General features: G+C 53.6%; 6 protein-coding genes across 9 annotated transcripts; 5 read left to right on the forward strand and 1 right to left on the reverse strand.

Annotated features, from left to right (window-relative positions):
• The first annotated feature begins 922 nt into the window (after window positions 1-922).
• On the forward strand, window positions 923-11,174 carry LOC118093983 (very long-chain specific acyl-CoA dehydrogenase, mitochondrial-like). Its single transcript, XM_035133865.2, has 19 exons — window positions 923-969; window positions 2,075-2,138; window positions 2,467-2,539; window positions 2,655-2,719; window positions 3,343-3,477; window positions 3,808-3,952; window positions 4,455-4,584; window positions 4,674-4,799; window positions 5,098-5,296; window positions 5,400-5,504; window positions 5,644-5,730; window positions 6,190-6,252; window positions 6,369-6,470; window positions 7,320-7,417; window positions 7,835-7,907; window positions 9,093-9,165; window positions 9,523-9,595; window positions 9,779-9,854; window positions 10,462-11,174. Exons 1-19 carry the CDS (start codon window positions 923-925, stop codon window positions 10,597-10,599), a joined length of 1,872 nt encoding a protein of 623 aa, XP_034989756.1. The 3' UTR covers window positions 10,600-11,174.
• A 6,885-nt stretch (window positions 11,175-18,059) lies between these two features.
• Window positions 18,060-23,441, forward strand: APOD (apolipoprotein D). Its single transcript, XM_035132861.2, has 5 exons — window positions 18,060-18,147; window positions 20,663-20,818; window positions 21,040-21,161; window positions 21,768-21,856; window positions 22,827-23,441. The coding sequence occupies exons 2-5, from the start codon at window positions 20,696-20,698 to the stop codon at window positions 23,060-23,062; spliced, it is 570 nt and encodes a 189-aa protein (XP_034988752.1). The 5' UTR covers window positions 18,060-18,147; window positions 20,663-20,695; the 3' UTR covers window positions 23,063-23,441.
• Window positions 23,442-29,153: 5,712 nt separating this feature from the next.
• Window positions 29,154-46,060, forward strand: PPP1R2 (protein phosphatase 1 regulatory inhibitor subunit 2). Of its 2 annotated transcripts, none has more exons than XM_035132860.2 (6): window positions 29,154-29,535; window positions 30,157-30,264; window positions 32,373-32,450; window positions 33,703-33,803; window positions 35,303-35,494; window positions 42,016-46,060. In XM_035132860.2, exons 1-6 carry the CDS (start codon window positions 29,324-29,326, stop codon window positions 42,081-42,083), a joined length of 759 nt encoding a protein of 252 aa, XP_034988751.1. In that variant the 5' UTR covers window positions 29,154-29,323; the 3' UTR covers window positions 42,084-46,060. The 2 variants fall into 2 exon arrangements, with proteins under 2 accessions (XP_034988751.1, XP_060130219.1); XM_060274236.1 differs by lacking the exon at window positions 42,016-46,060 and adding an exon at window positions 41,776-42,008.
• A 4,652-nt stretch (window positions 46,061-50,712) lies between these two features.
• Window positions 50,713-83,098, forward strand: ACAP2 (ArfGAP with coiled-coil, ankyrin repeat and PH domains 2). Of its 3 annotated transcripts, XM_035133265.2 has the most exons (24): window positions 50,713-50,869; window positions 59,428-59,485; window positions 60,154-60,273; window positions 60,714-60,767; window positions 63,038-63,096; window positions 63,726-63,909; window positions 64,601-64,645; window positions 64,865-64,960; window positions 65,379-65,453; window positions 66,967-67,079; window positions 68,899-68,919; window positions 71,259-71,310; window positions 72,023-72,123; window positions 73,055-73,160; window positions 73,526-73,731; window positions 73,841-73,910; window positions 74,732-74,826; window positions 75,669-75,883; window positions 77,532-77,612; window positions 78,170-78,366; window positions 78,464-78,573; window positions 79,686-79,796; window positions 80,156-80,217; window positions 82,897-83,098. In XM_035133265.2, the coding sequence occupies exons 1-24, from the start codon at window positions 50,817-50,819 to the stop codon at window positions 82,998-83,000; spliced, it is 2,388 nt and encodes a 795-aa protein (XP_034989156.2). In that variant the 5' UTR covers window positions 50,713-50,816; the 3' UTR covers window positions 83,001-83,098. The 3 variants fall into 3 exon arrangements, with proteins under 3 accessions (XP_034989156.2, XP_034989158.2, XP_034989157.2); XM_035133267.2 differs by lacking the exon at window positions 77,532-77,612; XM_035133266.2 differs by lacking the exon at window positions 68,899-68,919.
• Window positions 83,099-86,407: 3,309 nt separating this feature from the next.
• Window positions 86,408-91,084, forward strand: XXYLT1 (xyloside xylosyltransferase 1). The gene is made up of 4 exons (XM_035133864.2): window positions 86,408-87,028; window positions 87,279-87,426; window positions 88,087-88,219; window positions 89,247-91,084. Exons 1-4 carry the CDS (start codon window positions 86,423-86,425, stop codon window positions 89,641-89,643), a joined length of 1,284 nt encoding a protein of 427 aa, XP_034989755.2. The 5' UTR covers window positions 86,408-86,422; the 3' UTR covers window positions 89,644-91,084.
• Window positions 91,085-125,004: 33,920 nt separating this feature from the next.
• FAM43A (family with sequence similarity 43 member A) lies at window positions 125,005-134,359 on the reverse strand. The gene has a single exon (XM_035133863.2). It carries the CDS (start codon window positions 134,187-134,189, stop codon window positions 132,801-132,803), a length of 1,389 nt encoding a protein of 462 aa, XP_034989754.1. The 5' UTR covers window positions 134,190-134,359; the 3' UTR covers window positions 125,005-132,800.
• Between the last annotated feature and the right edge of the window lie 1,483 nt (window positions 134,360-135,842).

The following is a 135,842-nucleotide window of genomic DNA, read 5'->3' on the forward strand; positions in this document are numbered from 1 at the left end:
CATCTGAAGGCAGCCCTGTTTAGGGAAAATTTTTTAATATTTAATGCTGTATTGTTTTTAACACTTGATTGGGAGCTGCCCAGAGTGGCTGGGGACACTCAGCCAAATGGGTGGGGTATAAATAATAAATTATTAATTATTATTATTTAAGAAATGACATCACAGAGCTCTGTGACATTGTCCTGGAAACAGTGGTGTCACACTGTAGGAGCACAGCATGGCTCCCTAGTCAGGGCCCTCCTCCTCCTCCTCCTCCTCCTCCTCCTCCTCCTCCTCCTCCTCCTCCTCCTCCTGCATTTTGTGGGTAAGTTGGGCTACTTGCTTCCTGCTCAACTTGCCTCTTCCTGGAGGAAACTTCTGTCCTCAACTATTACCCACCACAGCTAGACTGAGCCGCTTCCCGTGCTGAAGAGGCAAGACCCCCCCAAGGGGCGGGTGCTGGGCGGCAAGCATCAAGGGGGGGCACCCCTCACTCCATGCCCAGCCCAGGGGGTGCCAGATACCAAACCCTGGGCTGGAGGGTTGGTTTGGTCTGATCCAACAAGGATATAATAATCTCCCCCTTGCCCTTTTATGGAACGGGGGCCTGGCAGGGGGTGAGAGGGGCTGCTTCCAAAGCAAGATGCAGAAAAGGAGTCGGGGCCAGCCATATATGTGCCCCCCCCCTTCTGCTTTCCCTAGGGGCACAGGAAACTACCATAGACCCAGTGCAGACCATGGGGTCCATCCAGCCCCATGTTGTCTTCCCTGACTGGCAGCAATGGCTCCCCAAGATTTTAGGCAGGTGACTCTCCCAGCCGCCCCGGGAGATGCTGCCAGTGACTGAGCAGAGAACCTTCTGCATACCAAGCAGGTGCTCTGCGCCCCTGATCTCGGACCACCTCCCCAAGCAGAAAGGATGTTGCACCTGATCCAGCGAGGGATGGGGCTCAAGTGGTGGAGACAGCTGTGGGCCAAATCCAGCCTCAGGTATGCCTGGCACAGCAGAAACAAAGGCAGGGGGGAAGAAGCCCCTCTAAGTCACCGCAGGATGAATAAGGCAAGGAAGGAGAGGGCTCTCTGGGCCATGTGCTGTGGGGGAGGGGCCTGGCACAGGGGCTGCTGGTCTTGGCAGGGCACAACAGAGCTTATTGTGGTATGACCTCGGCCCAGTATAGCTGAAGGAGCGTCTCCACCCCCATTGTTTTGCTCGGACACTGAGGTCCAGCGCTGAGCACCTTCTGACAATTCCCTGTGAGAAGGAGAAGCAAGGTTACAGGGAACCAGGCAGAAGGCCTTCTCGGTGGTGGCGCCCGCCCTGTGGAACACCCTCCCATCAGATGTCAAGGAAATAAACAACTATCTGACTTTTAGAAGACATCTGAAGGCAGCCCTGTTCAGGGAAGTTTTTAATGTGTGATATTTTAATCTATTTTAATCTTTGTTGGAAACCACCCAGAGTGGCTGGGGAAACCCGGCCGGATGGTCGGGGTACAAATAAATTATTCATAGAATCCTAGAGTTGGAAGAGACCACAAGGGCCATCCAGTCCAACCCCCCTGCCAAGCAGGAAATACCATCAAAGCATTCTTGACATATGCCTGTCAAGCCTCTGCTTAAAGACCTCCAAAGAAGGAGACTCCACCACACTCCTTGGCAGCAAATTCCACTGCCGAACAGCTCTTACTGTCAGGAAGTTCTTCCTAATGTTTAGGTGGAATCTTTTTCTTGAAGTTTGAATCCATTGCCAATCTATATTATTATTTTTATTATTATTATTATTATTATTACTATTACTATTATTATCATTATCACCAGCCTCATATAACTAGCATGCTTGAGTCTGATGAATGCATGAAGGGGTTAATGCCATAGAGTCAGATGTCCTGCCAGGCTTAGCTAGGTCACTCCCCTCACCTTGGCAGGAGCTACTCAAGCCTATTGTTGTACAGTGCTGTACCTGGGTCTACCTGAGAAGCTCAGTGGGTAAAGAGTCTGAGCTGGTTGCTGCGTCTCATGGGCTTCATGGGGGGCAGGGGCTGCCTACCACTCCGTGATTTCCTGACCGCCATGTTTCCTGCCCCTCCTCTTCCAGGCTGCTGCCTCCTTCCTCCTATGTTGTGCCTGACCAGAAAGCGAGCTATTCCAGCTATGCCAAGGTGAATGGGGGCTTTGTGTTGTCCCTGCCCTGAGTGAGGCTGCCTGGGAGCTTTGAGGCCCCATGGAAGAGGACTCCATTGGACTGCCCCCACCCTGAGAGAAGGCACGCTGGGCAAACAGCTGGGGCAGGTGCTTTGGCAGGAGGTGGGAAGCGGGTTCAAGGTGGCCTTGAGGCTCATGAGGGGGCCAAGGAGACAGAAGATGGAGGGAGGAGGGGTCCTGGCACCCCCACTGGAAGCTGCCGACCTGTTCCAGGAGGCACTTTGCATGAACTTTGTTGTGCCACTGCCAGCCACCCCAAACAGGAAGCATCTCCTTTTCTTTCAGGAATCCACATCCTTTGTCACAAACATATTCAACGGGCACCTGGCCCCCCAAAACGTCTTTCCCTTCCCTTCAGGTAGGCCACTTCAGCTGAGAGGGGCTGCTGCTCTCTGACCAGTGGAGGTCTCTGAGGGGTGGGGTGCGGGGTGTGATCCTGCTGCTGACCCACCAGTTGCTCTGCCCCCCCCCAGTTCTCTCCCAGGAGCAAGCGCAGTCCCTGCAGGCCATGGTGGATCCCTGCAGCCGCTTCTTTGAGGTGAGTGTGTGTGAGGAGGAGGAGGGCCACTGCCAGAGATGGATCTGCTGAGCCCCCCCCCCCAGGAAGGTCTCCTCCCTCACACCTTTCCCAGGCCGGAGGGGGAGGCTGGAGCCAACACCCTCAGGCCTGCAGTTTCCATTTTGCCAAACTAAGCCTTGGGCAGCTGTGTGTAGCAAGATTGGGTGGGCATCTGAGAGGGCACACCTGGGCACTTGTCCACACAAGAACAAATCCTGCCGTGGAGCCCCGGAGGGAAGTGTATAATAAAGCTGGGAAAACATTGCTCAGACATGCAAAATCTGGCAAAAGTATCATTTTTCACCTTTTCAGATTTCACTTTTGAAATCCTTTAAAAGACAAAACATAATTCTTCCATCTTCTTGGGTATAGAGTGATTTGTCCCTTGGATCCTTGACTGCTAATGTATCCACAGCTGTGAACTTGGACAGACCCTTTGGATCAGAAGACAACGCTCTCTTTCCCCCTTTTTCATTTTGGCAAACCAGTCCTAGGAGGAGGCCTCTTGCTTTAGGCCAAATCTTCCCTGGAACTCCCTGCCGCAGGAAAGTGGCCTTAGGGGAGGCTCTGCCTTTGCTTTGTTCTTTTCAAACTGTGGGCAGGAAGTGAACGATCCAGCTGCCAACGAGGAACTGGAGGGCATCGAGGAGGAGACCCTGGCCGGCCTCAAGGACATGGGCTGCTTTGGCCTCCAGGTGCCTGAGGAGTTGGGGGGCATCGGGCTCACCAACACGCAGGTGAGAAGGACTGATGGCGAGGGGGGGTCCAATGGGACTCTGCAGAGGAGGAGGAGGAGGCCTTTGATATGGAGTGTGTGTGTGGGGGTGGGGGTGAGAGGCAGAGAAGGGGCCAGAATTCCCTATTCATGCAGCTCCTGCCCTCGCAGAGATGTGGGAGCACGTGGGGGTGGTGGGGTGTGTGCGCGCACTGATGCTCCAGGTCTGATGGGCCAAGGGGAAATCATCTCCCTGGGGAGACCCCCCCATCTTTGACTTGTGGGGCTGGGTGAATAAATGGCTGCCTGCCCCGTGGGATGCCAACCTCAGAGCAATTCAACCCCCCCCCAGTATGCCCGCATGGTGGAGGTGGTCGGGATGCATGACCTCGGGGTGGGCATCGCCCTCGGTGCCCACCAGTCCATCGGCTTCAAGGGGATCCTGCTCTTTGGCACAAAAAGCCAGAAGGAGAAATACCTGCCCAAGTTGGCAACCGGTAAGACAACCTCCCCCCTCTAGAAAAGGCACAAGGGTGGAAGCGATGGCGAGGGCTCCTGGCAAGGTGGGGGGGGGGGATGGCCTGGGCACAGCACAGGGGACAGAAGGGTGGGGGTTGAAGAAGCTTCTGGAGGAAGGAGCGACGGAGTTTCTGGACCCCCCCTCCCCACGCTCAACTGGCGCAACCCCGCGCGGGCGAGGCGTGTGCGCTCTTTCCCGGGGGTCGTGGCAGGGCCCCTCAGCCCTGAAATGAGACCTGCCGGGGCGGCGAGGGCAGCAGCGCTGTCGGAAGAACATACCAGGCAGGGGACGCGGGCGGGGACCGTCGGGTCCCCTTCTGCCGAGCAGCCGCAGGGGTGAGAGACCAGCCTAGCCGCCGCCCAGAGGCCCGGGGACGGCCGCGCCCAACCGCAGAGGGGCTCTGGCTGGCTCTGAGAGTCCCGGGAGTCCGCCGGCCGGCTCGCCCCGTCGAATGAGCGGCCCGTCTCTCCTTGCGCCAGGCGAGGTCTACGCGGCCTTCTGCCTGACGGAGCCGTCGAGCGGGTCCGACGCCGCCTCCATCCAGACGACGGCGGAGCTCAGTCCCTGCGAGCGCTATTACACCCTCAATGGTGGCAAGATCTGGATCAGGTGAGGGACAGATCCGGATCAGGACCTTCCCCCCCCCCGCGTGGCCCAGCTGGCTTCCCCGCGTCGTCGCTAACTCCTCTGTGTTCCAGCAACGGCGGCACCGCCGAGATCTTCACGGTCTTCGCTAAGACGCGCGTCAAGGACGTGACGACGGGTGAGGAGAAGGACAAGATCTCGGCCTTCATTGTCGAGAGAGCCTTCAAGGGCGTCACCAGGTGAGCCCCGCGGGAGGCGGCGAGGGAGGCGAGGAGGGGAGCAGCTGCACCCGGAGGAGCGCAGGGAGATGCCTGGACGGGCGGCTACGGTCCGGCTCGTGCTGGGAGGAGGGAATAGCCTCGGGACACGTGCAGAGTGCGCTTCCCTCGCCCCTTGGTCGCCGCCACCGGCGCAGGAGCCTAAAGGGACGCGGCTGGTTGTGCCGTCGGCTGCGCGTGGGACCGGGATGGAGCCGAGCGCGCCGCGCCGCGCCGCGCTGCCCTTCCAAGTCCTGAGCCCCCCCCCTCTCTCTCTCAGCGGCCCCCCGGAGCAGAAGATGGGCATCAAGTGCTCCAACACGGCCGAGGTGCACTTCGACGGCGTGCAGGTGCCGGCGGAGAACCTGCTGGGCCCCCTGGGGCGCGGCTTCCAGGTGGCCATGCACATCCTCAACAACGGCCGCTTTGGGATGGCCTCGGCGCTGGCCGGCACCATGCGCGGCGTCCTCCGCAAGGCGGTGAGCGGGGCCTGCCGTCGGGGGGCCGGAGCGAGGGAGGGAGCGGCCCGCGCCCCTGCCCGCGCTGAGGCCTCGGCCCTGCCCTGCCCTGCCTCGCCCGCAGGTGGAGCACGCGGCCAACCGGCAGCAGTTCGGGAGCGCCCTGAGCCGCTTTGGCAGCATCCAGGAGAAGCTGGCGCGCATGGCGATGCTGCTCTACGTGACTGAGGTGAGGGGGGGGGCCGTCCGGCCCGACGCCTGAGGACTGGCCCTGGGGGACAGGAAGAGGCGGCGGCAGCGCCTGGGGGGATTCCTGGGAGCCCTTCCACCGCCGGGTGCCCAGCGGTGCCTCTGCCCGCCCCTTCCAGGCCATGGCTTACGTGCTGAGCGCCAACATGGACATGAAGGTGCCCGACTACCGCCTGGAGGCTGCCATCAGCAAAATCTTCGCCTCGGTGAGTGGATGGATGGATGGGGCGGGTCCCCTGGCGGAGGAGCGGGAGGGCAGAGGGAGCGGACCATCCCCGGCACCGCTATTCCAGTAGGGGGCCATCAGGGCGCCCCCACCCCCCACCCCAGGATGCACGCCACACACCCCGGTAGCGGAGCATGCAGTTTGCCACTGGGTGGCTCGGTGGGGGGCGTGTCTCTCCAAGGAAGCCAGGCCGGCTCTCTGAAGCCTCCATCCCTGGCCCCTCTGCTAGGCAGACACTGATTGGCCTCACAGGGGGGTGGGGCATGAGTTGGGGGTGGGCTGGGGTGGGCACCCTCTGGAGCTCCTGAGGAGGCACTCCTTGAGACTAAATTCCTGGCCTCCTGCTTCAGGCCCCAGAGGGGGCCAGCAAGGCCTTTGGGGTGGTGGCCCCCGATCAGCTGAGGCTGCCCTTGCTGCCTTGGGCTGTTTCCATCCCTAGGAGGCAGCCTGGAAAGTGACCGATGAAGTCATCCAGATCCTGGGCGGGATGGGCTACATGAAGGTCAGTGCTCCTGCTTGGGTTCGGGGGTGGGGGTGGTGGAGTGGGGGGCTCCTTTGGGCCCCAACCAGGCTAAGAGCCTCAGAACGGGGGGAGGTGACCTTGCTTCCTCTGGGCAGGAGACGGGAGTGGAGAAAGTCCTGCGAGACTTGAGGATCTTCCGCATCTTTGAGGGCACCAACGACATCCTCCGCCTGTTTGTGGCGCTGGGGGGCATGAAGGTGAGCCCCCCCCAGCCTTTCACCAGGACTGCCCTTCCACTGGCCCTCCCTGCCTTCTGGCCTGCCTGCCTTGACACCTCCTTGGCCTTCTCAGAATTCACCCAGCCTTTCTTTGGCTGCCACAAGCGTCAATCAAAGCCCTCAGGACCCGCCACTAGATGGCACTATGAGCGCAAGCAGCTGCCTTCCTGGGGTCCATCTGATTGGCAGCAGTGGCTCCCCAGGATTCGAGGCAGGGGACCCTCCCAACCATACCTGGAAGTGCTGCTATGGGGGATGGAACCCGGTACTTTCTGAGTGCAAAGGGGGTGCTCTGCCCCCTAAGCCATGGTCCTCTGCCTGCCTGCCTGCTTGCAGAGGAGCTGGCTGCTGATGGCTCCCACCCTGGGGAGGCTGGGAGAAAGCAGCCAGAGGCCGCCCAGGAGTGAACCAGGAGCCCAGGCAGATGTCATGGACAATTGTCATTTTGCCAGCACCATATTCAGCCTGTTAGATGGCACACCGACCCCACGAGGTAGGCCTCCATTAGTTTTGTTTTCTAATGGAGGCTGAGAAGCCCAAAGGAGTTCGTGGCAGAGCTTTCTCCCTGAGCCAGGTCACAATCTCTCCGGTAACCCTACCTTGCTGGGCGGCCCCTTCTTCCATGGCTTGTCCGTGGGTCCTTTGTGGGTGGGAACCTTAGAGGAAGTTCATGGGCTAGAGCTGCCCTCTGCTCTGAGCCAGCCCCACCCCCAACAGGGCTCCAGCTTGACCCAAAGACTCTGGTGGGATGCCCCACTCCCACCCCTCTTGCAGAAACAGCCTTGGGGCTGAACCTCCTTTGAGCAGGGCGACTCCCTCTGCCCATAGCATGCTGGAGAGGAGCTACAGCGCCTTCAGAGGACCCTCTCCAATCCTTGGGGGAAGGTGGAAGCCCTCTGCAAGGAGATCATCATGAGAGCCAAACGGTGAGGAGCACGTCTGGGGCTATTGGGGAGGGACTGTGAGCCCCCCCCCCCATGTCCAGCTTGGGGGCAGAAGTAGGTGCCTGGGGTGTTCCTCTGGTCTGAGGGGGAGCCGGTGGCACTGTGGGCTAAACCACTGAGCCTCTTGGGTTTGCTGGTCAGAAGGCTGGCAGTTCGAACACCCACGATGGGGTGAGCTCCCATTGCTCTGTCCCAGCTCCTGCCAACCTAGCAGTTCGAAAGCATGCCAGTGCAAGTAGATAAATAGACTGGAGCTTTTCCCGTTTTTTACCCTCTGGTCTGATGCAACAGCCAGGAGGGACAGCCCACAAGACTCCCTGGTTTGCTCTCCATCGGCCTTCTGCTTTCTATCCCCTTCCAAGTTCTGCACATCTCCTTTCCTTTCTCCTTCCACCGCAGGAAAGTTGGGCTTCCCAGTGGCTTGTCTCTGCAGGGTGTGGTTCACCCAGACCTGGATGACTGCGCGACTCTGGTGAGACATCATGTTGGGATAAAAAGGCGTTTGGAGCACACTTGTGATTGGATCCATGTGTTGGCAAGGAAGCAAATCTTGGAGATCATAGAATCATAGAGTTGGAAGAGACCACAAGGGCCATCCAGTCCAACCCCCTGCCAAGCAGGAAACACCAGCAAAGCATGTGCAGCGCTATGTGCACAAATAATCTTTGTGTGCAGACACTTGTTACATTGCCAGCAAAAACTGGTCCCCTCAAAAGCATCAAGTCCCCCTTTGAGCGTATCTTGAGATGCTGTTGCAACTTTAGGTCCTCTTTCCATTGTGCCAGTGAAGAGGACACCCCAAGTCAGGCAAGCTTTTTGGCTCAATGGCCCACAGGATCTGGATCAGCCTCAAGGGCCAGATTTGACATCTGGTTGGGGCTGCCTCAAAGCCCTTTGCAAAAGCACTCTTTGGAGCAGCTTTGGTGGGGGTCTGTGTGGCAGATAGCAGAATGAAGCCTGTAAGATACAGGCTGCACTTCCTGTTTCTGCCCCTGATTGTTTAAGGAGGACAGAGCAGCTTCAAAGAGTGCTTTTGCAAAGGCTTTTAACTGCTGCCTTTCGGCTGATGAGCAGGAATTGAATCCTGTTGCCTTGACTGCGTGACCCAGTTCCCTGTCCTACCTCCCATCAGCTGAGGTTCCCAGTGATGGGCAGGTAGGCCTGGCTTGAGAAAAAGGTGGGTCAAATGAGACCCCTTGGCAGGATGAAGTGGGCCCATGGATTATTGAAGGCTCCCCACCCCTGCCCTAAGTGGGTGTCTTGATGGGGTGTCCTAACAGAGCCCCCTCCATACCTGTTCCCAGGTGGTGCCTGGAAGGGCAAGCTCCTCTCATTCCAGAGGATCTAGAAGTGCCGGAGAGGTGGATGTTGTCCCCCAGGGGTGGGGTGGGGTGGGGGGCTGAGGCTCCTGACCCAAAGGAGCATGACTTTCCAGCTGCTTCTTCCGCCTGGTCTTTCCGAGATGCCATCTCTGTGCCTGCAGGTACTGTAAATATGCAAAGAGCAGCTGATGGAGAAACAGGATGTGGAAGGGGCCTGTAAAGGAAAAGCTGCTAGCCCCCATCAGGACTATTTTCAGCTTGGGGGGGGAGCGGAGGGGTGTGTGCATGTGTGTGCATGCCAGGCTAGCCCAGCCCTTTGCTCTTCCTCCGTCCAGGTCACCAAGGCCATTGATCTGTTTGGGGAAGCGGTTGAGAGTCTGCTGCTGAAATATGGAGCTGCAGTGGCAGGTACCCCCCCCCCGCTCCCCAACAAAAGGCAGGTCCTGCTTTGGACCTCGAGTACCTCCTTGGATCAGGAGCCATGGGGGGCAGGGGAGAGACCCCAGCCTGACTTTCTGGGGTGGGGCGTGGAGGCCTCTTGTCAAAGGTGGGGGACCAGCCAGGCCCCACAACTTTCTGTGGGTGTTCTTGGGAAGGGCTGTTGGGGGGGGCCACACAGTGGGGCAGGTCCAGTGTCTGCTGTGTCATGGGTTGGGTGGGGGTCATAATCCAAGTCTGGAGCGATAAGCAGAGGCCAGCTGCCCTTTGCAACAGGCACTTCCCCAAATCTTGCCTGAGTGCCCCCCCCCCCGATTCCTCCATCAGACCAGCAGTTCCACCTGAAGCGCGTGGCGGACTCTGCCATCGACATCTACGCCATGGCTGTGGCTCTCTCCAGGTACGGAGTCTGCCTTTGCAGGGCAGGAGCAAAGGGCCCCACGGTTTGCCCCTAGGCTCTGCAAACCTAGGGGAGGGGGGACCTTGAGGTGGGTGGGGCCTGTCCCCTGGGAGGCCTGTGTCAGGCTCTGGGCTCCCCTCCTTGGGGCTCTGGCCTTCCCTTGCTCCCCCTTTCTTCTTCCAGGGCCAGCCGCTCTCTTTGGCTGAAGCAACCGGCAGCGCAGCACGAGGAGCTCCTGTGTCGGGCCTGGTGCCTTGAGGCAAGGGGGGGTAGGGGGCGGGTGGGAGGAGGACCCCTGTAGCCCCTTCCTCTGCCTGGGCTCAGCCATGTCCTCCCTTTGGCCCCATGGAGGCTTCTCAGACCCAGACTCTGGGTGGGTTTCTGACCTTCCTCCTCCTGGCTGCCCCTCCCCCAGTCACCGGGTGATCCATTCCTCCTCCTCCTCCTCCCAGTCCGCAGGGCATGAGCTGAGCCTTGCAGGATGTGACCAGGTGTGAAATGCTTCTCTCCTCAATTAGCCATAATTGCAGGGAGTTATTTGGGCCTCTTGCCAGAGCACCTGGCTGTGCCTCTTTGAAGCTTCCGCCAGCCGGCCTGGATGAAGCCTCGCTGGTGACGGGCCTCTCCTGGGGCTAAGAACAAGGGGGCTCACAGGGTGCCCGCCCCACGCCAGCTCTTGCCCAGGCTGGGCCTGGCAGGGCAGCTGTGTCCTGGAAGAACCCAGAGCTTCCCTTCCTTGCCAGCTTTTGCCTGTAGGCCTGGCAATGCGCTGGGTGCCTGTAGCTGCCGCCCCGTGTCAGGTGGCCGTGACTGATCTCCCACATGGGTGCGTGGGTGGGTGACGGCTCCTCCTGCGTCCCCCACAGGCCTTCCAGCGCGTCCGCCAGGCTCTGCGGGAAGCCAATTCGCTGGCCTGGGAGGAGTCCTTTGCCGACATGAAGCGGATCTCTGATGCCCTGGTGAAGAATGGCGATGTTGTGGCTCCTCACCCGCTCGGCTTCTGAGCTCCCGGGGGGGCTTTCAGTCAGGGACTGGAAGGAGCTTGGCATCTATTAAAGCTGATTTAAGGCCAGCTGCCTCAGTTTCCCTGCTGCTCTGGAGGTCTGCCCTGGTCTGGCCCAGGCAGCTTCCGGTACTCCTAGCTCTGGGGTCTGGCCGGCTCCCGAGGGCCTCCTCTCCCGCTTTGGACAAGCACCCCTGACATCTGAAGCAGAGGTTGGATGGCCACCTGTCTGGGATGCTTCAGTTGAAATCCCTACATTGCAGGGGTTGGACTAGATGACCCCCGGAGTCCCTTCAAACTCTACAATTCTAGGATTCTAAGGCAGCCATTCAGCCTCTGCTTTCAAACCTCCAACGAAGGACAGCCCATTCTCCGCAGGGCGGCGGCCTCATTGGCCCCTCTTGCTTCAGTCGGCCTTTCTGGGGTTTATTAGCTGCGTCTGTTTTCAGGCATCTACTGTAAATATTATTTGCTGCCCTGAGAAGTGATGGAGGCCCCTCTTGCCTCCCCCAATTCCTCGCTATAGGGCAGGGGATGAATTCCTGGGAGTCAAGTGAGACTGCGCAGCGATCTGACTCTAGGGTTGCCATATTCTGGGGATCAAAAACTCAGACCCCCACCTCCAACTCCCTCGCTCCCTTCCTCACCTGCCTGCTCCCCCCTTCTTTCCTCCCCTCTCTTACCTTTGCTGTCTTTGGCCTCCTCCTCACGCTGGGAGGCTGAGCGGCCCTGAGGTCACGCAAGGCCAGGTGACTGTGGGGACCAGTGTGGGGCCTGGCCTGGCCCCCACCAGGCCGCTCCAGGCCCCTCGATGCCTGCTTCCTGTTCTGGGACACAGCGCATTAAAAAATGTTGAAAGAAGCAAAAATAAAAACCTCCAAAACCTGCACATTTAATCCCAAATGCATAAACCTTCCTAGATGGGGGTGCTGCCCCCCAAAAAACTGGACTTGTCCAGGAAATCCCTGATGTATGGCCACCCTGTCTTACTCAAAGGGATCCTCTTCAGCCTCTGAGGTCTCCAAATGTCACGTTCCTCCCCCAGTGAAGGGGGCTTTTCCTCTGGAAGAGAGAGAGGCCACCTTCCTCCTGAAGGGTCTGTGGAACCGGAGGCCTCATCCTGCCTGGTGCTCTTGCCAGGAGGGCTCTTCAGGCAGCTGGAGGGGGGGGGGCTTTGATGCCACGAGGCGTTTGGCATCAGCGCAAATGACCTGCGGCTTCTCTGTCCTTTGTCTGCCCCTTGGACAGTTGCACAGGCCTGTCCAGGAATGTGCAGCCAGAAGGAGATTCTCCCTCTGCAGCTGAGCGGAAGGAGGGCAGCTGCCTTGGGAGGGAGGGAGGGAGGGGGCGCGCGTTTGCCACACACGTTCAAGGAAAACCCAGACCCAAGGTAAAGCATCTTGGGCCTGGTACTTGCCAGCACCACAAAAGCATTCATCCAAGGCACAGAACAATCTTGATCACCTTGGCTTTTACGTAGGGTGACATATCTGCTGCCCACAAACCATCTCACCTGAGGTTGAGCCACCTGCTCACATGCAAGCACTTCGAAAGGACCCGATGGGCTTGAAGAGCAGCATGAAAAGTGCCCCTCACAAAAGGACACATTTATCTACAATGTGCATATGCTACTGCATCATTTTTTTTGTTTATTAAGTTTCTATACTGCCTTCACCCAAGGATCACAGGGCGATTTACAGTTTATCTGTAATTTGATGTCTTAATGTATTATATAGTCTAATATTAGCCATCCTGAGCTCAGTTCTGGCCAGGGAGGGCGGGATATAAATACACTTCATTTATTTGTTTGTTTATTTTTATATCTACATTGTACATGTATAGATGCAAAGGTAGTAAATATCTGCTGTCATTTAATGCATCAATGTCTGGTGGGGCAGACTAGCCAGGTGACCTGCTCCATCCGCAGTCTTCATCTGGGGGGGGGCAGCTCTGGGCAGCTCTCTCTTCTTACTCTTCCTTGCCTTTCAACCGGACCAGGACAGGCCTTCAAAGTGAGGACTGTCCTCCATAAAGTAGGACACCTAGAAGTTGATCGTCCACCCACGTGTGCCACAAGCCACCATTAATGTTCTGCAGTTCTGCAGTTCAGGAGTTGGGGCTGATTCCGCCTCCAGAAATGTGTGTGTGTCACTTCCTGTCCCTGGGACTCCGGTGGCTCTGATGTGCTCCTTGGAACGTCATGAATGGCTGTCACAACGGATGGCCATTAATTTTTCCAACACTTTTATCTGCCTGTTCCCATGTTGTTGTGAATTAAAATAAACTTCCATTAAGACATTAAAATGGCACGTTGCGTTTGCTATTTTTGTCCTGCATCAAGTTTTGACCAAATACGCGTATTCCCCTTGAAACATGCCTTCTAGTTATTGGATGTCTTTATTTATAAAATAAAATTATCACCCAGCAATCCCATGGAAGCATCTTCCCTTCCTCTCTGCCTTAAGGGGGAGATCTCATTTTCATAGAATCCGAGGTGGTTGAGTTAGAAGGGATTCCAACAGTCCTCTAGTTCAACCCCCCTCAATGCAGGAATTTCAAGTAAAGCCTCCATAACTGTCAGAGGTGACCACCCAACCACTGGTTAAAAACCTCCAAAGAAGGAGAGTCCACAATGGAATCCTGTTCCACAGTCGAACAGCTATTACCACCAGAAAGTTCTTCCTGATGTTGAGTCGGAATCTCCTTTCTTGTAAATTGAAGCCATGGGTTTGAGTCCTGCCCTCCAGAGGAAGAGAAATCAAGCCGGCTCCTGAACATGCAAAAAGATATTGTATATAACGAGCTGCAAAAAATGTTTTAAAAAATTATTTGTTAAAAGTTAAAAGAAAAGCTTTTCTTTTAGGCATAATAGATGTAACATGAGTGCTCACTGAAAGGACAGATCGTGAAGCTGAGGCTCCAATACTTTGGCCACCTCATGAGAAGAGAAGAATCCTTGGAAAAGACCTTGATGTTGGGAAAGATGGAGGGCACTAGGAGAAGGGGACGTCAGAGGACGAGATGGTTGGACAGTGTTCTCGAAGCTACGAACATGAGTTTGACCAAACTGCGGGAGGCAGTGCAAGACAGGAGTGCCCGGCGTGCTATGGTCCATGGGGTCATGAAGAGTCGGACACGACTGAACGACTAAACAACAACAACAAGATGTAAGTGTATTAAGGGATCAGAAATATATCTTATGTATGCAACCACAGCAGCCCAAATGGTATATATGCTCAGAATTGGAAAGGGCACAATACCCACAAAGGAAGAATGGAAAAATATTTAAAAGATAGGGAAATATTTAAAGAAGATTGAAAATGCTTTGTAGTTTATCTGGAAAATTATTGTAAGCATCTTAAAAAGTTAACAGTAATAGAGTAAATTCAGCAGTAACAGTTACTGGGATATAAAACTGAGAAAGTGGAAATATTGGTAACAATCAGAATATGTAGTGGAAATGAAAATAAATGAACTGTGGAAGGGGTGGAGGGAAGTCAAAACTAAATGTGTGCTTTGTATTTGGTTTATTGTTTTAATTATAAAAAAGAAAAAGAAAATTTAGACAAAGAAAACAAGCTTGCTCCCTCTTCCCTGTGACAGCCCTTGAGATATTTGAAGGTGGCTCTCCTATCTCCTCTCGGTCTCCTCTTCCAGGCTAAACACCCTCAGCTCCTTCAACCATTCTTCATAAGGCTTGGTTTCCAGAACCTGGATCATCTTGGTCACCCTCCTCTCCACACTTTCCAGCTTGCCAACATCCTTTCTAAATTGTGGTGCCCAGAACTGGACACCGGACTCCAGGTGGGGTCTGACCAAGGCAGGAGAGAGTGGGACTCTGACTTCCCTTGATCTGGACACTTGATGCAGCTCTGTGAAGCTTGTGGTCCACCAAGACCCCTAGATCCTTTTCACATGCACTACTGGTAAGCCAGGTGTCCCCCGCCTTTTTTTGAAGCCCTGTCCTGCTTCCCTGTTGCTCTTCCATGACTCTTGTGTCCTGCTGATATCAGAACTCTGATATAGAATCATAGAATCGCAGAGTTGGAAGAGACCACAAGGGCCATCCAGTCCAACCCCCTGCCAAGCAGGAAACACCATCAAAGCATTCTTGACATATGCCTGTCAAGCCTCTGCTTAAAGACCTCCAAAGAAGGAGACTCCACCACACTCCTTGGTAGCAAATTCCACTGCCGAACAGCTCTTACTGTCAGGAAGTTCTTCCTAATGTTTAGGTGGAATCTTCCCTATTGCAGTTTGAATCCATTGCTCCATGTCTGCTTCTCTGGAGCAGAAAACAACCTTTCTCCCTCCTCCATATGACATCCTTTCATATATTTGAACATGGCTATCATATCACCCCTTAACCTTCTCTTCTCCAGGCTAAACATACCCAGCTCCCTAAGCCGTTCCTCATAAGGCATCGTTTCCAGGCCTTTGACCATTTTGGTTGCCCTCTTCTGGACACGTTCCAGCTTGTCAGTATCCATTAGAAGGACGGCAAAAGGGGGTGGGCCAGGGAAAGGACCCCACACCTTTCCCCCAGCCTTGGAGTAGGGGTGTAGATGGTACTCCTGTTTACTCCTTTCCTTTCCTTCCCAATGGGAGGAAAATTATTTAAGGAATAAAAACAGGGAAAGTGTGGAGGAAGGAGCAAGCCCCCCTCTGCCCTTCTGTCCCCCCTCACCCGGGTGGGGAGAGCCTAAGCAGGTCATTGGCTGAGGCGGATGAAAGGCCTTGGGGTTCCCCCACCCACTTGAGGATTGCATCCTGAACCTCCTTCCTGCCCCAAAGCCACCCAAGACGAGGTGTATCTTCATGAAAAGCATAAAAGGGGAAGAGCCAAACTTATGCACAGAGAAGGACCGGAAGGCACCTGGGCTGGAGACACCTGTTCAGCTAGTTGACTCCTGCCAGGTAATGGGATCAGATGATGATCCGAGTCTGTGAAGAATGAGTGTTGGAGGAAGAGGACTCACCTGCCCCTCTTCCCACTCCTGCGGCCTCTTACTCAAGGACACCGCAGAGGATTAGACGGATGCCATCAGCTCTTGGGGCTGGTTGCTGCTGCAATATAGAACTCTATAAAAAACAAACAAGAATGTGCTCTGCTCAAAATGCCAATGACTCTCACCTAATTGGCAGGTGACACACTGCCTTGACTGTGTCAGGTGCCTGTCCAGGCCTTGCAAGAGGAAAGACCTTGCCAGGGCCGGCCGGCAGCCCCCCCCAAGTGCTCCTGGGAAGCAGGATTCTTGGGGGGAGGTCACATGCTTTAACTGTGTGGTGTGGGTGTCATCCGAAGTGTGTGTGTGTGTGAGAGAGAGAGAGAGAGAGAGAGAGAGAGATCAGGGTGGATGCACCTGTGATGCACTCGGCCCTTCAGGGGCTCAGGTTGCTGTTCTGAGGTATTAATCCGCCCCCATATGGGAAGGGCTCCTTCCCTCAACACATAGTTAGACTATGGAACTCCCTCCCACATGAGGCAGTGGTGGCCACCCAACTTGGATAGGAGAAGGCTCTCCCCGGCTGCTAGCCAGCCTGGCTCTGCTCGGCCTCCACCGTCACAGACAGCAGTACTTCTGAAGCCCAGTTGCTGGAAGCTGCGGGAGGGAAGAGGGCTCTTGTGCTTGGATCCTGCTGATGGGTTTCCCTTTGGGACATCTGTACATCCACTGTGAGGACAAGATGCTGGACTAGATGAGCCTTTGGCCTGATCCAGGAAGCTCTTCTTAGGGCATTGGCATAGCCAGAGGGGGTGCAGGGGGGCAGCTGCCCCCCTCAATCAAGTAAATAAATAAAAATATGTAACTAACTGACCAATAGCATTGCAGATAACTCGGTTCTGCCCCCTTAACAAAGCCTGCCCCGCCTAATAAATTCTAGCTACGTCCATGTCTTAGGGCAGGGCTTTCCAAACTTGGGTCTCCAGCTGTTTTTCGACTACGATTCCCATCATCCCTGACCACTGGTTCTCCTAGCCAGGGATGGTGGGAGTTGTAGTCTTGGGGTCTTATGAATCTGTCCCCCCAGCCCTGATTCCCCGGCTGTGGTTTAACTACAACTCCCAACTTCCCCACCCAGCAGGGCTAGTGATCAGGGATTATGGGAGTTGTAGTACAACAAAGATATGTTCCTCAAGGGCCTGCAGCCAACTTGCTTCCCGTCTGGCAGGAGCAGGGAGAGCTCAGGGGCAGCTCCCGAGCCAGGGCAAGCAGAGAGTGAAAGGGGCTGGCCCGTGGGCCATGTTCCAGTCAGCCCCCTGGCGCTTTGGGGACAAAAAACATTAAACTCTTATCAAGCAATACACTGACTGGTATCCATTGTCTCCAGACCTACACTTACACATTCAACAGTCAAAGCATATGACTTAATGTAACCTCTCCACTGAGAATACTGAGCAGTTGGTACTGTATAAGAAGGTCTTGATTTTGATAAATAACATGGTCCAAGAAAGGGGTCCCCATTTCTGGGAAGGTGTCTCTATTTGTTATGCCTTTCATTGCCCTCCTGTTTCTGATGAGATGCTCAGACATTGCTGCATCCCAGATACTTTCCCCCCGTATGTTCAGGGGTACTTCAGCCTGGGTCTTCCATTGCTACTGCTAATCGTGCTGCTAATTCATTGTGGCACATTCTGCATCAGGATTCAAGCAAGGGAAGTGTGTCTAGGTCCTCTTCCTTGCGCTCCAAACGCTCTACAAAAGAATGAACCTGAGCTAGCTGAAACAGGTTGCGTGAGTGCCTTTTCATTTACCTTGCAGTTCCTCTTGCGAAATTGCTTTCCCTCTGGGGAGCAGGTCACAGTTTGTGTAAATGCCGAGGAAGCTGGTGACCCAGGAATGGGACCGGCGGTGAAGTCTTTGGCTCCCTGTTCTCCAAACCATCAGTCCTGATCTAGTAAATGGATTGTCTCTCTTCCTTACCTCCTTCAAGGACCAAGGTAAGAAATGGTGGCCTTTCATTGAAGGTGTGGGAGGGACAATCTCGACTTGGAGCCCAGGGTTCTTCCCTTGGGCAATGGGATCAAGGATTTGATTGGAAAGGCGGCATAGAATAACATTCAGTGAGGCATGCATTCCCATCCCTCCTTTTGTTCTATGTCGGTAGAGTTTTGTTGCTTCTCCTAGTTATTTTTGCTTCCCGACACAAATGCATTGAATCTTTAGCTGAAGGGGGGATGGGAATAGGCAAACTTTTAAAAAAAATATAAGGACTTAAGTTGGGGTCCATTTTCTGAAGAAATGACTGCCAAGTACTGAGAAGACAGCTGCTGGTGGTGGGGAGGAGGACACACGCCCCCCTTTCAAAGCGGCAAGGGCATTGATGCCAAAGAGCCTGCCCCCCGGCTTGGCACCATTTGCCAGCAACAAAGGGATGAGTGAAAGGGGAGGGAGGTGTGGCTTGTCAGGGCAGGAGCCCCAGTCCCAGAGAGGCTCATAAAAGGAGCTGCCCTCGCAGGGATCCTTTCCAGAGAGGCTGGAGAGCATCTGCTGCTGGTTCACAGGAGGAGAAGTTTCAGCAGACAGGAGACACCACCTGAGCTCAGGTAGGCCAAGACCATGTCTCTTTGGGTCTTCTTCGAAGGCTTGTGGAAGGCAGACTACATTCTGAGGGGGCTTCCTTCCCACAGGCAAGGGGAGGAGGGGATCTCAACAAAGGCTGCCTGGAGGGGCTTGGAGTTGGGCTGTTTTTTCATGCAAGCGTTGGCTCAACACAGTTACTTACGGACCCATTGTTAAAACCGTGTTTATGGAAGACAATCTTACTCAGATACGAGTGATCGCCAAAGAAGAAGAAAGAAGAAGAAGGTTCAAAGGGCTCAAAATCAAGCATTGACCCTCCAGAATTACCAACAGGGATAAATGCTTGACCAGCAGCTGACCATGCAACCCATAAATGGCCAAAGGTTGCTTATTATTATCTTTAAAATTTTGTGAAATTATGGAGAGAAGCTCAACTTCGCTCCCCTGAGGACAAAGATTTGGTTACAATAAGGATGCTAAGCCTAAGTGATACTGAACAGAGCTCTTTGACAAAAAAGAAAGAGAAAACAAAGACCCCAAAGTACAAATATAAGGAGCCACGTTACGGAGTGGTTACAATACCATCAGTTACATGAAATGTTTAAATTAGATAGAAAAAATGGCTTTTCCGACCAAAGCTCACAATTCGAAAAAAAACTTCTACAAAACAAAGAGAAACTTTAGCCCAAAATGTTTGTTAAAGCCTCAATGACACACTGGGCAATAGATACAGGACACGATATAGATTTAAACCTCTGGGAAAAACTCTGGAAAAGTGACTTGAAGTTTACAGCATGTTATTCTTTGAAGGAGAACTACCTGAAAATGATTCACAGATGCTATTTAACTCCGAGTAGGCTTGCTAAGATTTATAAGACAGAATCAGATAAGTGCTGGAAGTGTAAAAGAGGTGGAGGGAACATTCTTTCATATATGGTGGACTTGTAAAAGGGAAAAAGAGTATTGGGAAATAATCCATAATGAATTGAAAATAAATGTTTAAAAGTACTTCCCTCCCAAAAAAATCACAGTCCTTTCTGTTGGGGATAATTCAGACTGAAATTCCCAGGTGTCAAAAAAGGTTATTTAGGTATGCTACTACTGCATCCAGTGTTTTGTTAGCCCCAAAATGGAAAACGAGCAATGTTGGGTTCTGAAAGCAAGGTCCCAACTAAAGAAGAATGGCAACTTAAGTTGACAGAATATGAGCAACAGGCAGACTTAACATATACTGTAGAATAAGAGAACAGGAAGAACATACATTTAAAGAAGATTGGAAAACGTTTATTGAATATATGGGAAATAATTGTATACAGCTGAAAATGCTGGCAGCAGTGTAAACAAGTTTTGATGGATGCAATAATGGAATACTGAATGGCATGGTTTTTGTAAAATATGCAGGGATTTATGATGAACCATGGAAAGAGAAGAAGGGGAGTCATTGATATCTTAAAGATATTTTAAACTGCAAAACAGAAGTACATCTCTAATAGTCTGAAGACATAATAAAGTTGTCACAACTTTGTTTACTTATTTCATAAAATTTATACACTGCTTGGCTATAAAAAGACAAACCTCTAAGTGGTTTACAAAAAGGACAAAACAATAACAGTAGCAATAAGAAAAATTAACAATAATTTAAGACTCCCCCCAAGTTAAAATAGCATAGGCAAAAACAGATTCCACCTTGCCTCAATTTTCTAAGGTTGCCCCCCCCGCCCCCCAGTTCTGCCAACCCAGCTTCTGGATGAAGGGACTCGTAAGAGACTCCCCAGAGGTGGCTCCAGAGGCAGCTGGGCATGGCCTGCCCTGGGGGGGGGGGTTCCCACCCATGCCTCTGCTCTGGAACTGGCGTGGTCTTGAGATGGGCTGACTGCTCCTAGGGAGTTAAAAACCCAAGGAGGTAATGAGAGAGCCCAGAGTGGCTGCAAACCCATTTCCTCTGCCTGGAAGCCACAAGAGGCTGCAGCCTGCCCAACAAGCCCCAGGGTTATCAATCGGAGCACTTTGGCTTATCGTAGAATCATAGTTGGAAGGGATCCCCAAGGGCCATCTTGTCCACCCCCCTGCAGTGCAGGAATCACAATGCTTTTCTCCTCTCTCTCTCTCTCCCTTAATGTGGATGGGTGGGAGATAAACTTTCTCAAATGAAATAAAAATTACATCATTGGTCTCAAGATTCTTTTCCAAAAAGCGATTCTACCTGTCTTATTGGTGATGATATTTGCAGTTGCCCTGGAGGGTCTGGCTGGGTCGCCTGGCTGAGCTGGAGTTGTGAGCCAACCCTTGCCTTCTTCTTGCCCCCCCCCCCCGCCGGCCTTCTCTCTTCGACAGGCACCTGGGGATGAAGTTTCACCCAAGCCATTTCTTTTCTGAGCCTTGCTCAATGACTGCCTTGGTGGTGCTGGGCAGGGCAGGGCAGGGCAGGGGGTTCCTCTCACCCCAGCACTGCCAGACTCATAGAATTGCAGAGTTGGACCCCAAGGTCCATCTAGTAGCTAACCCCTCCCTGACCCTTGTGCTGTTCTTCCCCGCCAGGAAGGGAGCCACTTTCTGCTCCCGCCCATCACCATGGCAGGCCACTGGGTGCTGCTCCCCTTCATCCTGGGACTCCTCGGTGGGACCCAGGGGCAAACCTTCCATGCGGGGAGCTGTCCAGACCCTCCAGTCCAGGAGGGCTTTGACGTCAACAAGGTAGGAGGAAACCCTCGCTGACTCTGCCTTATCACAGTGTTTGTGTTTGTGTGTTTGTGTGTGTGTGTGTGTTGTGAAGGTGGGGAGGGCATTGCCAAGGCTGGGCAGGGAAAAGCAGGGCAGAAGGAGATTTCTTCAATGCGATGAAGCATGTTTCACAGCAGTGCTTCAAGAGGATGGGAGGAATATGGAGTGACCGTGTGTTCCCTCCTCTCTCTCAGTATCAGGGGAAATGGTACGAGATCGAGAAGCTGCCATCGAATTTTGAGAAAGGGAAATGTATCCAGGCAAACTATGAGCTCAAGAAAAATGGGAAAGTGAGAGTGGTGAACAAAGAACTCCTGTAAGTATCTTTCTCCTCCTGCTTGTCAGGAGTTGGGGGGTGAAAAATGGGTTCTACGTGGTTTGGGGAGGGGGTGGCTGGGCAAGAGCTGCAGTGCTCCTGCTGGGTTCCTGGGTGGCCCTCCTGTCCCAACACCTCCCTCTGGCTGAGGAGTCTGCAGGCTTGCCTTTATCTAGGTGTTTTGGTGACTCCTTCCAGGGCCCAAGACCCACCGGCAAAGACAGCTCACAAAGAGAGACATAGAAGGTTTTAAACCTGCACGATCAGGACATCCAACAGGGGCAGTTTAAAATTATACATTTAGTTAAACCAAGAGCAGGAATAGCTGCATCTCAAAGGCCCATTTTAAAATCTCAGAGAGAGGGAACTGGGCACACAAAGTGCAGGAGGGAATTGCACAGGGAAGGAGCCACTGCTGAAAAGGCCCCGCCTGCCTCCCACCAAGCAGACAGATCTGAATGCCACCGGGGCACAAGGGGACTGTGGCCAGGGCCACTTTCTCCAGACACAGTTGCAGATGTGTCCATGCTGTTTCTTGTTTTGTAAACGGTTTCTTGCTCTCTGGGGCTGCTCTTTCACCTGCTGCACGTCTTGCTCTCCCTCCAGCTCTGACGGCTCCATCAACCAGATTGAGGGGGAAGCCTTCCCAAAAGACAACCATGAACCGGCGAAGCTGCAGGTCAAGTTTAACTGGTGTAAGTAAGGGGGGGGGCTCCTCTTCCTCTGGAAAAGCTGGTCCACCCTGGTCATGGAGGATGCAGCTTGCAAGGCCAACCGTGGAGGCAGAATGGAATCTGCCCCATTTCAGGGGTTTCTGCTGGCTACATTGTGGCTAGTAGTCATTGGCAATCCTCTCACTGCCCACTCCTCTTGGTGGACCATCCAAGTTGGTGGCCATCCCTGCCTCCTGCAGCAGCGAGTTCCATAGTTTAAGCTTGCACTGTGTGGAGTAGCAGCTTATTTTACCTGTTTTGGATCTTCCAACACACAGCTTCATTGGAGGACCTCTCTGCATTGACTTTCTCCACAATATTCCGAATTTGCCCCAAAGTTGTAACCATTCCTCATCAGCCCCTTGACAATTGGAGTGGCCCCTTCAGCCCCGCGGTGCCCTTTGTGTTGCAGCGCACAGTGTCTTCCAGCTGTGAGCACGCCATAGATTTGGACAAAGGCCTCACACTATTGGCCATTTTCGATCCCTTTATCAATGATCTGCTTCTTTGGTGCAATGTAGCTTCCTTCTACCTGCCCTCTTCAGTAGAACCATGGCAAGGAAGCAGATGGAGGCCTCATTCATGAGAAACACACAGGGAGCCATTTCCTTGATTGCCGGCTGTGAGTTTTGCCACTTCATTCCCTGCTGCAAGGATACATCTATTTTAAAGGCTGCCTTTTCATTCACTGATAAAAGTCAGTGAAGTCTCTGACTGCCCACCTTCCCTTTGGGACGGCTGGGCTCCGAATCACCATTGAACAGGCTCCTTATTCCCTTTGCATCGTGGGCTGTGTTGTTGCCCCGGACAGAAGGGAGGCCTTGTTGGGAAATGAAGGGATGCTGCCAGGCCTCTCCTGTCCCTCCGTTTTCCTGCCGGCCAAAGCAGCCCCAGCTCTTCCAGCAGCTCTTTTGCAGGTGGCAATTCCTGATCTTCTTCTTTTTCCCTCCAGTCATGCCGGCAGCCCCCTACTGGGTTCTCTCCACAGACTACGAGAACTACACGCTGATCTACTCCTGCACGAATTTCCTCTGGCTCTTCCATGTGGATTACGCCTGGATCATGTCCAGAAGACGCCAGCTGCCCCCGGAGACTGTGGCGCACCTCAAGAGCACTCTGCAGTCCTACAAGATCGACACGGCTCGCATGATGCCCACCGACCAGCAGAACTGCCCTCCGGACATGTAGCCTGCAGAGGCCCCAACCAGCCCTGGACTCTGCCTGCTCCTCCTCGCTAGCTGCTGCTTTGTCTCGACCAGCACAGCCTTTGGGCTGCTGTACTTTGCCAGCCCTCAGGCCGTCGGGACAGGTGGGAAGGCCCTGCGCTTACTGCCGTGTAGCACCCACCTGTCCTGGGGAGGACCTTGTTGTAGTGTCCTGCTGCCCCCTTCTGCACTGCTGTTTCTGGGTTAAAATCTGTCTCCAGAGTAAAGCAAGGATCTCTGAGGGGGCTGCCTGTTGCTTCTTGGAGGGTTGGGAACCTGGGACCACATTCCAAATTCTCTTGTGAGGAAACTTCAGTTTTTCTGCTTAGAATAAACTTGGCTGATCAAGCAGCTTGCATATATACAGCTCCTGACTTTCCTTCATTTATTGTGTCTTGCTTTGGTGCTGAAATTGCCGGGGGGTGGGGTGGGTCTTGGCGTGAGAACCCCTCACTCCTTTGGAACTTTCAAATGCACAGCACCTTGCACCTCAGAATTTCCAGAAGCCCAAAGGGTGTGTTTGTTTCTGACCTCCTTGCAGCCTCTTTGCCTGGGGCTGTCAGAGGCTGAGCCAAAGGTGGGTGGTTGAAATGGGTGCTGAGCGTTGTTGTCACTCCTGCTGAAAAGCTGTGTCTAGACCTCTTCACTGCCATTTGGAGGCAAAACATCTGGGCCTCTGCTGAGGTGTGCATTATCCGGCGGCCTGCCTTCTAAAGGGACAGGCTGAGGGCTCAAGAAGTGCAAAGGCTGCGGAGACGGGGGCCCACTGAGTCCGCCGATTGCAGCCAGCTCCCCAAGGGGCCCTTCCACCTGCCGCCCCAGCTTTGCAAACATAGCCCCTGGTGCGGTGTTTTCTTGGCCAGGGGCTCCCTGGAGCTCCAGTGATAAACACAAGGCATACAAAATATGTAAAAACACCTCAACAATTGAAGCCTTACCTATTTGCAATTTATTTGCAGTTTCAGAGGGACCAGTTATGGTTGAGGTAGTTACAGGTGAGAAATAACAGCTGCCCTGAGGCCACCCAGTGAGGATCAGGGCAGAGTGGAGATGTGCCCCCCCCCCAGTCATACCATACGCCTCGGTCACATGTCAGAGTTAATGGCTAACAGCTGAATGTGAATCCAGCAAACTGCAACCCTCTGCTTAGTGTGGGGGCCACACAGGAGACTGTGGTTTGCTTCACTCCAGACAAACCACCGTCTGAAACCTGGCTCCCTGGGCCTGGCTTGTTTGAGGGCAGCCAGCTAGGGACTCCTCCACCTGCCTTATTAATTGTGCATTCCTAGCGATGGTTTCAGGGAAGTAATACATGATCCTGCTCTCAATGCTCTTTACGCCTGCAAGAGTTTCTGGGCTGGGCAGAGAAGTTGCTTTGTTTCCACCCAGTGCCCGCCCCAGAGTCTCCTGTTCAATTCCTGTAACTTTTCATACTACAACTAAACAGTTTGCTGTGCCACACAAATCGGCCCGTAGTTCCAGCACTCAGTAATGTCTGCACACCAGTGCAGAAGCTGAGCTGAGCTGGAGGAAGAAGAGCTCCAAGAGTTTGTAAGTGGGACACTGGCCGCATCCTCACCTGCCCAGTTTCTCTAGGCAGCCTGCTGGGCCTTTGAGCAAGCAAGCTGATCCGCCAAGTGGGCCTGGAGCACCACCCAGTGGCTGGCCAGGAGCCAAGCATCTGGTGCTCCAGAGCCCTTCAAGAGAGCCAGAGCAGGGTCTGCAGGCTGCCTCTGGCCTTCCCTGGGTTGCTTATTCTCTAAATAATAGCCAGCTGGGCTCTGCCACCACTCAGGCCAAAGCCCTTACAAGTTGGCTCACATAGAAAGTCAAAATATAAATACTAACAAAATTAACTTATTAAGACTATATAAATAAAGCAGGAAGCTGAAAACATTCTGGCACATCTCCCCATGAGCTTTTTCTCAGCTGCATATATTTGCCTTAGCTAACATGCCACGAGCAGCAAATGAGGGCCCAAGACTAGAATCATAGAGTTGGAAGAGACCACAAGGGCCATCCAGTCCAACCCCCTGCCAAGCAGGAAACACCATCAAAGCATTCTTGACATATGCCTGCGAAGCCTCTGCTTAAAGGGTAAAGGGACCCCAGACCATTAGGTCCAGTCGTGACCGACTCTGGGGTTGTGCGCTCATCTCACATTATTGGCCGAGGGAGCCGGCGTATAGCTTCCAGGTCATGTGGCCAGCATGACAAAGCCGCTTCTGGCAAACCAGAGCAGCACATGGAAACGCCGTTTACCTTCCCGCTGTAGCGGTTCCTATTTATTTACTTGCACTTTGATGTGCTTTCGAACTGCTAGGTTGGCAGGAGCTGGGACCGAGCAACGGGAGCTCACCCTGTCACAGGGATTCGAACCCCGACCTTCTGATCAGCAAGCCCTAGGCTCAGTGGTTTAACCCACAGCGTCACCTGGGTCCCTCTGCTTAAAGACCTCCAAAGAAGGAGACTCCACCACACTCCTTGGCAGCAAATTCCACTGCCGAACAGCTCTTACTGTCAGGAAGTTCTTCCTAATGTTTAGGTGGAAGCTTCTTTCTTGTAGCTTGAATCCATTGCTCCATGTCCACTTCTCTGGAGCAGCAGAAAACAGCCTTTCTCCCTCCTCTATGTGACATCCTTTTATATATTTGAACATGGCTATCATATCACCCCTTAACCTTCTCTTCTCCAGGCTAAACATACCCAGCTCCCTAAGCCGTTCCTCATAAGGCATCATTTCCAGGCCTTTGACTAAGGAGAACAGCAATTTAGAAACCTGATGATTCAATTTCCATATGGCCAGAACAGTATTTTTGAAGCAGGGAGCAAATGGCTTTTAGGTGAAGCACATGTGTGCCATAGCAGGAGTAGTCGGAGGAGAGAGGGGGAGGGATTCCTTCCTGTATGTGAGACGAGAAATTTGTCCTAAATGAAATGCAGGTGCCACCTGCCATTTTTGTAAGCACCTGAATTCCAAGCAATACATATGCAGAGAGAGATCTGCTACCTGATTAACTGGGCCACTTTCGCAGCTGATGGGAAACGGATGGATGGATTGAACAGACAGAGCACAACTTTCAGCCCCTGGAAAGTCAAATGCAGCCCCAAAGGCACAAATTCCTGGCTTGCCCAGGAGAAAACAGGCAGCGCAGCAACCCTGCGGCTGGCCAAACCTCTCTTCTCACTGGAGGACTGAGAAGTCCCTGCAAAAAGCTGATTTCCCTCTACCAACCCAGATGGCACCCCCACCCCCTTGAACCTGACGCTGTGGCTTCTGGGTCCTACTCCAGATCCAGCCCTGAGCTCCCCCCAAACTCCCAGCTGTTCAAAGAAGTCCTTGGCTCAGATCTGGCGACCAGCTATGAAAGAATCCCGTTTTCCACAGACTATCAATAGCCATCTTGGCACACGAGTCCCTCTAAATATTTTGCCCTTTCCACAGCTGGTATTCAGATGGAGAACTACAGTGACACACGCTAAGCTCAGCATCATGCAGGGACGAATGCCATGGCTTCCTCTGGGAGTCAGCGAGACTCACACTAACCCTACCTCTATCCCCCTTGGGTCTTCCTCAGTTGGGGGTAGGGGGGGCAGTCTGGTGCCAGCCCTGGTGATTCTATGCTGGCCCTCCTGGCTGCATGCCTGCCAAGTGCCATCCCACAGCACCTCACCCTCACTCAAGCGCAAGACCTGCTTTGGGGAACCTGCTCCCACAAAGCCTGACTCTCTCCCAGGCAACTGTGTGCTGAAGTGAAGCCACTGCCTCCTTGCCCACTCACCCTGATGCTGCGTGACGGATGCGCACAGGGCTGGCCCATCCATGAGGTAGACTGAGGCAGGCACCTCAGGTGGGAGAATCATAGTAATAATAATAAATTAATTTATAGCCCGCCCTCCCCAGTCAAAACCGGGCTCAGGGCAGCTAACACCAATAAAATTACAATAAAACACAAGCCATGAGGGAGGAAAACACAGGGATCAGACTAAGTCCAGTCCAAAGGCCAGGTGGAACAGCTCTGTCTTGCAGGCCCTGCGGAAAGATGACAAATCCATGGGGTGCCTCCATGGATGCCCTCTACCACCACCCTTGCTACTGGAGAGGTGGTTGGGGTGGCTTCTGGTCTTGGGTGAGATCTCTGAAGAGCCCCATGAGAGGCCTCTGCACAATCTGGTTGGGCTCTCCTGAGATATCGCCAGAACGCACAGCTGTGCACCCTGGTAAGAGAGGCTTTGGTGGGGTGGCAAGGGGGGAGGTGGGCTGAGCATGTGCAGGACAGCCGCTTCCCATCTCGCCTCAGGTGGTGAAACAGGATGGGCCGCCTCCGGATGCGCGCGACCTTTATTTGCTTTATTAAATTTCTATACCACTGGTTCACGGCATAAAAATACAAGCAGGGGCAGGGGAGCTGGCAACCCAGGAACCTAGCCATGCGGCCACTGTGTGGAACTCATCCGAGCTGCTCAAGGGGAAGAGGCCTGCCTGGGCAATTTTGTGCTCGAGCCGAGAGACTGGCATTCCTCCCGAGCTCCCAAATGATCTGATGAGCCAGCAGCGGCCCAGGCTCAACCTGGCCATTATCTCAATCACTCCCGCAAGCTGGTCGATTGGTTTGGTCAGGGCTGACAGCTGGCAAGATGATGGGGGTTGTCACTCCTTGCAAGGTAACAGGCAGAGACACGGCGTCCTGATTAGCAGCCAAGCAGGGCAGGATGTTCTCCTGCCTGGAGCAGGCTGGGGCTGCTTTGCAGGGATGCCGGCCCCTTTGATGCTGTGTCCCCTGAAGGGAGAGAGACTCTTGTAGTGATCAGAGATGGCAGACTTGTTAAAGCCGTTCTGACAGCAGAGCAGCAAACCCTAATCCTCTCGCACACCCGCCCCTGTGGGCTTGTCAGTCCAGCAGTGAGTGAAGCCCTCTGGCCGGGCAGGGAGGGAGGGTGGTCATGGAGGACCGGAACTGGGATGGGCGCAGGCTGCCAGGGGAGCATCTAGACAGGCTCTCCCTGGGGCAGAGCTGGCAAGGCCCACCCATGAGAGAAGGGCCCCGTCTGCCCGGTCTTTTCTTCAAAGGCCAGCCTTGCACGGACAAGGTGTAGTGGTGAGACAAGGTGTAGTGGTGAGACAAGGTGTAGTGGTGGTGTAGTGGTGGGAGTGGGTTTGAATGCCCACTTAGCCATGAAGCTCCCTTGGGCTGTTCAGGCTGTCCTACCTCACAGGGTACTTGTGAGGATAGAATTCAGGAATAACCTTCTGAGTGGAAGGGTCTCCCTTGGGACGCGGTGGACTCTCCTTCCCGGGAGGCTGGCTGACCCGCTCTCTGCTGCCAGGGACGCTTGAGCCGAGATCCCTGCCAAGTTGCAGGGGGTTGGACTGGATGACCCCGGGGGATCCCTTCCAGCCCTTCTAGGATCCTATGAATGGGAAGGCCCTGAAGGGTCGCCTCGTCGAGGGCAGGCGGGACTCCCGACCTCCGCTGAGGAACCTCCGGCCGAGGGGAGCCTCGCACCTTCCGGGGAGCCTGGTCCGCCTCCCTCTCGGGCGAGACCGGGGTTGGAACCAGGCCGCGGAGGCCCACCTCGGCTCCAAGCCGGCCAGCGGACGCCGCAGCGGGGACAAGCCCCGGGCTCTCCAGCTGGCCAGGCCAACGCTCGGCCCCGCGGCTGGGAGAAAAGGGCTCTTCCTCTCCCGGCCTGGGCCGCCCTCCCGGCGCGGCTGCACTACAACTCCCGTCATCCTGCCGGGGCAGGCGCGGGGGCCGCCGGGAGCTGCCTTTTTGCTGCGTCCAGAGGGTGGAGGCCGCCCTGTTCTGAGGCGCTTGCCAAGGCCGATTCGCGTCCAATGGCAGCGGTTGTTGTTGTTGTTGTTTGGGTTGCGCAGGCGCAGTTTGCGTTCAGCGGCTCGTTCTACATCCGGGCTTCCGGACGTCCCGCCTCTCGCGCGCTCGGCGCATGCCCAGAACGCCGCCGCCCTGCCGCGTCTTGTCCTCGCCGCCCGGCTTCTGAGGCAAAAAGGGAGGGAAGGGAACCGCCCCCGCGCCCCGCTTATGACGCCGGCGTCGCGCGTCGCCCGCCTGTTGCGCGTGCGCAGAGCGAGACGGCGCAGTGACTCCGAGCGGCCTCCCGTCCCGTCCCGCCTCCGCCGCCTGAGAAGAAGCAACAGAAGAACAGCGAGCGCGGCGGCAGCGAGGCCACGGGCGGGCGAGCGAGTGGTCAGGCGGGGCGCGCCTCCCCCCCTCCCGGCGCCATGGAGGCGAAGTCCTCGTCGAGCCGCGCCCCCGTGAAGGGCATCCTCAAGAACCCCTCCGGAGGGAGCGGCAGCAGCGGCGCGGGCCTAGTGGCGGCGGCCCTGGCCGAGGCGGCTTCTACCGCCGCCGCCGCCAAGGCCAGACCGACCGTCGCAAAGCCTGCCGCCGCGGAGGTCCCGCTCGGAGGCGCCTACGACGGCGACGCCCAAGGGTGCGAGGCCAGGCCGGGCGCGGGAGGCGGGGCGCAGCATGACGCAGAAGAGGGAAGGGCGCCGCTCCGGCCCTGGATCAGCTTCCTTTCGGGGCCCCTGAGGCACACTCTCCTTGGGCGGGACGGGGAGCCTTCTGCTCAGATCTCCTGGGTTGCTGCCTAGAGGGGTCCTGTTTTGGGGGCTGCCCTTCGTGAAGGAGTGGGGGGACGACGCGTGTGCGGCCTTTTTCATGATTGGAACACGCAGATCAGAGCGAACATCTATTCTGTTCTTATTCCAGATGGGCGGGGTATAAATAATTTATTATCATCATCATCGTCATCCACCTTTTCTCTAAGGACCTCAAGGTGGTCTTTGCCCTTTCTCCCTCTTCATCTTGTCGTTACAGCAGCCCTGTTGGGTTGGGGGGGTTGTAGAGCCCAAGACCCACCCAGTGAGCTTTGTACCTGAGCAGGGGCTGTAAGGTGAGGCACTAAGCCAATAAATGGATGGATAGATCAAAAGGGTGAGTTCCCCTGCTCTCTAGGGAAAGGGATTACCGGTAGGGTTTTTGAAAGAGAGAAGTGCTAATGTTTCTCTCTGTTCTAATTCCATTTCTTTCCTTTCTCGTGTTCTTTTAGTAAGAAATCCCAGAAGTGGGATGAAATGAACATCCTAGCTACCTACCATCCAGCAGGCAAAGACTACGGCTTAATGAAAATAGATGAGCCAAGCACTCCCTACCATAGGTAAGCCAGACATGAGGATGATTAAAAGATAGGTTGCCCTTGTGTGCTTCACCACATTTTTGAGGCATTGTTGAGAGGCTAAACAGAAGCCTAGAGTGAAAAGATGGCATGGCAGGCTTTATGTGTTGCAGGGATTGCTTTTGATTAGTGCACATTTAAATCATAGAATCATAGAGTTGGAAGAGACCACAAGGGCCATCCAGTCCAACCCCCTGCCAAGCAGGAAACACCATCAAAGCATTCTTGACATATGCCTGTCAAGCCTCTGCTTAAAGACCTCCAAAGAAGGAGAGTCCACCACACTCCTTGGTAGCAAATTCCACTGCCGAACAGCTCTTACTGTCAGGAAGTTCTTCCTAATGTTTAGGTGGAATCTTCTTTCTTGAAGTTTGAATCCATTGCTCCGTGTCCGCTTCTCTGGAGCAGCAGAAATGTCAAGTTTGTGGTCTACCAAGACTCCTAGATCCTTTTCACATGTACTGCTCAGATGCCTGGGAAAATCCAGGATCAGTTTGGCTGCCACAGGCATAGAAAGTAAGAAAAGACAAGACAAGCAATCAAAGTGAATATGGGTAACAGAAGAGCATTCATCATAAAACAAATGATGAATGAACCAACTGCAATTCTAATGAAGTGCTAATGAAATAAATTTCTTTTAATAATAGAAATAAATGCAAAACTGCTTGCACACACCTAATATTTTCCTTATTTTGTGTATCACTTTGCATCTTACTTAAGATTACTGCCAGTGGTTTGGAAATCACCTTTGCCAGTTCTTTTAATACTCTTGGATGTAGTTCATCTGGCCCTGGAGACTTGAATACATCTAAACTAGCCAAGTATTCTTGTACTACCTCCTTATTTGTTCGGGGCTGTGTTTCCCCTGCTGAATCATCTGCTCCCTATTCTTCAGGTTGGGCATTGTTTTCTTTTTTGGAGAAGACTGAGGCAAAGAAGGTATTGAGGAGTTCTGCCCTTTCTCTGTCCCCTGTTCGCATTTCACCATCTTCTCCTCTAAGTGACCCCACTGTTTCCTTGTTCTTCCTTTTGCTACGGACATACCCATAAAAGCCCTTTTTGTTGCTTTTAACCTCTCTAGCAAGCCTGAGTTCATTCTGTGCTTTACTTTTCTGACTTTGTCTCTACGCGTGCTGGCTATTTGTTTGAATTCCTCCCTGGTGGTTTCCCCCTTTTTCCATTTTTTGTACATATCCCTTTTAAATCTTAACTCGGTTAAAGGTTCTTTAGATAGCACCCATTTGTGTGCATGATAGGCTTTTGGGAAGTGCAAGCTCCAATTTGGGACTTTATATCTTTCAACAAATTTATATATTGAGGGAAAAGCCCTTCTGCTTCTTTGTTTAAAGCCTTAAATGGCCTCGGCCCAGTATACCTGAAGGAGCATCTCCACCCACATTGTCCAGCTCCGAGGGCCTTCTGGCGGTTCCCTCCCTGCAAGAAGTGAGGTTACAGGGAACCAGGCAAGAAGGCCTTCCGGGGGTGGCACCTTCCCTGTAATACACCCTTCCATCAGATGTCAAGGAAATCAACAACTCTCTGACTTTTAGAAGACATCTGAAGGCACTCCTGTTTAGGGAAGTTTTTAATGATTGATGTTTTTAATGGCTGATTTTAAGCTGATTTTAATCAACTGACTTTATGTTTTAATGTATTATATATATTGTTTTAATGTACAGTATTATATATTTTGACGTTAGCCACCCTGAGCCGGTCCTGGCCGGGGAGGGTGGGGTATAATAATAATAATAATAATAATTATTATTATTATTATTATTATTATTAATGTGTTTTGTTGGAAGCCGCCCAGAGTGGCTGGGGAAACCCAGCTAGATAGGCGGGGTATAAATAATGATGATGATGATAATAATAATAGTAATAATAATATCACCCTGATTTTTGTAGATACCTTTGGTATCTTCAGCACAGAAGAGGAGTTGATTACTTACAGTACACAAAAATACATGAAATAAGGAGAGTTTGCTTTTAAAGAAATCTCTTTTGGCACGCAAGTAGCTTGGTGCTGCTTCTTCAAGTGAGGCTGTAGCAGAAAGTTCTCTTGATGCCCTCTCTTTGTCTTACCTTTGCAGCATGGCAGGAGAAGACGAAGATGCAGGCAGCGATACAGAATGCAACGAAGGCGTCACTGCAGATGTGTTGGCAACAAAGTAAGTGCTCCTGGGTGCAGGGAGGATTGTTTATTTTAGAACCCAAGAAGTTCTAAATCTGTTGCTGGATTAGACCACAGTTTTGTCTCGTCCAGAGCCTTGTTTTCCACACTGTCCAGCAGGATCCCCAAGCAGGGCATGAAGTCAAGGTCTTCCCCTGCTGTCACTCCCGAGCAGGCAATACACAACAGCAACTGCACCTGAGCCTGGAAGGTCCATATGGCCATCATGGCTTAAATGAAGAGGCAGTTGAAAGTCCCCTTCTTGACTCCCTCTTCAGTGCCTTAGGTCAGCCTTTCTCAAGCTCGGGTCCCCCGATGTTGTTGGACTACAACTTCCACTGTCCCTATCCGCTAGGACTAGTCATAAGGGATGATGGGAGTTGTAGTTCAATAGTGTATCAGGATCTGAGTTTGAGAAAGACTGGTTTAAGTCCACTGTTTTCTTAGCTGGTTCTCCTCTGGAAGTGCTGCCCCCTCCCTCCTTCTCTGCTGCAATCTTTCAGGGTTCTGTTCGTGATTCCCTTCCAGTTCCCATGCACAGTTTTCTGCCCCCCCCCCAAAAAAACCTTTCTTGCCTTTTGTTTGATCTGAATCTCCCACTGTTCATCTTTGTTGTATGACTCCATTGAGTTCTAGTATTACGAGAAAGAGAGTAAAACTGTTTGCTTTATATGCATGTCTCAGAGGTTTATGCAGTACTGTTGCCTCCCCCCTGCCCACAGGGAGCTGCTCCAACTCTGGGTTATACTGGCTGCTTTTTTTCTGGGGCGTTTGCACTTCTGCAATACCCTATTCTGGCAACCAGGAGTATAAACTAAATTTTGCATGATAGATTTTTTATAAAGGCAGACATTTTACTGATTATATCTAGTGTGGAATTCACACACACAAAACTGATGCACATTGGGACAATGTCTTTCCAGTCTGAATTTAAGGTGTTGGTATTTACCTACACAGCCCTAAATGGCATGGGGTGAAGATATCTGAACAAGCATTTCTCCTTTTATCAGACTGTTTGCAAAATAGTACTGATGCTTTTGACATTCTGGTTAAAACACAGTCCTGGGTGATTATGGGCTGTTATTTTGCTGTTAGGTTTTATGCTACATTTTAAATTTATATTTTTACCTGAACTTGCTTATTTCTTTGGGTGTGTTATGTTACTACGGTAACCTGTCCGGTGATCTTTGGAAATAGAGTGGGCTAAAAGTATTGTGAAATAAAATAAATAACCCAATAAATCTGTGTAGGTTAGCAGCTGCAGCACATGGCAAGGGGCCGAAGATCCTTGCTCAGCAGGAGAGCAGCGACGAAGAGGACGATGATTCGGAGTTAACTCCTGAAGAACGTGGTAGGTCTTGCTTTACCCAGTAGCAGCCAAACGATGCCTGTGGAACAGCTGAAATGTGCAAAGGACTGGATAGTTTTTATTTTTCATACCTGCACAGATGTTGTGGTTTAAGTGGTGCTTATCCCCATTTATAGATGGGAAGCTGAGGCAGAGGATGGTAATATGCCTGTGACCATCAAGTGGAGCTGGGAGGTGGGGTTGAAGCCCAAGGAACAGACTCTTGAATTTGGACCCCAATGACATAATAGTTACAGAAAAATGCTTGGATTTGAAGGCACTCCTGGGGGTTGGATCCCGCTGTCAACACTTGGAGGACACCTGTTGAAACCAGTGTTGTGAATTGACTTAAGCCCTTTGCAGTGAGTGGATCCTTTTTGAGTAAGACTTAGCTGGAATACAGCCCTTAAGTGGCTGGGACCTTCTAACAAGTGGAGTTGGGTTGGGTTAAGAGGTAAAAGTTCGTCCTTCTTAGATCTCTGCCTCCCCGTGGCATGATAAAGATGCTTGGTGTCTATTTCCACATAGGCTATTGAACTGACAGGGCTTTGGATATTTTCCTTCCCCCTGAACTTTCCAACTAAATTTCTACATTTCAGGCTCTTGGTGAGACACTGAGCTTTTTCCAAGTCAGCAGTTCTTTTGACTACATAACATCATAAAGGAGGGAGGGAGAGCGCTGTGGTGACGAATAAGCTGTCTTTTCCTTTAAGGCTAACTGCAGAGGCCAGGAAACAAGTTGGAACGAATGGTCGCTCTTGGACGGATCAGTTTGGGGATTATGTTCTTGCCTCCTTTTGCAATTACACGCTGCAGTTCTCTGTGTTTATACCATGGCTTTCTGAAAACTGCTCTCGAGAATAGCTGGCATTTGTGCTGGGGGGAGGAGGTATCTCTTTTTTCTACCCTTCAAAGTTACCTGCCCTTATGCCTGACTCCGGAGTAAAACGGCTGATCTTGGGAGCTGCTTAGGCTGGTCTGTCTGCTCCTTCCTTTGACTTCACTAAGCAGAAAAATAAGCCACTGGTTTCTCAGTGCGAAGGCCCAACAAAATAGACACTGGTGTGGTTCTTGCACAGACTGTGCGCACACACACTTGTGCAGGTGGATTTTAGCTGCTCAGGTGGAAATTTTGCTCCATTGTTGACCTGGAAAAATTCTAGCTGAGCACCCTGCAGAAGCTGGGAGGGGAAATGTTTTGCTACCTCCCTACCCACCCATAGCCTTTGGGATGAGGTCGGCTGTAACTCCTCTTAGGAAATGCTTCCTAGGGAATGTGGTAGGTACATTTGTGTACAATGCTTCCTGGCCAAATGCAATGGTTCTGGAGGATTTTTTTAAAACCTTCCTGTTCAAATTTTGATATATGCCTGTTGGGATGGACCTCATTTCTTGTAGCTCAGGGTCTTCATGGCAGCAGGCAGTGGAGTTGCAGGAGGTATAGCAGTAGAAAAACAAGGGCTGATGAGTCGGTCTACTGAATCTCTTTGCTCTCCGTGCAGAGAAGAAGAGGCAGTTTGAGATGAAGAGGAAGATCCACTACAATGAGGGCAAGAACATCAAGCTAGCCAGGCAGCTGATTGCGAAGGAGCTGCGTGGTGATGCAGCCAATGAAGAAGATGACGACGATGAATGCGATGATGAGGATGAAGATGACGAATGTGATGAAGAGATGCGGGACACGGTAGACCTTGGTGAGCCAGTTACTCCCAAAGTGCCTACAGTTGGTGCCGGTCAGAGAGCACTTCCGCCTTAGCGCCAGCTCTCTGAGCCACAAGGTGGAGGGGATTTTGCAGGGTTATTAGGTGCCAGGATGAAATCTGCCCAGCCAGGCTCCTAGGCAGCTGCTCTTGGGGGTTGGCATCTTTGGACACCTCCAGCCAAGTGTTTGCTTTGCATCACCTGACTTGGCAACTCTGGTATTTTCTTCAAAATGATACACAGTATCAGCTTGAAATCTATATCGGGCTGTCGGCTTCATCATTTTTGACCTGGCAATATATCGCGAATCATGATGTGTTTAGGACTGAACGGTGTTTGGTGATATATATCATCAGGTAAACATCATGATATACCAACACATCACAATGTCTGAAATAAGGATTTAATTACGTAGAGGTGAACAGGGTAACGTCGTAGAAAATGCTTCTTCTTAGGCAGGCATTCCCAAACCTCGGCCCTCCAGATGTTTTGGACTACAATTCTCATCATCCCTGACCACGGGTCCTGTTAGCTAGGGATCATGGGAGTTGTAGGCCAAAACATCTGGAGGGCCGCAGTTTGGGGGTGCCTGTTCTTAGGGGTCTAAAACTGACACAGCTGATAGGACAGAGCAACAGGGACAGAAGGAATTGTGATAGAAGGGATGACTGGCTTCGCATTTTTCCCATGTTGCTATTTTTTCCATAGCACACACATATCGTGATTCGCAATATATCGCCATGGTGAATATTATGAAACGGTTGGCTCAATGTGGACTTCAAACCTATTTTTGATGATGTATCAATGCATTGCCTATCCCTAGTCTGTGTGTGTGTGTGTGTGAGTATGTTTGGTGCACTATGCAAAAATCACAATGTGGGAAAAACCATGAAGCTAGGCCATACTTCCTTGGAAGTTTTCAAGCAGAAGTTGGATGGCCATCTGTCATGGATGCCTTAGCTGAGATTCCTGCATTTCAGGGTGTTGAAGTAGATGACCCTTGCAGTTTCTCCTAAATCTATGTTTCTCTCCATTCTTGCAGACCCTGTTAAACTCTGCCAGCTCAGCTCTCCCCTGCCAGGGGGCAGCAAATCACAAGAGCAGGTGCTGGCAAAAATCACAATGTGGGAAAATTCATGAAGCCAGCTCTACATAGCTCCATCCTTATTTCAGACATTGGTATATTGCAGTGTTTAACTGGTGTTATATCACAATGTCGAAAACCAGATATTGCCCAGCCTTAACTGCCAGCTCTGTTTCCATTCGAGGGACTTGTTCCTATTTGCCTGCAAGGGCCGTTCTCCTTGAGGAAGAAATAGGAACTGTGGAGAGACAAAAATGGGTAGTGTGTTGCCATTCTTGTTTTTCCACTCCCTTTTCCAGGTGACTGGAAGGCAAACCCTTCTAGGATTTGTGCAGCTGGGTGGAGCCCAAGAGTGTGTGTGCGTGTGTGTGTGCGTAAAAGAGAGAGAGAGAGAGAGAGAATTGGGTTCATTCAGCTGCTGCTGAGCTGGTTTGGCCTTTGCATGCCTCATTTACCCATCCTCATTTGGGGTGTTCCTCACATGAATAAATTGAAATCTTCTCTCCGAGATTTCATGGGAGTTGTAGTCTCAAAATATCTGGAGGGCCAAGTTTGCCTATGCCTGGAATAAGTACATGCAGAGCAGCACTGTGGCAGAGACAGGCCATGGATTAGGATCTGTGAGTTCTAGGAGAGTGTAGTGAGCCCAGGTGTGCTGTGGAATGGTTGAGGGAGCCCAGGGAAGAGAAGACACAGGTGAGATGATAGCTGTTTTCTACTGTGAAGACATCCGAAAGGACCTCCAGGCAAAATGGCAAATGCCGTTTGATATGAGGGTCATTCCACACCAAATCACCTGGTGCTATGTGCTCTCACAACTCAGATTTTCTTCTATTTTTTTAAATGTGTAGATTTAGGACATAATATACAAATGAAAGATTGGGGGAAATTATGGAAAGTTGATTTAAAATGTACTGCTTGCACAACTCTGAAAGAGAATTATATGAAAATGATGTACCGATGGTATTTAACTCCAGTTAAGCTTGCAAAAATGTATAGAACTAGTTCCAATAAATGCTGGAAGTGTAAAGAGAAAGAAGGTATGTTTTATCAAATGTAGTGGAATTAAAATTACGAAATAAAATTTGGTATAAAAATGTTAAGTATATTGAGGTTTAAGATCATAAAAATAAGACAAAAATTAAGCAGAAGTAATAAATATTTAAAGAACCAGAAGGGGAAGTGGAGGGAAGTCGTGGGGTGTTTTCCCCCCTTTTTTGTTTATATGACAAATGTTACATTGTGTTATTTGGTTGAATATTAAATTGTAAAATCACACACACACATATATACATATACGTATACACACACACTTACAGCCTCATTGACCATATTACATATATGCGAAACAAAGTAACTTTGACCATATCATTGCAGAAGTATTTTACACAATAAAATGAACAAGGGCTCTGAGATGTATTTTGTTTTTATTAAGTAAAGTAATCAATAAAACATAATTTTTAAAATATATCAGATGACATTGTAAAATAAGAGGATACAATTTTAACTATTCTCACGAATGTGTGAGTTAATTCAGGCTCAAAGAGACCTTAAACCTGTACAAAAAAGTTAAAAAAATAAATACTTCAAATTCAAATTATTTTATAACCACAAAAACCACCCTCCTTATTTTTAAATCATAAAAAGTACATGGTTAGCCCACTGCAACAAAAGTATGAAACAAGTCTTAGTTGTAGTTTGTGCGCTATGGCTTATCGAACCTACCGGGAATAAAATGACAAAAATTCACTTTGGTCGGTGACCCTTTTCTGTGGCACTTAATACGATTTTTATTTGTTGTTGTTTAGTCATTTAGTCGTGTCCGACTCTTCGTGACCCCATGGACCATAGCACGCCAGGCACTCCTGTCTTGCACTGCCTCCCGCAGTTTGGTCAAACTCATGTTCGTAGCTTCGAGAACACTGTCCAACCATCTTGTCCTCTGTTGTCCCCTTCTCCTTGTGCCCTCAATCTTTCCCAACATCAGGGTCTTTTCCAAGGATTCTTCTCTTCTCATGAGGTGGCCAAAGTATTGGAGCCTCAGCTTCACGATCTGTCCTTCCAGTGAGCACTCAGGGCTGATTTCCTCCAGAATGGATAGGTTTGATCTTCTTGCAGTCCATGGGACTCTCAAGAGTCTCCTCTAGCACCACTTATGGTACTTGAACATTAGGAATAACCTTTTGATGGTGAGAACTGTTCAACAGCAGAATCGAGTCCCTTGGGAGGTGGTGGACTCTCATCCCTTGGAAGTTTTTAAGCAGAGGTTGGATGGTCATCTGCCAAAGATTCTTCAGCTGGGACTCTTCGTGACCCCATGGACCAGAGCACGCCAGGCACTCCTGTCTTGCACTGCCTCCCGCAGTTTGGTCAAACTCATGTTCGTAGCTTCGAGAACACTGTCCAACCATCTCGTCCTCTGTCGTCCCCTTCTCCTAGTGCCCTCAATCTTTCCCAACATCAGGGTCTTTTCCAAGGATTCTTCTCTTCTCATGAGGTGGCCAAAGTATTGGAGCCTCAGCTTCACGATCTGTCCTTCCAGGGAGCACTCAGGGCTGATTTCCTTAAGAATGGATAGGTTTGATCTTCTTGCAGTCCACGATTTTTATACTGTACCTTATTTTGAAAGAGACCACAATTACCTTTATTTTGATACCAAAATAAACCCAACCGGTTGAAAAATGAGCAAAATGAGAGTTTTTTTCTAAACTGATGCAGAAATTGCATTAGCCTAAATTGCGCAAAAATCGAATCTCATAGGTTGTTGTTGTTTAGTCGTTTAGTCGTGTCCGACACTTCGTGACCCCATGGACCAGAGCACGCCAGGCACTCCTGTCTTCCACTGCACATAAAAAATTTTGGGAAGAAAATCTGAGTCATGAGAGCACGGTTGAGTATAAAATCAGGTGATTTGGCGTAGAATGACCAATGAGTAAGTGTAAAATGATGCACACAGGGGCAAGAAATACAAAGTTTGCATCAGTGCTCCTGCGATCGGCTGCTAATGACCAAGAAGGATACCTTGGGTTGCAGTGGAGACCTTGATGAAGATGTTGAGAAAGGCTAGGGCAGGCATAGGCAAACTCCGGCCCTCCAGATGTTTGGGACCACAATTCCCATCTGGAGAAACATCTGGAGAGCCGGAGTTTGCCTATGCCTGGGCTAGGGATTGTTAGGAAAGGGATTGAGAATAAAACTCAAAAAGGATATTGTAGAGCAGGAAGAGGTTGAGAAAAGGACAACCAAAATGATCAAGGGGGTGAAACAATGAACCTTTGAGGAAGGGTGACAATATTTTTAGTTCAGAGGAAAGAGAAGCAACAGGAAACATGATAGAGGTATAAAATTGGGACTAAAGACCATCTTTCACACAGCGCAGAGTCAAGTTATGGAATTCCCTCCCACAGGAGGCATGAAAAAAGGATTAGAGAAAGGCTTTGCAGATCAGGCTCCCCATGGTGACTGACCCCAGTGGCTGTGCCTCTGCCTCTCCGTACCAGCGGTTGGTGTTCCCTGGTGTGTTGCACTCATGTCCTGCTTGCAGGCGTCCCTTAGGGGCGACTGGTTGGCCCCTTTGAGAACAGAGTTCTGCCCTAGACAGGCCTTGGACTGGATCTTGCAGGGGGTTCTGCCATTACTTCTGGAAGCAAATTCCATAGGTTTCTCTCTCCCCCCCCCCAATTGGGTCTTTTTTTGGGGGGGGCGTCTTCTGTGTTTGTATCCTTCATGCTGGCATGCTGGAATGGGTGGCCTAAGTGCAGGAGGTTCTGGCTGCCCAGGCTCCTGGTCTCTTCTTCCCCAGCAAGGCCCTGGGGTGCTTGTGAGTTGGGCTCCTTCCGCTAAGCTCCCTGTGGCTTCCACTTGCTCTCCTACGACCTCCAGTTGCATGACCAGGACTCCACAACTGCGGTGCCCAATGAAGGGCTTCCCTCTAACATGCAGGCCTGTAGAGTCTCTGGCAGCTGTTCATCTTTTCCCCAAGCAGAGGGGAAAGTCTGGGTTGAGTTGCCTGCTCTCAGTTGCTCACTAGCTGCCTTTGAATGGAGGGCTGGGCGTGGCGTTGAAGCCACTTCGGGGCTTAAGCCACTAACTGTACCGTGACTTTTGAAAAGACCCTTTCCTCTGAAATAGGGTCAGAGTTGGAGGCCTGCATATTTTTATTATTACGGTAAGAATTGGATTTCCTACCCCTCTATGAGGCCCCAGTGATAGGGAAAAGGTGTGTTCTCTCCGCTAGTCCCTCTCTTTCCCCCAAGTCCTGTAGCAAGCACAGAAAACATGAGGAATGGTGTGGGGAGTGTTTGGGGAGTATCGGGCTAAGCCGGTAAGTGTCATGTGGAGCTCCCTGCTTAAGACACCTGCAGGGTGGCTAAGATGTCTGGAAGGAGGCCAGGAGAGACACTTGTAGCAAATCCTCGTCAGTCGTCTACAAAAACATTGGGATTGGGCAGGGAGAAGGCACACATGATGTCCCAGATCCCTCTATCTTTCTCTTCATCTTCAGAAATCTTTACTGAGGTTATTTTAGCCTTGAGACCAAAGTCAAAGAAAAATGGCATTGCTTTGGCCCAACTGGCTGATCTGTGAGCGGCTGATCTCTCCCCCACCCGGAAGGCCTGCCTGGTGCACTGCTGTTAGTCGAAGATGTTGCTCCCTTCCCTTTTGTCTCTTCAACCACCTGCTTGACAGCTGTGGGTTATTGTGTGTGTGTGTGTGTGTGTGTGTGTGTGTGTGTGTGTGTGTGTGTGTGTGTAGTTCTGCCTCTCCCTGTGCCTTCCTGCTTAGTCTTCTCTAGGGTAGATGTACCTCTTTGGCCAGTCTGGTGCTAGACTTGGGGCTGGTCCAGTTCTTGCTGGGATTGGGCATGGCAACTGCAGAATCCTGACCATGAGGTGTGGATGCCTCAGTCTCTTGCGCTTGGTTGCCCAAGTTGGATTTATTTCCAAGGTGGCTTCAGGTTTGTAAAGAGAAGCTCACCTGGGATCCTTCCAGGCCTGCAGTCCGGGAGGGCAGCTTTTGTGACCTGGAAGGTGGTTGGTCTAAAAGGCCTGCGTGATGGACATTGGGGGTGGGAACCCTTGCAGAGCTGCCTGTAAAGCTGGCTGAGGGGCGTTTATGCAGGCCAAGCAATTGCTGTGCCCCATTTCAGAAACAATCACTGGTGGCTAAGAGGACTCTTGGCTTCTGCAGGTAGTGGTGACCATCCCTGTGTTTGAGCGTTGTGCACACGCTTTGATGGACGACTCAGGTTGACCATTTGGAGCTTCCACCCTGTTCAGATGAAAAAGAAAGGTGCTGCATGCAGGCATCTGACCGCCTGGGCTCTGCTCCTGTGAGGGTGAACGCTTGTCCCGCAGACGCACACTCTTTTGTGATGTAAACTGCAGCTGGTGAGAAATTCCCTGTTTCTTTTCTCTCTCTTTCCTACAGCACCTGATCCTAGTGACCCACTTGAGAAAATTGCACACAGCCTAGAAGAAGTCTGCTCAGGACTGTAGCTGATCCTGAAGCCATACCTTTGTATTCACTGCCTTGCACACCTGCAGTTGTGACTCAAGTAAATGAGGAGCAGGTCGGCTCCCACTTAGTGTTTGTTGCCAAGTGTGGTGGGAGCCAGCGAGACTTTTCTCTTAGGCAGATGGAAAAAACTGCTGAGCTGGCTTATTCTTATGCCTGGCAGCCACAGAGAAGACGGCTTCATGCATAAACAGCAGGATCATATGACGTACAATGCAGGTGACTTTGGCACATCCGTGTTGCTCCTCTTTATGGTTTTGAAACAACCAGTCACTTTGCTTTCTCCTATTCTCTTTGGCAGGACCTTCTAGGACTTAAAGTGGCCACATGCCTTGTAAAAGGGCTTTGGCGTTGATGTGCCAAACTTTACGGCTAGAATAGATGAACCCTTACACTGAAGCGCTTGACAATTGGCAAGGTATTTTGAAAAAAAAGGGAGGGGATTGATTGATTAATAGGCTTCTTTTTGTAGAATATTTCTTCTTGGTTGTTAATCTTGCTAGTCTGTATCTTGTTGCTGGAGGGGGAGAAAGAGGCAGAGAGGGAGGCGGCATTAATGCAGCCATGAGCAAAAGGAAGGAGAAAAGGGGCTCTGCATTCCCTCCATGCTTCCCAGAGCTTCCCTGCTGTTATGTGGGGGCTGTTCTGAGCCTGGAAATGATGCTCCAAGCCTGCCATGCTGTGCAACGTTCTCTGCTTCTTCTGCTTGTGGGCTTGGCTGTGGAGTGTTGTCTTGTGGGCTTTCCCCCCATGAATCTCCATTGAGCTGCGTGCCACCCCAGGGGCTTGCCACACTTTCCCATAGTTGGAGGGAAGTCAGCTTTGCGAATCTGCGCTGGAAGCATCACTGGCACCCGTCTCCCTCCCTCTTCCTGTCCAGAGCGAGAGGGTGGCCTGGTGAACTGTGCTGCCATGCAGCCCTTGCGAGGAGCCAGAGCAGCCGCCTGCAAGTGGCTGTGGATGGAAAGACCAGCCTTCATGCTGGAGGCCCCAAGCAGTGGGGTCCTGGCTGATGAATGAAGGCAGGGGAGAAAGAGTCGGGGGTCTGGCTTGTTCCCTTTCTCCAGACTTGAGTAGAGAGAAAATCCTGCTTTGGCTTTTCATTTCCTAATTTTGATCTAAATTCAATGTGTTGACCCAACTCCATATGACTCTATGGATCTGTTTTCAGGTGGCTTGTTTACTGTGTGACATCTGAATAACACATTGAAAGTTATAGTTATATTGCATCCCAGGGCTGTCTTAAAACGTTAGGCCCTTTGTAGCCTTACAAGAAAGACGTGTGTGTAGTCACTGAACGTAGATAAAATGGGAAGGGGGCTGTTGAAACAAGCTGAACCTTTCCACAAAAGTCCAGGCTGTGTGGAATTGCATGTAAGCTTTGCCACATCAGAGTCACTGCCTGGCTCCCCGTTTGCAGTTTAATTTTGATGTTTTAAGTAAAAGTGTGGTTTCCTTTGACTGCATTTTCCCATGAGAAGAACCTGTAGTGAATGTTCTGTTCTTTAAAGCAAGGATGTGGACTCGGCTCTCCAGATGCTGGTTGCACTCCAGCTCCCACCCCAGCCCCACCCCACCCCCCGCTTGCCCTATTCTGACAACATCATGATGAAGTGACATTGACTTGGTCCCAGTGAGCTGCATCTCCAGGGCACCCACCCCCAGTCTCCTAGTTGGCTGGCTGAGATTGTGAGCCCTCTGGGCAGGGATGTTGTCTGTTCTGTACAGCACTGGCGCTAAATAAACAAGTCTAATACCACTGGCTTGCTTCCTCAAGCCATCCTGATTGCTTGCAAAGCTCCCGTTGGCTCTGGGGGAGTTTGGCCCACCGTCTGTGGAAACCTCCTTTGGACCTCAGGCTCCTCTGCAAAGAGGATGGAGAGAAATGCCTGCGTTTGAAATCAGCACCTCTTGGTTGGCCTGGGAGAGGAAGAGTTGGCTGCATGATGCTGAGGCCAGAGTTGCTTGCCCTGCACAGCCTCTCTGAGCCTTTGGGGCCCTTCGTCTTGCATGTCTTGATGGCCCTTTTTCTGCCAAGCGGCAATACTAAATCAAGGCATATAAGCATTACGAAGAGCAGAGGGGTCTCTGGGAGCTGGTGGGTTCTGACCTCCCCTGGGAATGTGCGGGAGGGATCCTTCCTAAGAGAGCTCTGCATGACAAGGCAAGTGGAGGTCCCGGGAGAAGAATCTCCTACTTGGGTGGGGGAGGGAGAGAAGCTGCTTTTCAGCACCCACCCCCAGCGGCTGAATCTCTTGTGAACAGTCTCCTCTCTTTCCTTAGCATGCAGTCTTATAAACTGCCCAGACTACGATCCAAGTATAATTAAGGTTAAGGCATTTGTTTTATATGAACTTCTGAAGATTTTGTATCTCCCCCACTCCCTTCAGCCAAGTTCAAAACATACAGTGTAACACTTCTAGGCAATTGAAACCAGAATTATTACATTTTATGAAGCTCCTTCCATTGTCTGCCCAGCGGGAGGGTGCTCAATCACCCATGCAAAAGGCTGAGCTGCTTCCCCTGCCTAAGCATTGCAGTGATTCCCTGCTGATCGCACACTCCACTGTTTTGCAAACGATTTTGATTGGTCAGTTCGTTACCCATTCTTTGAAAATGCAGAGGTATTTCATTGAAGCATGCATTTAATACAGTCGTACCTTGGATCTCGAAAACCGCAAACCCAGAAGTGAGTGTTGCGGTTTGCGAACGTTCTTTGGAACCTGAACGTCCGACGGGGCTTCCGATTGGCTGCAGGAGCTTCGGTTTCCGAACTTTGGTTTCTGAACGTTTTGAAAGTTGAACAGACTTCCGGAACGGATTCCATTCGACTTCCAAGGTACAACTATAGTTGATTTCTCAAAAGAGGGAGGGTTGGGGTTTTAGGGCTATGTTGTGTTTGTGCTTACGGTGTAGGGCAGAAGTCCCCAGACTTACCTGGCCCTGGGCAGGTGCCTCGAGTGCCGATCGCGCAGTGGGCCGGAGCGCGTGCTCATACGCGTGTGCACATGTGATTTCTGGCACACTTCCAGGTCATCAGAGCATCGGAAAATAGCTTGTGCACATGCGCCAGCGTCATTTCCGGCGCACTTCTGGGTTGCCGGAACACCTGAAATAACTTGTGTGCATGGGCCTCCTCTGACCTGGAAGTGCGCCGGAATGATGCTTGCACATACGCACAAGCTATTTCCGATGCTCCAGCGACCAGGAAGTGGGCAGCTGCGCCATGCCGATAAGAGCGGGCAGCAAGCGGCGGGGGTTGCTGGGGGCCGGATAAATGAGCCTGGCGGGCGATATCCGGCCCCCAGGCCATAGTCTGGGGACCCCTGGTGTAAGGGAACGGTCAGGCTCATCCTCTTGATTTTAGCTCAAGGCCGTGGTGGGGACTTGGTAGGACTTCTGGGGTGTCACAACCCTCCCCCTCCAGCTTTAACAACAGGTATTGGGAAACACCTGGTGGGGGCTCTGATCTACCCTGCACAGCATGTCTGCAGCTGGCTGGCTTTCCTTTTTGGCTAGTTTTGTGGCATAGCAAAAGCAAGCTCCATCAACATGCCTGCTTCTCCCTCCCCTGGCCTTGCAGGCTTTTCTTGGGAGAGGTGTGTGCTAACCCTGAGGGGGAAAGCAAGCTGACAAGCACCAGGAGAGCAGCCACACAACACACCTCCTAGGGAACTTCCTCAGTCAAGCCAGGTACACATCAATTGCTGACTGCCTTTCCTGTGTTGAAGCCACAAAGTCGAAAAGAGAACTCTCAGGGCAACCTCCGGAGGGGCTGCTTCCTCCTTCCTTTACTCTGCTGGAGGGACATGGCTACGAAGGGGCAAAGAGTTGCCAGCTGTCTCCATTTGCTCACTGTCACTGCCGTCTTCAGGATGCAACTGCAGGAGCTCTCTGCAATGTCAGAGTATGTTTTGGGTGGTTTGGTATTTAGAATAAAGTTCTTAATTTAACTATATGTGTTTTTGCATTTGTTCAGCTGCTGAGGCTGCAGCCAAACGGGATATTTCCTGTTGTTGAGTTCTCCTTTGTGGGCGGGGGGAGAAGTTGGATCCTGGTGGAATTTGAACCAAACTCTCCAAAAAGGTGGAAAGAGGTTTCCCAACAGAGTGCCTAGAGCATGATTTAAAAACCATGTTTAATTTTATTTTTTAAGATGAGAGCTCATAGTATTGCAAGGTAAATAATGGAGGAGCCAACTGTCTTTTCTGAAGTAGAATCATGTATGGTAAGCTCTCAACCTACATGGGGGTTACTTTCCAGGGATCATGCCTAAAGGCAAAATTGCATATACCGTATATTCCAGCGTATAAGACGACTGGGCGTATAAGACGACCCCAACTTTTGAGAAGATTTTACTGGGTTAAAAAGTAGTCTTATACGCAGGAATATACAGTAGTCAAAACACATTGGAAGTCCCACCATTGAACACAAAGGCTTTGTTCTCCGGACTCCTGCCCCCTTCCTTCCTTCCTTCCTCCCTTCCTTCCTTCCTCCCTTCCTTCCTTCCTTCCTTCCTTCCTTTTTAATTGCAAAGTGTGTAAAGCTGAATGTGCACAAATAAAATGTGTTTAAGTTGCAATTTAACTATACAGTGGTACCTTTGTTTAAGCAAAATAAAAAAATTCCTTCAGTAGCACCTTAAAAACCAACTAAGTTTATATTTTGGTATGAGCTTTCGTGTGCATGCACACTTCTTCAGATACACTAGAAACAGAAGTGTCAGACCCTATATATATACAGAGGGTGGTGGGGGTGGGTGGGAATGGGAGATGGGCTGATGGGAGTGGTAAACCTGTAGATGGGTGTTAATGGCTGCTGATGGCTGCAATTAGTCCTGGGCTGAGGTGCTAAAGAAAGCTTGATCATGCATAATGAGATAAGAATCCGATATCTCTATTCATCCCAGGTGCTTCCATGGTTTTAAGCTTGGTAATGATTTCCAATTCAGCAACTTCCCTTTCCAGTCTGTTCCTGAAATTTCTCTGTAATAAAACAGCTGCTTTGAGATCTTGTATAGAATGTCCTGGGAGATTGAAGTGTTCTCCTACTGGTTTTTCAGTCTTCTGGTTCCTGATGTCAGATTTATGTCCATTTATCCTTTGGCGTAGGGTTTGGCCTGTTTGTCCAATATAGAGAGCTGAAGGGCACCGTTGGCATTTGATAGCATACACAATGTTAGAAGATGAGCAATTAAATAGTCCTGAGATGGTATGTTGGATGTTGTTGGGGCCAGTAATAACAGAACACCACTAGTCATCACATACAGCTCCCAAGTTAAAACAGTACAACGCATCATCAGAGATCTACAGCCTCTCCTGGACAATGACAGCTCCCTTTCTCAAGCTCTGGGAGGAAGACCTTTCATTGCCTTCAGACAGCCACCCAATCTTAAACAACTCCTCACCCACAATAATACAACCACCAGACTTAACATGGACACTGGTACCAGAGCCTGCAATAAACCCAGATGCCAACTTTGCTGCCACATACACCCGGACAACATCATTACTGGCCCCAACAGACCAACTTCGACTCAGACCAACACGGCTACCTACCTGTAACTAGAACCTTTGTTTAAGAACAGCTTAATTTATGAGCAACTTGGATTAAGAATGCTGCAAACCTGGAAGTAGGTGTTTTGGTTTGTGAACTTTGCCTTGGAAGCAGAACATGCTTGTCAGTATCCTTCTTGAACTGAGGTTCCCAGAACTGGACACAGCATTCCAGGTGAGATCTGACCAGAGTGGAATACAGTGGTACTATTACTTCCCTTGATCTATTCTAGATGGTATACACCAGTGGTTCCCAATAGGTGGTCCGCGGACCCCCAGGGGTCCGCAAGCTATGCCAGAGGGGTCCGCAAGATGCTATTAGAATAAAAAATATATTAAATATATTTCGTATGATAACAGATTTTTTGTTTTGGCCACTTCCTGCATGAGCAGAGTCTAGTGCAAAACTAGAATTAGATAGAGGCAGTAGTTCGTCTTATGCCGTTAGGTGGCGCTTTACAAACACTACTGTTTTGCAAAGAGGCAGCGGGCGCATTCTACTAACGCTCACCTCCCCAAGATGCTTTGCGCGCGTCGGCTTCATTTGTGCGCTACTGCGCAGGTACCCTGTCTTCTCCATTCCCCTCCCTCCTCCCTGGCGCGCGCTGCCTCTTTGCAAAACAGTAGTGTTTGTAAACAAAGCATTGTTTTTTGCGGAAGCTACAGTTCGCGTAATAAAAAATGGACCGTTGGTTAAAAAGTGGTTCGTTAAAACGACAAAGGCCTACAGATGAAGAGGAAGATAATGCATTTGATGTTCAAGCAAGTAAGTCAGTGACTCTCGAACCGATCTTGTCAGTGTCCCTTGAACCTAAATCATCGGCGTCCCTTGAACCTAACCTTTCCAAGATCAGTGTTAAGCTTAGTGGAAAAATTAGATTAGGAATTAGGAATTAGATTTAGGATTAGGAATTAATGGGGGTCCTTGTCACAATAGCGGCTCGATGAGGGGTCCTCGAGAAAATTTTGTTGGGAACCCCTGCTATACACCTACCCTGTTTCCCCCTTTTTAATAGATAGTCATAAAGTAAGCCATGGCAGGGTTTTTAAGCATTTGAGAAATATAAGACATACCCCCAAAATAAGCCATACTTCCGCGCCATGGAAACCAACCCCCACAGGCACCTCCACTCACAGAGTCACTCCATGCGGCCAAGAGCTCTGCTTAACAGCTGATCGCGCTCCCGCCTTGCTGGCTGCATCCCCGTGCTCCGCTTGCCACCACCGCTTGCCACCACCGCTGGGCTCATTGCTTCTTCCTTGCCTGGCCCAGCCAAGGAGCTTGGAGCACCCTGCAGCGGCGGGGGGAGCGCCTGAGCCAGTGGCCTCCGCCTGGCCTGGCCAAGGACGCCTGCTGCCCCGCCGCCCGGAACCGGTGGCTGCTGCAGTGCTGAGCACTCAAGAGAGCACAGCAGCGCCCTGAGCCAGCGTCCTGAACCGTAAAAACCGTACCAGTAATTAAAAAATAAGACATCCCACCGAAAGTAAGCCACCCTGTGTTTTTTTGAGGAAAGACGGTGTCTTAAAAAGGGGGAAACACGGTATTGGTGCAGCCCAGAATTGCATTGGCTTTTTTAGCTGCTGCATCACACTGCTGACTCATGTCAAGTCTGTGGTCTACCAAGACTCCTAGGTCCTTTTCACATGTATTGCTCTCAAGCCAGGTGTCACCCATCCTGTATTTGTGCTTTTCATTTTTTTTTGCCCAAGTGTAGTACTTTACATGTCTCCCTGTTAAAATTCATATTGTTTGCTTTGGCCCAGTTGTCTAATCTGTTAAGGTCATTTTGACCTTTGGGAAGCCAAACCCCACATCCCATTGTAATCTGGATTAATGGGGGGGGGCCCTCGTCTTTAGACCAGATGTGTTTGGTGGTTTTCTCTTGCATTTCTTGTGTTGCTCAGCCCCCCCAGCACAAGGGCGGAGCCCCCAAAAAAATTAAAGGGAAAGAAACTGGATGTAAATTTGCAAAATATAAGATAAAAAACAAATACAATAAAACCTACCTACAGCAACAGTGTTCTGTGTGTTGTGTAGGCTCCTATGATGTAAGTCATGGGCCCTGCCTGCTCCCTAAAATATCCCTGGTTTGCTCCTTTCTATATATAAGGTGCCTACATTTTGCATATGCAAATGGCTTGAGATACCTATCATTGACCATATAACATCTGTTGTTGTTTAGTCGTTTAGTCGTGACCCCATGGACCAGAGCACGCCAGGCACTTCTGTCTTCCACTGCCTCCCGCAGTTTGGTCAAATTCATGTTCGTAGCTTCAAGAACACTGTCCAACCATCTTGTCTTCTGACGTCCCCTTCTCCTAGTGCCCTCCATCTTTCCCAACATCAGGGTCTTTTCCAGGGAGTCTTCTCTTCTCATGAGGTGGCCAAAGTATTGGAGACTCAGCTTCAGGATCTGTCCTTCCAGGGAGCACTCAGGGCTGATTTCCTTAAGAATGGATAGGTTTGATCTTCTTGGAGTCCATGGGACAATTTGTTGCTGACAGAGGACAGCTGGACACATAAAGGGCCCCACTACCTTCAGGAGCTGAGGGCCTCATCCAAGCTCAATCCGGCCCTTTTCTCCGCAGCCCCGTCCCCCCCCCCCCAGGTCGGAGCGTCTCAAGAAGCCCGTTCTGGAGGGGGCGGGGCTCCATGTACTGCCTACGTCACTCGCTCCCGGAGAGACGTTCCGCTCTGCTGCTATGCAACGGGGCCCGCCCCCTCAATGCGGCTCTGCCTGCTCCCGATTGGGTCGCGCGGGATGCAACGGCGGCGCGCGTTATGGACGAGCGCTATTGGCTCTCTGGGCTGCCCCTTATCGAGAACGGGGCGGGTGAAGGAAACCGAGGAAAGAGCTTTGGCAGGCCGGGATTGGCGCGAGCAGCCCGCACTCTCCCTTCCCATTGGCTCTGGGGGCTGCCCCTTCGGAGGCGGCCTTCGGAAAAGACTCCTGCCGCCGGCAGCCATTGGCTCGTGCGTAGCGCCGCCCGTGCCGATTGGTCGGGGGGGTGGGGCGCTGGGCTGGGCTGGACCTTCTCCGCCCGTCCTGCGCGCCGCCCCCCGCTCGCCTCGCCCCCCCCCCCTCCGGGCAGAACCGAGTGGAGCCTCTGAGGGAGAGCAGGACGGTGCGGAGGCCGGAGGCCGAGGGGAGGCGAGCCATGAGGGTCGCCGTGGACTTCGAGGAGTGCCTCAAGGACTCGCCCCGCTTCAGGTCCGGACTCCAGGCGGGGCCCCGGAGGGAGGGGAGGCCCGGAAGGGAAACCTCCGCCCGGCTGCCCGCGTCGCCTTCTCCGGCGAGAGGGAACCCCCAGGGCCATCTAGTCCAGCCCCCGGGGGCAGCAGGGCAGGAGTGGCGGCTGAAGCGTCCCTGTCGGGCAGCCTCCCAGGAAGGAGAGCCCGCCGCCTGTCCAGGGGCTCCTCCCCGCAGAAGCGCCTTTCTCGGCCCCGGGGACAGCCTCTCGCTCTCGGGTCCCCTCTCCCCCTTCTCTGATCCCGGCTGAGCATCTCCGCCCTTCCTCTTCAGCACGCACCCCCAAACTCGGCCCTCCAGATGTTTTGGGACTACAGCTCCCATCATCCCTGGCCACTGGCCCTGTTAGCTAGGGATGATGGGGATTGTAGTCCCAAAACATCTGGAGGGCCGAGTTTGGGGATGTCTGCTCTTCTTCCCCATTTGCTTCAGCAGGCAGAGGGGGCATCCTCCTCCTCCGACTTCTCCTCTGAGGCAGCCCGAGGCCTTCAGGGAGTGGGGTGGAGATGGCTAAGGACTCATTTTTTTGGGGGGGAGGCCTTGAAGCAAATGGGGGCCTCCCTTGCCAGCAGGTCTTTTGGGCTTAAGAGGACCTTGTTAGCTGACACTGGATCTTCGGGGGGAATCAATGCTCACCTGGATCCAGGCATGGACAGGCTGAGTACCAAGAAAGGCCTGGGTGCTTTTTGTGGTCCTGTGGCTAAGACTTTGTCTCCCAAGCACTGGAGGGCGTTCCACATCAGGGTGCAAATGAGAAGGATCCAAAGAAGTGGTGGATCCTTTTGTCAATATAAAACTTTTAGGAATCATGGACTTCTAATTCTCAAATGTGCTGATGGACATGTGACTCTTCATATGTGTTAGACTGTATTTGCTAAGTTACTGTGGGTGTTTCTGTGGGTAGTTGGTTGGTTGGTTTGTGTGTTTTGATTTCCACAAGCAGCATTCAGCTTGAGCTCAGCTGCTCTGGAATGCACACAAGAAACAGACCAGAACAAACACAAATCTGTGTTACCCATCTCAACCAACCTAGAGTAAGCGATGTGCAGGTCTCACACACCAACCAGCCAACTCAGACCTCACCTGGAATACTGTGTCCAGTTCTGGGCACCACAGTTCAAGAAGGATACTGACAAGCTGGAACATGTCCAGAGGAGGGCAACCAAAATGGTCAAAGGCCTGGAAACGATGCCTTATGAGGAACGGCTTGGGGAGCTAGGTATGTTTAGCCTGGAGAAGAGATGGTTAAGGGGTGATATGATAGCCATGTTCAAATATATAAAAGGATGTCATATAGAGGAGGGAGAAAGGTTGTTTTCTGCTGCTCCAGAGAAGCGGACATGGAGCAATGGATTCAAGCTACAAGAAAGAAGATTCCACCTGAACATTAGGAAGAACTTTCTGACAGTAAGAGCTGTTCGACAGTGGCATTTGCTGCCAAGGAGTGTGGTGGAGTCTCCTTCTTTGGAGGTCTTTAAGCAGAGGCTTGACAGCCATGTGTCAGGAATGCTTTGATTGTGTTTCCTGCTTGGCAGGGGGTTGGACTGGATGGCCCTCGTGGTCTCCTCCAACTCTGTGATTCTGCGATTCTATCTGCTCTTGTTTTCGTCCATTTTTGAGCATCTGGTAAAAACACCTGATGTGTCCTCAGTTTGTGGTTAGCCTATTCAGAAGCTTTGAAATATAGGCAAAAGAACAACTGTTAGCCCTGTATAAAAATGCTGGAAGGCAACAAGAATGTTGTCCCTTCTGCCATCTCCTACTGCCTGCTTGCCTATGGCGATTCCATCATTTATTTTGGCATCTTGATGATGGTTTTTGTTTTCTCTAGTTGCCTCAGGCATCCCTGCCACTCTTTCCTCACCTTCAGTGTTTCCCATCTACACAATGGGATTTGTAATGCTGGCCTCTCCAGGGCTCACATATGAAATGCTATGCCATTGAATCCATTTTTCAACATGTCGCTTTTCAGTCAGTGGCTATCATGACAAGGCAAGCGGAATAGGAAGTAGCCACAGTGACTGGAGGGAGACCTGTGCAGCAGAAGCCGCCCCCAAATGCGAGCAAGGGACCATGGCCCCCAGCGCAGGGCTTTTATGTCAGCTGCTTGGATATATTGATGCAGGCGATGCTTTAGTTAGACTGCATCCCACCGTAAGTAGCAGGGTGCATTCACAGAACCGATGTGTTGGCTGTTATGGAGAGGTTTCTACCCTTAGCTTGCAGGGTGTGCCCACCCTTCCTGTACTGCTGTGTGCTTATGAAATGTTTGGTCCCTCCCTTGCCAGGCTGGACCACAGAGGCTCCTCTGGCCATGGAGGTTGTCTCAGATGGGTCGCAGCCTGGAGCTTGAAAGGAAAGCTAGAAGGAAACACCCAGGCAAGAGGATGGCTTACTCTGCAAACCGGCGGGTGGTTTCCTGCCAGACTTCTACCCACTTCAGTGTATGTAATTCTTGGAATCTGAAGCTGATCAAGTTCAGCTGTCCTTTAAAATGGTTCCTTTTGCTGCTCCTGTTTGCCAAATGAATAGAGATTGCTGTCTTGCTGTCATTTTACCTGAATACAGAGAAGCAAAGATACAAAGCCCTTCACCGGGCAGGTTTCTCAGGGCTGCTGCTCTGCAGGTGGGATTCTTTGTGTAAAGTTACCAGAGAAATGGTTCAAAGGGGTAAAACTGACAGGGGAAACGGTCTCCAAGTTTTAAGACTCCTTGGATGTGTAGCTGAAATGGAGGAAGAAAAATGGGCTTATTTTTGCCAAGTGCCTGGAGATTTGCAGAAGAAGGCCGGCAAAGTAGAGATGCTGCGTTGCTATGCCATGCTAAACTGTGGTTTATTGTGAAGGAAGCATATGGTCGATCATGACCTTTTAGACCACCGCCTTGCCGACGTGGGGATTCAGGGCACAGTCCAACAATGGCTGCGTTCCTTCATCTCAGGTCGGGGACAGAGAGTGGCGCTAGGGAGGGAGTTGTCGCCGCGGCACCCCTTGGTGTGTGGAGTCCCGCAAGGCGCAATCCTTTCCCCAATGCTTTTTAATATCTTTATGCGCCCCCTTGCCCAGATTGTCCGGAGTTTTGGGCTGGGTTGTCATCAATATGCTGATGACACCCAGATCTATCTGTTGATGGACGGCTGCCCTGCCTCGGCCCCGGACACACTCACCAGGTGCTTGGAAGCTGTGGCTGGATGGCTACGTGGGAGCCGACTGAAGTTAAATCCTTCGAAGACAGAGGTCCTCTGGCTAGGTCGGGGCGACATGGGGTTGGGGGGCCAACTCCCATCTTTTGCAGGGGCTCAATTGGTACCAGCGCCTTCTGTCAAGAGTTTGGGTGTAACCTTTGACGCCTCCCTTTCCATGGAGGCGCAGGTTGCATCCACAGCAAAGGTGGCATTTTTCCATCTCCGCCGCATCAAGCAGCTGGTCCCTTACCTCTCTCGCCCCGATCTGGCCACAGTGATCCATGCGACGATCACCTCCAGGCTTGACTATTGTAACTCGCTCTACGCAGGGTTGCCCTTAAAGCTGACCCAGAAACTCCAGCGGGTGCAGAATGCCGCGGCGAGGCTCCTTACAGGGTCCCGGCCGTGGGATCACATTCATCCAGTGCTTTACCAGCTGCACTGGCTCCCGGTGGAGTACAGGATCAGGTTTAAGGTGCTGGTTTTGACCTTTAAAGCCCTATGCGACTTGGGACCCTCGTACCTACGGGACCGCCTCTCCTGGTATGCCCCGCGGAGGACCTTAAGGTCCACAAACAATAATATTCTGGAGATCCCGAGTCATAAGATGGCTAGATTGGCCTCTACTAGAGCCAGGGCCTTTTCAGTACTGGCCCCAACCTGGTGGAACGCTCTTTCCCAGGAGACCAGGGCCCTGCGGGATTTGTCATCTTTCCGCAGGGCCTGCAAGACAGAGCTGTTCCGCCTGGCCTTTGGGTTAGACTCAGCCTGACCCCTGTGTTTTTTTCCCTCATGGCTTGGATTTATGGCCTACTTGAAATGAGGCTGCACTTTAAATTTTAATACTGTATTTTAATCTGTATTTTTAACTAATTTTTTTTTTATGTTTTATTGTGGTTCTGTTGGTGTCAGCCACTTATGGCCTACTTGAAATGAGGCTGCACTTTAAATTTTAATACTGTATTTTAATCTGTATTTTAATTAATTGTTTTTATGTTTTATTGTGGTTCTGTTGGTGTCAGCCGCCCTGAGCCCGGTTTTTGACTGGGGAGGGCGGGGTATAAATAAAAATTTATTATTATTATTATTATTATTATATTCATTCCTGTACCTTCTCCCAATCTGGCTTCAGGTTTCAATGAACCACTTTCGCATGGCATCTGAACCGGACAGACTACAGTTTTTTGAAACAAGAATGCTTTGTAACCTGTGCTTGAAGTTGGCTTGTTTGAAGGAAACCATAGTTAAGATAAACTACCATTTATCAGATTTGGATGACGTAACAAGCTGTGTTTAATCAGAATTTGGAAGTTTGAGCTCCTTGTGGTGGCGCTGGAAGAGGAGGGGTCTTGTGTGAGTCCAAGGCTTACTCAGCCTTCTTCTCATCTTCATAAACCAGAGTCTCTCCTATGTGGATACAGCCCTCTTTGTCTCTTGATGAGGCTGGATAAATCTCAGGCGCCACAAAACTGGATTCAGACTGCTGGAAGTTTAGCAGTCTCCTTCCAGGCTTCGCGGGGCTTGGCCTCCTCAGTTTCCTTGTGACAAAGACCAGTGAAACTAGACAAGAGAACAGGCCTTGAGTTGACCCAGTTGTGCAAATGACGGATGTCAAATGCAGAAGTCGTTTCAGGGAGGGGCTCCAAGCATCAAACCCTAACCAGTGTTGCTACAGAGCGACGTCAGCAAACTTTTGTTTGGATTGCAAGGAGGAGGAAGATCCTTCTTCAAAGCACTGGGAAGCAGTATTTAATCTGCCACAGATGTATGGCAGAGGGTGGGGATGCTTTGTAATGTGTCAACTGCCTTTTGTGCTCTACTGGGGGGGGGGAGCCTGTGACCCTCCGAATAGTGACTCTCCAGAATGGCCGATGGTGGTGAGGGGAGTTGGACAACATTTGGAGGGACAAAAGTTCCCTGCCCCTGTGCTAGCACAACAGACTGAAAAGACCATCTTAATTGGCATTTTCAAAAGCATCAAGCTGTTTTAACTTGCAGCGAAATCCATTCTGTGAATCCCTGCAGCTGGTATTTGGAAGCATTGCTGTCTCCAAGAGCAGAGCCATCTCCTCCTCGCTGCATTTGTCTCACCCTCTTTTAAACCCTTCCCAGTTGGTGCCCACCACTGTCTTCAAGTGGGGCTCCTAGCCCTCGGGGGAGACTTTTCTGGGAGGCGTGGTAGGCGGAAGCAGAAGGGTTTTCTGCCAAGAACTAACATACTCCCAAAGATGGATCCTCTTCTAGGGAGGGTACATGAACCCTAAGAACCCCCCTCACACAAGCTGGAGCAGTTTCTTCTGCCCCATAATGCTTTGGGTGCTGCCACCAGTGTGTCCTTGTGCTCTTTGGGCCCCGAGAGAAGGAGGAGGCTGCTTGACTGCCAGCACATCATCCAGCCACTCCTCTGCACGGCTGGAAACAAAGGTGGCTTCGCAGTTGGTTGCTGCAGCCCTGCAAATAGGATAGACCTTTTTGCAGAATGCCAACTCTCGATCCACTCACATGCAAGGTGTCTTTCTATGCCCCATTGGGCAGTGCCCTCCCCCAACCCCACATATCTCGTGGCAAACATTGAAAGCTCACAGGGCAGCCGTGAAGACTAAGAAACATCCTCCCAAGCAGAGGTTGGGGTTTAAACACATGCTAGGAGCATGGCAAGCTGCCTTCTCCTGAGTTAGACCGCTTAGCTCAGTGCTGTTGACACTGGCTGGCAGCAGCTCTCCAAGGTTTCCCAGCCCCACTTGGAGGTGCCGTCAAGGAGGGAAGCTGGACCTGCATGCAAAGCAAGCACTGTGGGTAGAGAGGTCCTGACCCCTGGGCGCTTGACCCTTGGCTCTCCTTTCTTTTTGAGAGGAAGCGGACTTCCTGGCAGCTGGAGATCTCCACTTAGAAGAAGAAAGTCCTTTTGGAGAGGAGGAGGAGAGATGGGGACTGACCTGACCATTCTCTGCTCCGTTCAGAGATGGAGCAGTAATGACGTTCCTTGGGGACCCTTTTCCAGGGCAGAGGCTCTCTGTTCAGTTCACTCAGGCTCCTATTTATTGTGTACACAATCCAACGAAATACAGTTAGAGGAGCAAGCATGGGGCAACTTTCAGTTTGTTTCCTGACGGAGGGGGTGAACGGGAGCATTCTAGGCAGGGCTTGTTCTCCCCGGCTGTTTTCTGTGGAGCGTCACAGACCAGTCTCCCTCCGGATGCCTCCGTTGCTGCAGCATTCCTTCGATTGGACTGAGTGGTTACAATGACATGGGTTTGTGTGGCATCTCGTCCTGGCTGCTCCTTCAGTCTTGGACTGGGCTTCTCTGGTTTGTTGGTGCTGAAGCTCCTGCCCCCCCTTGACCTGCTGCCACTGTTTGCCCTTCGCCCAAGGTTTGCCCCCTGGATGCTGGGCCTGAAAAGGGTGGGGGCCTCTGTTCAGAGCCAGCAGGGGATGGAGAACCAGGTGGGGGAGGCAGCAGAGCAGCCCAGGGGCTGGACATCTTGCCTGCCCTCTTGCACGCAGGGGCATCAGGAGCTGCCCTCACCGTGGGGTGGGGCACCCTTCCCAGCCTCTCCCTCTTGCCTGCCAGGGCTGGGCAACTGGCTAGAGCATCATTCAGCTCTTACTGGGCCCTTTCGCTGGTTTTTAATTGGGCACATCTTTTCGAAGGTGCTTTGTGAGCCTATTGGGAGGACAAAGCGGGATATCAGGGTCCTAAATAAAACTTCTAAAACGTCCTGCTTATTTGGGAATCCTGGTGGCAGAAAAAGTTGAACCTCTTTGCTGGCCTGCTCCATTTGTTGCAGGAAAAGCAGCCAAGGGAGGGGGTGGGATGGCAGAGCCGGCGGCTGCCTTTCTCTCAGAAACGCCTGCTTCCCTCAAGCTGGCTCACCTCTCCTCAGCAGACAGTTCCTCTGATTTTCCGTCTGCAAAAAGCCATCCAGGCAGGTGCTGGCTAAAGAGGCTTTTTGAACTTATCCAAGCCCTGCTTTCCTACTGAGAATGCCCCCCCCTTTCTGTAAGTAAAGAAATGTGGCCAAGGCATGCCTGGCGTGGCCCTCCAAACCCTCCTTTCCCGTGTCTGGGATGTCCTCCATTGGTTCCTGGTGCTGCTTGTGGGTCCATCTGCTGCAGGTGGTTGTTCAACGGGTTCCAGCTCTTCTGGACTCCACTGGTCCTTGAGGGAGAGCGCAAACAGCTGTGGGTCAGGCCGGCCGGGGCCTCGTCACTCTTGTTAATGCCAGGCAAGCATCCCCACTCAGCCAGGTGGGGGGTGGGGGGTGCAGCACAGCTGGCCCGTTTCCAGGGCAGTCTCTTTGCATGGTGCTTTCTCAAAGGAACTAAGTGAATAACCTTCTGGCAGGCTGCTGATGCCTAGTAATAATCAGAGTCCGTTTGCATAGCTCTCCAGGAAAAACTTTTGCTGGATTTGAGAGGGCCTGCTTTGCAGCTTAGACCCAAATGAACACTTTGCCTCTTCCCCAATGGAAAGGATGAGAAGGAAGGCATGACCCTTGGCTTCATGGCTTTCGTCCCCTCTGGCCTGCAGCTGCAGAGCCTGTCAGCTGTTTCCCGGCTGTGTGGTCCCCTGCAGCTGAACTGTGCATCCCAGTTGCAGGGTGTGTGTGTGTGTGTGTGTGTGTGTGTGTGTGTGTGAAGAGACTTTCCTGCTTGGCTCTGCCCACTGGCTGCATTCCTCACCCCGATCCTGTAGCTTCACGGAGATCAGACTGTGGGGAAATGGCTCTGGGTGAAAGGGGCATAGAAAAGGCAAAAAAAATTCTAAAGGTTGTCATCCTCCCTCCTAAATGGCAGGATAGCCCTTTTCCACAAATGGGTTTGGCAGCGTCGTGCTGTGACTGGGGAGAGTGTTTCTGTGGCACCCGGTGGCGAGTTGAGGTCCCAGCTGGCATTGCCAGTTGCTGTTGACTCCGCTCTGTGGACGGCATCCTCTTGAGAGGCGACTCATTTTGCAAGCAGCCCTGAGTGCTTGGCTGCAGTTGTTGACACCGAAGCCTTCTCCTTCTCAGAGTTGGCGTGCAAACAGTGGGAATCTGGCCAGACCTCAATGGGGGAGCCAGTGCCACTGAAACGGCAGGGACTTCCAGGAAGATCAGGGTCCGAGTGCAGGGTGTCCCCGTCTGCTACACAGTCCCCCTCCCCCTCCACCCTGTGCCTCTTGGTTGTGCCAGGATGGAGCACCCCCATCCCTCAAATCCCTCCAGAGAGATCCACTGTAAGCCTTTCTTAAGTTGAACTGGCTGCTTTGCGCGCGGTGGGTCTTCTGTTAGCAACGGACGACTTTCCCAGGGAGTCTGGATGGTGTGACATCTCAGTCTGTTTCTCCTCGCAGGGCTGCTTTGGAAGATGTGGAAGGAGATGTGACGGAGCTAGAGCAGAAGCTGGAAAAGGTGAGCCAACATCACCTGGGCAGTTCCACCCCCATCTGGCTCCTAAGAGGGTCCCTTAGGAGAAGGTTTGGGGAGGGAGAAGCAAAGTTCTGCTGCGTAAGCATCAATCCTTGCACTAGTGGAAGGGGGATATTGAATGCCACCCTTTAGGCCCAACTCCTAGTTGAACCTGGGGGCAACCAGCAGCGCTCCTTCAGGTGATGAAGGGCTCAGCTGGTCCTTGAGCTTTCCAGGGCTGGAGGTATTCAGGGCTGTTTGGCCAGAACTGCATTGCTCTTTCCCCCCTGCAGTCATTTATGCTGGGCCTGAGCTCTCTTAACTGCCAGTCAGCTATTGAAGTGGGCATTGCCATGCAGAACGCAACCATTTTCTGGAAATCGCGGGTGGGCAGAGTGGCTGCCGTTGTGCTCCGGTCCTGCTGGTGTGCTTCCCATGGGGTGGGCATCTGAATGACCCCTGTGAGAACAGGAGACTGGACTAGATGGAGTCCCTTTGGCCCGGATCCAGCAACAGGGAAGCAGGGTCCCTCCCATCCAGCATTTTTGTCTGCCAAAGTGGTCAGCCAGATGTCAGAGGAAAAGGGCATTGGCTCCTCTTTGCTGCCGAGTTGGTATGTTGAGAGATGACCAGGGCCATGAGATAGGAAGACTCTGCTGCTTCTCTTTCAGTTAGTGAAGCTTTGCATTGCGATGATCGACACGGGGAAGGCCTTCTGCCTGGCAAACAAGCAGTTCATCCATGGCATTCAGGACCTGGCTCAGTATTCCAGCAAGGATGCCCTCGTGGAGGTAAGTGCCTGCTGCCAAGTGTGCTCAGAAGAGTTTCAAATTCTGGGGTCTAGAGCTTCCCCTCGCCTGGGGAACGGGGTGGGGTGGGGGGCTGCCTGCCTGGGCACTTGAGTGTGCTTTTCTTAAGCGGGGGTGGAATCCACAGCCCATCCAGGGAGGAGCTGTTCTTAAGAGAGTGTAGGAACTTAAATGGGCTCCCAATTAAATATCTGTCGCTTTCATCTCCTTAAGCTAAGCGTATTTGGCTCTTCAGCCTTTAGTTCATGCTGACCCCTTGAGAGAAGTTGGAGAAGAGGAATGTTTGCAAGAGCAGAACACCCCCCCCCCCGGCCCCCAGTGCAGCCGCACCCTCTGCTGATCCTTTTGGTAGAGGGGGCTTCCCTGCTGTTCCCTGGGCAGGAATAATCTGGCTGGCCTTGTTGCTCCCCCCCCCTTTGCAGACCAGCTTGACGAAGTTCTCCGACAGCCTCCAAGAGATGATCAATTACCACACTGTAAGTTTCAGAAGTAGCTCCGCTTGTGGTGGGCTTTTCTCCTCTGTGGATTTAGAAAGCTGCTTGATAAAGATGTGTAAGTTTTTCTTCCCTGTGTTTCGAGGGCACTCCAAGACACTTAGAAATGAAATGCCTCCTTAATAGATTTAATATCTCTCTCTCTCTCTCTCTATTTAAAAAAAATGTGTGTTTTGAAGTCCCAATGGAGTGTGTATGACTTGCTTGTTCCAGCTTCCTGGAACATCGCCGCTCTTGGCACTCTCTCCCGGTTGCCTTGGCTGGCCATCTGGAAACTCTGCCTCCCTCCCTCCCTCTGTCAGGCATGGGGGGCTGTGCAGGGCCTTGCACATCTTAATTTCTAGCCTCCTTAACACAGAGGCTTTGTCACAGATGAGTCCTGCAGCCTCGTGGCAGCCTGCCGAATGGTGTGGCTGTTTTCTCAGCTGCAGCGAAAGAAGGAATGCATCTTCCTGGCTTGGGGGGGGGGGAGAAGAGAGATGGGCGGAAGTGAGGGGCTCTGCATTTTTGCAGCTTGTTTGTACAGTCCCAGACCAGGACTCTAGAGCAGGGGTTCCCAACAAAATTTTCTCGAGGACCCCTCATCGAGCCGCTATTGTGACAAGGACCCCCATTAATTCCTAATCCTAAAATTAAAAAGTGAGAGCCAAATTAAGAGTCTTTTTATATTTATACGTTTTTTACAGTTCTTCCTCTTCATCTGTAGGCCTTTGTCGTTTTAACGAACCACTTTTTAACCAACGGTCCATTTTTAACTACGCGAACTGTAGCTTCCGCGAAAAACAACGCTTTGTTTACAAACACTACTGTTTTGCAAAGAGGCAGCGCGCGCCAGGGAGGAGGGAGGGGAATGGAGAAGACAGGGTACCTGCGCAGTAGCGCACAAATGAAGCCGACGCGCGCAAAGCATCTTGGGGAGGTGAGCGTTAGTAGAATGCGCGCGCTGCCTCTTTGCAAAACAGTAGTGTTTGTAAAGCGCCACCTAACGGCATACAGCAGAACTACTGCCTCTATCTAATTCTAGTTTTGCGCTAGACTCTGCTCATGCAGGAAGCGGCCAAAACAAAAAATCTGTTATCATACGAAATATATTTAATATATTTTTTATTCTAATAGCATCTTGTGGACCCCTCTGGCATAGCTCGCGGACCCCTGGGGGTCCCCGGACCACCTGTTGGGAACCACTGCTCTAGAGCTTAGAAACCCCAAGTTTCCAACTTTCAGTGCCCCCTTGTGGAAGGCACAAGGCAGCGCTAGCGGGGAAAGGGAGGAAGAACTTCAGTGGGGAGACTGGCTGGCCGTAGGAAGGTGCCTTGGAGCAAGAGGCGTCCAGAGAGTCCCGGCAGCGCTTCTCCAAGGCTGAGAGGGCATGCAGTGGGGGGGGGGTTCCTGCCTGGGGTGTCCTGCATGCAAGCTGTGGTCTGAGGGGTACCTTCTTGGAGCGAGGAGAGGCCTCGGGAAGCCTCAATGTGGGGCTCCTCCACTTGAGCAGCTTGCAGAGTGTTGGGCATGGGGGGGGGAAGGCAGCACTGGCGGGGGGGGGCTGGGTTGGGGGTTCACTGGGCTGCTGTAGCAGAACTGTTGGTCCTTGGTGGGGGCAGGCCTCTCTCTGGCTGGTCTGTTGAGTCATACAACTTTTCCTGTCCTGTCTTTGGGTCACTGAAAGGGGCCGCCAAGGTGGCTTATGGTATTATAATCCTACAGTAGCAAATGCTAAAGAGAGAGCATCAAATGGTGCTAAAGAAAATGAGCCAGTGGGGAGGGGGGGGTCACAGTCCAGAGCTAAAGCTGACTGCCTAAAGCCCTCCAAGGCTCATGGAGCCAGCCGTGAAGGTGAACATTGATACTGTGTGCTGGAAAACAGTCCTGCAGCCAGGGAAGTTGTTGAGGAGCTGCTGGGCGAGATTCCCTCTGGCTGGTCCTAGTCACCAACCGGGCAGCTGTATTCTGGACCACTTGCTGCTGGAGCTGTCTTCAAGGGCTGCGCCATAGGCAGCCCATGACAGTAGCCTAACCTGGAAGCTAACATGGCAGGGGGCAGGCAGCCTCTGTTGTTTGCCTCTTCTCTGGCTCCGTGGTGAGTTTGCCATAGAATCTGTAATATCCTATGTGTTTAAAAAAGAAAAGGGAAAGGTGGCAAATCCCAAAAGCTCATTCTCTGGGATCTGTTGCCTGGGGACCCTTTGAGGCTAGAAGGGCTGGTGCCTGGAGTGTCTATGAGCCTAACTCTCCACGCGTTTCCTCCATTTCAGATCCTGTTTGACCAAACACAAAGATCAATTAAAGCACAGCTTCAGACGTTTGTCAAAGAGTAAGTAAGGATTCCGTTTTGCCAAGACTTGTCCTTAAAGAATCTTGGTGTCTTTGGGGTGTTTGTGTGTCAGGCTTCCAGGAGGGGCTGTGGGCCAGCTGGACTCTTGAATAGAGGTTGCATCGCTCTGCAAGGTTTCCTCGTCACTTGGACATGCAGGTGGTGAAAGATCTTGCCTTGCCGTGGAGTCTTCCCAAATCTTTTGACGCTGGACAACAGGCACCCCCAAATTCGGCCCTGCAGATGTTTTGGGCCTACAACTCCCATGATCCCTAGCTAACAGGACCAGTGGTCAGGGAAGATGGGAATTGTAGTCCCAAAACATCTGGAGGGCCGAGTTTGGGGATGCCTACTGGAGAAGAAGCAAAGGTTTCCTGCATTGGAAGCCAAAGGCCAGCCTGGGTTGGGCTTCCTGTTTGTTCCTCTGCCGCTCCTGAGCCACGATGGAATTGCCAGGCCTCATTCTGCTGAGCCCCCTCACTTGCCCGCTCTCTCTGTCTGTTGTCCCCTCCCCATCCACAAAGCCGTCTCTGCGTTCAGCCCCAGTTCCCCTGCGAAGCCTTCTGGGTGCTGCTGTGCTGTGAAGGGCAGCTGATGGAGGGGAGCCCTGTCTTTCCTTTGCACTCTAGAGATATCAGAAAGTTCAAGGATGCCAAGAAGCAGTTTGAGAAAGTCAGCGAAGAGAAGGAGAATGCCCTGGCCAAGAACGCCCAGGTCCCACGGACCAAGCAGCATGAGGTGGAAGAGGCCACCAACATCCTGACGGCCACCAGGAAGTGCTTCCGCCACATCGCGCTCGACTATGTCCTGCAGGTGGGCCGCCCTCGGGGGCTTTGGGAAAGGGACTTTGGGGGCCAAGGAAATGTGTTGCTGCTTCTAGGGGACTCTGGCGATGGGGCTCCTCTGGCAGAGGTGGGGCTACGTCAGGCAGAGCAGAGGTCTTGCTTGGCTTAGCAGGAGACCCGGAGGCAGGCAGAAGCCTTATTCAGTTTTATGGATTTCTTTGTTCCTGGTGTCCAGAAAGAGAAATGTGTTTGTTTAAAAAGTAGTTTTGCCTGTCCTTCCCAAAGTTAGTTGCCCTTCTAGCAGCCTCACCTTGGAGGAAGCTGGAGCATGTCTGGTGGCTGAACAAAGGGCTTTGGAGACGGAACCATGGGAAAGGGAAGGGTCTCTCCAAGCGGCAGAGAGGGGACTCTGAGCAACGCAAGCGGGGAATCCTCCCTGGCTTGGAGAGGAGTCAGGCCAGTCCTCTTGGGAGGCCAGTGAGCCACCCGCCTTTGCTGGAACGCCGGGTGCTATGGGGCTGCAGGCCCAGTGGGTGCCTTGCAAACAAGAAGTGTCCCAGGTGCAACGTTGGCTTGAGCTGCTCTTGAGTTTCCCCTCCTTCTGCTTGTTTTGTGACTCCTGCTGCCTGCCTTGCGCTGCTCCTCCAGAAGCTTCTATCTAGCTCTTCCTTCCTACGCTCTGTTGCCGCCATATTGACACGATTCATTTTGCCCCCTAGATTAACGTTCTTCAGTCAAAGAGAAGGTCAGAGATCCTAAAATCGGTAAGCTCCTCATGTCCCCACCAGGAAATACTGCAGGGTTGAAACCGATGGGCAAATGTGTCCCCGAGGGACCTGGGTCTGGTGCCGGGCCTCGCTCCTGCGGGGCCAGTTTTGGCAGGGGTAGGAGGGCAGAGGGAGGGTGATGAGAGCTTGGCATCGAGGGCGGAGCGTGAGGGATGCTGGAAGCCCCCTGAGACATTGTCTCTTCCTCCCGGCCAGATGCTGTCCTTCATGTATGCCCACCTGGCCTTTTTCCATCAAGGCTATGACCTTTTTAGTGAACTTGGACCCTACATGAAAGACCTTGGAGCTCAGGTAACAACTGCAGTGGGTGGCTGGGGCTCTCTCCCGGAGACGGAGCTGGCCTTCGTGCTCTCTCCTCCTCCTCCTCCTCCGCTGCTGCTCCTGCCGTGAGAAGGGCTGGCCGGGCAGCTGGCTCTGGAGCGGCTCAGGCGGCATGAGTCATCCTTTTCTCCAGCCGGCCCTTGCGCTGCACAAGCCCCGCCGCAGGTCCCTGGCACCTTGGCTATTCTGGGAAGCCAACTCCTTGGAGCAGCGGCAGGAAGCAGGCAGGCCCTGCCCAGCCTCAGGTCAGGAATCTGGCAGGTAGGCTGCCAGGGGAGGGGAGCTCACCTGGGCAGGGGGGCATCCTGGCACACCCAGCAAGGCACCCACCTCTCTGGCCCTGGAGGGTAAAGGAGCCTGCCTTGCCAACTCTCTTCCTTTCTCACAGCTTGAGAGGCTGGCTGTAGATGCTACGAGGGAGAAGAAGGAGATGGAGCACAAACACTCCACTATTCAGCAAAAGGTACTACAGTACAGGGAACGCAGGAGGCAGCCAGGCCACCCGCTTGGTCTGCTTCTTCTGGCTGCATTGGGAAAGTTTCCCAGTGTGCTCCCGCTGCCAGCGGGGCTTCCAGAGCACTCTCCCATCCCCCAGCACCCCAGGGCCAGCTGCCCAGGGGGCACCATAGGGAGGGAGAAGCCATGGCTACCCAGGTCCTCTGTGGATGTCCTTCTGGCCCTCCGAGGAGGTCAAGGGGGCTGCCTGCCTCTCGGCGTGACCAGAGTTTCTCCAGCCTCCAACTGAAGCCATATCCGTAGAAACAATTAGGCTCTGAGAAGGTTGTCCCATGTGTTGAGCTGGACTGCGTGCTGTTTATTTTTAAATTTAGGAATTGCCTTTTATGTGTTTGCCAAGGCGATTTACAAACACAGCCAAAAATAGTTTTACAAACAGTACAACAACCCCTCCCCAAAACCAGTCACAAAGAGGTTTGAAAACACCACTATTATTATTGATTTTGAGTCTCAGCCCTTGGAAATGTAAGTAAGCAGCCCATTCTGAAGCTGGTCTTGGGAAGAGCGAGGCAAAAGAGAACCAAAGTAGTCAAAATTTATCCTCTGTACCATGAAAATAAATAAAAACAGTGTTTTAAAAGAGAGAGAGAACCAAAGGACTTTCCGTCCTCGTGGTTGCTGCGTTTTGGGAGGAAGTTGGAGGTGTCCCCTGCCTCTTGGCTTTCTCAGGGCGGGCAGGATTATTCCTCTTTCCCTCATGACGGAGTTGCAGATCCCTGGGACTGTTTGCTGCTGAGAGCTGCTTCTGGAGGACCCCAAAGGGAGGAGCTCTTGTCATGTGACTCAGGTGGCCGCCTGCCTCTTCCCACCAGCCTGGCCCAGGGGAGGTTTCAGCCGAGAAAGCTCCGAGCTCTCTTGCTGGGCCCTGGATTGCTGGCCAGCTGCTCCAGAGTTGGGTTCAGAAGCAGCTTCTTGAGACCCCCAATTCTCCTTGCCTGCCCAAGGCAGGGCTGTGCAGGATCCCTCAGGCAGCCCCTCCGCTGGGTGTTCTTGGGAACGTACGGAGCCAAGTGCGCCTTGCGTGTTGTCCTCCCCCAGCTGGTTGCAAGTTTTTGGAAACCCCCAGAGGGGAGAGAGAGGGCCGCCGTTTTGGTCTCCAAATGAAGCCTTTCAGCAGGGGAAGCTGTTGGGGTCTGAAGACCAACCTGTTGGGCTTGGATCTCTGAGTTGGGGGGCTCAGCTGCCCCACGAACTCCCCCACAGCTGCCCTCCATGTCCGCTTGCAAGGGGAGCCCGAGAAGGGCAAGCTAGAAAGGAAGAGTCCATTTCTTTGTGAATGAAGAGTCTTCGCTGCAGCTGCCGCCTCCCAAAGGGAGACTGGTGCCCCATCTGCTGCCGCTCACTTTCCACTTCATGGCAGACTGTCATATTTTGGGCTGGGGGGGACTGGCCTGGGAGAGGTGCCCCGTCTTGCTGCTGTGCTGCCCTTGTGAAACAAGGTGCCTCTTTTCTTCTGCCAGGACTTCTCCAGCGATGACCCTATGCTAGAGTACAATGTGGATGCTGCCAATGGCGTCGTCATGGAAGGCTACCTCTTCAAGCGAGCCAGCAACGCCTTCAAGACCTGGAACAGGTACCCGGCCACCTCCTCTGCCTCTGCCTCTTCCTGCTGCTCCCGCTGGGCTTTGCTGTGTGCTCCCCCCCCAATCCAGGGTGCTCTCTTCCCCTTCCCACGTGGGGCTCTCTGGCCTCTGAGCCAGACGCATCACCTTCTGTCGCCTCCCCTCCCCACAGGACTAGTCCCTTTAACAGCACATGGAGGGAGTCACACATTTGCACCCCTAGTTTTGCTGTCAGTGAGCGTCTCTCTGCAGGGGGGAGGCGTTAGGTGGGAAGGAAACTCACTTTTGTGAGCTGGGCTTTTTTGGTCTTGGCTGTTCATGAATTTGTCTCCCAAATCCCCTGTTAACCTTCATCATCAGTGGGGAAAGGTGGGCCTGGAATGGTGTGCCTGTGGGGTGCAAACTCCCTAGGAGGGTCAGGGTGATTCCACAGCTCCCGGGGGGGGGGTCTGCTGCACTGGCTTGCCTGCCACCTTTCAGCAGGAGCATGGCATTACCTGCCAAAATCAGATGGAGGCTGTGTGTGTGCTTGTCGGTTTGGAAGCTGCCCCTTGAGGCCATGCCGCCCTCACCCACCCTGCTGGCTGCCTTGCATTGCCCTTTGACCCTCAGCTCAGAAATAAGGAGAAGAGAGGCGGCGGGGGCTGTTCTTTTCCCCCATGAGATCTTCTGCAGCTTGGTATTTCCAAATGGGACCGTGCTCTTTGCCTGCCTGCCTGCCTGCTTGTCCCAGTCCATATTGCCAGAGTGCTCTTGCCTTTTGGGTGGGCACTGCAGGACCCTCATGGAGGCCTTGCTTGCTGCCAGGTGCCAACGGCAGCGTCTCCCGGCATGTCCTGCCCTTGGGTCATGTTTCCTCCCTTTTCATGGGACGGGGAGCCATGCAAGCAGCAGGGGGCGTGTCTGCCCAGCTCCTTGCCTGGTGGGCTGGTAGCACTTGGGGAATTTTTAGTAAAGGAATGAATTGAACTCTTTTCCCTATTGGGGCATGGGTCAATCTTTGCCAGGCTGGCAGTGAGCTTAGAAGTCCAGGTCGGGCCTTGTTGGGAAAGAGACCAGACTTGGGCCTTGTTCTGCGCTCAGTGTGTCACTTCAAAGGGTCAAGCAGGGGCTCTGGCCTGGCAAGTGGAGGGCTCTCCGTGGTGAAGGAGTGGCTCTTGCCGTGTCCATTGCTACCTTTGCAAGATTTCCAACCTGCCCTTCGCCGCAGGGTTCCAGGAATATCTGCACCTTTGGGAAGCATGGATGTCTGAGGCCTTTGAGGTGGATGTGGTGGCCTTGCTCCTGGGGGGGGGGGGCAGGAGGGTCTACTGGGGGGAGGGCTGCCTTGAGGATGGAAGACTCTCTCCAGAGACGACCACCGCCTTGTCCTCCCGGTGCCAGCCAAAGAGCAGCTGAGACAAAATCCCAAGTCTTCCTTCCTTTCTAAGTCTTTCTTCTATTATTGTTCTGTTTTGTGTTTAGCTCTGTTTTCATTGTGTTTCTTCCTTTTATGTAAGCTGCCCCTGGGATTCCTGTTGGAGAGGAGGGGGTGTCTAGAGGTTCCTTTAGTTACGGAGAATTCCCGCATTTTCTTTCCTGTGTGTGTCTGGGAGGGCTCCACCCTGGGGTTCCTTGGCTGCCATAAGATGGCAACAAGAGAGAGAGACACAGAGAGAGAGCGCGACCCTGTGGCTTAGCCCTCCCTACCTGGGTCAGCCTTTTCTTCCTCCTCTGCGCCGCCCTCTGCTTCTTTGCTTGGGGGAGCTTTGTTTCTTTTTAACATGTTCATTTCTTCACCTCCTTTCCCCCTCTTACGTTCTAACCCTCCCCATTTTCTCCACCTGACAGGAAAAAGCCCGATGGCATCAGGTACCAGCCAGATTCCGGCATCCTCTCCCTCCCTCCCTCCCTCCCTCCCTCCCCTCCTTCCTCTTCCTCTTTGGCCCAGCATGCAAGCTCTCAATCTAACCCTTAACCCTTTTCGCTCCAACAACTTGCAATGGATGGCAAACCACCTGTCTCCGTCCCCCTTGGGAGTAGCGGCCCTTCCCCCTCCTGCTGCTCCATGGCTGAAGCAGGTTGGGTGGGTTAGGATCCCAGGGAAAATGCCCCCCCACCTTGTGTACGAGGGCTGCCCTTGTCCGCGACACAAGAGGGGGCTGGCATGTGGTAGCTGCAGTGGGTCAGTGTGCTGCAGGCTATGCCTCTGAGGAGGGGCTTCTCTGGAGCCAGCGGGTGTTGCGCCCTTTTCCATGGGAAGGGGACAAGACTCCATCTTGGCTGCCCCCCCCCAACAGTGCAGGATGAATCATAGAATCATAGAGTTGGAAGAGCCCACAAGGGCCATCCGGTCCAACCCCCTGCCAAGCATGACTTTCCCACTTCCTTCTCACTGCTCAGATCCAAAAGGCGCAGCCCTGGGGTTAGAGTGGGGTGCAAATGCCTGGAGCTCAGGAATCCCTGGGTCGCCAGGAGGGGCTCAGTTCCTGCTTTCTCTTTCCAGGAGAAAAGTTTCCCTCTGAGGCTGAGGGAGCTTCTGGCCAAGGGCAACGTCATGGGGGTCTGGGGGCGGAGAGGCTGCAGGGGGAATGCCTCAGGGTCTCCCAGTTGCAGCTCCTGCGGCATCTGCTTTCTCCTCCGGCCCCAGTCCTTGCAGCTGCTGACCCAGCTCTCTTGGCCACAGCGGAGGGGGGGAGGGAGACACCCATTGGAGGGGCCTCCACGTTCTGCGCCATGAGGCTCCCCATGCATGGACAGCTGTGGTCTAGCTATCCAGATGTGGGTCCCGGCACTGGATGAAGAGCGGTCACGGCCATCTTTGCAGTGCAGCAGCACAATGCGATTCTCATTCCTCAACAGATTCTCTCTCTCTCTCTCCAAGACTGACCAGGGTCTGGCGACTTCCCAGCAAAACAAGGGGGGCAGGGAGTTCTGCTACAAACAAAGCTAGGGCCCCACCCCACCCCTTGGCTGGAGGGTCCCTCTCCTGACTGGCCCCACAAAGAAGGAAGTCTGCAGGCCTGCCCCCCTGCCCTCCCTCCCTTGGGTTTCCTGGCAGCTGTTCTGCCTTTTGCCCCATTGCACATTGTCCGCCCCCCCCCCCCACCTTCACCTGCCTTCTTCATTTCTGTCTGCCTGGACTAGATGCTTGATCTTACTACTTTCTCCTCCCAACAGCAAACGTGTTGGTGTGTTTTGAAACGCAGCCGCCTTAAATCTGGGCTGATGATTAACCTTGTGTAGGCCTAATGTCGGGAGTGTTGCACTTGCTTTGGAATAACGAAGTATGTTCAGATTAGGTGGAACATCTTGCACTGAGCCTCCGGGGGCCACGCGGCCTTTGCTTGTGCTGCTCGGGGGGGTGGGGGGGTCAGGGCTGGATCTTGGTTAGGCGAGAGCCGGAGCGGAGGGGCAGCATTGAGCAGAACTCCCCAACTCAAAACCTGCAACTCTCACCCCTCTTCTTTGCCAGGCAGTGCAAGGAAGTGATGCTGCAGGGTTAGCCTGGCATCTGTAGAGCAGAGCAAGACCCCCTTGCTGCTGTGGTGCTTCTGAAGCCAGGTGGGGGCTTATCTTGCAGGGCAGGGGGCAGGTTTATGGGATCAGCTTGGTCTTTTCTCTGTTTTTTCTTTTATTTATTGCATTTCTACCCTTCCCTTTTCTCCATGGAGCTCAAGGTGACAGAGACAGGCCTCCTCCTCCTCCTACAACTTGAAACAAGTGGGAGTCAGACATCCAAATCCCCCAGGAGATCCCAGCCTGTGTCCATGGGAGAGAGAGGAGTTGGAAGCAGCCCTTTGTGCAGCTTCTCTTTCCCCTGGCTCTGCCCCTGCCCCATGGTGGCCATGCCCAGAGCCCTGGCCTGAGCCGGGCACTCTCTCTCTCTCTCCTTCCCTGTGCCCATGAACGGCGGGTGAGGCACTTGAAATGTGCAAAACAATCTGACAGCTCCTGTGGCGTTTGTCCCACCAGCCACCGTAGGCAGAAGGCTCTGCTAAGGCTGGTGGTGATTTGCTGAAGGCCCCCCCCTCCCCCAGTGATCTCCCTCCCCCAGAGCCAGGCCCTGCTCTCTCTGCATTTGTGGACTGGGGTGCTGCTGCTATCGTGGAGGGTTGCAGCTGCTGTGTGCTCAGGTCCTCTCTCTTCCCGGCTCCCCAATTCCTGCTGCCAGGAGAGGGCTGTTGATTTTGCTCCCTTCGCTTGTGCAGGCGCTGGTTCTCCATCCAGAACAATCAACTGGTCTACCAGAAGAAATTCAAGGTGAGTTCTGGGAAAGCATGCCTTTGGATGGAGGGGGGCTCTAAGGGCTGGGGGAGCAGGAGGTTGGGACAGGTGGACCACGTGGATGGAGTATGGAACTCGCTCAGGGGGCACACAGCCATTGGGGGGGCTGCCTGGCTTTCAGCTGCCTTTTCCTCTCCTCCCCAGGGCAAGGGGCAGGCAGTGGGGCTGCTAGCATGAAGCCATGGGGAAGAAAGTGGGGGACAGAAATGCCTGGGGCTTTGATGGCCCAGGAGAGATGCTTCTCCCCAGGCTGCTTGGGTGTGAGATGTGGCTGGAGATCCCTTGGGCTCAGAAGGCAGGAGAGGCCCCAAAGGAGGTGTTCCTGACCCCCATGCCTTGGGGACTGATTTCTTTGGGTGCATCCGAGGAGAGACCCTCAGACAGCCTTCCTTCCTCCGTGGGGTGCCCTCTGGGTGTGGCCATCCTCCTCCTCCCATCACAGGAGCCGAGGATGCTGCCTTAGGCCAGTGGCCGGACTCTGTGTATCTGGCTGAGCCTTGCCCATACTGACTGGCAGCAGTGGGTCTCCAGGGTTTCTTGCAGCCCCACTGGGGATTGAGAGTGGGCCCTTCTGCGTTCTGCCCCATGGAGCTGCCAGGGCCCTTCTCTCATTTATGGCCAGAGGTGTTCCCGAGTGAGCTTCCCCCAGGCTTGGCTGGAGGCCCATGTCCTCTTCCTTTCTCCCTAGGATAACCCCACGGTGGTGGTGGAAGACCTTCGGCTCTGCACAGTCAAGCACTGCGAAGACATTGAGAGGCGCTTCTGCTTTGAGGTCGTCTCCCCAACCAAGTAAGGAGGCCTTGGGAGGCTCTGAGAGAGACGGGGGGCCCCTTTGGAGGATGAAACCAGAGGGGCAGAGAATAGCCGGAGGGTGGGGTGGATCGGGGAGGGGGGAGAAGCAAAGGGGAGAGCGATCGTCATCTAGGCTCATCACCAAACTGGTGAAAGAAAATGTATTCTAAAAGTTAGCTGTTAACTCATATTAAAGTAAGATGCCATATCAAGGTTTTTTTTCCCAACGTGTGTTTAAAATAGAAATTGGGCCCAAATTTGGTTTAACTATTTGACACACACCCAAACATGGGCAAAGGGGCAGAAGCTGCCTGTCGTCGTCTTCCTCCTCCTCCTCTTGTCTTTTGGCAGGTGGTTTTGCTTTCTTGGGGGGATTTGGAGGCCTGTCTCGGCTCGCCTGGTCCAGCTTCCTGCTGCCCCCAAGCTGGGAGCAAGGGGGAAGGTGACAGCTCAGGGGCAGAGCATCAGCCTTGCTTGCAGTCGGTCAGTCCCCAGGCTGGACTGAGGTCCCCTGAGCTGCCTCTCCATGTTCCTGAGGCTCAGCTCTGTGCTGGCTGTGCCAGGGGGCCTTGGCAGAACCTCAGGAGGTGGAGATAGAGATGGGCAGGAGTGCTGGGTGTGGGTGTGGGGGGAATTGCCTGGCCATCTGGAAGCTGCCTGGAGGGGAAGGACAGCTCCTTCGCCAGTCCTTGCTTGGGGCCTCTGGAGCAGCTTCTTGGGGCCCTCACGGACATAGAGCCATGCACGCGGGTCCTGGCTGCTCATCCAGGGTGCTTGGTAGGCGGTTGGGGGCTTGCAGGCACGGTTGGTGCGAGGCAAGCTGGCCCTGGGTGTGCTCAGCACCCACCTGGCTGTGTGTTGTGTTGTGTTGTGTTTCCTTTTCTCTCCCTTCCTTCCTCCCTTTTCTCTCTTCTCTTGTCACTTGCAGGAGCTGCATCCTTCAGGCAGACTCGGAGAAGCTGCGGCAAGCGTGGATTAAGGCGGTCCAGGCCAGCATTGCCACAGCTTACAGGGAGAAAGGGGACAGCACAGAGGCAAGTAGGAGAGGAGCCCTTTCTCCCCCAGCGCAAGGGGCAGGGCAGCCCTGAGAAGAGCATCGCTGCCGGCAAATGGCTCCCCAGGTGTCACAGCCTCTGTTCTCCCTGCCATGAGGCATACGAGGGCTTCAAGCTCCTTTTAGGAGATTCCCTTCGGGGCCCAGAAGAAGGTCCCTCCTTGCAGTTGCAGTTGGTGAAGAGGAGCTAGGGGGAAGGAAGGCCTTCAGTGGTTGCTGCCTGTGTGGGGCAGATAGTGGAGGGCTTTGCCTTTCTGCCTTCTGCAGTCTGGGCTGCAGGAGGAGGAGGAGGCAGCCCTTGACGTCTTGGCTGTGACACGAGTCCCTCTTTCTGCTCTTCTCCAGGTGGAGAGGAAGCCGTCCCCTTCCAGGGGGAGCCCGGAAACGGGCGCGGAACCCAAAGAGAAGCTGCTGAAAGGAGAGAGCTCTCTCCAGAGGGTGCAGAGCATTCCTGGCAACGCTGTCTGCTGCGACTGCGGCCTGGCAGACCCCCGGTGGGCCAGCATCAACCTGGGCATCACGCTGTGCATCGAGTGCTCTGGCATTCACAGGTGGGCAGCTCAAGCCCCACACCAGGGAGGGAGGGAGGCAGGGGGAAAGGCGGCACACTGCCCCCCCTGCCTGGTTTCATGCTCATTCTCCTTTTTCTCCTCTGCTTAGGAGCCTGGGGGTCCATTTCTCTAAAGTCCGCTCCTTGACGCTGGACTCCTGGGAGCCAGAGCTGCTCAAGGTATTTGCACAGCAGGATGGGGCAGAAGAGAGCTCCAAGGAAGCCCTCTTCCTCTTCTTCCTCCTCCTTCTCCTGCTGCTGCTGCTGCTGCACTTTGGGACCTGGGGGCATCCCCTGGGGCCACATGGGCCTGGGAAGGGAAGAGAAGGCCCTCCCTCAAGGGTTCAGGGGATGTCTCTGGGCACAGGGGGGGGGGGACCATCCTGCGCAGGGTCCTACAGGTGGCAGGGAACATAATATTCACCTGTAAAAAATTATACCAGGCAGGGTAACATTTGCATACTTCAGAGTTGAATTTGTGCTGTTGACCTGAAATGCAATGGGTCTTTTTCCTTTAAATGCTTAGGAATTGGTTGAACAATTTATTCTCGTAAAAATTCACTGCTTGATTGTTGGAATCCTTGGTGTTTGCATTAAGCAACTGCCATTTTGGGGGTGGCACAGAAGACTTTATAACAACTGTAAGGCAGACCAGGCTGCCACTTGCTTTCTGGTACAGAATCGCCTGTGCCTGTTGTGGCCAATGGCCTTGAGGGCACAATGGGGCTTCTGGTTTCAGGGAGCCCACCTCCCTCCTGGGTCTGGTCTTCTCCATCCAGCCAATGGGAAGGAGGCAGGCTGTGTCCAAGGCGGCTGACGGGTGCTAGGCCCCCCCCCTTGAATCTTTGCTGCATTTGGCAGGGCAGTGGTCCGGGGGCGGGAGGGGGACGGGACAAAAGGGACGGTTTCTGCCTTTGACCAAAGAGGTGCCGTTTAAGGGCAAAGGTGACCCTGGGCGGGGGCTGCCCTTCCTTTCAACTCTCCCTTAATTTCACTTGCAGCTGATGTGTGAATTGGGAAATGAGGTCATCAACAGGGTGTATGAAGCAAACGTGGAGAAGGTGGGCGTCAAGAAGCCTCCACCTGGAAGCCAGAGGTAGGCAGTGGTAGAGTTGGAAGGGACCATGAGGGGCATCTAGTCCAACCCCTTGCCCAACGTGGGACTGGAACCCACAACCCTCAGGTGAAGAGTCAGTCCCACGCTCTGCCCTCTGAGCTGTCCCAGAGCCTTGTCTTTCTTGCACCAGAGCTCAGCCTTGCAGTCAGCTCTGTACCTTGGCTCTCAGAGCTCCTTTGGGGGGAGGACAGCAGGGTGGGGGTGGGGAGCCCATTTGCCTCTCAAGGGCCTCATTCCTGGGGGTGGGCAAGAAAGGAGAGGTCCAGGGGGTGAGGCCATCAGGAAGCTGCCAGGGAAGAGAGAGGGCAGAACTGGATGCCTGTGGAGCAGGGGAGGGCTTCTTCCCCCCCCCAACTGACTCAGCAGTTTTTGGCTTCCCTCTGCCCCCTCCCCAATATGAAATCCCTTCTTGGTTCTCCACCTCCTGCTTTAAATATTCTGCATTAATCTGCAGCTCCTGAAAAACAGCAACCACAATGCAAATTTAGATGTGGATTTTTTTTTTAAATTGTTTTTCAAAAACAACAACACACACATTCCTAAATCCCTCTGGGTATCGGGTGGCATATAAATTCAGACGATCATCAGTGCAGTGCAAAATTCGGAGCAGTGCAAAATCGGAGGGAGGAACTGCATTCCGACCTCCGTTGTTATTCTGAGAGGTGCAGATTGATTTCTTTGGGGATTTGCAAGGAGCAGCGTCCTGCAGCCTCCTCCCTGCGCCCCTGCAAGCCAGGCCAGGAGGCGCCGCAGAACACAGACACACACACCCCGGAGACACCCGGCCCTGTGTGCTCACCTGGCCTCTTCCCTGTGCGCAGGCAGGAGAGGGAGGAGTACATCCGGGCCAAGTACGTGGAGAAGAGGTTTGTGGAGAGATGTCCTGCTACCTCTGCTGCCTCCGGAGGGAAACCTCGCCCTCGGAGCCAGGGGCCTCAAAGGCACAGCGGCAGCCTGGAGGGCAGAGCAGGGGAAGAGGAGGCCCCCACAACAGCCAAGGAGCAAATGGCGGCAGTGGCAGCGGCAGCTCTGAGAGGTAGGGGCCCCTTCTGCCAATGTGCCACGAGAGGCTCAGTGTGGAGGAGCCAGAACTCTCCTCCCTTTCTGACTTTCGTCCTTTAAGGAAATAAGAAACGGAGTCTGGATCATGGGGACATTCTGCCTTCGCGAGGAAAGAGAGGGTTTGCTCTTGAGCTGCCTCCCGAGGCAGGAGGGCTGTTGTGGCCCCAGAGGGAAGGCAAGCACTGCCCAGGCAGCTTGATGAGGGAGGCAGTGGGAGGCCTTGCCGGGCGATGGGCCACACTCGGGTGGAAGGGGAGCACTGGGGCTCCTGGCTAAAGGGGGGGAGTGGGGGGGAGAGCCTTGTGAAGACTGAGGTGGGTACATTGTGGCAAAGTGTGGTGGGCAAGGGATTTCAGGCGGGCTCTGGCACTGCTGCAGAAAGGGCCAGTGGGGCAAATGTGGGGAGAGATGGAAAAGGGGCAGTCGGGAATCCCCCTTGGTTTGCGCAAGGCTGGATGAAGCACAGAGAGGTCCTGTTTCCTGCAGAAGCTCCCTGGGTGTCGTTCTGGGAGGACTGTTGCACCTCTGCTGCCCACCCTGTACTAACTGGCTGCTTCTCCTCCCTCTGCTCCTCCTCCTCCTCCTTTCCTTCCTTCCTTCCGTCCTTCCTTCTTTCCTTCCTCCTGCCTGCTGGGCTCTGCTTTGCTAACTTGCATGCCCCCAGGGGTTGGTGTCAGTAGCGACGAGGTGAGGCGGGAATCCCTGTTCTGCCCCGATGAGCTAGATTCACTCTTCTCCTACTTTGATACTGCCTCAAAGCTGCGGAGTAGTAAGTACCTCCCTCTCTTTCTCCTTCCCTCCCTCCCTCTCTCTCTCTCTCTCCCTCCTTCTCTCCCTCTGAGCTGTCCTTGTGCCTCTTTCTCACCTGCCCAGTGTCCTGCTTAGCGCTTCCCTTTGCCTGTCCTTCACCTGCTTGTTGTGTACACCTTGGAAGGGAACCTGAGAACAAAGATGAGCCTGCAGGATCAGGCCAGTGGCTCCTCTAGTCCAGCATCCTCTTCTCACGCCTGTGGGAAACCAGTAAGCAGGATCTGACTGCAAAAGCAGCTCTCCCAGAAGCATCGCTGCCTCCAGCTGTGGAAGCAGAGTTGAGCCACCCTGGCTAGGAGCCTTTGCTAGCCCTCCTCCCCCTCCTCCTCCTCCTCCATGAATTTTCCTCCTCCTCTTTTAAAGCCATCCACATGGATGACTGCCTCCTGCGGGAGGGAGTTCCACAGTTCCACTGTTTTCTGGGTGGGAAAGGGCTTATTTTTCTCTATCCTGAATCTTCCAAGATTCTCCTTCTCATTTATTGCCCACAATCTCAGTTACGAGAGAGGAAGGAATTTTTTCCTCCATTCTCTCATGCAATGCATAGTTCTACAAACTTCCATATCATTTCTCCCCTTACTCGCCCTTTTTCTGAACTGGAAAGGGCTGCAACCGTTCTTCACCGGGGAGTCCCGCCATCCTCTTCCTTGTTTTGGCTGCCCTTTTCTGAAGGGGAGACGGAGCCGAGAGCCGTGGGGCTTCCAGGACTGTGCTTGTTTTTCCACCGGGGGTTGGGGAGGCGAGGCCCCGCGGGGGTGTTTGTGCCGGGCTGCTCTGTGGGTTCCTCACGGCCGCGCTGCTTCTCCCCACAGTGCGCAGCAACGACAGCGGCTTCCAGCACAGCAGGGAGCAGCTGGCCTCTGCCGTCTCGGCCAGCACCTTGTATGAGCCAGGTGGGTTTTGCGGGCGGAACGCCAGTCTGTGCAGCCTGGCCATGACTCAAGCGTTGCCTCTCCCCTCCCCTCTGTGTCCCAAAGGTCTTGTTCCCTGTCTGCCACTTCCAGTCCAGACTCCAGGAGTGTAGAATCATAAAAGCGTAGAGATGCCACCACAAGGGTCCTCCAGTCCAAACCCCTGCAATGCCAGAATCAAAGGAGCACATGGAACGGACAGGATTTGCTGGAGAGGTCCTTTTGGAGCTCTTCACAATCTGAATATTTTAGCGTCACAGCAAACTTGTCCCCCTCCCTGCTCATCCCCAACTCTAGATCCTTTATGAACCATTTAGAATAAGCCCAGGTCCCAGTCCTGATCCTTGGGCAACTCCGCTTTCTCTCTTTGGATTCCTACTCTCTGCTTCCTGAAACTCAACTCACGAGAGGACTTCTCTTCTTCCTCGTCTGCTAAGCTTCCTGGGGAGTCTTGGGTGAGGTGCTTTGTCCACCGGATCCTCTCTCTCTGTGAAGGGTGTTTGGGGAATCATGCCTCCTCCTCCCCCCCCCTTTTCCAGAGGCTGAAAGGCCTGAGGCTGCTGCTTCCACTTCCCGAGACCCCCGGCCAGATGTTGTTCCGGGGCTGCAGCTGTACTTGGCCTCCTTCCAGAAGAGCCTTCCTGGCATGGCCGAGGCGCTGGCGCACGGGGCAGACGTCAACTGGGTCAACACAGCGGAGGGCAGGTCCACGCCGCTGATCCAGGCCGTCCTGGGGGTGAGCCTTGCTTTCTTTCTTCCGGGCCCCATAGTGCCTGCTGGTTGGGGGGAGGCGTCTGAGGCCTTCTGAGGCTCAGCTGTGGTCTTCTCCGCAGGGCTCCTTGGTCACTTGTGAATTCCTGCTCCAGAACGGGGCCAATGTGAACCTCCAGGACGCCAAGGGCAGGGGCCCCCTCCACCACGCCACCGTCTTGGGGCACACTGGGTAGGTGCACTTCTCGTTGCCCTTCTTGTGTGTGGGGGGGAAGGGCCTTGAGAAGCCTCTGCATGTTGCTTATTTTGAAGGGGACTTTTCTGTGGTGGCTCCCCGTTCCTTTGTGCGATGCTCTCCCCAGGGAGGCTCACCGGGCTCCTTCGTTGCATCTCTGCATTTTAAACTGAGGGGGAGGCATTGTTTTGTTTGTTTGTTAGTTACTATGTTGTGTCTTTATATTGTAAACCACCCTGTGGTCCTTGGATGAAGGGCAGCATAGAAATTTAATGAACAATGACATTTAATGAGTTAGCAGAATGAAGGGGGGGTGGCCAGGTCTGGAGGAGAGCAAGGGGTGTCCTGCTTTGTGGGAGAAGAGATGGCAGGCAGTGAGGGAGGGGCAAGTGGGGGAGACGGTCGTGGAAAAGAGCTGAGGAAATGCCGGGATGGGCTTGTGTTCCCCCCTGGGGGGCTGGGGGGGGCTCCTTGTTCCTCTTTGCCTCCTGCTTTGCTTTCCATTCTGCTCTCCCTCCAGAGCTCATCCAGTGTGCTTTGAACAGGGGGAGGGAGGGGAGCTACGGAATATCGCTTTGTCTTGGATCCTACGGGAGAAAAAGCTGCTGCTTGCAAGGACCCCCCCCCCGCCCCCTTCAAGAGGCTTCTGTTGCTGCCTCCCCCCACCCCCACCTTTCCAGGCCAAGCACAGTGCCCCCTTGGCAGAATCCTTGCAACGGAGTGTGATTCCTTTTTCGGAGAGGATTAACTGTTGTTTAAGGCTAACTCAAAAATGACTTTGTAAATAGCATTTAAATGCAAAATATTTTATTTCCTGTAGATACATTTGCTTATTTCCTATGCAGTAGAGAGACAGTGTGGTGTAGTGCTTAAGAGCAGTGGACTTGTAATCTGGGGAACCGGGTTCGCTTCCCTGCTCCTCCACATGCAGCTGCTGGGTGACCTTGGTCTAGTCACACTTCTCTGAAGTCTCTCAACCTCACTCACCTCACAGGGTGTTTGTTGTGGGGGTGGAAGGGAAAGGAGAATGTTAGCCGCTTTGAGACTCCTTCGGGGAGTGATAAAGCGGGATATCAAATCCAAACTCCTCCTCTTCTTCTTTTTCGCAGGCAGGTGTGTTTGTTCCTGAAACGGGGCGCCAACCAACACGCCACGGACGAGGAAGGGAAGGACCCCCTGAGTGTGGCCATTGAAGCTGCCAATGCGGATATAGTGACGCTGTGAGTAAGGCTGGCACCCCAGCTGGCACCCCAGGGGCCGAGCTGCCCTGTCAGACCAGAGTGGGGCACAGTGGCTGGGGGGGGGGGTGTCTCTTTGCCCAAGGCCTCCAGAGAAAAGCAGCTGGCAATCCAGATATGATCTCTTCCCAAATGGTGGCCCAAGGCGGGATGCTGTCCGCTCAGCTGGGAATTGGTCAACCCAGGGACACCTGGAGGGCACCCCCTTTCCCATCCTTGCTGGGGCTGGAAGAGCTCAGAGGGGCTGCCTCCCGGGTGGGTGGTGGTGGGTGCTGCAAGGCCACCCGCTTCAGATCCCCCCCCAAAAAAAATCTGTGTCCTCTTCCCTCTCCTTCTCACAGGCTGCGCTTAGCCAGGATGAACGAGGAGATGCGGGAATCCGAGGGACTCTACGGCCAGCCAGGTCAACCTTCCAGTAACCCCACTGAGATGCAGTACCGAAAGTGCATCCAGGAGTTCATTAGCCTGCAGCTGGATGAGGCCTGAGCGGAGCCTGCGGGGCCCTTGCTGGTCTGGTGGGAGGGGGGCCCCCTGCCCTCTGGCATTCTACTGCGCCCAGAGCAGAGCAGGGAACGGCCCTGAGGAGGAAGCTGCCTCCTGCTCCAGCAGCCCCTTCTCCTCCGCTTCCCTCTCCCACGGGGCACCAAGGCCCACAAAGCCCCTTTTGGCACAGCCCTGTCCGTAGAAATGCAGGGTGGGGGGCACAGTTTGGGCACACTGCAAAGCTAGCCTTCCCCTGCTTCAGAATCGCACCAGAGAGCTGAGGGGATGGGCTGTGAAAAGCCCCGAACAGCGAGTATATTCCACCGGGGGGCGCCATTGGCTACTGTATGTGCTCTTCAGAGAATTGGGGGAGGGTGGAGAGAGGTCAGCAGCCTGGGCAGGATCAGGCCTGTTGCCAGGAGGAATCACCTCAGAGCATTCCAGGAACCTGGGCCAAGAAAAGTCAAATTCCGTCCCTGCCTGATTCTGCCTCCAAGTCTGCCTGCCTCTGCCTCCCTTGCGCTGCTTTTGCTGGCTGGGGTGGGGGGAGCCCCCTGCCCCTCTCTCTCTCCTCATCCCTCCAGCTTGGGACCTTTTCCCAGGTGCTGCCTGGGACCTTCGGCCCTGAGCATTTTGGTCGCCATGTGGGCCAGGAGCTGACCACCCAAAGCAAGGGAGGGGGGCTGCCCTTCAAGGGCTTGGCAGGAGCAGAGAAGCTGGACTTCCCTTCACTCTTGCAAAGGTGGATTATGACATGTTGCCCGGGGGGGGCAGAAAGGGAGTTCCCCACCAGAGCCCCATTGTCACTGCAAGAGAGCAGAGTTGGGCTGGAGGCCAGCCTGGCAGTCCAAGCCCGCTGGCCTGGCTGAGTCTTGGCTCTGGCAGCTGTCCTCCTGCTCCCCTCCCTGGGGGCTCCTTCCCTCCCCCCCCCAAGTCTTCCTCTCCCCTCCTGGCCATGCCTCGCTGGCAGATCCACAGAGTCCCTGGGAGCAGTGGCCCTGAGGGGAGCAGGGCACAGAGGGGGCCCTCCCAGGTGCACGGAGCGGCACGCACACCCATGGCGGACATTCGGCACACGCTCGCCTACGACTGCCAAATGTCACCCCCCCTTAGCCTCCTGTGTGGGCGCCATTCGCACCCGCTGCTCTCCCTGGTTGGTGCCTTTTCAGTTGGGTTTGGGAGTCAGGGCTGGAGAGCAGCGAGTCATTTTGCACTATTAATGCCCACTGGTCCTTTGAATGTGTCTGGCTACTGAGACTCGAATGCAGCACAGTGTGAAATTCAAGGGCACTTTATGTTTCCTCTATTTTCATACGGAGTTTCTGTTTCTCGAGTGGCCAGAACTTGAACCCAAAGAGAATGTGCCCCCCAACAGCTTCTGCTTGGCAGCTGAGCTTGTCTGTCTCGGAGAGAAGCTGCTCCTTGAATGTTACCAAGCAGCACCCAGGGGTGCCTTTGGAGGGGCAACGGAAGCCCTGCCAATGAGGCCTGGGCCCCTGGGGGGGGTCTTTTCCCAGGCCCACTTCAGTCCACGTAATACAAATGCCCAGCAGCAGCAGCTCCTCTTTTTCTTGGGGGAAACTGGCAAAGGGGGTGTTCTGGCTGCCCAGTCCCCAGAGAAGCCGCTGCAGGCCCTCCTGGGCCCCTCTGGCTTGTGCCTGCCCCCCCCCCCGACTCTCCTGGGGCTGACTTGAATGTATTGCCAGCCTGCTCTGGCCCCAGTTGCAGTCAAGGCAATTTCAAGGCACGCCAAGAAGTGGAAAGGGCTGGGCACTCCCTGGCAAAGCCAGAAGGCCAGGGGAGACGGCCCCACCCCACGCACAAGAATCCCAGGTCTTCCCTGGCCGCTCCTGATTCCCTTGCTCAGCGCTTGGGGTCAACTTTGGGGTGTTCTTCTTGCCTGGGTTTGTGTGAAGCTTCTTTTTCCTTCCTTCCTTCCTTCCTTCCTTCCTTCCTTCCTTCCTTCCTTCCTTCCTTCCTTCCTTCCTTCCTTCCTTCCTTCCTTCCTTCCGGCATCTTTTGTTTCTCTAACGTTGAGCTTCCTCTCTCTGGCTGCCTTTGAGGTTCTCTCCTCAGGTAGAGTCTAACTTTTTCTCAGTTGCTTTTCCAGGGTTTGTGAGCAGATGCAGGGCAGCTTTTCTGGAACCCCCTTTCCCCCTTGTGGGACGGGCATTGCTTTGCCCACCTTGAGCACATGGGGAGTCCCGGCCGGGCAGGGGCAGGATTTCTGAAGGATTGTGGAAGCCCTTCTGGGCTGGAGTAGTATGGTCTGGGAGGACCAGAGTCCAAAATGAGACCACCTTCAAGCGGTGAGGCTTTGGAGGGGACAGGAGGCCTCAGTGCCTGGGCCCACTTGGAGGAGCCACTTTACAAGTGAAGTTTGCAGTGGAAGTTTTAGGCAAGCAGCAGGACGTTAGTTTTTTGGGGTGTTGGAATAGTGCGAGATGCTCGCAGTGGGAATGCTACCCAGCTGAAGCCTTAGATGCTCAGCCACCGGGATGCTTTTCTTGGGAGGGGCAGCAGGTGGCTGTGCTGCTCTGCCGCCACCTTCCCTGAAAGTGCAATTCTCCAATGTCCTTCCCCCCTCTTCCTCTTTCAGGAGACGAAACCTACCAGGACATCTTTCGAGACTTCTCACAAATGGCGTCCAATAACCCGGAGAAGCTAAATCGCTTTCAGCCGTCAGATGTGCAGAAGCCCTGAAGGCTCTGGGGCTGGGGGGAGACCAAGACTAGCCCCCACCCCCCCTCCTCCTTGAGCTCACCCCTCCTTTTTATACATAAACGCTGCTTTGAGTAATAGATGCTGTTTGCAGTTTGTTAGCAGTTGTATCACCTGGAAAATGCAACCAGAGTGGCTGGGGAGGAAGAGAAGGGGGGTGTCCATATGCTGGGGGGGGCAGGCTGCAGGAATCTCTTCCTCCCTGGATCTCCCCACCCCTCTTTGAGCTGCCTTCCCTCCTTGGGTAGGGAAGAGCTTGTCTTATTTATGTGCCTCACAAGATTTATGTATCACTTGGCTGAAATGAAACTTCAAAGCAGTTTTCTCTTGTATCTTCCCTGATGGTAACTTCCTTCCTCCCCCCCCCCATCATCTGTGTCCTCAAACTGCCCTTGGTACCTAAGGTACCTCTGGGGGCAGCAGTTCCCAGCCAAGAGCAGCTTGTGGGACCATCCAAGGCTTGCAGCTACTGACCGTGGTGCCTCAACATTGGAATGGTGGAGACTGGCCAAGTCACTGGGCTCACACTGGCCCCCAGCATGTTCTAACACCCATTTTTAAAAATGACTGTCCCAGGAAAACTGGTGGAAAATATTAGTAAATATTTTACAGTATTTTATTTTTAACCCAGCTTTTGACAAAGCTGAGCTTACAAAGAGGAAAGGTCCTGTTATGGGTCAGGAACTGGTTTTGCAAGAAGAGAAGGAATATGGGGAGTTCTCCAAATGGAGAAAGCGGAGTCCCCCAAGGATCGGGATTGGGACCTGGGCTTTCTAAATGGGTCCTAAAGGATCTCGAGTCGGGGGGTGAGCAGGGAGGGGGCCGAGTTTGCTGGTGATGCTAAATTGATCAGGGTGGTTGAAAGAGATTGTGAAGAGCTCCAAAAGGACTTCTTCAAATGTAGTGAAGGGGCTGCAAGATGGCAAGTGCAATTCAATGAAAACAAGTGTAAAGCGATGCATGTCAGGACACAAGAAAATTCACATACATGCTCTTGGTGTCTGAACTGGCAGTGACTGACCAGGAACAAGACCTCAGGGCCACAATGGACAGCCCCATGAAGATCCTGACCCCGTGTGCAGTGGCCGTGGAACAGGCAGATTCCATGCTAGGGATCATTAGGAAAGGAACTAAAAACTCCCCATCTCACAATGCTATTATTATACAAATCTATGGTGTGACCTCATTTGAGGTGTCAAGTACTGTTCTGGTTGCCTCACCTAAAAAAGGATATTGTAGAGTTGGAAAAGGTTCAGCAAAGGGTAACCAAAATTATCAAGGGGTTGGAACAACACCCCATGGAGAAATGTTGCACTGTCTGGAACTTTTTTTTAAGAGAAAGTGGAAAGCGGTTTTCCTTATAAAACTAGAACTCATGGACATCCAATGAACCTGAATATTGGAAGATTCAGGACAGATAACAGACAGTCCTTCACACAGCACAGAGTTAAACTCTGGAACTCCCTCGCAGGAGGCAGTGAGGGCCACCAACCTGGGTGACTTTAAAAGACTACAGGAGGGGAGAATGCTCTTGTGCCAATTGGGTAATAAGAGTATTAAAAGAACTGGCAGAGGTGATTTCAGAACCTCTGGCAATAATCTTTGAAAATTCCTGGAGAACAGGCAAAGTTCCAGCAGACTGGAGGAGGGCAAATGTTGTCCCTATTTTCAAAAAGGGGGAAAGAGAGGACCCAAACAATTACCGCCCAGTCAGCCTGACATCAATACCAGGAAAGATTCTAGAGCAGATCATTAAGCAAACAGTCTGTGAGCACCTAGAAAGGAATGCTGTGATCACTAAAAGTCAGCATGGGTTTCTGAAAAATAAGTCATGTCAGACTAATCTGATCTCATTTTTTGACAGAATTACAAGCCTGGTAGATGAAGGGAACGCTGTGGATGTAGCCTATCTTGATTTCAGCAAGGCCTTTGACAAGGTGCCCCATGATATTCTTGTAAAGAAGCTGGTAAAATGTGGGCTAGACAATGCTACCATTCAGTGGATTTGTAGCTGGCTGACTGACCGAACCCAAAGGGTGCTCATCAATGGCTCCTCCTCATCCTGGAGAGTAGTGACTAGTGGGATGCCACAGGGTTCTGTCTTGGGCCCAGTCTTATTCAACATCTTTATCAATGACTTGGATGATGGGCTTGAGGGCATCCTGAGCAAGTTTGCAGACGACACCAAATTGGGAGGGGTGGCTAATACCCCAGAGGACAGGATCACACTTCAAAATGACCTTAACAGATTAGATAACTGGGCCAAAGCAAACAAGATGAATTTTAACAAGGAGAAATGTAAAGTACTACACTTGGGGGGGGGGAATATGAAAGGCACAAATACAGGATGGGTGACACCTGGCTTGAGAGCAGTACATGTGAAAAGGATCTAGGAGTCTTGGTAGACCACAAACTTGACATGAGTCAGCAGTGTGATTCAGCAGCTCAAAAAGCCAATGCAATTCTGGGCTGCATCAATAGGAGTATAGCATCTAGATCAAGGGAAGTAATAGTAGCACTGTACTCTGCTCTGGTCAGACCTCACCTGGAGTACTGTGTCCAGTTGTGGGCACCACAGTTCAAGAAGGAACATGTCCAGAAGAGGGCAACTAAAATGGTCAAAGGCCTGGAAATGATGCCTTATGAGGAACGGCTTAGGGAGCTGGGTATGTTTAGCCTGGAGAAGAGAAGGTTAAGGGGTGATATGATAACCATGTTCAAATATATAAAAGGATGTCATATAGAGGAGGGTGAAAGGTTGTTTTCTGCTGCTCCAGAGAAGCAGATTCCACCTAAACATTAGGAAGAACTTCCTGACAGTAAGAGCTGTTCGGCAGTGGAATTTGCTGCCAAGGAGTGTGGTGGAGTCTCCTTCTTTGGAGGTCTTTAAGCAGAGGCTTGACAGCCATCTGTCAGTAATGCTTTGATGGTGTTTCCTGCTCGGCAGAGGGTTGGACTGGATGGCCCTTGTGGTCTCTTCCAACTCTACGATTCTATGATTCCCCTCCACCCCCGTCTCCTTCCATCCGAGGCTGGCTCGGTCTACACGGGGAGCCTTCTTCACTTGGCAGGAGCCCCGCCAAAGAAGCCCCCAGGCCAGAGCTCTCCAGGAGGGAAGAGCGCAGCGCAGGCACACATTCCCGCCAGGGGAAACGAGCAGGAGGAGTGTGTTGGATCCAGCATCCTGTTCTCGCAGTGGTGGCACAGCTGCCCGTGGGAAACCTGCAAGCAGGATCCGAGCGCAAGAGCAGCTCTCTCCATTAACTTTCCCGACCCTCTTTTCAAGGCATCTCGGTTGCGGGGGGTGGGGTGTGTTAAATCTGCGTTGGGGCCCTTTGGAGAAGAAGTCCTGTCTTTGGTCCGCCCTGGATGTTTCCTCGCTCGCTCATCTCCGCGGGATCGGGATGCTGGCGCTGCGCCAGGGAGGTAGGCGCCTCGCCCGGAGACCCTCCTCCTCCTCCTCCTCCTCCTGCGCTGCCGGGTCCGCCTCTTCTCGTCCCTCTCCTCCGCCTCTTCCGCTGCCGCCGCCGCCGCCGACCATGGCGCGTCTGGTCGGGTCTCCGGCGTCTCTGCTGCGACCCCCTCCGTGCGCGCTGGCGGCGGCGGCGGCGCTGGCCGTGCTGTGCGCCCTGTACTACGCGCGCTCGCCCGCCTCGCCGGAGCCCCGCGCGCCTCCGCCCGCCGCCTCCGCCGCTGCCCCGGCCGCCGTCGCCTCCGCCGGGGAGAGCAAGGCCAAGGCGGGCGAGGAGCTGCTGGCCTCGGCGGGGCTGGCGGCGGCGGCCGGGGCGGCGGGCGACGCGGAGCTGCACGTGCTGCTGCTGCTGGCCAAGGCGGAGCGCAACGCGTCGCTGCGATCCAAGGCCGAGGCGGCGCTGCGCTCGCTGGCGCGCTTCGCCAAGCTGGGCCCGCGCCAGGCGCTCGTGCTGCACCTGCTCAGCGACGCGCCCAGCCGTCCCGTCGGAAAGGCCGTCCTCCGCGACGCGCTGCGCAGCGCGCAGTTCCAGCACAAGGTGCGCCCCCTCCCCATTCCTCGGGGGGAGGGGCGGGCGGGCGGGCGAGGGCAGCTTCCCCCAGGCCAGGCGCCCCTCCGGCCACCGCGCTCCCCGCCCGGCCACGGAGGGCGAGGCGGGGGCACAGACCGGCGCCGCTTTCCCGTGCGCAAAGCCCCTTCGGTCCTGGCCGGGGCTCTGGTGCGGGCAGCCCTTTCCCCGACGCGCATCCCTCCCCCTGACGGGTGTTTCCCTCTCCCTCTCCCCGCAGGTGGTCTTCCACGACGTGGACGTGGTGGCGGAGAAGCTGCTTCCCCTCGTGGAGGCCATGCAGAAGCTCTTCAGCGCCGGCGCCGGCACCTACTATGGCGACTCGCTCTTCTTCCTCTCGCTGGCCATGCACCGCGTCCTGCCCAAAGGTCAGCAGGGAGGTGGGCAGCACCCTCCCCACCCCCTCCACCTGCCCCCTCCCTGCACCTGGCTGCCATCCTTGGTTCTCCTGCTTCAGCATGCCTGGCGCTTGGGGTCAAGGGGGTGAACTGGGCAAGGGTGGCAGCGCCAGGTGAGATTGCCAAAGTCAGACTGAGTAGAGGAGCTGCCCCAGGGCCTTGCCTTGCCAGAAGGGGCTGTGCCCACAGCCACCGCCAGAGGATGGGGAGGGGCTGGCAGCAGCGGGCTTCTATCTCTCTCCCTTCCTTCCTTCCTCCCTCCCTCCCTCCCTCCCTCCCTCCCTCCCTCCCTCCCTCCCTCTCTCTCTCTCTCTCTCTCCTAACAAGGGAGGTGTTCCATGTTGCCTCCCCCCCCCCCCCGCCCCGGAATGCACCACAAAGACTGCCCTCCTTCCATCTCACTGCAGCAGGGAGAGGGGAGAAGGTGCAATATACAGTCATTGAGCCCCATGACCCACCCCCTGCCCCATACCTGACTGCCTTGGTTCCCGGCCCCTTCCTCTTCCTCTGCTGAATGAAGCCTCCTTTGCGGGGTGGAAGCTGGTGCCTGAGGAGGTCCAAGCGAGCAGTCAAGTTGCTCCAGGGGATCCTCTGGTTCCTGACTCCCCTCTTTGCCCCCCCCCCCCACAGAGATTTCGCGGATCATCCAGGTGGATCTTGATGTGGAGTACAGGACCAACATCCGGGAACTTTTTGAAGAGTTTGACAACTTCCCGGAAGGGGCTGTGATTGGCATTGCCCACGAGATGCAGCCTGTCTATCGGTTGGTACCAGCAGTGGGTGCTCCGGAGGGTGGGGTGGGGGTTACTTGGGGCCCTAGCAGAAACTGCTCAGGGGTGGCTTCCCAGAATCCCCTCCCCACACACTCAGGACAAAGATTTGAGAAGGGAAGTTGGCCGGAAAGTCTGTGGGGAAAGTGAGCTCTTGGGGGTAGAGATTGGGGGCCCAGAGTGTGAAACTCAACAGGAGTCCCCATCACACATTTTTTTTTGGGGGGTGGTTGTCAATTTCATTGGTTGCTTACAAACACCTGGTAGGACGTGGGACACATGTAGCAAGAGGGGCAGGCTTTGGGGGGGGGGCACTGCTGCTGTCACATGGAGCCTGGGGAGGAAGGGGGCCCGCTCAGCCCTCTATCTCCTCTGCTGGCTGGGGAGTGTGGCTGCTCTCCAGATGTTTCCTTCCTTTGCTCTTGCCAGCTGTTTGTAAGCAGCTCTTGCCAGCAGGGGGCCTGGGGTGGGGCTGGCCGTGTTCGTGGCCCCCTTCCCTTGCACTGCCGACTTCCCTTCCTGGCTTTGTTTGGAAGAGACAGGAGGACTCTGGCCACCTTGGCTGTCCCTGCTGGAAGACATTGCAAAGTGCCCCCCCCCAATGCCACCAGCATGGATGCCTTGAAAAGAGAATTAGACACATTCATGGCTCTCCGTGACTGCTGGCCACAAGGCCTGTGCTCTGCCCTTCAGAGTCGGAGGCAGGAGGGGAGAGCTGTTCTTGGGTTCAGATCCTGCTTGCGGGTTTTCTAATACAGTGGGTACCTCGGTTTACAAACACAATTGGTTCCAGAAGTCTGTACTTAACCTGAAGCGTACTTAACCTGAAGCAAACCTTCCCATTGAAAGTAATGGAAAGTGGATTAATCCATTCCAGACAGGTACGCGGAGTACTTAAACTGAAAATACTCAAACCGAGGCGTACTTAAACCGAGGTATGACTGTAGAAGCAGAACAATATGCTGGGCTGTTTTGCTGCTCTGACTTGCCTTTCCTCTTGTGTCCCCCCCCCCCTTGCAGGCACCTCTTCTGGCAGTACCGCCAGGAGCACCCGGGGACCAAGGTGGGGGAGCCCCCACCGGACGGCCTCCCTGGCTTCAACAGTGGGGTCCTCCTGCTGAACCTGGAGGCCATGCGCCACTCGGAGCTCTACAACCGCCTGCTGGAGCCGGGCGCCGCCCAGCACCTGGCGGACCAGTTCCACTTCCGGGGCCACCTGGGCGACCAGGACTTCTTCACGCTGGTGGGCATGGCTCACCCGGAGCTCTTCCACGTCCTCGACTGCACCTGGAACCGGCAGCTCTGCTCCTGGTGGCGTGAGCACGGCTACCGCGATGTCTTTGACCGCTACTTCCACTGCGACGGCCACGTCAGGATCTACCACGGCAACTGCAACACGCCCATCCCCCAGGAGTAGCCCCTGGCTGGCCAGGGGGAGTTTGGGGGGCAGCAGCTGTGCTGTGGGCACTGCAGGGCTCTCGCCATGTCTCTTTGCCTGATGCTGACTCCCACCAAGTGGAGGCTGCTCCCTTTCCCTTGCACACAGCTGGGGTCTACCTGGGAGGAATCCTTTTGGGCCTTGCAGGAAGGATGCTGAGCCAGGTGTGTTCTGCCAGCAGGCAGCTATTGTTGTTTTGGGACACAGACACTGCAGGGAGACGGAGGCTGGGCATTTCCCTGGCAGCTGCCTGGAGACTGTGAACATTTCCCCCTTGACTGCAGAGTTCAGCCATCCACGTTCAGATCTTGGCTGCAGCACACGTGCCCAGCAAGGCAGCAGGAGCGTGGCCCCTGCAGCAAGGACAGCTTCTTGCAGACCAAGCCTGCATTCTGCAGAGATCCATTGGCCCCCAGTTGTACTAGAGTGCTCAGCCCTCTGCCCTGGCCGTCCTCACCAACATCCTTTGGGGCTGTGGGGAAAAGGCCCTGCTGCCCTTTGGGCCAAGGGGAAAGTGTGGGGCTGAGAGGCCTTGTCCTGGGGGGATGGTGTGGCTCTTCTGCCGTCAGGCAGTGGGGCAGGGGGAGAGACCTGGAGGGCGAAGGAGAGGGTTAGGGTTAGGGTGCCAGGAGTCTCTTGTCCCTTCTGCAGGGGCAGAATAAAATGCATTCCAACAGGCCCAGCATGTCTCTCACCTCTGGGGAAAGCGGGCTGGGGGGAGAGGGGTCTGCAGCAGGGAAACGAAATGGCTTGCTGGAAGTCAGACCTGGCTGCCGCCTCATGTGGCTTCCAGGCCTCTTTTTGATGAGGAATGGAAAGCTGTCCAAATGGAGAGAAGTAGAAAGCGAAGTCCCCCAAGGAACAGAATTGGGGCCTGTGCTTCTTAAGCTTAAGGGTCTAGACCAGTGTTTCCCAAACTTGGGTTTCCAGCTGTTTTTGGACTACAACTCCCATCATCCACAGCTAGCAGGACCAGTGGTCAGGGATGATGGGAATGGTAGTCTGAAAACAGCCGGAGACCCAAGTTTAGGAACACACAGAGCCAGGGGTGAGCAGGGAGGGGGGCAAGTTTGCTGGCGACACTAAATTGTTCAGGGGGGTTCAACAAAAAGAGATTGTGAAGAGCTCCAAAAGGATCTCTCCAAGCGTAGTGAAGGGGCTGCAACGTGGCAAGTGCAATTTTCTGTGGTAAACGAGTGTATGGTGTTTTGGGTTCCCACAGAAAATGTTGATTTCACATCCACACTTGTGGGGCCTGAACTGGTGGTGAAGACCAGGAGTGGGTCCTCTGGGTTGTAGCACAGAGAGCAAAAGAGATTTTGGACCCATGTGCGACAGCCATGAAAAAGGCAAATGCCACGCTAGGGATCATCAGGGAAGGAATTGAAAATAAAGCTACGGACATAGTGCTATTTACAAATCAGTGGTGTGTCTGCATTTGGAATCCTGTGTCCAGTTCTGGTCGCCTCACCTCAAAAAGGATATTGTAGAGCAGGGAAAAGTTCAGAGAAAGGCAACAGAAATGACCAAGGGGCGGAGTGACCATCCCCTGTCCCCAGGAGGAAAGGTTGAAAAATTTGGGACTCTTTAGAGAAAAGGTGAGTAAAGGAGACATGATAGAAGCATGACACAGGTTGCCTGGCATAGAGAAAGTAGGTGAAGAAAAGTTTTTCTGTGGTTTCCAGCAACTGGCAGGGAGAAGCATTGGTGCCCCCATCTGTGTATTCGGAAGCAGAGCCATCCTGGCTAGGAGCCACTGACAGCCCTTCTCTGCTTCTCCTCCTCCTCAAAGAATTTTTTCTGATCCCCTTTTAAAGCCATCTAGGTTGGTGGCCATGGATCATGGCTTCCTGGGGATGTGAGTTCCACAGTTTAACTCTGCAAAGGGGGGCTTCCTTTTATCTGTCCCAAATCTTCCAGGATTCAGCTGTTATTTACTTATTTAGCTATTGCCTGCCCTTCACCCAAATGTCCCAGAGCAGGTTAACAGCATTAAAAGCAATCGAAAACAACTTCCACTTCATTTGGATGTCGATGGATTTTGGTGTCATGCTTTCTCCATGCCAGGCATCATTTCACATCCTTTTCCATTGCCTCTTCCTCTCCTTTTCTCTAATCCTAAAAAGCCCCCAAGCTGAAGCCAGACCCTTTCCTCTAGGTCAGGCATGGGCAAACTCGGCCCTCCAGATGTTTTGGGACTACAACTCTCATGATCCCTAGCTAACAGGATCAGTGGTCGGGGTGATGGGAACTGTAGTCCCAAAACATCCGGAGGGCCAAGTTTGCCTATGCCTGTCCTAGGTCTAGGGGCGTCTCTCCATCCTGGGTCCTTTGCGTTGCCCTACTCAGAACATCCTCCAGAGGGCGCTGCTCCCGTTCTCTCAACCAAGGAGGCAAATTCTCCTTTTTTAGGCGCCCCTGTAAGGCTGCTGACTCGGCAGCGTCGTGGGAAGCAATTGGCACCTCGATACGCAATACTCGAAGCAGCAACCCCCCTGCTCCGTCCTGGCCGGCTGCAGCCTTGGAACAGGATCCCCCATCAGCTGGCGTTGGGCTGGTGCAAAAGCGGCCTCTGGGTGTCGAACAGGAGTGACCGAGTTGGGGGCCAAACACAAAACGCTCGTGGCGGGGAGCTGTGGAGAGCCTTCCTCGGGGCCGCCCATCTCCGCTCTGCCTGCTTTTGGGACCAAATGACGGCGAAACAAGGTCACAGAATCGTCGAAGGGGAGGGAATCCCCTGCCATTCAGGATTCTCCACTCAAGCATCCATGGCAGGCGAGCTGATGAGGCTGGGAAGCGGGCGAGAGAGCGGCTCGCCAGACGTGCTGCGTGAGGACGCGGGTCTTCCAGGAGCCCCTTCCTTGCTCCGTGAGAAGATGCTTCGTTATGGCCCTCCAGGTCTCGCCCCTCGTGCCTGACCATTGGTCCTGCTGGCTGGCGCTGGTGCCCAGCAACCTCTGCAGGGTGCCGTGTTGGTTACCCCAGCAGCAAAGGGGTTCCTACGTAAAATATTTTTGGGGTGCAGGATCCGGACGCTATTCTGCACCGGTGGCAAGAGGAGAAGGAACCACTTCCGCTCCCCTTCTGGTGTGTGTGTGTCTGGGGGGCGTTTCAGCTCCACACCCCCTGGGACTGAGTCCTCCCCTCCCTGGTGCCCTCCTGGCTCCCAGCTGCCAGCCTAGCCTCATGGTTGGGGAGATTGGGAGTTCGAATCCAGCCCACCTCCCTTTACCAGGACAGCCGTGGCCCCGGGAACAGGGCAGCTTCTGGACTATAGCAGAGAAGATGGGAAGCCCTTGACCCGTTTCTCTACCACGGAGCAGCAGAGGACCCCGGAGACGACCAGCCCTGAACTGGGAGGACTGAACAAGCGGCTAGACTGAGGCACGGAGCGGTCCCGGGCCTCAAGTCCCAATTCCCTGCCCCGCCAGGTCCCAATTCCCAGCCAGATGCTTCTGTTGTGGAAATTGACTGGCAGGTACCCGCGGGAGGCTGTGCCAAGGCTGCCCTGGGCAGGATCCAGAGGGGTCTTTCCCCTGGGTGCTTGGCTGGGACTGAGTCACGCACAGCCCCTTGCGCCTCTTGCGCTGCTGGAGCCAAGGCACCGTCCTGCAGTGACAGCTCGCCCAGGAAGGCGCGTCTGTCTGTCTGTCTGTCAGTCACCCACCCCTCCCCCGGCTTGCAGTTGCGCGATATTTTTAGCCCGGGCGCTTCTGGAGAGAGGCCAGGTCCCGCAGAGCCGCCAGTCAGAGCCGCCTGCCTCCTTTCCTCTTCCTGCAGGTTCCAGGTCGGCAGGAAGTCGCGGGGATGGAGCTGAGCCCCACGAAAGCCTTGCGAGATGGGGAGAGAGAGAATTGGTCTGGCTCTGCCCCACATTATGGGGAAGTGGAGGGCGCAATTGCCTCCCCCCCCCCAAGTGCAGATCCGCAGGTCCCTGTGGGGTTCCGGCCTCCCTTGGCAAGGTGCAAATTCTGGCGCTGCCCCCGTGGCTCAGCCTCTGCAGAACCCACGTCGGTCCCATAATCAATGTATGGGGCAGGGAGGAGGAGGAGGAGGAGGAGGAGAGAGAGCGAGCGAGAGAGAGAGCGAGCGCAGGGGGCAAGGCTGGGTGGTGTGGGGAGGCTTCTCAGCCCGCCTCGCCCTGTGAATCTCTTGTCACCCCTGAATCTCCAGTCAGGCAACTGAGCGGAGTGGCAGCCCCCCGCTCCAGGTTCAAGGCATAGGACGGAGAAGCCCCTTCGTTCCCCCGTTTGTCGCAGCAACGGGTCTCGGTTTCAAGGTGCTGCAAGAGAGCGAGAGCAAATCTTTTCTCCACCCGCTTTCTCCAGGGCAGGAGAAATGCTCTTCCCCTCTCCCCTGCCTGCCTCTTCTCACTCGCTTTTCTCTCTCAGCGAAAAAGCCCCGAGCGCTACGGCCGCGAAGGGAGTCGCTCCAACCCCTTGATCCCTCGGACTGCCCTTCTCGGAACGTTTTCCAACCCTGCCACCTCCTTTTTGAGGCGAGGAGACCAGAACTGGACACCAGGGAGCTGGGCACGAGATGGACAGTTTTCCCCAGCTGCCCCTGGCGGCGTGCAGGATGCCTGCTGCTTTCACGGCTCCGACACACACCGGGACCCCAAGAGCCCTCTGAGCCAGGCTGGGGGTTGGTGCCAGGAGGCCCCTATTTCTCTGCCTGCCTCGGCCCTTGCATCCCTCTCTGTGAGCCTCATCCTGCCCAGGAGAAATCTGCCGGCTGAAAAGGAAGCTCCGGCCGCCTCTGCTGCCCACAGCAGCCAAGGGGTGGGTGGGTGGGGGGTGGGAGGCGTTTTGCTTTCGCTCCCCTCGCAACCCTCCCCAAAAGGGCAGAGCCCCCCCCCCCGCCAGTCCCCGCTGACGTCGCTCCCCAGGGTGCCACCCGGGGAGCCTGGCACTTGACATTTCCCGCTGCGCTCAAAATAGCTTTGCTTGAGCAGCTGCTGCTCGCCTCCTGCTCTGACTGGCGGCATCCGAGCCCCCCCCCCCCTCTAGAATTGGATGTGCCGCAAAGGCAGCTGCTCTGCTCTGGCCTGGCAGGTTGCAAAGCCTGTTCGCGCGGAGCCTCCTGCTCCGCTTCCTCGTGGCCGCCTTTGCAAGTCCCCTCCCCGCGGCGCGACCCCACGAGAGGAACGAGAGGGAGCAGCAGCCCCTCCGAGGAGCCGCAAGCTCAAGACTCGCTTTCTTCCGGGGGGCATCGTGGGCTGCTGCGCCCTCTTTCCAGATGCCACTCGGAGGAAGAGCGTGTTTCGCAGGTTGATCTTTGAAATGGCCACCCCGCCCGCCGCATTCGCACCAAAGGCGCTTCAGGTGGCAAAGGGCAGCAATAGACTCTATTGGGAAACTCAGCAGCGAAGGGGCGCGCGGGCTTGCGGCAGATCGGGATCCTGTCCTTGCTGCGTGTTGAGGCCCGAGGGCTCTCTGAAACTGAGCTCTGCCGTGCCCCCTTATTTTATCCCCCTGGTCAGGGAGAAACCCCCCCCCCCCGCACTTGGCAGGCAGCCGCTGAGCTCTGGATGCTGTCCATGGTACTTACTTATTTGATTTATTTTCAAAACTATTTATATGCCGCTGTGCCATAGAAATAAACACAATATAAAAGCATAAAACTATACAATAAAATCACGAAAAGCCAAAGAATTGAAAGCAGACATCAAGTAGCCACCGTGGAAGGATGCATTCTTCTCTCCTGCATAGGCCTGGCAGAAGAGAGATTTTTTCAGCAAGTGGACACAGAAGGCACCTGCTGACTCTCCTGTAGCAGGGAGTTCCACAGGACTGGGCCAGTGACACTAAAGGCTCGGCTCCTCCTGGTCCCGGAGGGCTCCCTGGTGATTCCAGCTGCCCATGGCATGCCTGGGAGGGTGAGCAAAAGAGCTCAGGGGCAGAGCACCTGCTTGGCATGCAGAAGGTCCCAGGTTCAATCCCTGACACATTCCCAGGAACAGCCAGGAGAGTCTCCTGAGTCTGAAGCCCTGAAGAAAGGCTGCCAGTCATGCAATCCTGGAATTGTTGGAAGGGGACCCCCAAGGGCCATCCAGTCCAACCCCCTGCAATGCCACAATCCCTGTCCCTGTTCCTCTGCTGCTCTTAATCACACATTTTCACACCATTCTATTTTTCAAAGGAAATCTGCAGATAGTCTTGAGATGACCTGCAGGACAAAAACATTGCAATACAAAATAAACAGATTGAAAACAACAAAAAGCACCCAAAATCACCATAGACAAAACATCAGGCAAAAATGCCGATTATTATAATTTATTCCATTTATATCCTGCCTATGCCTGCAAAGGAGCCCCGATTAAGGCAGTCCTGATATGGGTGGATGAGACGTATGAGTGGAGACAGGTGGGGGGGGCAAAGGGGCCTGGGAGGAGACTCCCCACCCCCACCCGCCTGCTAGAGCCCAATGCCAAGGGCAGCTGCCTTGGAGAAAGCCATGACACTTTGCTCTTTCCAGAAGGACAATAGTCCTTCCCTGAGATCTCAATGGCTCACTGCTCAGCCTGAAGGGCAAGGGGTGTGCACAGCTAGATTGCTATGTTCCCATCTAAATTGCAGCCTCCAAATCTCACCCAAGGGGCAGGTTTATTTTTAGGAAAGGTTCTTTGTGGTGGAGTTCTCTGCTTGACAATGAGTTTGCTTTCGGCTGCCAGCCCTGGCCGAAATTCTTTCCCCAGGCAATGTGGTCCTTCAGAAAAGGTGCTCATTTGCAGGGGGTAGGGTGGGGTGGGGTGGAGCTGTCGTCATGGGATCACAGAATTGTAGAGTTAGGACCCCCAAGGGCCATCTAGTCCAACCCCCTGCAATGCAGGAATCAGCTGAAGAATCCCTGATGGATGGCCATCTGAAGGAGGGTCCAGCACCCTCAGGAAGCTGGTAAAGGAGGTGAACAATCTATGAAATGCACATGGCTGCTAAGTCAATTCAGAGCACACCAGAACCTCGCAGGCGGAGAAAGGAGCCCCCTTTCCTCTCCTCACTTTCTGCAAACTAACTCTACCAACTGCCCTCTTCTTCTGCCCATTTGAGAGGAACAAAGGAGGTCAAAGTTGCTTAAGGAAAGGTTGGAAAATAACAAGATAACAGGCAAAGCATGGCGGGGGAGGGACGGGCATGGAGGGACGGCTGCCCTCCTGAGTTTTATATAAGTTCCAAAATCAATTTGTTCAGCTTCTAGCTGACCCCTTTAATAAAGTTTTATTAAAACAGACAATCCCTGGATCATGGAATGAGGCAAGAACTATTGTGTTACCTAAATCACGAAGGATGCCGCAGGGCTCACTTCACTCCCCCCCCACCCCCCTCCACAAATGAACAACTGGAAGAAGCAATGGTTCATTTCACCATCCCCACCAATAGCGTTACTACTTTTTTCTGGTTTGCCTTGGAAGAAATAAGTCCCCTCAACCCCCAGCTGTCGGATAACAAATTACACCAGTGTGGTGTAGTGGTTAAGAGTGGTAGACGGTAGACTCGTAATCTGGGGAACCGGGTTCGCGTCTCGGCTCCTCCACATGCAGCTGCTGGGTGACCTTGGGCTAGTCACACTTCTCTGAAGTCTCTCAACCCCACCCACCTCACAGAGTGTTTGTTTTGGGGGAGGAAGGGAAAGGAGAATGTTAGCTGCTTTGAGACTCCTTAGGGTAGTAATAAACTTAAGGTGTGATATCAAATCCAAACTCTTCTTCTTCTCATAGATTTCTTCTGCCTGTGAGAGATTTCCAGCCTCTGTTGAGACTCTGCAACTCTGAATTCCTGACTGATTTGCTTTCGTGTCTTCTTATACTGTACTGCTGTTTCATCGAGTTAAGGTTGTATTTTTGTTTTAACATATTAATGAGTTTTGAAATATTAAGCGGTTTATATTAAATGCTTTTGAGTGCTATAATACAAATGAATGAATAGCTGGCCTTAAAGTGTCTGGTCATAAATGAAGGAATGAAGACAATGGGAAAGCTATGAATTATAATTCATCAAGAAGCTCAGCGCTCTCACTTAGGGACTGAATTGGCCTAATGCATTTTTATATTTATATTATTTATATTTATATATCTTTATATCCTGCCTTTTTTCCTGGTGGAACTCAAGGTGGCTTACAGACAAAGAAGAGAAAACAATTATTTAAAAAAATAAACAGTGATAGAATTAAAACTCTCCCTCTCTCTAAAAAAATGTGTTCATTAGGCCTAGCAATGCTGGGACCTCTGTTTTATCAACAAACAACATTTTCTGAATAGTCATTATTAATTACTTAATTATTACTTTCTACCTGCTTTCCCTGTTTACACTTCCGTCTCCACCTGGCAAATTGTTTGTTGCAGAGACCAGTCGACCACACCTCCCTCTGTTCCCGTCTGCTCTGAATATATCCCGTCTGTTCAAATATATAAAAGGATGTCATATAGAGGAGTGAGAAAGATTGTTTTCTGCTGCTCCAGGGAAGCGGACACGGAGCAATGGATTCAAACTCCAAGAAAGAAGATTCCACCTAAACATTAGGAAGAACTTCCTGACAGTAAGAGCTGTTCGGCAGTGGAATTTGCTACCAAGGAGTGTGGTGGAGTCTCCTTCTTTGGAGGTCTTTGAGCAGAGGCTTGACAGGCATATGTCAAGAATGCTTTGATGGTGTTTCCTGCTTGGCAGGGGGTTGGACTGGATGGCCTTTGTGGTCTCTTCCAACTCTACGATTCTATGAATGTCTCTTCTGTGCTTCCTCTCAAAGAGTGGCAGGCACCTCCATGATAAAGCCATGCCATTCAAAATAAAATAAAAACCATTTAAAAACAATTAAAAGGTCTCAAGCAACCGCTGACTTTTGTCCGTCTTTGAGGTGCCACAAGAGTCTTTGTTGGCTATGCTGCAATTTCAAGGTTGTAGCCAACTAAGATCTACTTGTGAGTAGACCCACTGACATTAATAACCCTGGTTAGCCATGTCCATTCATTTCTATGGAGCTGCTATGGCGGAGGTTGGAGACAACACTCCCTTGCAGAGCGGGGGCCCTTTGGCTCTCAAATGTTGCACCATTAAATCTCCCCTCAGCCCCTAGGAAGGATGACCAGGAGGGAGGCTGGGAACTGTAGTTCAGCAGCACCTGGAATGCCACAGGTTCCCACACCTGTGAGAATGTCAATCCCGAGGGAAAGAAATGTCCTCTGGCAGAGAGCAAAAACCCACAGCAAGCAATTCCAAAATCTGTTTGGCCGACATCTTTCCACATTTGACGTCTCTTTCAGTCTATAGTCAATGCTTCTTTTTCATGTCACAAACATTCAAAAGCTAAGCAACAACATGCTTAAAACGAGAGAGAGAGAGAGAGAGAGAGAGAGAGAGAGAGAGAGAGAGAGAGAGAGAGAGAGAGAGAGAGAGAGAGAGAAGAAATAGTGTCCTTTTCTAAGGAAGAGGAAAGTGAGGCCCAGCTGAGGAGGAAAGGGCGAGGTGCCCAAGCTCTTCCTTCCTCACTAACAAATAATCAGAATTAAGCAACACAGCAGAGAGGCAGGAAGGTGACGTTTTCATACGCAGAGGAGGATTTTTGTCAGTCTGCTCCAACAGAGAGCAGCTGGCAACACCTCACATTCATGGCTTGAATCAGACCAGGGGACCAAGGAAGGGAATCCTCAGAGATTACAGTATTTGCAGGGAAAGCAAATCTGAGCTTGCCAGAAACCGCAAGAGGGGAAAGGGCTGCTCCTGTGCTCCTGTTCTGCTTGCTGGTCCCCCACAGGCATCCAGTTGGCCACTGTGAGGAGAGGATGCTGGGCTGGATGGATCCCCTTTGGCCTGATCCAGAGGGCTCTTTGTATGTCCTTACGACCCTCGGGTCCCTTCCAACCTTGCAAAAAAAATGAAAGGCACAAATACAGGATGGGAGACACCTGGCTTGAGAGCAGTACATGTGAAAAGGACCTAGGAGTCTTGGTAGACCACAGACTTGACATGAGTCAACAGTGTGATGCGGCAGCTAAAAAAGCCAATGCAATTCTGGGCTGCATCAATAGGAGTATAGCATCTAGATCAAGGGAAGTAATAGTACCACTGTATTCTGCTCTGGTCAGACCTCACCTGGAGTACTGTGTCCAGTTCTGGGCACCACAGTTCAAGAAGGATATTGACAAGCTGGAACTTGTCCAGAAGAGGGCAACCAAAATGGTCAAAGGCCTGGAAACGATGCCTTATGAGGAACAGCTTAGGAAGCTGGGTATGTTTAGCCTGGAGAACAGAAGGTTAAGGGGTGATATGATAGCCATGTTCAAATATATAAAAGGATGTCATATAGAGGAGGGAGAAAGGTTGTTTTCTGCTGCTCCAGAGAAGCGGACACGGAGCAATGGATTCAAACTACAAGAAAGAAGATTCTACCTAAACATTAGGAAGAACTTCCTGACAGTAAGAGTTGTTTGGCAGTGGAATTTGCTACCAAGGAGTGTGGTGGAGTCTCCTTCTTTGGAGGTCTTTAAGCAGAGGCTTGACAGCCATCTGTCAGGAATGCTTTGATGGTGTTTCCTGCTTGGCAGGGGGTTGGACTGGATGGCCCTTGTGGTCTCTTCCAACTCTACGATTCTATGATTCTAAGAGCTTGTCTATGACACCCACAGAAAACGGAGGCCGGGCAACAGGGAGAAGGGGCCTGGAGCAACAGAGGGAGGGGGGCATGTGGGATTTCTGGTCCTCAACCTGCCCATTTGTCTTTGGACAGCGACACATTTACAACAGCCCCCTGCTGTGCTTGTTCTCCTCCACGACCTTTTAATGAGGCCATTAATATTTGTCTGGTTGGCCCAACTTCCCTTTTCTCATGGGCTGGCGTGAGAAAAACTGTGGATCAGGCCAGCAAAGGTGTGTCCAGGGGCCCTGAGACCACAGGAGCTTCTGTCCAGCAGGTCACCCTGTTAGTTGGCCAGGGACAAAATCCTGCCATGGGGTGCCCCACTGGTGGTCTCCTCTCTCTCTCTCTTTCAGATGGAGCAACATCCCTGAGCTGCTTCTTGGGGAATCACAGCACAGAAGCTTTCCTTCTCTGCAGTTCCATTGAGGTGCAGTCAGAGAGGGTTAAATGTGTTCAAGGTGGGGGTGGTGGTGGGGGGCGAGGATAGGTTTTTCCTTGCAGGGAAAGGGGGAGTTTCTGCTGCAGCAGGAAAGGAAGGAGCCAGCCGGGTTTCCTCTTTGGAGAGAAGAGGCTCTGCTCTCCCAGGGCTGCTGCTTCTGTGGAATGTGCGGAAACGGCTGTCTTGGCACCAGGAGTCTGTGTCCACAGCCCCCTTCCTCAGGCTGGGGGGACGGGGGGACACACATGCTCTCTGGCCCATGCAGAGCCCAGACCCCCCATCTCCTTCTGGCTGGGGGGTAAGACAGTTGATGGGGGGAATCCTGGGGTGCGGATTTACTCCCCTGCCCAGCTCGTTGGGCTGTCACTCCCCATGGGACCCTCCAGTCAGCAAAAGGAGGAGTCTCCCGTCAAGTCACAGAAGCAAAACAGTGGTCAGTAGACCTGATCAAGGTTCAAACACAAGAAGAGTAGGAACCCCGAGCATGAGGTGGCATGAACATTTGGGGTCTGCCTGGACACTGAGGTCCAGTGCTGAGGGCCTTCTGGCAGTTCCCTCGTTGCAAGGAGCCAAGTTACAGGGAACCAGGCAGAGGGCCTTTTCGGTAGTGGCACCCGCCCTGTGGAACGCCCTCCCACCAGATGTCAAAGAGAAAAACAATTACCAGACTTTTAGAAGACATCTGAAGGCAGCCCTATTTAGGGAAGCTTTTAATGTTTAACAGACCATTGTATTTTAATATTTTGTTGGAAGCCGCCCAAAGTGGAGGGGAAGGAGTATGGGACCTTATTTATGCTTAAGGGATTATGGAGGCAGGGGAGAGCCAAATTCCTCTCTCCAGAGGAACCAAGGAAATCGGTCAAACCGTTGAATTCTGGAGATTATTTGTGAACTTTCTACAGTTTTCTATATTGGATTGTCAGAGGAAACAGTTCGATACATGGTACCTGCTTATTGCTACAAATCTATAGACTGCTTTTCTGAGCCTCTTTGCTGTTGTGTATCTATGGTGCCTGTATCAATGGTCATTGTCCTGGCCTTAGTTCAAGGATTTTTGGAGAGTCATTTAACTGCCCCCCATTCCTGGTTTTAACACTGGAAAGGCCTCCTAGCTGAGCAGAGAGCTGGAACTGGGGATGGGGGAAAGCTCTTGCAACAACAACAACAACAACAGCAGCAGCAGCAGCAGCAGCAACAACAACAACAATTTTATTATTTATACTCTGGGCGGCTTCCAACAGAAAAATAAAATACAGTACTCTATTAAGCATTAAAAGCCTCCCTAAACAGGGCTGCCTTCAGATGTCTTCTAAAAATCTGGTAGCTGTTTTTCCCTTAGACAACTGATGGGAGGGCGTTCCACAGGGCAGGCGCCACCACCGAGAAGGCCCTCTGCCTGGTTCCCTGCAACTTGGCTTCTCGCAATGAGGGAACCGCCAGAAGGCCCTCGGTGCTGGACCTCAGTGTCCGAGCTGAACGATGGGGGTGGAGACGCTCCTTTAGGTAAGCCTGGAGTGAGCCAGGAGAGTCCTTGTGGGGCAGAGCATGGGTGGAGGGAAAGCGCCACCAGCCACGGCCCCTGTGTGCATGGATGGATCCAGGCCAGGCGCGTGACAAGGAGGCCTCCCCGGTCTTCCTCAGCACCAGCGCAGCCGGCCAAGCAGTGAGCTAAAGATAGCCTGGCCCCAGAGGGAGAGCGAGAGCAGGACTGTCTGATGGAGGCAGTAGCAGGCAGGGAGCAGCCTCTCTCCCCCGCCCACATCAGGCAGAACAGGCACTTCCTCAGATGGAGGGACAGACAGAGCTCTGAAGAAAGGCTGGGGTGGAAAGGGGGCTGCCCCCCTGCCAGGCAGGCACCCAACCTCCTCCCCCCGGCCTTCTTTTGGCCTCCCTCAGCACCCAGCTGCCCAGAGGAGTCTGCCCTGGTGGTTTTCCTTTAGCGCCAGGCTGGGCCAGATCCTGCGCCTAGAGGGTCTTCCCTGGGCTCCTCTGTGCCACAGAAGAGAACAGGGAGGAATGCTCCTCCACCCGGTGGGGTCTGGTCCTTGCAGGCAGGGGGGTTGGCCAAGGGGATCCTTGGGGTCTCTTCCAATTCTGTGGTTCTATGAACTGTGGGGTTTCCTGCAAACAGAGGGAAAGTCTAGAGAGCCAAGTCTGAGTCCTGCTGGAGCTCCATGCCAAAAGGTTCCTTTGCCTGAGAGTGATGGAGGGAGCAAAAGAACAGAGCCAAGATCTCCACCTGGCGCTCCCTGACTGTCCCAAGCAAGAAGGGCCTCCTCCTCTTCCTCCTCAGCCACTTCCCCAGGAGGCTGAGGTTTTGCCCCCCCCCACTAGCAGCAACTGCATCAGACATGGGGGCGGGGGGGGGGGGTGCAGCAAGCGGAGAGAGGGCTGGCTGCAGGAGGGGTGATGAGCTCAGGGGGAGGGGGAGGGGCTTGTTCCTCTGACTGCCAAGGTGCCGTATCCGTGGCTCCTGGGCCCCTTCAGAAGGGAAGGATGGCCAGCCATAGGGAGTTTCCTGGCTAAGGCATGATGGTGTGGGGGCTGTGAACAGTCCTGGCCTGGCCAGCAGCCCCTCCCCTTATGCTCCCAGCAGGGGCTGAATGGCTGGTCTTGGGCTGCCCATGCTTCATCCTGCCCCCCCCCCGCCCGAAGGTCCACTGTACACCAGACATTTCACATCCCCCTTGCTTTAGTGATGTGCACCAGGAGGTAGCAGGGGGTGCAGATTTCCCTGGCTGTGCTCAATGCTGACACACACACACACACACACACACACACACACACACACACACACACTGCTGCACAAGATGGATCTGTGGCTGTCAGAGGTGCAGCCAGAGAGAAGAATGGGCAAATCCATCCATCTGTCTCCAGGAGAGAGACGGAGCTGGTGATGCAATCATGGAGAATATGTTCTGACTCTGACTCTCCCTCTGCCGCCCGCCTCCCCCAGCGCTTCCTCAGCCTTCATGTGACACTTTTATTTTGCAACGCCTTGGCGGGGAGGGCTCTTGCCAGGCACTTGGGGCTGCTTGCGGCTTGCCTGCTTCCGACCAGGCCTTTCCTGTCTGCTGGCTGATGGGTTCAGCTGCTTGGCATGAAGGCTGGGGAGGCTGCCCTGTTGCACTGTGTTGTAAACAAAACCTGCCGCCCTTATTCCCTTAAGAGTCCTTGAAGAGTCCTTTGTAGGTTCTCCATCAGTAGGAGAAAATAACAGAGGCCAACCAGAGAATACTGAGAAGCAAAGCAGCTACCGGTAGTAAGCTTGATCTTTATTGAACTGTTGCAACAGGGTGCTCCCCCCACATGCAGGAGAGAGGAGGAGGAGGACCCAGGACCAAGGTGTGCCTGCCCTTATGTAGAATTATCAAATTGCCCACCCTCAAACTCCAGACCAACCCCAGAGACATCATACATACATCACAGAAGGGGTGTAGCCAAAGACCAGCCCCCAGATACTGTCGGCATCCAGAGGGTCGAAAGGCCAGCTGGCTAGCCCCCAGCTGGATCGTGTCCTTCCAGCCGTCCCGCCGCGAAGACCCATCAGCCTCTGCTCCGAACTAAATCAGCGACCCAGGCCTCCCAGACACTGGGCACACTTTATCAACAGAGCACACTGTACAAACGGAATAGGCGCGAGGCTTGTGGAAGCATACTACTACTACGGATTTATTATTCATAAATCAGGACAAAAGAAACATGTCATCTCTCTCTTTGTCTTCTCGGCGAGAGAGTCTCAAAAGCAATAACCCAGCGGAAGTTCCCAGCATACTGCTGGAATGTAAACAGGCATGTGACACACAAGAATCCTATGTTTGCAACTACTGTAAAAGTGAAATGGAATTTTCCAACATCCTCCCCCTTTCCATGTAATCTGTGTTGCAGTGTTTTAACCTAACTGCAACTGCTGTACATAAACCTGAAGTTGTTCCCTGTCAGGGCCAGCTCTAGGTATAGTCCCGGTGGTGTGGGGTGCTAGGGCGCCGGGCCGGCAGGCGGGGTGATGCACGGCAAAGCCGCACGGAAGCCATGCTGCGCGCTGCGAGGGCGGGGGCGCCAGAGCGATCTCCGCGTCTCAGTGCCAGGGCGCCCGACCTGCTTGAGACTGCCCTGTCCCCTGTTAAAATCTTTAGACAACAGCTCTGCAGGAATTTTGTTTCCTGGCATGTAGGACACCTGAATGAGTCATTTCTGGAGACACTCCCTTGCACCATGTAATTCTATCTGCAAGTACTTGGTTCTTTGCTTGCAACTCTCTGAAGCCAGCAAAGCCAAACAGGACCTGTTGTCTTGCTACACCTGTATAGGACATTTCACATTAACCCTGACGTCCCGAAACAGTTGCAACAACCATTCACAATCCATAAGTGAATATGACATAATGACAGTGCATTGAGTTCAGCTTCACAAGAACTTAGGCTCACTGTCGTCTGTGTCAGGAGTACGGGCTTTGCAGGACTGGGGCCCTCCTGAGCTTGTTCTGGAGAAGCAAGGTGCGGCCGCTCAGGTGAGGCCACTTGGTAACTCACTGCACCTGGTGGCAAGAGCCGGGAGGCATATAAGCCCAGCATTTCCCTTCAGATCGTTGCCACAGCAACACGACCCCCTGCCTTGTTGCATCTGGCCTCTTGCTCCTTGACCCTCAGACCCTTGCCCTTGTCCTTGTGATGCCTTGCTGCTCGACCCTCGGACCTAGTTTCTGACGGGGGCGAGGACTGGGGAGACTGAGTCGTGCTGAACCGTCTTCTCAGCTCAGTTCCAAATATAAAGTGTAATTGGGAATGGGGAGCTGCAACCAATAATAATGCCATCCTGCTTAGCAAGGGTCCCCTTTCCTGGACTTAAAGTCTCCTGAAGTGCTCAAATGAGTTCACAGCAGCCAGGCAGGCAGTGCTCCAAGCACACCCACCCCCTGCTGTCCTGGGAATGGGTGCAAACTGCCCCTCCTGCTGCACCCCATTCCCAGTCACGCCTCTGACATGGGCCTGATGCTGCTGCTGCTGCTTCTCTCCCGTGCAGAGAAATAAATTCATCGGTGCTTCCTGACCTCGTTGTGTTTGGCCCCCTGCCTGTGCTGGAGAAACCCAGATCGAAATGCAATTTTTAGAGGACAAGAACCAGCAGGTATCAATCTCCCCTCCCTGCCCCGCTAATTTTTAAAGCCAGCTTTTTTGCTGGGGAGGGGGTGGAGAGAGAGGGGGAGGGAAAGAGGCAACTCATTATCAGCCCCACCAGGAAGCTTTCTGAAGGAGGCTCCTCTCTGGACCGGGAAGAATCCACGGCCACCAGAGGGGACTTTGTTTTTCTGCAGCATTACAGACTCTTAATTGATTTGTTGTTTAGTCGTGTCCGACTCTTCGTGACCCCATGGACCAGAGCACGCCAGGCACTCCTGTCTTGCACTGCCTCCCGCAGTTTGGTCAAACTCATGTTCGTAGCTTCGAGAACACCGTCCAACCATCTCGTCCTCTGTCGTCCCCTTCTCCTTGTGCCCTCCATCTTTCCCAACACCAGGGTCTTTTCCAGGGAGTCTTCTCTTCTCATGAGGTGGCCAAAGTCTTGGAGCCTCAGCTTCAGGATCTGTCCTTCCAGTGAGCACTCAGGGTTGGTTTCCTTCAGAATGGATAGGTTTGATCTTCTTGCAGTCCATGGGACTCTCAAGAGTCTCCTCCAGCACCATACAGTGGAACCTCGGTTTATGAACACCTCGGTTTATGAATTTTCGGTTTATGAACGCCGCAGACCCATCTGGAACGGATTAATTCACTTTCCATTACTTTTAATGGGAAAGTTCGCTTCAGTTTATGAACGCTTCAGTTTATGAACAGACTTCCGGAACCAATTACACCCATGTTTCAGTTTATGAACGCTTCAGTTTAAGTACTTCGCGGACCCGTCTGGAACGGATTAATCCACTTTCCATTACTTTCAATGGAAAAGTTCGCTTCAGTTTATGAACGGTTACTCCGCGGACCGTCTGGAACGGATTAATCCACTTTCCATTACTTTCAATGGGAAAGTTCGCTTCAGTTTATGAACGCTTCAGTTTATGAACAGACTTCCGGAACCAATTGTGTTCATAAACCGAGGTACCACTGTAATTCAAAAGCACCAATTCTTCGGCGATCAGCCTTCTTTATGGTCCAGCTCTCACTTCCATACATCACTACTGGGAAAACCATAGCTTTAACTATACGGACCTTTGTCGGCAAGGTGATGTCTCTGCTTTTTAAGATGCTGTCTAGGTTTGTCATTGCTTTTCTCCCAAGAAGCAGGCGTCTTTTAATTTCGTGACTATCTTAATTGATAATAAGTGATAAATACTAACTGCCACACAGCTTTAAGAAGGTAATGAATGGGCTGATGACAACAAAGCCAAATGCAGTTGCGTTAGAGCCCCCGAAACGGAGGTCTATGCACAGCCCCTGCCCCAGAATGACTCAGGCCCCAAATACCCTATGGCTGCCTCCTTCCCTACAGGCCCCCTTGGGTGCCAAGGCTGGCAGGGAGACCTCTTGGCAATCCCTCCACCCTCAGAGGTCCAAGAGGGGGGGTGGCCCAGGGGAAGAGCCTGCTGCTGGGCTCTAATGCAGCCTTTGCACTCACAAGCCCAGTTGTGAGACTTTTAGCGATTGTTTGGAATGGCTCCATTTATCTACAGCCACACAGCCTGTCTCTGTGTGTTTGTGTTCCAGACGCCTCCTTTGCTTTGGGATTGAACAAGAGGAAGTTGGGCAAAATGAGGATTAAATGGCGTGAGAACTCCAGCAGAGTCTGAAGGCTGGGAAGTCCAGAGATAAATGTGTCAGCAGCAAGCAAACGGCAGCTGCTCTCCTTTCCAGGTGCCCCAAATGCCCCAGAGCCAATGGAGGAGGGCCTGGTCTCCGAAGCAGAGGGAGTCAGACCATCTGCTCCACTGCCTGCACTGTTGCCTGCACTGACTGGCAGCAGCGATCCAGGGAGGTGGGGTGGGACTCTGTCTTTTGAAAAGTATTAAGAGCAGCCTCTGGAGGCTTTCCTCACATGCCATCTTCCCACTCCAATGTTCCCCTTCCATAGCTGCTGCTCCTTGTCCTGGGGAGGAACTGACCACAGTGGCTACAACCCAGTCTAATGCTCCAGCCTTTCTGGAATGGCCAGGCAGACTGGCTTTCTGCTTGCTTTATTCATCATCCCGACATCTGCTGTGATGAGGCTCCCTGGCGGTTGTCGCTGGTGGGGTTCAAGACCCCAGAGGATCAGAATTTTGCCCTCACAGTGGGGAAGGAGTTACAAGGAGTAGCCGGGATGGCCCAAGGCAGAACCCCAAAGGCAGCCTCCCTGGGGGGCCAACTTGGAACATTAAGCATTGCTGGACCATGCGGATCCCAGGACCTTCCTTGCCGGTTTCTGCCACATTGTCCCTGATGCAACAGCAACAGCTTAGTGTGGGGTTTATACTGGGCCATCCACACATCATCCCCCTTGCTGGGTGTGCTAAATAGGGAGGTGACATTTCCTTCATTTCCCCCACCCCCCACCCCACTGCAACAAGCCCAATGGGTCACACTTTTTCTCCAGCTCAGACAATTTTGTGTCTTCTGCCTCCTTCCTTCCCTCGCTGGGCTCTTAAACTCTGGCTTAAAAGCCCCTGTTACCTGGAAGAGCTCTCCTTACACATCCTGGGAGCTGATGCTACTCGGCACACCTAGAAGGGGCTGGCCTTGGCAGGGCCAGCTGGAGAGAGGATCTCATGGGCTCACCTGACCGGGGGCCTGGACAGCGTCCACCTGGGTGACTCACACCCGGGTCCAGGCGGCAGAGGATTTGAGAGAACAATGCTGTATGTCCCAAATCAACAGCAGAGCGGCCACCTGACACTTCCTTGTTGACCATCTATCTCCCACTTTGAGTCAGCAAAGCCTGAGCCAGATCCAGACACCCTTTGTTGTGTTTTCAGATCAGGACTCTCTGCGTTCTCTTTATTAGGAAACTGTCATGTGGAGGAAGAGATTAAACCCGGAGTTCCTTTAGAGAGGCCCCAGAGCTAGGATCAGGTGGGGCGAGGCAAAGGGGTGCATTCAGCCCTCCAACCCTCCCCCCACTTGCAGAGCTCGTCCCGGGTGGGCTGTGGGTCATTCCTCTTCTCAGGTATCCACCACCCAGTTTTTGATCCTGGGGAGGCTCTGGCCAAGGGCTGAGAAGGCAAGGAGCTTTCCTGGGGTCGCAAAGGGCTATAGTCCTATGGGGCAGGACTCAGTGCTGGAAATCCAGGCTCCTGGCCCACAGGGCTCTGCAGTCCAGAGGAGCAAGGAGGTCCTGGGTGGATCCACAGCCCAAGCGGGAGGAAAGGGGTAGCGACATGCCAAGGCACCCCTTGCTCTCCCCAGCCCCACTGCTGCAGAACAGACAGGGAGAGGGGCTGTTATAGGAGCAGAAGGCAAGCGTGCTGGATCAGGCCAAAGGGGACACATCTTGTCGAGCATCCTGCTCTCACAGTGGCCAACCAGGTGTCCAGGAAGAGAAGCTTGCAAGCGGCTTCCGAGCACAAGAGCCCCCACCCCTCATACGGTCTCCAGAAAATAGTTTCCAGATGCATCTCTGCCTCCAACTGGGTGATCCTGGCCAGGAGCCACCCAGAGCCATGGATAGCCCTCTCCTTCTCTTCCATGAATTTCTCTGCTCCTCGGCCATCCCTGCCTCCTGCAGAAGGGAGTTCCAGAGTTTAACTACGAGCCGTGCGAAGAAACGTTTTCTTTTCTCTGTCCTGAATCTCCCAACAGTCGCTTTCATTGGATCGTCCTGAGTTCTGGTATTACAAGAGAGGGAGAAATGTTTTCCTCCTCCCGCTTTCTCCACACTGCACATCATTTTGCAAGCTCCTCTCTGTCGCCTTTCGCCTAAATTAAAAGCCCCACCTTTCTTCCCAGGAGAGTCGCTCTTCCACACCATCAGGATCCAGACCCCGAGGAAGGTCAAGGCGCTCTGCTGGGTGTCCTGCTCCCTCCCTCCCTCTCTGCTCCCTGTGGAGCCCGAGATGAGCGTCTGGCCTTCCTGCAGGGATCACAGCGAGAAACTGGAGCGAAAACAGCCAGGCTTATGTAACCAGGCCAGGCTCTCTGCCCTAGGAGGAGAAGAAGCAGCAGCCGCCGCCGCCGCCACAGCCTTGGCTGCTTAAATAGGGCAGAGCAAGGACTTGGGCAGTGAGTCAGTTATTGAATACACACACACACACAAAGGAAATTGACATTCGACTCTTGCACAAGCCTCTCAAGAAATTTGGGGCAGGTAACATTCAATCGATTGGAAAACATTTTTTGGATGTAATCTAGAGCCTTTCATTCTCGATCCTCCTTGTGCCTCTGGTGGTTTCAGTCACAGGTTTATGTTTCTTGCAAGACAGGTGTGCCTCACCTCTCGGTCTCTCCTTTCTTATGACGCTCCTCTCCACTTACCTGTCTGCATCCTAGGATGACTAAGCTAGGTCCATACATTTCAGTAGGTCTACTCTGAGCAAAATGTGGCTGACTCCCGCCCGCAGAGGGTGGTTGCTGTTGCTGCTGCTGCTTCCGTGATGCACATTGCACATTCCTAAAGCACAGGCAGCGTCGTGTAGTGGTTACAGTGAAAGACTAGGAGCTGGGAGACTCGGGTTCAAATCCCCACTTGGCCACAAGGCTCACTGGGTGTGTGACCTTGGGGGGGGGATGGACAGTCACTGCCCCTCAGCCTGACCTACCTCACAGGGTTGCTGTGCAGATTAAATGTGGAGGGGGAGAAGTCTTTTCACCACCTTGAGTGCCTTGGAGGGGGAAATATGGATCTAAAGGCAAATAAATAAATAAATAAATAAATAAATAAATAAATAAATAAATAAATAAATAGGAGTCAAACCTGGTTTTGAATCCTGCCCCCTGCGTTCTGACAGCTCACACTTCTGAAACACCAAAAGCCACATCCTGAAGAAGGCTGGGAGGGGGCTGGGGGTTCCATCCTGTGATTTTTTGGCAGGGGGGCCCCGCTCCACGGCTTAATCTCCAACTGTTTAAGTGGGTCTTCCTGTTTTGAGCACAAGGCAGCACTTCCTGCCAGGAAAAGGCATCTGGCCGCGGAAAAAAAAATGCTCAGGAAATCTCCTCTGGAAGATTTGAGAGAAGCTGGATCAGGCGCTGCCAAAAGGGGCTGGACCTGTAGGGAGCCCAGCAAGGATGGGGTTTGTGGGGAGACGGGGGCTCTTCAGTGAGCCTCCAGCGCCTCTTCCCCCACAGGACCAGCATCCTTTGCTGCACAATGGGGGGAAGAACTTCCCATGGATGAGACGCAGTGGGGAGATGAGGCCCCCCCAAGCCCCTCTGGGCCGCTGGGGATAAAGGCATCACAGCGCAGCAGAGAAACCCTGCGGCAGGAGAGGGGGAGGCAAGGAGAGCCTGTAGGGATGGAACTTGGAAGGGACCCCGAGGGTCATCTAGTCCAACCCCCCGGCAATGCAGGAATCTCAACTGAAGCATCCATGACAGAGGGCCGTCCAACCCCTGCTTAAAAGGCTCCAGCGAAGGAGAGCCCACCACCTCGCAAGGAAGCCCGTTCCACTGCCAAACAGCTCTTACCGTCAGAAAGTTCTTCCTGAGGTTGAGTCGGAATCTCCTTTCTTGTAACTTGAAGCCATGGGTTCAAGTCCTACCCTCCGAAGCAGGGGAAAACAAGCTTCCTCCCTCTTCCATGGGACAGCCCTTGAGATATCGGAAGAGGGCTCTTTTCCAGGCTAAACAGACCCAATTCCCTCAATGGTTGTTGTCCCAGGCACGCCAAGTTGTACACAACATTGGAGGGGGGCATCACCCGTGCATGACATCACACACATAATGCCAACTCGGCCTGCCGTCCACCCCCTCCCCACCAGCTGCCTTGCCTTTTGGAAAAGGATGCCTGGGGGGTGAAGCATCTTCGCTCTGCGCATCCCTGATAGAGATTGGCAGAGCACCTTCCTGGAGGGCATTCTGGCGATCTCCCAAGAGATGCACGGGGCTCTCCACTCGTCCCAGCCCCCACCTGGCTCCTGGGCACTCGCCTGGTGACAGCAGGGGGTGGCACCCCCTTCATTATTGGGAGGGGGTCCTCAGCCCCCTGCACACCAATACTCAGGGGCCTGAAGCACCTTCTGCCCCCTATACATGGCACCCCTGCCTGGGACTCTGGGGCCAAGGGTGCTGGGCCCCCTCCCACGTACCCCTGATCTGAAGATCCCTCATCACCCACAGGCCTCATTAGTGGATCCTGTTCTTCCGGCTCTGCCTGAAACTAGCTGTGACGGACTCCCCAAGATCCCGGGGGTGGCTGTGGGGCCATGCCCAGCCTTCTTCCTCAAGAAGCCAGCCCTGGGATAGACGGGTCAAGTGCCGCTGTTTCGAAAAGCTCAGGGAGGCCTGAAATGTAGCTCAGAAGCAAGAGGGCAGGTGTCAGCCTCGATCCTGGGCGTGTCCAGACTTAACACTGTTTTCGGGTGGGATCCAGTCACATACCAGCCGTCCGGGTTGTGCAAGGGAAGCGGATTTGCAGCTCTTGTGCCCCCCCCTGAGCCCCTCCCTTGAAAGATCAGACTCTTTTTGTTTTTTTTGCCACAAGGACTGTGATGGGGAAATGCTACGGGAAGTGTCGGGGGGGGGAGTCTTGGCCTCGGTGCAAAGGTCATCTCGCCTTGGGTAGGGGGCTTAGCTGGGCTGAGGCATCTGCACAAACCTTGGCAGGCCGCAGCTGCCAGGCAGCCAGTTCTTCATAGAATCATAGAGTTGGAAGAGACCACAAGGGCCATCCAGTCCAACCCCCTGCCAAGCAGGAAACACCATCAAAGCATTCCTGACATATGCCTGTCAAGCCTCTGCTTAAAGACCTCCAAAGAAGGAGACTCCGCCACACTCCTTGGCAGCAAATTCCACTGCCGAACAGCTCTTACTGTCAGGAGGGCCTTCCTGGGCCAGCTTGGCACTCTGGCTGAGCCACTCATGAGGCAAGGTGAGGCCTCAGGCAGCAGGATCCACAGGAGCAGCAGATCCTGATGTAGAAGGTCTTCATTCCTCCCTTACTCCTGATGTAGATCTTCCTCTGGCCGCCTTCAGCAGAGGGATTTGGTTTGCCAGAGTGGAAGCAGCGGCCTCTCTGTGCCTGGCCCTCCTTTTGCTTGCCTGGGGAACCGGTTGTGCTTCCATGCTGGCTGGGGGAAGAGGGTGGGGCAACCTACATACCAGCCAACACACGTCCCTCCCAGAGCCAGCTGGGCAGAGCGGGAGGCTTCATCCAGGGCTGCCGTGTCCCAGGAGAAGAAGCAAAGAGAATCAGAAGTGTCTGCAGGATCAGGCCAAGGGTCCATCCGGTCCAGCATCCTGTTCTCAGAGGCCAACCAGATGCCCTAAGGCAGGCATCCCCAAACTGCGGCGCTCCAGATGTTTTGACCTACAACTCCCATGATCCCTAGCTAACAGTACCAATGGTCAGGGAAGATGGGAATTGTAGTCCAAAACATCTGGAGGGCCGAAGTTTGGGGGTGCCTGCCCTAAGGGGAAACCCGAAAGCAGGATTTGAGTGCAAGAGCAACTCTCTCCTCCTGCAGTTTCCAGATTCAGACACTTTGCTGCCTCCAACCATGGAGGCTGAGGATGGCTATCCCGGCTAGTAGCCGCTGGCCACCTTGTCTAATGCTCTGTCGGAGTCATGCATGTTGGTGGCCCTTGTTCTCTGCCCCTTCAAGGGCAGGCAGCCTTGTTCCCATCCGGAGAGGGAAAGGGATCTCATATCCCATCTGGCTGTACTGTCTCACTTCCCCTCCCATCATGCTCTGCCACAGTCCCCCCTTCAGAGCTGCCCGTTGTTTGTCTGGCCGCCTTGTGTCTCTTCCATTAGCCGGCAGGAGGAGGAACTGGGATTTCCTGTTTTGACAGAGATAGTCCCAGCTTTCCCTCTGTTATTGAGCGAGGGAGATAAAACCCAGGGCAGCCTGGAGACTCCATCCCGTAGGAAATTCCATTCCTCACCCGCCGGCCTCTTTGCGGCTGCTCTGCTCCCCGGGGAGTTGCTCGTGGGGCAGGATCAGGGCAGGAGAGAGCAAGCAGCCACTCTGAGCTGCGGAACTGAGTTCAGGGCTGGCCATGCGGCAGGAGGCCAAAGTGAAATGGGCCAAGGGCCGAGGGCGGGCTGTGGAGGAGAAGGCAGCGAGGGCTCTCGGGAAGAGCATGACCCTGGCACAGCTCTGCCTTGACGGTGGCCTTGGCGATGGCTGGCAATGGGCATCCTTCCATTTTCTGGTTGCTGCCTGTGAGGGTGGCCATGATCTTGGACCCCCCCCCCCAAATCTCTTCCTTTGTAAGGCTCAATCTGGGGTTGGACATATACTGTCCATATGAGAATGAGCCTGCTGGATCAGGCCAAAGGGAGTCGTCTAGTCCAGCCTCCTCTTCTCACAGGGGCCAGCTAGATGCCCAAAGGGAAACACGCAAGCAGGATTCGAACACAAGAGGATTGTCCCCGCCTGCGGTTTCCAGCAACTGGGATTCAGAAGTGTTACTGCTTCCAACCGTGAAGGCCGAGCAGAGCCATCCTGGCTAGCAGCCCTCCGTAGCCCTCTCCTCCTCCTCCTCCTCCATGAATCTCTCTAATTCTCTTTTAAAGCAATTCAAGCTGGTGGCCATCCCTGCCTCTGGTGGGAGGGAGTTCCACAGGTCACATCAAGGGTACCTGAGCAGGCTTCTCAGGGCAAGAGACCTGAGCTCCTTCTTCTCAGAACCTGCCTGCCCTTGGCAGCATTTCTGCAGATCAAGGGGCTTTCTGGGGTGAGGGTGGAAAATGAGCTTCCCGGCTGCCTGCCTAGGACAACTCGGCTGAAGCTGCCACGGCCGGCTTTGTCCCAGGATGTAGGGGGCTCATTCCTTTTGCTGCAGGTCAAGGTGAGGAGGGAGGCAAAAGGTCAGAGGTCAATGGAGCCAGCAGGAGGAGGAAGAGGAGGAGGAGGAGAAGCAAGCTTGCTTAACAGGATCATCTCCAGAGAACAATTAACTCTGGAGGATCCAGGCCTAAGCTCATTACCCTTCCCAGGTGCTAAATTTAGCTCTGAGCTGCCTCAGGAACCCCAAGGCAGAAGAGCACAGGAGGCTCTCCTGGAAGAGGGTTTTGCCCAGGGACGGGCCTGGAGCAGCATGCAAGAATATTTCCCAGGGGGAAGAAAGCAGGCAGAGGGGTTTTTTCTCCCTCTCAAGGGATGCTGGCTGGCAGGAGGAGATTCGGGACAGGCCAAAGGGAGGACCTTGTTCCCAGCTGAGAGGGGGAGGAAGAGGTCCACTGGCCTCAGGGATGGGAGACATTCTTGGAAGAGGAAAGTCCATCATCAGAGGTGGTATGGAGACTCTATGGCCAGAGGCACTCTATCGCTGAGAACCAAATGCCCCCCTAGGCATCAGTGGGCAGCTCTTGCCTTTGGGCACCTGACTAGCAGCCGTCCCTTGGGACCACGAGATGTGCAGATGAGGAGCTCTAGCCTGACTGTGAGAAGGGTTCTCTTCTCCATCTTGGCCTTCTGCTCCCTGCTTATCCAAGGGGCTGACAGGGCAGGGGGCTGGCTGAGGGTGCTCCCTCCCCCAGGGAGCTGCATGGGGACCACGTTATGCAAACTCTTCCTCTGCCCTCCCCGCCCCTCCGGCTGTGTCACATACCTGCATCCCCAGGAAGGCTAAGGAGATCACAGGACATAAAGGCGCCTTGTGGCAATAGAAGCAAATGGCCCGTCAGGCCCTCTTCCTCCTTTGGAGACTCTGCTCAACTCACAGGGCGGCTGGGGGGAGAGGGTGCTTCTGCCTCGCAGGCAGCAGAAGGCGGCACCTGCTTCCCAGCCGGGCATCAGAAGCATCATGTTGGCAAGCTGCCAGGCACTTTGATTCCTGCCCCACATTGCAGCCCACGGACTCCTGCCTGCGACTCCTGCCTGCTTCAGGTGTTGTGGTTTTCTGCCCAGGAGTGGAAAACACTGGATTTTTTCAAAATGGGTTTCTGGGTGAGAGAGGTGGCAGCTGGGGCTCCCTGTTTGTGGTCTGAGTGGGTTTCCAGTGCCATGTTTCCTATGGAATTTTTTTTGCATGGAATAATTGCGGCACCAAAAGCGACTCGAAGCTTCTGATTGCCCCCCCCCCCGCCGGATGTCCCTATCTGCCCCAGCTTCCCTCCTCCTGACACCAATTCTCTGTTTGCTCAGGAAACTCCCTTTTAGTCTTGTGTTGCACATTCCAGAACTGGAATCGCCAGCCGTGTGTCCTACTTGGGAGAGGCTGCTCCTTGATTTGAAGGCTTGTGGCAACGGAGACACAGTTTCGGCTGCTAGGGGGAGATGGATTTAAATTGCAGCTGCTGCTTCTGAATCTGTATCTTTGCATGCAAATAGAGACTTGCAAATATTACGTAAGTCCTTGTCACCTCCTGTCCATTTCCCCTTTGCGTATCTGTCCTTGCCATCCCTATCCAGAGCCACCTCCTCTGACAACCCCCCCCCCAGGCCAGATCAGCACCTGCTTCCCCATCACATCGCCATGAATTTTCCTAATCCTGCCTTCAAGCCATCCAAGTTGGTGGCCGTCACTGCCTCCTGAGGGAGGGAGTTCCATAGGTTAACTTTCCTTCCTCTGTCCCGAATCTTCCAACATTCAGCTTCATTAAATGGCTCTTTTGGGATCTCGCACTATAAGAGAGGGAGAAGCAGACAGTTCTCACAGCGGCATCGTAAGATAGTCGGTTACAGAAGACTGGAAGGATTTCGTCTTAAATCACACTCAGCCACGGGTTTTGGAGTCAGAAAAGTCCCCCCCCCCATTTGCCACACCCTTCATCAGCCTCACCCTGCCATTTGGGTAAGAATGTTGCACAGTTTTTATTTTTGGCAAATGTCCATGATGTGACTGGCCCTTACAGGACATGTTGCATGACGAGGCTGCACTTCAGGATCCTTACCTAGCTGCCACCAACAAGCCTCCCGGGTGTAGATTTTTATCCAGCCTTTATCCGCATTAGACTAGATATTGTATTTATACATATTTTTATAGCTGGGATAAGCTCCTGGATGTTTCATGGAGCCCAATTCATGAAGGAAAATAAATAAATAAAATTGCTCCTAGTTACATTTGCTCCATATTTATACCCCACATGTTCATCAAATGTGCTTGAAGCACTGGCCTCCCCCCCCCCATTTCAGCTTCTCCCGCTGCCTCCCAGCTGATCTCTTCCCGGCAATCAAAATCCCCACCCTAGTCCATTTGTTTTGGAAATTAGTTGTTTTTCCTGAAGGGGGAATCGACACCCAGAGAGATTTTGTTGCTCTGCTTTTTCATGCTGCTTCATTTTTCATTTATTGCTGTTTTGTTTCAGGTTGTGTGTGTGGTGTGTTAGCTTGTGATTCTGAAATTCATATGAAAAAGCGGCTTATCGCTGCCCGATGCAAGAACGTCCTGAGTCAGAAAGGCAGCGTTTTGTCTCTTGTGGGAAGGGGGTGTCCAAAGGAGCCCCCATCTCCCTCCCTTGTCTCAGAAACAACTCAGAAACAACTTGTGGCACCTGAAAGATGAGGGCATTGATTTGTATGTGCAAATGTTCCTGCTCAGTCTTGAATGTGCTTCAAGATGGCTTTTACTAAAGCAAAGGTGTCACTATTGGAAAGGTTTCTTTAAGGCAGGCACGGGGAGCCTCCATCTTGGGCCCCCCAACCCAAATGGTCCCACTGGCCTCTTCATGCAGCAGTCCACCCGCCCTGCCATGGGGCTCCGCTCATCAGAGGGCCCAATGTTCGCCCAGCCCCCATTGCAGTGTCCTTTGGAGAGGAGGGGAGAGAAGAAGCCGTGCTGTGAGGCAGATCTCCTGTGCCAGGAAGGGGTGTGTGTGTGCAAATCCTGCCTCTCAGTTGAGGACAGGGATTAGCGGAGAGAGAGAGAGAAAGAGCCTCTCTCTAGGGTTGGGTCTGTCTGTGTGTCCGCGCTGCTCTCCCTCTAGTCTAGAACACTGTATTCTGCTCTGGTCAGACCTCACCTGGAGTACTGTGTCCAGTTCTGGGCACCACAGTTCAAGAAGGATACTGACAAGCTGGAACTTGTCCAGAAGAGGGCAACCAAAATGGTCAAAGGCCTGGAAACGATGCCTTATGAGGAACGGCTTAGGGAGCTGGGTATGTTTAGCCTGGAGAAGAGAAGGTTAAGGGGTGATATGATAGCCATGTTCAAATATATAAAAGTATGTCATATAGAGGAGGGAGAAATGTTGTTTTCTGCTGCTCCAGAGAAGCAGACACGGAGCAACGGATTCAAACTACAAGAAAGAAAATTCCACCTAAACATTAGGAAGAACTTCCTGACAGTAAGAGCTGTTCGACAGTGGAATTTGCTGCCAAGGAGTGTGGTGGAGTCTTCTTCTTTGGAGGTCTTTAAGCAGAGGCTTCACAGCCATCTGTCAGGAATGCTTTGATGGTGTTTCCTGCTTGGCAGGGGGTTGGACTGGATGGCCCTTGTGGTCTCTTCCAACTCTATGATTCTATGATTCTATGATTCTAAGGCTCTCTCTTCCCCTGCTTCTGTTCTAAGCAAAAATCTGCCCTTATTCCCTTATTGGGTTCTCCATCGGTCGGAGAATACAACAGAGGCCAACCAGAGAAGTTTGAGAAGCAAAGCCTTTATTTTTGCTGTTGCAACAGGGTCCTTCCCCTCAGGCAGGAGAACAAGGAAGGAACCCAGAACAAAAGAGAACCTCCACTTTTATCAGTTTCCCCATCACCGAGAAACACCCCCAATACATCATCCCTACATCACAGCTACATAATCAATACCTCACAAAAAGGGAGGGTTCAAGGTAGAAATCTGAGCACTTTTGACACCTCTCCTAGCCCTCCTCTCACCCCTCCCAGGTGTGAATTCCTAAACACTAAGAGAAATTAACATTTTCGTAAGAGTTGATCACTGTCCTTTGTTCGGAGGAGTCTTCCATTGTGAATGAGATGGCTAGTAGTCTGGCTAGTAGTCACTCCTTGATCACTGCAGATGGTGACAGCAGTCACGAAATTAAAAGACGCCTGCTTCTTGGGAGAAAAGCAATGACAAACCTAGACAGCATCTTAAAAAGCAGAGACACCCCCTTGCCGACAAAGGTCCGTATAGTTAAAGCTATGGTTTTCCCAGTAGTGATGTATGGAAGTGAGAGCTGGACCATCAAGAAGGCTGATCGCCGAAGAATTGATGCTTTTGAATTATGGTGCTGGAGGAGACTCTTGAGAGTCCCATAGACTGCAAGAAGATCAAACCTATCCATTCTTAAGGAAATCAGCCCTGAGTGCTCCCTGGAAGGACAGATCCTGAAGCTGAGGCTCCAATACTTTGGCCACCTCATGAGAAGAGAAGAATCCTTGGAAAAGACCCTGATGTTGGGAAAGATTGAGGGCACTAGGAGAAGGGGACGACAGAGGACAAGATGGTTGGACAGTGTTCTCGAAGCTACGAACATGAGTTTGACCAAATTGCGGGAGGCAGTGGAAGACAGGAGTGCCTGGCGTGCTGTGGTCCATGGGGTCACGAAGAGTCGGACACGACTACATGGCTAAACAACAACAACAGTAGTCTGGCACCATTGATGGGGAATTATGGCTCCCAAGTTGCTAGTCATGTGGAAATGTGTGCATATGTTGATCCTTAAGCCTTCCTTAAGGCGGGGTTGCGTCCAAGCAAGAGGAGTGAGGGTCTTTGAAGCGGAGACGGGGAAGATGGCGTTGAACAGGATTCTGGGTATTGCAGCTGTCAAATTCGGCCACCCCTCTCTGTTCATTAATAATGGTGTCCTGCTTCCCCCTGCCATGGCCATGGGGTCCCTGGCCTGTGCTCTTGTCCAGCCAGGGTCAGGGACCCCCACCCCTCTCTGAGCTGCAGTGAGGATGACACTCGACTGACCTCAGTGACAACAAGCATTGCTGCTGCTGTTGCTGCTGCTGCCGCCGCCACCCGGCCTCTCCTTCTCCCCCGCTGGCTGGCTTGGTTCCTATTTTTATCTCATCATTATCTGTTTCTTGCAGGTCTCACCCCTAAATCCCTCCTCCTCCTCCTGCTCTCAGCCGCTCTGACGCTGGCAAAAGCACAATCTCAGCCCCCCCCCCCCGCCTTGCGGAGGTCAGAAATGTCCCAGGAGTCTTCTTCCTCTGAGAATGAGTGCAATGGTGTGTACTGCACACATAAATGTGACGGAAGCAAAACATAAATATGTGTGAACGCAGCAATAGAGAAAAAGTGTTCTGGAAAATCAAAGAAGGGTTCCTTCTCCAGGTGGCATATAAATAAAACCACAAGAACAACAACTCTAGGGGTGGGAAGAGCTTCCTTTGACGGTTCTCTGAGCCTAAGGCTACAAGAGGAGAAGGAAAGCCCAGGACAGCCGCTCACAGGGGTTGTCAGAACTAGAGCAGGGGCCCCATCTAGTCCAGCAGCCTGATGCCCCAAGGAGAAGCCCAACAGGAGCACCAAAGCCACACAGCTGCCCTCTTGCCCCTGCCAATCCCACAGGGGAGGGAGAGCAGGGCCTGCAGAGCTACCAGCCTCCTCTAGCCCTCTCCTCCTCCTCCTCCTCCTCCTCCTCCTCCTCCTCCTCCTCCTCCTCCTCCTCCTCCTCCTCCTCCCGGAAATGGTCTCATCCTCTTCTAAAGCCATCCAAGTTGGTCACCATCCCTGCCTCCTGTGGAAGGGAGTTCCGTAGATTAACTCTGCGCTGCATGGAGGACTTTCTTTCATCTGTCCCGCTCCTGAATTGTGCAACATTCAGCTTCATTGGATCACAGAATCCTAGAATTGTAGAGCTGGAAGGGACCCTGTGGGTCATCTAGTCCAACCCCCTGCAAGGCAGGAAGAGGCAGCTGCCCCATATGGGGATCGCACCTGCAACCTTTGTGTGCACTCCAACCAACTGAGTTACGTCCTCAAATTGTTATGAGAGAGGGAGAGAAAAAATGCTTTTCTCTCTCCCCTTTCTCCTTGCCAGGTCTGATTTTATAAAGTTGTCTCACGTCGCCTCTTACTTGTGCTTCCTCTAAACTGAAAAATCCTCAACGCACTGCAACCGTTCCTCATAGGGGAGTTGCTCCACCCCCGGATCATTGGGGCGGGGGCCTTTTCTGAAGCTTTCCCAGCTCTGCAATATCCTTTCAGAGGCGACCAGAACTGAAGGCAGTATTCCCAGAGTTGTTTCACCATAGATTGGCATAGTATTTGCAGCTTTCGTTTCTCTCCCTGCTTCAAGGGCCTGGGCCAAGGTTCCTCCCAGCTGCTTGCACTCCTCCCCACCCAGCTGCCTCTGCTTCCAGGGTCAGCCTTCAGCTCTGAGGACAGCCAGCCGTGATCTTTCTCTGCCTCCCAAGGCTTCTCTGAGATGCGAGCACCAAAAAGGATGCCAGGCAGGCCTGATTCCAAAGGCAGGGAGCTGGTTTGATGTTTCCTTCCTTTGCTGTCCTCCCTTTGTTCAATCCGTAACCCCGTGGCCAGTTCAAACTGGGTGAGCTGGACTGGGGCAAGGTTGCCCCATGTCTGCTTCATTCAGAGTCGGGGTCCTCAGTCCAGGGAGCCCCCCAGGATGGTCTGTGCCAGCCTTTCCCAATCTAATGCCCTAGTCTGGGGTCAGGGGAGTCCAACCCCTTTGGAGCATGGTTTGGGTGCAGGTGAAAAATGGTTCCCTTACACCCACAGCTCCTCCAGAGAAACTCCATTCAGCAGCCAGCCCTGATTCACTTGCATGAAGTGTGTGAGATGGTCAGACAAGCTCCAGTCTATGCTGAGTCTTCTTTGGTAGGACAGTAACTACCAGTAACATTTGTCCCGAGGTGTTCATGGGGTGATTCTGTGTCTCCCCATTAAGTCTTCATTCCTCCCACACTTTCAATGCATTCCCATCTCACTTTGCTAATTGTAAAAAGTCATTTTTTTAAAAAAAGTGGATTTGTTGTGCTGGGGCGGAAGAGGGCATTGATGCATTTTAAATGTGCCAGTCTAAATTTCTGGGAGAGAGAGAGTCAAACACACAAGAAAATCCCTACTTCCAATCAACTCGGCATTGTTTTATTACACATGCGACATTGACGGAGCATGGTCATAGGCCAGGGGAGTCTGGCTGCATTTTATTTCATGGGAGGAGGAGAGAGGCTGGAATTCGCCTGCTGCCTCCATCACTCCATCCTGACACCTTCTGTGGGCCTTGGAAAGCCTGCTGTGGGGGGGAAGGCCCTTCCTGGCTCAGAAGAACCCCTTCCTGTTATGTGTATGGGGGATAACCATTAGGCTTAAGTCCAATTAATGCATGAAAGAGTTAAGACCATAGAGTCAGCTGTCATGCCAGGCTTAGCTCACCTTGGGAGGGACTAGGTCAGGCGTCCCCAAATTGCGGCCCTCCAGATGTTTTGGCCTACAACTCCCATGATCCCTAGCTAAGAGGACCAGTGGTGAGGGATGATGGGAATTGTAGTCCAAAACATCTGGAGGGCCGGAGTTTGGGGATGCCTGGACTAGGTAATCAAGGCTCCATTCCCCTCCAGTCTCCCTGATGAATTCAGCATGCAAAGAGGCTAAGCTGGTTGCTCCAGCTCAGACCACATGGCTCTCACAAGCCACTCTTAAGTTCCCATACCAATAATTTAGGGACTTTTACCACTTTGAAAGCAAGCCAAGTGTTCCTGTCTGTGCAACCTTTCCTGAAGCATGTGAGCCTGACCTTGAGAGAGTTTGTAAGCAAGCAATTTTTAACTTACCACACGTGGGGTCTTTTTCTGTGCTAGAGGAAGAGGGAAACCTTGAAATTCCTTGGAAAGAGAATGTTTTAAAGATCTATCAGTCTATATTGCTTCACTATATATTTTTTGTCTTCAAATCTCTGCTGGAATTCTCTCACCGAAGAATATTCATTCATTTGTTTGTTTTATTAAATTTCTATACTGCCCGTCATCTGAGCATCACCGGGTGGGTGTGTGTTACAATATAAAAACACAAAAACACATAACATAGTAACAAACAAAAACAATATTTCCCTCCCCACATAATTTTATGTCGTTTACTTGCCCCAAACTTGGATCTTGACATCGAGGAATTCTCTTTTTATACCTATTTTTTCCTTGAAGAAACAGGGGCAGGGTATGTACACGCAGTACAGTATCCAGCATGGGAAACAGTCCCGTGTGACTCAGAATCTTGCCTCGGCTGTTGAAAGGACACTTGCAGCTGCGTCAGGGCACTGCCCCTCTGCCTTTGCCATTTGGGCAAGGATGCCGGGGTGCCCCTCTTTCATTTGAGACCTTCCCTACCCGCGAGAAATCTTCTTTCTCCCTTAGAGCAGCCAGCCTGCAAATAGATCTCTCCTGGGCCCCACCGCGAAATTGGCCCCACTGCAAACTGGATTTCAACCCTGCAAGTCTGACCCAGTTTGGAACCCGCAGCCCCTTCCCGCCCGCCTGCCTGGAGTCCCAGGAACAGACCATATGGGCACAGCACTCCTGCAGCTGTCGCCATCCATCCGTCCAAACGGATCGGATCAGATTTCCTTGCTGGAATGAGACTGTCTGAGGAGGGCGAGAGAGACACCTTCTCCCCCACCTGAGCTGCCTGCAGGGAACCAGGGGGCTTGCAAGAGGGGGGCCGAGAGAGGGGGGAAAGGGGCAGGTGCTTCTGCAAAAGCAAGACTGGCAAACTCTCCCCTTCCTTGGCCTGCACCTCCAAGGCCTCATCCCGACTAGCACAGAAGACTCCATGCATGGAGCCCCTTCAGGGGAGTCCCCCCAGGGGCAGACATGAAACTATGAAATTGAGCACCCAGCCATGTGCTCAGGATGAGCATGGCCACCGAGGCAGCCACACTCTCTGCTCAACACCAGCCAGTCCACAACGCACCACAGGGTAGGGCAGGGGGGCTGCCAGCAGGGGCTGGGGGAGGCACTCGAATGTGGGGTGTCAGTGGGAAGGGGAGGGGGGTTGGCATCATGCTCCCCACTTCTGCCTCCTGCCTCACTCTGGAGTTCCTCTCTGTCTCAGGGGTTTCTTCTCTGAAGCAGCTGTGCTCCTGATCCGTAAAACACCCAGGACCATGAGAAGAACATCGGAAGAGCCTGCAGGATTGGCCCAGAGAGAGCACCTGAAGGCCATCATCCGCCCGCAAGCAGGATTCGAACACAAGAGCCCTCTCCCCTCCTGCGGCTTCCAGAAACTGGGGTTCAGAAGCAGCATGGCTGCCTCTGGCTGGGGAGGCAGAGCCCCCTCTGCTCCTCTGTGAATCTGCCTAATCCTCTTTTCAAAGCCACCCAGGTTGTAGAAGGAGAAATGTCTTGTGTGTCTGCCTTTCCCCGCCTGGTCTGCTTCCTGAGTCCTTCCAGAGGTGTTTCCTGTGAGCAGGCTGAGATCTCACACCCTCCTTCCTCCTCCTCCTCCTGGCCCAGCAGCTGCATTCTTGACTGGAAGAACATCTTGTTTTTGTTTTGAAAGGGCAGGGCTGGATCCTGCGCCCGGGGAGGCGGCAGCAGCAGCAGCACCGTCATCCCAAATGCTCCCCAGCAGCACTTTCCAGCTGCAGGGCCAAAGCTCTCCAGTTTCACAGGGCCAGGAGGTGGATCCGCTGGCTGTTTTGCCTCTGGCGGATCCAGGGGGAGGAGGACGGGAAGGAGCTCTGGGTTCAAGCACGCCCCCCCTTCCTGCATCTGCTCCTAAGGCAGAGGAGATGCCTCCTTGGGCCTGCCTCCTAGGATCGCAGCACCGTAGAGTTGGAATGGAACCCAAAGGTCATCCAATCTGACCCCCTGCAATGGAGGAAACCCAGCTAAAGCATCCATGATAGAGGGCCACCACCTCTCATGGGAGACCCTTCGCCTGCCAAACGGCTCTTACTGTCAGAAGGTTCTTCCAGATGTTGAGTCAGAATCTCCTTTCTTGTAAGTTGAAGCCATGGGTTCAGGTCCTACCCTCCAGATCAGGAGAAAACAAGCTTGCTCCCTCTTCTTTCCCATTTGGGGCAGGGGGATCGGGCTCCTGCATTGCTGAGAGTGGGGCTAAATGACCCTTTAGGTGATGGTTACCAGATTTTTTTTTACAATGAATCTGGGGACTTTTTTCTTTTTTTTGAAGCTGAGTAGCAACAGACAATCAGGAGTGGGGATGGTGAGGCCAAAGACCCTGAACCCAAGCACATATGCCTATTGTTTAAAGGTGCAAAGCCCTTCTTTCTCACCCTGTGAAACATAACTGCGCAGAGTTTTAACTGTTGCCCAGTTTTTAAAAAACTCTGCGCATTTATGTTCCACAGGGTACGAAAGAAGGGCTTTGCACCTTGCCTGGCAGAGAAACTGCGCGCCTTGCGCCCCTCCTGGGCAATGGCCACCCACTCCCGACTTCTGAGCCTCCCCTGATCGGTCAAAACAAAGGGGGCAGGAGATATGTACCACCAGACGCCCCTGGTTCCCCTTTGGCAGTGGCGGCGGCAGCGAGCAGCTCCTGTGCTCTCAGGCCGGCTGCTGAGACTGCCGCTGCCATGTTCCCCGGGGACAGATTTGCAAATCTGGGGACATTCCGGGGATGGAATATGTCCGGGGACAGTCTGCAAATCCGGGGACTGTCCCCGGGGACTGGGGACGTCTGGTAACCCTACTTTAGGTCTCTTCCAGCTCTCCCATTCTATGATTCCACCATCCTTTGTGAAAGGTGCAGAGGGGCTGGGAAGATCGTGGAAAGGAGAAGCCAAGAAATGGGATGATAATGGCTGTGGGCGCATGTTTCAGACACTGGGAATGTGGGCCTTGCCTCAAGGTGACAGGAGGACTCCTCAGGGTGAAGGTTTTCTCAGTGACCAGCCAAAACCATCTCCCCATTTCCCCTCCTCCAGGAACCAGCACCAAGGAGGGCCAGGAAGCTGTTCTACCAGTTAGAAAGAGGAGTTGGCTGTGCACAGGGGTGACTGGCAGGCATCAGAGAGGTCACTAACTCCTAGAATCATAGAATAGAATCCTAGAATCATAGAGTTGGAAGAGACCACAAGGGCCATCCAGTCCAACCCCCTGCCAAGCAGGAAACACCATCAAAGCATTCTTGACATATGCGTGTCAAGCCTCTGCTTAAAGACCTCCAAAGAAGGAGACTCCACCACACTCCTTGGCAGCAAAATCCACTGCCGAACAGCTCTTACTGTCAGGAAGTTCAATTCCCAATGCAGGTTTTGTCTTGAAAAAACAAGTTTGGGATTTTTTTTAGTAATATAGAAACAAACAGATGGATGGGTGCACAGAAAGGGTTTTCCCCCCCCAAAGGGGGTTGGGCAAGACTGGCAAATGAGCTTCTGCCACCACGAGTGCCTGCCATTTTTCTGGGAAGCCAGGCTCTGTCTGGCAACTGATGACTCTGCAGAGAGCACTCCTTCGATTCCTGTGTCTGCAACCGCCCAGTCGGAAAACCGCAAACATGTAGCTAAACTGGACCACTTTAAAAGAAGATTAGACAGATTCATGGAGGAGGGGGCGACTGACAGCTACTAGCCCCAAAGCCTATGCTGTGACTCCACCCTCGAAGGCAGCCATGCTTCTGCCAACTGCAGGAGGGGAGAGTGGACTCTTGGGTTCGGGGCCTTGAGGGTTTGCCAGAGGCCACTGGGGGAAGATGCTGGACTAGATGGGCCATTGGCCGGATCCAGAAGATGTTCCTCTTATGTTCCACTTGCCTTAACTTCCTCCCTAAGCTAAAACGAGAGCCGGCCCTCTAAAAAGTTTGTGCTCCTTCCTTGGCCAAATTTGACTCCCTCATCATCTCCACAAGGACTTGAGTGACATTTGTGGGCTGGCTTGCACACCCTCGCTCAACTTAGAACTCCTCAAAATAGAGGCCACGGCTATAAATGAAAGGCCAGACAGACAAAATGCAGGTTTTTAAATTCCATCCTGGAAGGGGGCCTTCAGATGAAGCAACGGGGAACAGCAGAAGAAGAGTCTGCTGGATCAGGCCAGTGATGTTGTTCTGGGGCTCAGAAAGAGCGGGGGGGGGCACTTTAGAAGGATCAAGAGACAACTGAGAAAGGGTTTTCTATCTTGCAATTGTTAGTTATCTTAAGAATCTACTTGTAATTCTGAATTGTTGCAGGGTGCCCTGCGTGGTGCAGAAGTGCCAGCAGAGCAAGGCAGAAATCTGGACATAACAATTCATCTTTAAGCTGTGATTCTTGCATTGCAGGGGGTTGGACTAGATGACCCTTGGCATCCCTTCCAATTCTGCAGTTCAGATGTCAAGGAAATAAACAACTATCTGACTTTCAGAAGACATCTGAAGGCAGCCCTGCTTAGGGGAGTTTTTAATGTTTGAAGTTTTATTCTGTTTTTAGTGTTCTGTTGGGAACAGCCCAGAGTGAACCCAGCAAGATAGGCAAAGCATAAATAATAATTCCACTTCATTTGCCCCCCCTCCATGGGTGCTTCATTCACATGCTCCCCAGTGGCCTCATGGGTGTTCCCTACAAGGAAGCACTTTGCCCACCACTCCCCCCCCCAGCTTTTTCTCTGGCTTAAAACATGGGTCAGAGGCAGTTGGGGGCAGAGGCTTTGCTTATATGCACAGACAGACAAATCCTAAAAAGAAGCACACCAAGATTAAGTGGGGATAATCTCTTTGCTCCTCGCCATCTCAGAGAAAGGGATCAGGAAGGGAGCACAGCCCTTGTTTGGCTCCTCTGGTTGGCAGCAGCACCCCAAGGCGCCAGGCTCAGAGGAGGGCACCATTCCCCACCTAAGAATTGCCCTCTGGGTCAGAGCAATGGCTCCATCTGCCCCAGCATCCTGTTCTCACAAGGGCCGGACGGATGCCTGCAAGGAGGATTCGAGCACAAGAGCCAGCTCTCTCCTGCCTACCGCTTGACTGTGCTGAAATCTCTACAAGAGGTTTACCGAAAATATTAAAATTGCCACCCTACCTCACAGGGTTGTTGTGAAAATGAGGACCACAGACCCAGAGAGGAGAGGTGGGATTTAAATGGAAATAAGAGCAGATTCCCTGCAGGGCCCCAGCTGGCTTTCCCTTGAACCTGGCACCTCCTCCCGCCCTTCCTGGGAGCAACATACCCTTCCTGCGTATGTTTAGCCTGGAGAAGGTTAAGGGGTGATATGATAGCCATGTTCAAATATATGAAAGGATGTCATATGGAGGAGGGAGAAAGGTTGTTTTCTGCTGCTCCAGAGAAGCGGACACGGAGCAATGGATTCAAACTTCAAGAAAGAAGATTCCACCTCAACATTAGGAAGAACTTCCTGACAGTAAGAGCTGTTTGGCAGTGGAATTTGCTGCCAAGGAGTGTGGTGGAGTCTCCTACTTTGGAGGTCTTTAAGCAGAGGCTTGACAGCCATCTGTCAAGAATGCTTTGATGGTGTTTCCTGCTTGGCAGGGGGTTGGACTGGATGGCCCTTGTGGTCTCTTCCAACTCTATGATTCTATGATTCTAACAAGGGGGTCGCCTCTTCCAGCCACCTGCCTCTGAGGCTTCTCCCGCACGGCATCACTGCAGGCGGCAGAGAAACCAGGGCCATCGCTGGGCTCTTGGAGGCAGGAAGAAGAAAGGCAGAGCGGCAGCTGGCACTGGGCCGGTCTAGCAGGAAACTTGCCATCTACTGAATCCAGACCAATGGGCCCATCTTGCTCAATATTGCCTACACTGATCGGCAGCAGTGGTTCTCCAGGATTGCAGTCAGGAGGGCTCTGCAGGAGATGTCAGCAGGGGCTGAGCCCGGGACCTCCTCTGCTCTGCCGCGGAGCGACAGCCCTTCCCTGGAAGCCAGAGGTGTGTGGGTGCCAAGTGGGGCTCGCCAGGACTGCCCAGGACTCACCCTGGTGACACACGTCTTGGGGTTGCCTCCTCTATACCCTTCCTCCAAGAGGCACCCCTGGGTCTCGGTGACTTAGGAAGTAGTTTCTTGCTGGTGGCCTGGGAGAAGGAGTGATATGATAGCCATGTTCAAATATATAAAAAGGATGTCATATAGAGGAGGGTGAAAGATTGTTTTCTGCTGCTCCAGAGAAGCGGACACGGAGCAATGGATTCAAACTACAAGAAAGAAGATTCCACCTAAACATTAGGAAGAACTTCCTGACAGTAAGAGCTGTTCGACAGTGGAATATGCTGCCAAGGAGTGTGGTGGAGTCTCCTTCTTTGGAGGTCTTTAAGCAGAGGCTTGACAGGCATATGCCAAGAATGCTTTGATGGTGTTTCCTGCTTGGCAGGGGGTTGGACTGGATGGCCCTTGTGGTCTCTTCCAACTCTAGGATTCTATGATTCTAAGAGAAGCCCAGGGGAGCTGATGAACTTGCCCTGCTCACGAGGAGGCTCACCACACATCACCAGCTGATGGGAGTCTCTGCCTCATGCAGGCAAGAGCAGAAGAGCTTGGGGGAAATCCCAGGTGGGTGCAAGTAGCCACCACAGAGCCCCTCTCGCCACAGGGCAGCCGCTCAGTCCCATTTCTTGCAGATTCTGCCTCCATGGAGGGCCCATCCTGTTTAGTTTGAATCACTGGTGGGAGGCAGAACTGCAAGGAGGATGGAAAACCAGGGACCCCAATTCCTGACATTTACACAGCCGTCTTGCGCCAGGAGCTGCCTGCTCCCCACTTCTGCTCCCCAATGAGAGGCAATGAAGCAGCCCAAGCTCTTTGGGGGGGGAGCGAAGAGGGAGGGAGGAAAGTTTGACTCTTGAGCAGGTGCCAAAAAAGACAGAAGCCCGTTCAGGGGGGGAACCTGCTACCCAGAGACTTTCTCTACCGGCTCACCAGCCCCAGAGGATCCCTGCAACTCCCTCTCCCTTGCCAGGTATGTTTGAGCTGAGGAATCAGCTTGGCGGAGGGGGAGAAAGGGACCCCTCTCCCTACTAAGAGCTGCTGTCCAAGGCAATCCCCATTGAGCAAGAGGAACTGGGAGGGAGTCCCCCTTCCCTGGATCTGTTATATTGGGGGGGGGTGTGCTCCACAAACAGCCCCACCTGCCTGTTGCTGTCCCCCTTGGTGCACTTTGAACATGCCCCTGCCAGAGCTTGGAGGAGGCGGCAGCCGTAATCCCACAGGACTAGGATCTTGAATTAATCATGGGCTTTTGTCACTGGAGCTGCTTTGCCTGCAAAGGGAGCATTTCTGAGCTACTTTCTTATGAAATTCAAAACTTTCAGCTCCTGGTCAGTGTGGTACGTCCTGATTCTGCACCCCTCCTGCCGTGTAGGGCAGTGATGGGCAACCTTTTGAGCTTGATGTGTCAAAATCCACCAAAAAAAACGAGCATAACTCGGGTGGTGTGTCACTTCGAGAAAAAAAACCATTATTTCGCGATATTTATAGTTTAAATAACAAAAATGTATAATTGTTTCCCCTTTAAAAAAAGGAAAAAGGAGAGGGGGGAAATCATTAAAGTTTTTTTTAAAATAAAATTAAAAAATATTTTAAAATGGAAAAAAATAAGGCAAAACCCAGAGGTCTTTCCCAGTGGGACTCTGGACTCAGGCCTTCTTCCAACGGGTCTGCTGCTGGGGAGGTGGGCTCGGGTTGGGCCAGCGGCATTCCGCCAGTGGCCAGAAGTGAGGTCTCAGCATGCGGCAGCATGTCACCAAAAATGGCTATGCGTGTCAGTGCTGACATGCGTGTCATAGGTTCGCCATCACTGGTGTAGGGTCTAAACCCCTGAGGCTGTGTGCTCGGGAGGAAGTGGAGTCCTGGCCTTATATGGGGGAGGCCTGGGCTCAAAGCCCACCCCCCTCTACCCTCTCTCTTGGAAGCGGAGAGGGCCTTGGAGGACATCTTCCCCAGGGACTCTGTGCAAAGGAGGCTGTCTGGGTCAGGGCAGCTGCCCAGGTTGGGCCTGAAGAGCTCCAGCGAGGGACAGGCCACCGCTTTCCCTTTCTAGATTGCTCTTACCCTTCCGGAGTTGATCACAAAGGAAGCCCACCAGGCCTAGCCCGGGGGCATTCTGCTTCTGCAATAAAAGCAAGCCAAGGAAACTACCTCTCAGCCAGGTCTACCTCGCAGGGTTGTTGTAGAATAAAATGGGGTGGAGGCAAAGATCCTGCACGGTATGTGACCCTCCGCTCCTTGCAAGATGGTGGCAGAATAGGAGTGCAAGAGAGTGAATAAAATCAGTCCCAGCTGTTGCTTGAGATGCAGCCCGAAGCAGACCATTCCAGGGCTGGCCACCGAACCTGCAAAATGAGACTGAGCCAGTCCTGGTGGAGGAAGGAGACTGCAAGGCCTGCCTGGGAGAGGGGAGCAGCCAGGCAGGCTGCCCAAGGGGGGAGGTGGTGGGACAATTCCCAGGGGGCCAAAAAGTGGGGCACCCCATGAACCCTTTCTTGTAGCATCACGGAGGAGGAGGCAGGAGGCAGGAGGAGGAGGCAGCAGCAACAACAACAACGGTGAGATAAGCAGGGATGTCAATGAGCAGCCCCCAAAGCCCCATGGCCCTGGGCAGAGCTGCTGTCCTGCCTGCTGCCCTGGCCTGGGTGGGCAGAGAGTGTCTTGAGCATGTGCAAAGGTGCTCTGCTGCTCCAGAGGGCGGCTGGGAGGGCCAGGGCATGCAGAGGTCCCTCCCCTGCTGCTGAAAGCATTTCCCAAGAGGATGGGACTCTTGGCGCTAAGCCTGTGAGGTGGGACCCCTGACTCTCAGTGCTTTGCAAATGGGATTGGGCAGCAGCCCTGGAGAGGGGGGTGGTGGGGTTTAGCCAAGCAGCTAAACCCTGCCCCCTACCACGTCCCCTACTGAACCCAGCCACCACTTTCAGCTGCTGTTGAACCAGCTGGGGAAGGAAGGAAGGGCAGGTAAAACCCTGGCACCTGCTTCTCTCTGCCCTGCCAGCGCCAAGAGGAGGTTTCGGAGGGCAAGCTTCTCAACCCTCCTCCTTGTGCAGTTACAAGCACAAACACCCACCTGCTTTTGGATGGCAAGAGAAGGGTGCGGGGGGGGGCAGTGGTGAATCTCCCCATCTAGTTGGGCCCAGAGATCCTTGCTTGGCTGGATATTGGAAGGTGGGGAGGGCTGAGCCATAAAGAGCCTGTTGGCCCTTCCCACATCTCTCCCTCCAGGATACCAAGGAATGCCACGCAGCTCTAGCCAAAGAAGATGTGACTGGGGGGGCACAAAGTACCTGACCAGCACCATGCAGTCCTGGGGGAGAGCCATGGGGGCAGCCTCCTGCTCAGCTGGCAGCAGCAGCTTCCACTGTGAACATCCCGAAATACGGGGAGCAAAACCAACCAAGGAAGCCAGGCTCCTGCTCCAGAAATTAAGAAAAATAACAACAGCAACTAAATGTATTAGATATACATTTGTGTTTTCTATGGGTTGAAGTGAACATCCACATGTACAGTTTCCTTTTGCACAGCAAAAGATATAATAATAATTATAATATATCTATACATATCTATAGAAACACTGAGACTGGAGAAGAAAATGGATTTGTGGGGGGGAAAAAATATTCGTCAAACCTCATAATTTAAAAAAACAACCACCCAAAAAGGTCTCCATGATCTTCACCACAGTGCAAAAAAATGATAATAATCTCTTAACACAGCATGGAATGGAAGGAACCATGGAGGGAGACACACTTTTTTTCTCAAAAAAAGGAAGGAGAGAAGGAGAGAGGCAAGCAGGGAAGGAGGGATGAAGACCCCCCCCTCCCCCCTTCGGGATCTGTAAACAAGACACACCCCTCCCCCACCCCCAGGGTTACGGAAAAGCATTTGGCAAGTCTGGGGGGTCCCGAGAAGCTGGGGCGTCATCACACCATTCGGGAGCGGGTGGTCCTACCGGCGAGCGGGCAGCCGGACAGGGCTCCTTCCCCGAAGACCGGCCGCCGGGCCGAGGAGGATATGTGCCGGGGCGCGCTCGCTCCTTCTGCGGTTTCTGCCTCGAGGGGGAGGCTCCCGTGGTGGCCCCGGGGGGCAAGAGAGGGTCCCACCTGGAGGGGGCGAGCGGGGAGGGCGCCGGGAAGCGTGACTCGTCGTCCCTGCGGCTTGGCGCCTCGGCGGAGCCTCCCCTGCTTCCCGCTGGCCGCCCCTCCGACGGCTCCGTCAGCCGCTGTCTCCGGGCTCGGGGCTGTCTGGTCCGCGGCACGGCTGGAGCGGCGGCGGCGGGGACCCTCCGTCGTGGCCGTTGCTCTCGATGGACGACTCGCTGCCGGTGCTCTCGCCCGAGAGGAGCCTGGTGACGCGCAGGTCGGCGCGCAGCAGCGCCACGTCGTTGCCGATGGCCAGCTCGCCCAGGCCGCAGATGAGCTGCCCCAGGCTGGGCGCCGCGTCCGCGCCGTCGTCCTCGTCGTCGTTGCAGTCGCCCAGCGGCGCCAGCAGCTCGTCGTCGTCGCAGTCGCCCTCCTCGTCGTCTCCCTCGTCGTCCTCGCCGTCGGGGCCGCCTCCGTTGGCGAGGCCTCCTGCGCCGCGCAGGCCGGCGGCGCGCTCCTCCAGCTCCTCGCCTAGCGCGTCCTCGGTGATGGAGCCCAGCTTGGGCGCGCTGCGGCTGCGCTCGACGGGCGGCTTGTAGCAGCAGCCCGGGCCGTGCAGGAGCAGCTTGCGCAGCGGCACCAGCGGGATGGCACCGTCGGCCGCCGCACCCGCCTGCTGCAGCTGCTGGTGCCGCGCGTCGGCGCGCTTCTTCAGGCGGCGGAACTCGGCCAGCGCCGCCGCCGACGTCTGGTAGAGGAGCAGCGCCATGGCGCGCGCCTTCTCGGCCTTGGACACGAGCACGGCGTGGCAGCGCAGCAGCACGGCCTTGTGCTTCACCTCGTGCCGGTAGATCCAGGCGAAGAGTCGCGGCAGGCGCGGGTCAGCCACGCAGTAGGTGACGCGGTGCAGCAGGTACAGGTGGCCCGGGCGAGAGGCCGCCTCGGAGGGCGCGGCGGGCGCCATACGGATGCCCTGCGGCCCGATGGTCAGTTTCATCTTGGTGCCGTGGCGCCCGGCCTCGCTCTTGGCCCAGATCTTGCCCACCGCCACGTCCGTGCAGCCGTCGCCCTTGGCCTGCAGCGTGGTGGCGTTGCCCAGGTAGAGCACCGTGTAGGTGGGCGCCTCGCTGCTCACGCGGAACTTCTTGCGCTTGCAGCGGAACAGGTTGCCCATCCTGCTGAGGGCGCCCTCGGGCGGGCACGCGCGAGCCAGCGAGCCCAGCGCCGCCGAGCAGGGCAGGCTCCCCGCGCCCGCCGCGCAGTAGCTGCCCTTGCCCTTCCCCGACGGCGGGCCCGGCGCGGTTGGCGGAGGAGGCGGCGGAGGATGCCGCCGGTGCTTCTGCTGCGTCTTCTTGCGCTGCTGCGTCAGCTGCTCCTCTTCCACGGCCAGCAGCTCGAACTTGTGCCTCTTCCAGGGCAGCATGGCGTCGCCACCCGACGGCGCGGCCGGCCCGGGGCGCTGCTGCTGCTGCTGCTGCTCCTCAGCTGGAGGCGCCCGCCGCAGCCCCGGCCGCCCGCGCATCCCGACGGCGCCCGAGGGGGACAGCCGGGCACGGGCCCCCCGCCTGCCACCGCCGCATCGGCGCGCGCGCCCGCCTCCCCTCGCCGCGCCACCGCCGCTGCCCGACTCGCAGCCGCTCCGTCTCCATCACCGCCGCCGCCGCAGCGCGCTTCACATCCCGACCGCGGCCGCTGCTCGGGGGCTCCGCGCGGGCGGCCGCGCCGCTAAATATAGGCCGGCGGCGCCCAGCAGCCCCGCCGGGGAGGAGCGGAGGCGGCGCCGACGGAAGCGGAGGGAGGGACTGAGCGGAGGCAGGAGGAGCCCCGTCCGTCGCCGCTGCCCTCCTCTTTTCCCGGCCGAGGAGCGCGCTCGGGAGGGAGGGAAGGACGGGCCCCTGGCGGGGAGATGCGCGTGCGGCGGCTCCGGATCGACGCCTCGGTGGAAAAGGGGGCGCTCAAGGAGGAGGGAGCGACGCCCCGCAGAGGAAAGGCGACCCGCGGAGGGGGGAGGCTTCGCTGTCGTTCCCGGCTGCGTTTGCGGGTTGCTTCCTCTCCGCCCCCGCAGCTCGCATCCTCTGCTGGGCAGCCGTAGAAAGAGCAAAGGACGGGGCGCAGTGGGAAAGCAGCGGCACGAAAGAACCGCGATGCAAAGGGGCGAATTCGGGCAAAATCCCAGAGGGGGGCGGGGGGGCAACGAGCGAGCCGGAGGACTGGGCGCAATACGGAAACGGGGAGAAACTGGATAGCAAACAGGAAATCCCCCCCCAATCTCTAACCATGCTAGGAAATGGAGCTCCCGGGTCCTGTTTTCTATTCATTTCTTTCCATTTTACTGCATTTATGTCCCAGTTTCCCCCCCTGTCCAAGGAGCTCAGAGCTCACGGTCCAGGGTCTCTCTCTCTCTCTCTCTCTTCCCGTTTAATCCTCACAACAACAGCCCTGTCTGTGAGGTAGCTTAGGCTGAGAGAGGCAGGGGCTGGCTCCCAAGGTCAGGCAGGAGAGTTTCATGGCTGAAGTGGCCACTTGAACCCAGGTCCCCCAGGTCCCAGTAGTCTGACACTGTAACCACTCTTCCACGCTGTCTTTTTATGCCCCTGATGTGTGAAGAATGTCGCATCTCTCTGGCCAAAGGGTCCAGCCAGGGAGCACCCCAGCGTCTTGACAATGACAAGGGGTCTCTGGGGCCTTGCGCTAGCACACGGAGGCCTCACTCAGGATAGCCTGGGGGCTTTCCCGTCTCCCACAAGCAGAAGCTCCCTCTGGCTGCTGCTCCCCTTGCCAGGGCTGACTGAGGGGTAGACTGCTGCGGAAGATGGAGGTTGCACAGAGCTGTCCCAATGATTAATGTCCCTCTCCTTTTAAGCCATCGGGAGAGCATGGTTTGGTACGGCTTCACATTTAGGCGATGTGTCAAGGAGCATTTTCTTCTGTTAGGTCTGCTGGCAAGGGCCGTAGTTCTATGGCAGAGAACCTGCTTGGCATGCAGAAGGTTGGTGGCTCCATCCCTGGCAGCCTCCTCAGGAGGGCTTGGGAGAGTCTCCGGCCTGAAACCCTGAGGAGCTGCTTCCCAAGAGAGATTCCAGCTGCCTCTCCAGCTCCTTGGCTTCACAGATCTCTTTCACAGCCCCAAGATCCCTCTATCGGTCAGCTGCTGCCACCACAGACCCTATCTGTG

The sequence above is a fragment of the Zootoca vivipara genome, chromosome 5 (assembly GCF_963506605.1).
Source record: "Zootoca vivipara chromosome 5, rZooViv1.1, whole genome shotgun sequence".
Taxonomy (NCBI): domain Eukaryota; kingdom Metazoa; phylum Chordata; class Lepidosauria; order Squamata; family Lacertidae; genus Zootoca; species Zootoca vivipara.

Coding starts and splice junctions, on each gene's coding strand:
- LOC118093983 (XM_035133865.2), top strand. CDS start 923: ATGGGGCTCAAGTGGTGGAGACAGCTGTGGGCCAAATCCAGCCTCAG. Junction 2,540..2,654: donor CGTCTTTCCCTTCCCTTCAG/GTAGGCCACTTC, acceptor GCCCCCCCCCAG/TTCTCTCCCAGGAGCAAGCG. Junction 2,720..3,342: donor CCTGCAGCCGCTTCTTTGAG/GTGAGTGTGTGT, acceptor AACTGTGGGCAG/GAAGTGAACGATCCAGCTGC.
- APOD (XM_035132861.2), top strand. CDS start 20,696: ATGGCAGGCCACTGGGTGCTGCTCCCCTTCATCCTGGGACTCCTCGGT. Junction 20,819..21,039: donor AGGGCTTTGACGTCAACAAG/GTAGGAGGAAAC, acceptor CCTCTCTCTCAG/TATCAGGGGAAATGGTACGA. Junction 21,162..21,767: donor GTGGTGAACAAAGAACTCCT/GTAAGTATCTTT, acceptor CTCTCCCTCCAG/CTCTGACGGCTCCATCAACC.
- PPP1R2 (XM_035132860.2), top strand. CDS start 29,324: ATGGAGGCGAAGTCCTCGTCGAGCCGCGCCCCCGTGAAGGGCATCCTC. Junction 30,265..32,372: donor CCAAGCACTCCCTACCATAG/GTAAGCCAGACA, acceptor TTACCTTTGCAG/CATGGCAGGAGAAGACGAAG. Junction 32,451..33,702: donor GCAGATGTGTTGGCAACAAA/GTAAGTGCTCCT, acceptor AAATCTGTGTAG/GTTAGCAGCTGCAGCACATG.
- ACAP2 (XM_035133265.2), top strand. CDS start 50,817: ATGAGGGTCGCCGTGGACTTCGAGGAGTGCCTCAAGGACTCGCCCCGC. Junction 73,732..73,840: donor GAGTGCTCTGGCATTCACAG/GTGGGCAGCTCA, acceptor TCCTCTGCTTAG/GAGCCTGGGGGTCCATTTCT. Junction 80,218..82,896: donor GGGACTCTACGGCCAGCCAG/GTCAACCTTCCA, acceptor TTCCTCTTTCAG/GAGACGAAACCTACCAGGAC.
- XXYLT1 (XM_035133864.2), top strand. CDS start 86,423: ATGCTGGCGCTGCGCCAGGGAGGTAGGCGCCTCGCCCGGAGACCCTCC. Junction 87,029..87,278: donor GCGCGCAGTTCCAGCACAAG/GTGCGCCCCCTC, acceptor CTCTCCCCGCAG/GTGGTCTTCCACGACGTGGA. Junction 88,220..89,246: donor GAGATGCAGCCTGTCTATCG/GTTGGTACCAGC, acceptor CCCCCCTTGCAG/GCACCTCTTCTGGCAGTACC.
- FAM43A (XM_035133863.2), bottom strand. CDS start 134,189: ATGCGCGGGCGGCCGGGGCTGCGGCGGGCGCCTCCAGCTGAGGAGCAG.